This window comes from Ovis aries, chromosome 9 (assembly GCF_016772045.2).
Source record: "Ovis aries strain OAR_USU_Benz2616 breed Rambouillet chromosome 9, ARS-UI_Ramb_v3.0, whole genome shotgun sequence".
In the NCBI taxonomy this organism is placed as follows: Eukaryota; Metazoa; Chordata; class Mammalia; order Artiodactyla; family Bovidae; genus Ovis; species Ovis aries.
Window position 1 is genome coordinate 55,292,351 of NC_056062.1, and position 144,179 is coordinate 55,436,529.

The 144,179-nt window shown below is 37.3% G+C and overlaps 1 protein-coding gene across 7 annotated transcripts; it reads right to left on the minus strand.

The window, feature by feature from the left end:
* Positions 1-275: 275 nt before the first annotated feature.
* PKIA (cAMP-dependent protein kinase inhibitor alpha) lies at positions 276-99,714 on the minus strand. 7 transcript variants are annotated; one of them, XM_042254352.2, is made up of 6 exons: positions 99,583-99,714; positions 41,379-41,507; positions 39,226-39,353; positions 25,709-25,780; positions 8,273-8,450; positions 276-3,762 (listed from the first exon to the last, which is right to left on the minus strand). In XM_042254352.2, exons 5-6 carry the CDS (start codon positions 8,421-8,423, stop codon positions 3,683-3,685), a joined length of 231 nt encoding a protein of 76 aa, XP_042110286.1. In that variant the 5' UTR covers positions 8,424-8,450; positions 25,709-25,780; positions 39,226-39,353; positions 41,379-41,507; positions 99,583-99,714; the 3' UTR covers positions 276-3,682. The 7 variants fall into 7 exon arrangements, with proteins under 7 accessions (XP_042110286.1, XP_042110285.1, XP_060249435.1 ...); XM_042254351.2 differs by lacking the exon at positions 39,226-39,353; XM_060393452.1 differs by lacking the exons at positions 25,709-25,780; positions 39,226-39,353 and adding an exon at positions 34,651-34,758.
* Between the last annotated feature and the right edge of the window lie 44,465 nt (positions 99,715-144,179).

Below are 144,179 nucleotides of genomic sequence, written 5' to 3' on the forward strand. Positions count from 1 at the left end.
AAATCACTGTCCTGCAGGTGAGCAAGTAAGAAGACAGCAGTGATACTGGAGTTTAATATTTGGAGAGGTGGGATGTCTCTGATAGGTGATAAAGTTCAGGAAGTGGGCTACCAGCATGGGATGGAGGTGAAAATTATTGGCGTAGAGGCCAGGAAAAGTGAGGCTGGAATGCTGGGTGACTGAGCTTTGGCCTTCTCCTCTGTCACCCGCAGCACTTTCCGGAGCATCATGTACATAATGTGTGTTCAATAAATACTCTTAATAGACTGCATACATTTCATTAAAATGTATTATTTTTAATATCAAGTATGTGAGCATGCAACATCGCTAAATACAAAAGTCATACAAGCTCACAAATGACTTCAGAGACTGCCACTCATAATTAAAGAACAATTTAGGGCCTATTAAGACATCATAAACATAGTTCCTTTCCTGTTTTCACTTGATGATTAGACATTTCCACCTTATTACTAGTGACTTCAGTCAGAAACCACTGCCTGTAGTTACATTTCTTTACCTCTTATTGCTTCTCCAAAGAGAACAATATCCTTATGTTCTAAACCAGTGCATTTCCACTGTGTCTGAGTAAGACACAGGTGTTGAGCATTTACTGTGCACAGCTCTAGGGGTGCTATCTAAAAATTAGAGGCTTCCTGCCTCTTATCTGCTGAAAAACATTTCTATGAATTTATGATATCAATATGTCAGCACAGGATGCTTAAAACTGACAAAGGGTAAATTTGAAAAGTTTACACCTGTTGCACATCAGTTGAAAACCTGAAATTTTCACATTTCTAGTTAAACAAAATGAGTAGCATGGAACATAAAAAATCTAAACCATGCTACATTAGCAGACTTCATTTCAGAAAAATGTCTTTGGGGAAGTATAACTCAAAAAAAGTTTTAGTTAAATCTATTATTATTTTTTAAAAATACAATTGCTACTCACATCTGTTATTGCTCATCTAGATAACCTTGAGAAAAACAAATGCCCTTTTTAGGACTGTTTCCTTCTCTAAAATATGAAGACTGATCTAGTCCATCCCTAAAAGTTCCCTTCCAGATAAACATGCTCTGTAACTGGCTTTAAATTTATGGCATGTGTAGCAGAAAACTCCCAGGAGTTAGATAAACACAGGTTCAATTTTTATTTCATCATTTATTAGCTTTTTAAGCTTGTAAAACTTATACCTTATTCAATCTTAATTTCCTGATTTGTGAAATGGAATAATAGTACCTCTTTAAGAGAATTGTTTGAGGATTAAATGGGAGAATATGTGCTGTGAAGTGAATAGCATAAAGTCAGTTGGTCAACAGGCATTCAATGTGTATTATCAGATCAATGTCTTAGTTTTCTACTCTTTCCTTCTCTCCTTAAAAAATCAATTCCATGTATATTATTGACTTTCAAGTAAGAGATATTATGGTAAAACTTGGAAGATACTATGAACTTTTACTGAGCAACATTTTAGGATGTGAATCTTTTGGTAATTTTTTGCCCTGGGAATATCTCTGGGTTTGAATATAGCATACAAAGTAGCAGTAAGAGGTCAAAAATAATTCAAAGGCTCCATATGACTTCACAATTTAGCAACTATAGATATTCAAAGACGAGCATGATACCACATGCATTAATAATATATCACACAGGAATAGAAATCCTCCACATATACTCAGCACTAATCCTAAACTTTACAAAATCACATGAAATCAATTTGGAATTCCACAATTTTAAGGATGAAGAGAACTTTACCTACATTCACAAAAAAGCTACGAGTATAATAGAGTATAATAAATAAGGATACTGTAAAAGTGATTGTATGGGTTGAATGTGTTAAATGGACTACCAGAAATTGTCTACAATAGCCTCAGGAGTTTCTTTTCCCACTTGTGAGTCTAATAACAGGTCGATTTGTTTGAATATTAACTGGATATTTTGGATCCCACTGGGTTAAGCAGAAGGAAGTTCTCTAAAATTTAATCTTTCCTATTTTCTCAAAGACTTACACTGTTAAATTTTTTTTTTTTTTTTTACTATATGCTTGAGGACCAAGTGATATCCATGCCCCTATCCCACTCATTCAGAAAGTACTGTAGAGAGAGAGATGAGGGCAAACTTACCTTTCATCCTTCATGTAAATACAAAGGAGGGCGGAGTTCCTGGTGTATCCAGGTAGATTACCCGTTGAAACGCTGCTTAAACTATTTCATATGGAATGGTATCTAAGACCTTGAGGACAGTTAACTGGGGTCTTTATTGTAAAGGGTCTTCCTTTTGCCTTCTATGTGTCCAGTAATTCATGAGCCATTGGCATATCACTGGTGCCTTATTTATTACCACTGAGAAATGATTTCATAATACTGACCAGAGTGATTACACAGCTCATAGAAACTTTCCATTTAAGAACCACAATGTCAAAACACAGCAGAGGCCATCAACAGTATTAATAAGGATTTTGTCAGCTTCTAATGATGATTATTATTGTATCAGATTGCAATTCACACTAATTATTAGTAAAAGTTTACAAACATTAAAAAGTGCATAATAACATTTGGATCTGATAGGGCTGAAAAAAGACATGAAAAATACAACACAAGGGCTTTACTTTTGTGATTGGTGTCCACATGATTGCAAGGTCATTTTCTCCATCTTTTTCAGCTCCATGGAGATAAGCTGTCCTCCAAATGTTAGTAGTATCATACAGCACTGTAAGAAATTTGATTCCAGAGAAGAAAATATTTCCAGTGCTTAGGATTATTTTCTATTCTCTTTCCCATATCCCCAGTTCTCAAAAATTCTCACAATTGGAAATGAAAATGTTAGTCGGAAAAAGTTCTCCATTTGGGAATAAGACAAAATTTGCAGACTGAACTCTGGTCTGTGCAGACACCAAACAGACTGAATTCAGGTAATATTCACATTAATGGATATTTTCAAATGTCTGTATAATAAGCAAAGGAGTCCTGATGAATCTGTTAGATTTAATTCATCAGCAGTGAATTAAGGGGACAGATTGTTTTAAAAAAATGTGTGTCCTATCTTGTGTACACCACCACGCTATGGAGCAGAATTTTTAGGCAGCCCTTTAAAAAATGAGTGGTATAAAAATTCACAGTAATGTGCATCATTTTTGTTTTTCATAAGCAATCGAAGAAGGGGGGCAGTGCTGAGCATCTATATTGTACAATACAAAACAGTGTAAATAACAAAGCAGGAACACACAGATACATGATGCTAAAAACAGTACTTTCTGGATGGTTCTTTTACTGGGTGAATACTCGGGCCAGAGATATTTAAACTCTGGGGTTCAACCAACCCTTTGCTATTAGACACAATTAAATCCTCTGACATTGTGAGGGGCCAGATGCTACAGGAAGAATCATCATCTAGATCACTGCTACTCTCTACAAGCATTTCATCATATGGTCAAGTGAAAGGATCCGTACAAAAATGACATCCAAACACAAGCCACATGATTTCAACCATTGCTAATGCCAGAGGTAGAGAAAAGTCTGTCTGCAGCCACAGCCTCTGCCCCCACTTTTAACATAACAAGCAGGTTCCTGCAAAGCAGTACAGCCATTTTCTTCTTCCCCTTTTCACTCTTGGAAATAAATGCATTCCAGCCAGGTCTGGAGATTGGAGACATCGTCAGGTGTTGAAGAAGGTCAAAGTGGAGTGTTAACTTTCAGATTTTGCTGCTTCTCCCTGGGCTTCCCCACTTTGTTCTGTTGAATTTCGCTGTGCATCTTCTTCCCCTTCTGTTAGAGACAAAAACAAGGATAAAGGCAAAATAAAAATGACTGCTTTTATTTACTGACTCTCAACATATCTTTTTGGAAATGTTAGAAATCCTCTATTCAGAAATCCTCATACAGACAAGTACATTTTCTTGGTAATCAACGCCCCATCAAGAAAACAGCTTATGACTTCCCTTAGGATTTTTAGCCACTGGTGGCTCAGTGGCTAAGACTCCATGCTCCCAGTGCAGGGGGCTTGGGTTCAATTCCTGGTCCAATCCCTGGGCATGTGGCAACTAAAGATCTCACATGCCTCAATTAAGACCTGGCACAGCCAAAATATACAAATAAATAAATAAATATTAAAAAGAAAGAAAACAGCTTAAATGTTTCTGTGCCAGTGCTAAGCTGCTTCAATCGTGTCCGACTGCAATCCCATGGACTGTAGCCCACCATGCTCCTCTGTCCATGGGATTCTCCAGGCAAGAATACTGGAGTGGGTTGCCATACCCTCCTCCAGGGGATCTTCCCAACCCAGGGATTGAACCCATGTCTCTTATGTCTCCTGGATGAGCAGGCAAGTTCTTTACCACTAACGCCACTTCGGAACCCCTAAATGTTTCAAAGGAAGATTAATTCTGGTTCTGGGAGAGCATGGCTCAAAAAGGCAAAAAATAACTGAGTTTTTTAAGTGATTAGTGATGCTCTATGCTTTTGATAAATAGCTGGGAAATCTCATGACCAGGTCATGGCATGCCACTTGTAATTTCACCAGTTACAGAAATCAAATGTGTCTTTAGGCAGAAATCAGAAGTGGGGAACAAGCTTACCTTTTGATGTTTGACTATCTTATTTTAAGAAATATTTTAAAATTATGGTTTACATTATTTTGAACACATGATGATAACCTAGCTGACTTCTCAGAGGTTTAATTAATTTAAATTAAAAACAACAGTGGAAGGATATCATATCAGGTGGTTACCCCCTAGTTGGATAGTTATGATGGCCTCTAGCCTGCCCTGATGGAACTTATGTACAAATCCAATAAAACCACCTTCATAATTGCACCCTTAGCAGCAATCTAAACACCAAAATGAAAAAATGCGTTCTCTCCATATTGGGTTACTTTAATGGGTGCAAGCTGCAGGCAATTCTTGATTCAAAGATTTAAATATTTACACGTGTTTACTAAGCAACCATGGCTTAGTAGACAAAATATTTGGAGGTCTTGCAAATTTTTACTAAGAATTTATTACCATTACTCAAATTCATAGAGGTAAGTAGGCTGTTCATTATTTAGCTGGAAACGTTGAGGGCAATTTCTCCTTTACGCTTAACAAGTACATATAAGACACCTCACCATACACCATACTTTGTGCTGTGCTTAGTCACTCAGTCGTGTATGACTCTTTGCAACCTCATGAACTGTAGCCCACCAGGCTCCTCTATTCATGGCATTCTCCAGACAAGAATACTGGAGTGGGTAGCCATTCCCTTCTCCAGGAGATCTTCCCAACCCAGGGATGGAACTCAGTCTTCTGAATTGCAGGCGGCTTCTCTCTACTGTCTGAGGCACCAGGGTAGCCCACATCATACTTTAGGGAAATTTAAAGCAGTTTTTCCACATAAAAATCATATTCTGTTCTAAAGGAGTTTCAAAAATATGACACATTACATAGAATGTTCATGTACTATTTTCATTGGACGCCCCCAAGGTGTGCAGATAGCCGAATCTGAGATGTGTAGATTAGCATATGAAATAAGAACTTGATAAACAGGAGAAGCTCTTGGCAGCCAAAATAAAGAAGTCACATTAGGGCGGATGCAAGACAGTAGAATATTAAAGATGAAAGTGACTGCATAAATACAAGATGAGGATCTTGACTCCATGGGGCTTGGGACTTTCTGGGTATCCAGGGACACTTCTCAGGGCTCAGCATAATGCTGCAGACACAGAGCTGTGGCTAAATAGATGCTTGTTAACAAATCAAGATAAACATGAGACAATAATATTGTTGAATGAAAACTTAAAAAGAAGCTGAAATATTCAGGAACTACAAAGGAAGTCCCATACTATTCTCAGCTAGTGTTATTTAATTTGCCACTGTATAGTTGTCATTTTTTGAATATTTTAGACTTTTGGTCATAGTTATTATTTTTAGGTCTTTGTATTTAGAATAATAAAGTCAGTGCTATTTATACTTTGCCTTAGTCTGGACTTTGTGATTTTTAAGAGAAACAAAATTCTTTCAGAGTCCACTGAATTTTTGCAATTAACATGTAGAAATATTTTAACATCTGGAAACATAAAGTTTTCTGAGTTATTTTAAATTATTAATATTCAATTACAGTATATTAACATCAAATACAAATGTATTTATGTATTAATATAAAATTTCAGTTTATTTAAATTTTAACATAATTTATATAGATTATATTGAGACTATAATTGCTGTTATAAGAAAGGTCTTGTGGCTAATGGGTCTTAATTTCAGTGAAAACAACAACAACAAAAATAAATTAAACTACACTATGAATAAAAATATCCTCATGTTCAGTTCAGTTAAATTCAGTCACTTAGTCGTGTCCGACTCCTTGCGACCCTATGAATTGCAGCACACCAGGCCTCCTTGTCCATCACCAACTCCCAGAGTTCACCCAAACCCATGTCCATCAAGTTGGTGATGCCATCCAGCCATCTCATCCTCTGTCATCCCCTTTTCCTCCTGCCCCCAATCCCTCCCAGCATCAGAGTCTTTTCCAATGAGTCAACTCTTCTCATGAGATGGCCAAAGTTCTGGAGTTTCAGCTTTAGCATCATTCATTCCAAAGAACACCCAGGACTGATCTTCTTTAGAATGGACTGGTTGGATCTCCTTGCAGTCCAAGGGACTCTCAAGAGTCTTCTCCAACACCACAGTTCAAGAGCATCAATTCTTCGGTGCTTAGCTTTCTTCACAGTCCAACTCTCACATCCATACATGACCACTGGAAAACCCATAGCCTTGACTGGACGGACCTTTGTTGGCAAAGTAATGTCTCTGCTTTTGAATATGCTATCTAGGTTGGTCATAACTTTGCTTCCAAGGAGTAAGCGTCTTTTAATTTCATGGCTGCAATCACCATCTGCTGTGATTTTGGAGCCCCCAAAAATAAAGTCTGACACTGTTTCCACTGTTTCCCCTTCTATTTCCCATGAAGTGATGGGACCAGATGCCATGATCTTAGTTTCCCGAATGTTGAGCTTTAAGCCTGAGTGGCTAAATTAATGTAGATTATTTAAAATAGAATATTTATATAGAATACAAATTTAATGAAAAATTTTAACAAATTCTCAAAGATTGATGGAAAAAAATACATCTACTTCTTTATGCCACCAAATTGGAATGATTCCCTATAGGCTTTCTCAGAGTTAGCAGTTAATTTTAAATATTAACTCCCAGTAGTAAAGATAGAGAAACAATGAAAACTAAAATATACTTCAGTCTATGTGCTCCATAGAAGTGATTGTTACGGTTTTATTTTCAACCTGAATTTGAAAAGACCAAGGTATAACTTGCTGACCTGTAATCACTGAATAAAGTTCTGTCCCTAAGCATTTTAAGATAGTGTTGCTGAACTATTTCATTCATATATGTATGTTCTGACTCAGTTTTCCAATACTATAACTCGAAGGCTTTGCATAAAAATTCTAACAGCATAGAAGTTACAACAATATCAAGTTGTTATCACAAGTCAGAAATTGATCAGTGTTTTTCATATGTATAACACTATGGTTCCTTAATCATGAACTGCTTTTTACTTTAAAAGATTTTTTGCACAAATTTTTTTTTTTCAGAGAAATGCATTCAGCTTTGATACTTGCAAAAACTATGGATGGAAGAACTATCAGGGGATTAAGAAGTATTTTGACATGTCAAACTTGTTTTACTTTTTCATTGGTAAAGCTAGATTTGGTGGGTAGGACTTTGGGGCCCAAAAATAAGACAGCTTTTCAAACTCAGTCTATGATTGAAGGAAAACTAAAAGAACTTCTTACCTAAAATTTGTTTATGTAACCAACTATTTTACTTCCATTCTCAACAAAAATGGTCCTAGAGACCCTTTTATTTTGAAATGGTTCTTGAAATTGAGGTCTGTCAGACTCACCTGTGAATCTTGTTAAACATCTAATGTTGTTAAATGTTAGAGGTGGCCAGTATTGTCCTAGCTCCAGCTTTGTTAAATGTTCTTCATATTTAAGAGCTTTTATAGAGATGAGGATTAAAAAAAAAAAAGTCATGTGTTTCATTGACTGCATTAGTAAAATCAGATTAAGGTCTCTGCATCTGAGTAGGAAACTCTGTAAAGCAGAGTGAGCATGATTAAGAGATTTAGTACCTGCCTTTTACCTTACCTTCTATATAAAACTGTTTATGACTCTCTCTATTAGGTTACTTCCAAAGGTGTTTTTTTTTTTTCATGCCTTAACCCTACTTAGTGAAATGCTGCAAATCACTCCATTTTCACAGAGAGATGTCAAACAACTCACCTGTCTTGTTGATATCAAGACCTGCTAATTTCAAGGCTAATTCATTGCTGTTGCCACTTGCAGAGGAAACCAGGATATCATGTATTGCATTTCTTCTACCCGTTCTTCCTGAAGCAATAAAATCTGCATATGTAGTTTCCACATCAGTCATTGCTAACAAATATCCACATAGCAGGGGCTACAAAAAAGAGAAAAAATGATAGGTAAATATAATGGTGGACAATGGTAAACACTTAATAAAAATACTTGTTAAATTACTGGCCTATAATATGAATGTGAAATAACTGTCTTGCTTACATGTCTACAAAGCAAGTAATACTTTGATTACTGACAGTCAGGGAATGTTTTCTGTGAAGAGCTTGATAGCAACTATTCTAGGTGTGGAGAGTATATAGTCTTTATCCAACTACTCAACTTTGTGATTGTAATGCAAAAGCAGTCAGAAAGAATACATTAAATAAAAGTAATAAACAAACTCTATTTATAAAAATAGGCATACGGCCATATTTGGCCTGCATGCCATAGTTTGTGGCCACTGGAGTAGCAAATGGCAACCCATTCCAATATTCTTGCCTGGAAAATCCCATGGAAAGTGGAGCCTGGTGTGCTACAGTCCATGGGGTCACAAACAGCTGGACACACTGAGCAACTGAGCACAGTTTGTGGACAACTGGTTTAGATCCTAAAATTCTCCATCTCTAATATCATTTCAGTCAGTCTTCACCCCAGAGAGGAGAACTTGAGATCAGTAGCATACCAAGGCAGTGGGAGTGGAGTGGAAGGGTTCCCTCCTGGAGGTAAGTAGTAAGCAAGGGTGTTGTTTGCAGAGAATCTAAGAACTGTAATGAGACTGGCCAAAATCCAGTTTGTTTTTTATTATCACCATGCACCAGCAATTCTAAGCTATACCAATGATCAAATACTTCTCCCACCCAGTGCAGGAGGATAGCTCCCTCGTTGCCCCTTTGGTAAGTTGTTCCTTGAGGAGAATAATAATCTTTCTTGATTGAATCTTTGAAACAAAACCTTCAAATTTAAAAAGGAGTCAATGAAAGTGAGTTTTCCCAAACAGATATGGTAACACACATACTTAAATATTTAATGAAGAAATATTTTCAAAGTAGAATATGAGATACATGTAATTACAAAAGATCACCAAATGTAAGTCTTTAAGTTCATTTTCTATGTTAAAAACCCATGTCTTTTCCTGAAGGTCAATGGCAGATGAATATTAATTTTGTTTAAACAGAAATTTAAAATAACACAATTTCTCTCCTACTCCTAGAGATTCAAAGTACATTTGATGACAGTTTAAAATTAAAAACACATAACCAATAATCAAGAGGAAGGAAACTTTTCAAAATATATGAAATGTAGAAGAAGCTAAAATTGTGGAACCCATCATGGACATGCACACTGTCAGTCTGAAATAAATTGATGCCATTTACAGTGTAATTCAGGATGGTAGTCAGGCACCTTCCTTAAGACTTAGTTCTTCTTCTAGTGTGTAACTAGAGAGCTATTAATTTAATCTGGGGAAATCTTTTATACTCTCCTGTAAGAGCAAGCTGAAAGAGGAAAAAGGGAAGAGCATAATACAAGCTTTGAAATAGGCAATATATGAATACTGCACGCTTTACTGTGACTATATTAAGGATAACACTGGTTTCCAATCACTTGACTATATTTACCATTCTTCTTTATGGCAATGTGATTTAATGGAGATTTAGTAAAATCTCCAAATGCCTCTCAGAAGATCCTAGGTTTAGTCCTGACTTTGCCACTGGGTCATGGAGTCATAGTCAAAAAAATCACTTGAACTTCTGGCCTTCCATTTTCTAATCAGTAAAGCAGGACAGCTGGATGACATAATCATTAGTGACACTTTAAGTGAAAGTTTTTAAAAAATGATCATTTAAAACTCTATCATTTCTAGAATCTTGAATTTGGAACTCCCTTCTGTGACCATTACCACGTTTTTGGTTTTTTTTTCCCCCTTACTCTCAATGAATCTATTCTTCACACTGGTCATATCTTTAATTTCTTTAACCTTCTTTCCTTTTAGTTCCCTCTTAGCCCAGGATGGATCAATTGCCCACCACTTCATGTAGTGTCTTATTAGCATCAAGAAGTGCCTTTGCTCTACTGTCACCCTGACTTTCTTAAACATCACCCGGAAAACAGCATGGTGCACTTTCTTTGATCTCATTACTTGGTAGCTGAGTGTTACCAGAAAAGGCCACAAAATTGTGCCAATTGGCTCAACTAAACATTTTTTACTCAATTATTTGCATATATTATGAGTTGGGCAGAAATTCTTTTGTTTCACTGTGGTTGACTCTTCACTATGCTGTTCTCTGTGGGAAGCATTTCAAACCCTCTCTACTCCACACAACCAGATACTACCTGCCTTAAGAGCTGACTCTGAATCTTTCTTCTTGGAAAAGATTAGGATATCTGTTACAAGTTCTCTTAATTTTTTTCCTATCTCAAATATATTTCTCTGCAAGTGACTTTTTTTTTCTAGATAAACTAGCTGCTTTCTTTTTTAAGGCATGCTACTGATTCTATGAAATTAAAGATGTTTGCTCCTTGGAAGGAAAGCTATAACAAACCTAGACAGCATATTAAAAAGGAGAGATATCACTTTGCTGACAAAGATCTGTATAGTCAAAACTATGGTTTTTCTGGTAGTCATGTACAGATGTGAGTTGGAACATACACAAGGTTGAGCACTAAAGAATGGATGCTTTTGAATGGTGATGGTTGAGAAGACTCTCGAGAGTCCCTTGAACTTCAAGGAGACAAAACAAGTCAATCCTAAAGGAAATCAAAGCTGAATAGTCATTGGAAGGACTGATTCTGAAGCTAAAGCTATAATACTTTGGCCACATGATGTGAAAAACTGACTCACTGGAAAAGACCCTGATGCTGGGAAAGATTAAAGGCAGGAGAAGAGGGCAACGGAGCATGACATGGTTGGATGGCATCACTGACTTGAGGGTCATGAGTCTGAGTAAACTCCAGGAGACAGTGGAGGACAGAGGAACCTGGAGTGCTACAGTCCATGGAGTCACAGAGGCAGACACGACTTAGCGACTGAACAACAACGACAAATTGATTCTGTTTCTTTTTACCTCCAATAGGACCTTGCTGAATCCTTTTTTTTCCCCCCTCAGTAATTTGTGTCTTGTTTCTCCTCTGGATTTCTTCTTTAAGTTTATAAGCATGTTCAAGTGTTACTTTACTCAAAAAACTGAAGCAATGATTCAACTCAATACCCTTTCCTCAGCCTTCATACATCTTTGCACTAACTTCTCTTTCCTTCACCAAACTTATCAGAAGGGTTCAGCTACTTTTATTTTCTCATTTTTCTTGACCCAACCTTTAGAATTTTTCTATTCCATTGGCCTTTGTGTGGGATTTTTTTTTTTTTTAATAGAGACTGCTTTCTTATAGATCACTCAATGATCTGTATTAACATGAAATAACTGCTTCAAGGTTATTGTGAGGGTCCATCCTGTTTGAGCTCTCTGTGACATGATACTGCTAGTTGCATTCTCCTCGAAACTCTCCCCTAGCACAAATTAAAATGTATAGGGGCAAACCAGGAATCATGGAATCTAGGGTTTCCATTTACTTGTTATGTCATGTCTAATCCCTCTGTACTCAGTTCTTTATTTATAGATATGATAATATACTTAGTTCCGAAGATGATCATGAAAATTTACTTGGATTATGTATCTCAAGAGCCTAACACAGTGTTTGGCACATGGTGGAAAAGTGCTGATTAGAAAAGAAAAAACAACAGCTGTCACTTAGCTTTCATACCTTACTGTCCTGGTTCCATCCCATTTGACCTTTGTATTCTTTACAGATTTCCCTTTCTAGGGTCATCTTTAGAAATAAGGGCACATTTTGTGGAGATTTAGAATCAGTCATCGACCTTGTTTACTTACTGACTTGAATAACTCATCTAATTTCAATGCTTCTAATTTCTCACTATGAATAATACAAAAGTATGCATCTCCTATATAGAATGTTCTCCCAAGCTCCTCACACACAAGAGAAACTGGCTGCTGAATAGGGACTTCCACTTGGTTTTGCAAACATTTCACATTCAATAAAGAAAAGTTAGACAACAATAAAACACACAAATAGAGAAAATCTGCTTCATTAATATACCATGTGCTATGCTTTGCTTAGTTGCTCAGTCATGTCTGACTTTTTGCTACCCCAATTTTTTAGTTATTTCTTTACTTAATATCCATGTCTAATCATTTGCCAAGTCATGTTGGTTTTTATTTGATGTCACTCATAATTATTCTCTATAAAACATAAGAAAAACTCTCACCAGGATTAGTGCTGAGTTTTCCCATAACCTGGGAAGAACCCACTTCTGGTGCATTAACTTTAACCCCTCACTCTCACACTTTGTATGTTACAGAATAATACATTTATATTCCCAGATCTTCTCTGATGATACATTTGTTCAAGGCTGTTAGTCTGCTTGTTTTTTGGGGTGGGGGAGAGGGCAGCATGCATGGTCTTAATCATCCTGACCAGGAATTGAACCCATGCCCCCTGCACTGGGGGGATAATCTTAACTACTGGATCACCCAGGGAAATCCCCAAACTTGCCTACTGAAATGGATTTAGCCATCAAAATTCAGCCAAATCCCATCTTCTCTTTGTCGTCTTTCCCCTATCTCATCAGTTAGTATTCCCATCGGCCCTGATTTGTGCCTGTTTAAGAGCACTGAAATTCTAACTAGCATTATGGTTGACTCACCTTCTAGACATATCACAAGTTCTGACAAGACAGGAACTGCATTTTGTTAGTATTTTAACTGCCAAGTATTCCTAGTAGAGCCATTAGCACATTATAAGCGCTGAATAAAAGAATGTTGAAAAGAACTGAACAATGAGGAAGAAATATATTGATAACCTTTCATCAGTAGCCACAGAGCACATCCCTACTCCTAATGGAAACTAGGTCTTCTGCACTGCAGGCAGATTATTTACTGTCTGAGCTACCAGGGAAGCCCTACACTAAATTACCAAATTCTAAAACTCTGGTAAGTTTTATAGATTAAGAATTTGAGGACCAGAGAGTTCAGGTAATCTGCCAATTTTCACATAATTAATTGTTTGGAATGAAGGTCTGCAAATTCCCAGTCCACTCTTTCTGTTCTACCAGGTTGCTTGTCTATGGGTAAGCTACGAATTTGGATAGTTTTTGACCTTTAAGTAATTCAGTACCATTAAATATAACAATATTTTCATTACTTACTTCACTACCATTAACAAACATAGTACTTAGTTTCTACTTTACTTTAAAGATTTATAATTGGATATCTTTACAGATATCTTTCTATGGTCATGTTTTGAAATAAGGACACATGCTGTGGAAATTAAGTCATTCATTGATCTTCTTATATCCAGCAAATATATCTGATAAAAAGAGTTACAGGAATAAGTTAATCTCACATCCACTGTTATTGTCTTTCATTCTTAGTCTCTTTATGACTTTTTAAAACATAGGCTTTAAAAATAGCACAACTGCTATTATTTCTCATCTAATAACAATGCTATGAAGCAGGCAAAAAAATCCTTTTTTAATTGATGAAAGTAAGTTTCAGGGACGTTAAGTTACTGCTAAATGGAGCACAGACTATGGCTTAAACCTAGGTCTGTGAGTTTTGCATAGAGTATTGTATTCTGCAAAAAAGTTCCTTGTTTCTTGTCATTATCATTTTTTCAAATACAGACTGTGATAATAATACTCATGTATGTAGGAGTTTACTTCTAATTCACATTGCTGATAACAGATTTAACAAGATTTGAAATATCAGAGTGAGACACAAAAAAGTGGTGACATTTTCCATGCGAAGATATGAATTTAAAGGAGTACTCTGCTATGACTTATAAATCTGGGGATGTTAATTCCTAGGGATGGTGGTAACTCTACTTGTAAGAGGGGAGCCAATGACTAAATTTGAATTTTCATTAGGGTACTCCTAAAAAAATGAGCTCATGGAAAAAGAAACAGGTTTATGAGTGATTTATTGATACACGTATATTGTGTTCACCTTTGAAATGTGTATGCCTAGTTTTCAATTGGATTAAGTAAAGACAATAATGAGAATTGTAAGAGAGTACTTCTGTAAACTTCTCTTCTCCTTAAGCACTTATGAAATATATTTGCTAGACTGATGTGCATCCAATTATAAACCTCAGAAACTAAGTACTGGGCATTCAGTTATGGCACCCATTATAATCATTGATACAATAGTTATTTTTGTAAAGTAGTATACCACTCTTCTTACATTTTCTTACAACAGCTGACAAATAATGCATATGTAAATACATGAAGGAAGAATATAATTACATTTTGAAATAAGATATACAGATGCTAGAAACTGGATCTTTTTTTTCCTCTCTCCATGATTACACTTCCTTAGTGAGTTCCCATTAGGTGCTCAAAACAGTATTTTTTACATGCACAGCAGCTATCTTTCCATGTCCAACTAAACATTTAGACACAGGTCTTAAATTTATTGAAATGACTACCAGAGACTGGAAATAACTTTTACAGCATTATAGTCACTGTATAATGAGTTCTTGTTTGCTTAGACATTCTTGGGAAACTGTTGCCAAATGTTTTGTCTGACAGATATTCACCCAAAAATGACAACAAAAAATATCTAATAAGTGTCGGCAGCTGGTAGAAGTTTAACAGAGTAGCAATGAGCACATATTCTGGCCTTATATAAAATAAACTTGGAAGAAAATCTGGAAAATTTACCAGAGGTGGGCCTTGATTCTTCATTAGACTTTCTTGTTTATGTTGCTATAATTACAATTTTCTAGACATGACAAAATTGTAGTATTTTGTCATGTCTAGAAAAGATAATATTCTTTTATTTAATATCTAGAAAAATATATGCTTTTTTCTAGTTATACATAAGAGCTATTTATACTAACATCCAAAGTCTGATTAGAGAAAGGAAAAGACATTTTATTATTTAACTATTGTACTGTTTAAAACTAGATTAAATTTTAAAGCATGTCTCTAAATACTGATATCTAAAAATCCAATCAAAACTCATGACTAAAAAATAATCTTGTTTTCTTTTCACCCCTCTTAAAAAAGTTTCACTCTCCCTTTTTAACAAAGCAAACAGTATATTGGTCTTCTGAATTTTATTTTGTTTGTCTAATGGATTTCTAGAGTGAGATTATTCATGTTGGACTTTCCCTTATTTATGCCCTTAATCCTTTTAAATATCATTTACACAAATTGAGAGAATAAACCAGGAGATTTCACCCTAGTAGAATTCATAGATTTAAATAGATTGTACTTACGTCTCCTATATTAAACAAATTATAGCGTCCACACAGATGTATCCTAAGAGAAGTTGGGTCTATGAAGCTGCTTAAATGATTTTTATAGTGACATTGAGTCATGAGCCAAATGGTGACTGGATAACATGCTAATTTTACTCCTGTAAATGGGGACATATGAAATGAGACTCACAGACTTGGAAGAAAGAATGGAGAGAATGTCATCACAGGCACTGAAGTCTTCTAATATAAATGGTATGATTGCTTTTAAAACAGAAGGAAAATACTTCCTATTTATCATTTATAAATGCAATTCCATGACTTCCCAATTGTTACTTTATAAAATAATGTTAAATTTGTTAAAAGTCCTTGAGTAGTTTACTGTGTGCTTAGGGCTTGCTCTATACATTAGTGTTTCTGAAACATTTTGGTTTCAGATATCCATTATATTCTCAAAAATTACTGAGACTGCCAATGAGATTTTGTATATATGGTTATATCTGTCAATATTTACTATATGATAAATTAAGACTGAAAATTTTAAATATTTATTAATTGACTTAGATAAATAACAAGCCCATTACATGTTTCCACAAATAATATGTTATTTGTGGAATAAAATACATTTTCCAAAGCCAGAAAAAAGTGAAAAGAATGCCATTATTTTACATTTTTAAATTCTCTGGCTTAGTTTCGCAAATGTCTGGCTTAATAAAAGACATCTGGTTTCTCATATCTGGTTTTGCATTCAATCTGTCTCAATATGTTGTTTTAGTTGAAGTATATTAAGAAAATCTGGCATCACACAGATTTCTTAGTTGGAAAAGTGAGGAGAACTTTAATAGCTTTTTCAGATAACTGTCGATATTTAAATTTTGAAATGGGGAATCTAAAAACCGTATCAATATGCTTCTCATACTGCTTTATTAAAATCTATTGTCTACTTTGCATTTTAAATGGATCTTTTGACCACATATGTTTTATTTTAATTTTTAATTTTAAAATCTTTAATTCTTACATGTGTTCCCAAACATGAACCCCCCTCCCACCTCCCTCCCCATAACATCTCTGTGGGTCATCCCCATGCACCAGCCCCAAACATGCTGTATCCTGTGTCAGACATAGACTGGCAATTCAATTCTTACATGATAGTATACATGTTAGAGTGCCATTCTCCCAAATCATCCCACATATGTTTTAAAAAATATCATTTGGAAAAATATTGGTTCACTGGGTTACACAAAATTTCCAAATGGTACCATAGATCATTATACAATATTTCATTTGTTAGTAATGCCATCTATCTCATCAGATAAGTTTTTAAGAATTGGGAAACTGACAAGTTCACAGGAGCAGCTAACACATTTTCTAAAATTGTAATTTTTGTTTGAAAGCTCAGCCTTTATCATTGGCAACAGATACAGTTGGATTTTTCCTCTTTTGAAGTGACAAGTTCACTCTGTTCATTTTCAAGAAAGTCTCTGCCAAATACCCAAGTTTGAAAATCCACAGGTTGCTTGTCAGGTCTTTCAAGTAAAAATGGTGATTCATGAGAAAAGTTGCAAATTCAGCTCTTGACCCAAGCAGCCATACAAATATGTAAAACAACCATGCGGTTGGTACCCTCTTTAGTGATGTACCAGCTCATCACATAGACTACTCAAGGGTGGGGATTGTATATATTTTTAATATATTAAATATCTTTACTGTTTGATCATGTACATTCTTAGGTAAATCTTGCATTTTAAAAATACTAACTCTTGAGTGTGTGGTGGTGAAGAATACCAGGCTTACTAGCAGAGTTTGCCGCTGCTGACTTGATTCATGCTAAGGTATCAGCAGTTTTCCCTACTATGGTTCTGCACCATTACTGCGAACGAACATCAGTTAGTTAAGTGAAAGAGGCAAATATCATCAGTATTAGTATGAAAATTATTTTGAACTTGTGAATCCAGTGGAAGTATCTCAGGGAATGACTGAAAGGGTTTGTGGGACATGCAGGAGTTGGGGGACCAAATTTTGAGTACTGCTGATCTACACAGTAACAGAAAGCTGTCCAACCAACACTGCAGAAGAAGGGAATCCTTTAGTAAAGAACTTCATTAAGCAAGTTTTTTGATTCCTAAAATATTTGGGAAATATCAGCTATTTCCATGCTAAGCACTATCTTTTTTTCTTTTCCTGTATAAGGTATTACTTATTTATCTAATTCAGGCTTACAAAGAATCTAGTAACTTTTTCTAAAAACAACCCCCCAGTCTCACATATCAGAGGGTTTCAAACTAAGTCTCAGGAGCTCAGAACAGGGTGCCAGAACTTAAGCCTACTTTAACTCCCCCTTTTTCTTGAACTGGTTTATTTCCCAGTGACACTTTGGAGTGAGTGACAGTAAAGAAATCAAGAACAGCACTCTATTAATAGCAACAATTTGAAAATTTCCACAAAAGTCTTCCTCTGCTAAAGCACAATTATAATTCCTGCACTAGATTATGATACTGCATGCTCTGGAAAACCATTTACTATAATGGGACCCTTATTGTTATAAGAGTTTGGATAGTGTCCTATCAAAAGTACACTTTAAAAAAGCAATCTCGTATACTGAGTTGTAACACACAATGATGTCGACACATATTAATGCTGTCAAATCAAACCCTCTTTTGTTCTAAATCCAAGGCACTGACTTTTTTTTTAATGACATAGTATTGGCAGAATGAATTTTGCCTAACATGAGGAAAAAACAGCTAGTCTTTGACGGTTTTTCACAGTAACTTTTTTCATAACACTACTAGAAATAACCCATCTACATTTGTCAGGGGGAGTTCTTTATATCTTCCCTGATCTTCAGTGTATAATAAAAATTCTCAAGTTCAAGAATTTCCAACATTTGATACTAACGATAATTCTGTTTTTCTCTATTCATCATCTCTGATCTCCCAGTCATGTGATAATTGTGATCCTTATGCCTTCATTTAAGATTATATATATACTTCCTTAAATGACGTGGGCATATCTTCATATTGTTTTTGTAAATTCATGACCTAGTTCATTGTATTATTACTTAACTTCTCTCTTCCTTTAGCCAGATTCAAATCCTTTTTGTTTTCTTTCCACAGTACCTAACAAAACTTTGTAATGGGAAATCTGAGCCTAAAAATGTTACAAAGCCAGAAACACAGGCTGCCTTACTTGAGGAAACATTTACAGTATCTAATTAGGCAACAAGTGACCTCAAAGCTACTCATGAATTTCTTTGCTCCTTTCTAGCTGACCTGTTTACCATCCCTAAAAACAACAATTTATTGTTTTGCATTTCTTAAGTCTTATTTTGTCTTCCTACCCTCCATAGAAAATCCTGCCTATTGACTTTATGGAGAATGCCAAGGTCATCCTCCATAAATTCCTTCAGTTTCTCTTTCTATATCGTCACATCACAACTACCATCTCTTTATCTGAGTCCTTTTGCCAGCACGAATACTCGACTGCTGCTCCTGCTGCTAAGTCACTTCAGTCATGTCCAACTCTGTGCGACCCCAGAGACGGCAGCCCACGAGGCTCCCCCGTCCCTGGGATTCTCCAGGCAAGAACACTGGAGTGGGTTGCCATTTCCTTCTCTAATGCATGCAAGTGAAAAGTGAAAGCGAAGTCGCTCAGTCCGACTCCTAGCGACCCCATGGACTGCAGCCCACCAGGCTCCTCCGTCCATGGGATTTTCCAGACAGGAGTACTGGAGCGGGGTGCCATTGCCTTCTCCATTTGCCAACATGAATACTCGACTAGTGCCCCTATTATTGTTCCTTCAATCCTCCTGTGCCCTCCTGCCTTTTCTCTCCTTCTCCAATGCCTATAAAATTGCTTACATTTTACCTGTTATACAATATATTTCATCTTTTAACTCTTCATGTTCTTACAACACTCATCTTTTACTTTCATTTATTCGTAAACTTACAGGAGGTATATACTAATTTTCCCGCATCCTTTACATTCAGTTCAGTTCAGTTCAGACGCTCAGTCGTGTCTGACTCTTTGCGACCCCATGAATCGCAGCACGCCAGGCCTCCCTGTCCATCACCATCTCCCGGAGTTCACTCAGACTCACGTCCATCGAGTCAGTGATGCCATCCAGCCATCTCATCCTCTGTCATCCCTTTCTCCTCCTGCCCCCAATCCCTCCCAGCATCAGAGTTTTCCAATGAGTCAACCACCTTTTTGTTTTTGTGGAAGACAATTATTCCACAGACCAGTGTGGGGGTTAGGGGGAGAGATGGTTTCAGATGATTCAAGCGCATAACAATTATTATGCACTTTATTTCTATTATTATTACATTGTAATACAGAATGCAGGAATTATAAAACTCATCATAATGCAGAATCAGTGGTAGCCCTGAGCTTGTTTTTCTACAGGTAGACTGTCCCATCTGGGGGTGATAGGAGACAGTGATACCTAAAGCATATTGCTTCTGTGCAGTCTACTCCATAATCTCGTTTTGGTTACCGTCACTTTGGTAACAGGAGCCTTGGGGAGGGGCTGTGTAGCCTGGTTCCAGCCAGGTCACAGACTGTTACTAGTCTGTGGCCCAGGGGTTGAGAATCTCTTCTTTACAATGCTTTGTTTTAATTCCTCTCAAGTTTAACTTACATATCTATCAATTTACCAGAACTAATCACAAAATTACAGATTAACCACAAAATTCAATGGGCTTTTCATAATAATCATCTATATTAAATTACATATAACATTTTACGTTGTTATTCCTCTCTCCTTGAAACCTCTTTCTCCCTTGGCTTTGTGATTGTACTCTTGATTCCCTCATAGTCTCCTTATATTTCTTCTTGCTCTTTCCCTCCCTTATCTATTAAGTGAAAGTGAAGTCACCCAGTTGTGTCCGACTCTTTGCGACCCCATGGACTGTAGCCTACCAGGCTCCTCAGTCCATGGGCTTTTCCAGGCAAGAGTACTGGAGTGGGTTGCCATTTCCTTCTCCAGGGGATCTTCCCAACCCAGGGATTGAACCTGGGTCTCCCACATTGTAGGCAGACGCTTTACTGTCTGAGCCACCAGGGAAGTTATTTTCTTTTGTGTTCTTTATACTGTGTTTGGTAATTCCATTTGTCCCAATTGTCTTAATTTTCAACTGTGTATAGATAGCTATGAAATCTATAATTTGGGGGCAAGACTTTTTTTTGAAGCGTAGCTTGGGAATTTTTACTGCCTATTGGATATTTCCCTATGGATGTCCTTAAAAACCCAAATTCATTAAGTTCAAATGGACTTGCTTTGCTACATCTCTACCTCTACTCCCAAAGCTATTTATTATCTTTATCATTTTGGCTCAGACAGTAAAGAATCTGCTTGCAATGCAGAAAACCCAGGTTCAGTCCCTGGGTTGGGAAGATTCCCTGAAGAAGAGAATGTCAACCCACTCCGGTATTCTAGCTTAGAAAATTCCACAGAGAGAGGAGCCTGGTGGGTTACAGTCCATGGGGTTGCAAAGAGTTGGACACGACTGAGCGACTGAATTGAACTGAACTTCCATCTCACTAGTTCTTCCCACTCAATCAATTCTCAAACCTCCTTAATTCTATCCATTCAATGTTTCTTAAATATTCTTCATTTCCATTCTTTCTCTGGTCACTCCCTTTATCTTCTCTCTCAACTACTACAATTACAGGCTACCTACTTAGTTATCTAAACTTATTCTTCTCCAACTTACCCTTTACACTATCACCAGAATTAACTTTCTAAAACATAAAATACTCAAAAATCTTCAGTGGTTCCTAGGAACCCACAAAATATAATTTTAGGTTTTTCGCATGGCCTTCTAAATTTGAAGCCAGCCTAATTTACTTGCTTTTTTCTCCTATACCACCTTTCCCAAGCATACAAAGTTAGATCACAGTAAACATTTGCAATATCTCTGGTGTTCTCTTATTGGTCTTCTCAAGCTGGAGTGACCTTCTCTCCCAATGACAAAATCCTCCTCATCTTTCAAGCCTAGTTTATAAGCCATACCACCTCCCCATCTCCAGGTATTATATAATGAATAATTTTATTATAATATCTATTTGGCACTATGGACTGAAGTAACAACACACACAAGGAAGCATTAATTATCTTCATGGTGCTCTTCTTCTTATATATTCTGTGAACTCTGAGTCCTTTGAGTCCCTCAGAATGCTTGGCACAAGATTCAGTATATTGTTCTTATATCTGCCAAAAGTATATTGTAGATTTATTTTTAATTATCTTACTCTAGATCTTAATTGTTAAAGTAAATTTGTCAAGGTTATACCATTGTCAATGGTAAAGGCAGCTCAGAAAGCACATTTCTTTATTCATATTTATTTCATTTTCTTTTCTCACAATACTTTCTTCAGTGTAAAGAGATGAACTGTTATTTCCTCTAATTCATGTTTTCTTCTGTGTATCCTTAATTATGACAAGATTCTTAAAAATAAGAGCAGCAAAAAAGCACTCCAGAATTCCAACTAATCTATTCTATTTTCAATTTATGGAAGGCTACTTCTTTTTACATTATTTTATATAAAATACATGTGACTAAGTAAATTAATGCATGGAATGATTTGTTCTGTCCTTTTGTTAAGGTTTTTGACATCATTTAATATTTCAATAGGTTTATAAATCATTTATTAGCTGATCTTTGAGACATCCCTGATGAGACAGTCAATTAGCTGAAGAAGTACTGCTGGTTGGCAAGTGATAAGTAATATTACTTGTACATTACAGATGAAGAAACTAAAGCAGAGAGAGGTTAATCAGCTTGCCTGTATCTTACACAGTGAGTGGTAGTACTGATGTCAGAATGGGGCCCTGGAGTTATTAACATCAAAACCAAAAAAGCATCAACAGCCTGGTGCTGGTGCTGTTTTTTATTATATAATACTCTCTAAAGCCTTTGTTTAGTCTCCTCTTCTGGTTCTTTATGAATCCAAAGAGGAAATATACTTTTAAAATCTGTACCTTCTCATTAAACTATTTTTCTATATTAAATAAATATTTAGCTTTTGAAAGGATGTTTGAACATCAATACATTTCTTCTCAAAATAACTCATTATTAACTTTTCCATCTGATCAAATCAATCTCAATAATATTGTCTGTTCTGTTCCAAGTTGTAACTATGACCATAACAAAACAGATATTGTTTCCTAGTTATTTATCAATAATAATAACAAAAACATTAAGTATTTGCCAGAAAGATCACTAAGACATTTATGTGAATTACATACATTTATCAACAAGTATATCAAATAGGAATGCTCCTTATCTCAGTTTTAAAGATAGAATAATAAAGGTTTAGAAACACTGTTAGGAAACTGATAGGTGATGTAACCAGTTACAAAACCAATCAACATTTTCCAACATTCATTTTGGAACATAATTTTTTATTGACAGCTTGCCATCAGCATTTATTTTAACTATGTAAGCAGTTCACATACTGTGTTGAGACTTACTATGTAGGGCGATATTTTATTGACATCCCTAGAGAACCCGACTTTTTAATATTGTCATCAGATACTCATATTCATTGACACTGCGATTCATTTTTTGATTTCTACACTTTTTCTGCAAACATTTTGCATTCCCACTTCCACATATCTGGTCTACCTATCCATGTAATGGTCTTTATCTTCAGACATCTTGCCATTGTAGCTATTCAGCGTTGTGACAGTAAAAGCACATTCACTAGGGAATAAGAGTTTGAGAAGGACTTAGAAAATTGCTTGACACCTGAAAAATGGCTCTGAAATATGAATAAAGATCTACAAAACTGTGATAAAAACTTTTTAAATTGATATTTCCAACTAATATTACTACAACTCATCAATGGTAATGTTACTTTCATATAGTTATCTATAATCATATTGAATGTGGGATTTGGTCAACTTTAATAAAAATAGCATATTGAAAAGCAGAGACATTACTTTGCCAACAAAGGTCCGTCTAGTCAAGGCTATGGTTTTTCCAGTAGTCATGTATGGATGTGAGAGTTGGACTGTGAAGAAAGCTGAGCACCGAAGAATTGATGCTTTTGAACTGTGGTGTTGAAGAAGACTCCTGAGAGTCCCTTGGACTGCAAGGAGATCCAGCCAGTCGGTTCTAAAGGAGATCAGCCCTGGGTGTTCTTTGGAATGAATGATGCTAAAGCTGAAACTCCAGTACTTTGGCCGTCTCATGTGAAGAGTTGACTCATTGGAAAAGACTCTGATGCTGGGAGGGATTGGGGGCAGGAGGAGAAGGGGATGACGGAGAATGAGATGGCTGGATGGCATCACTGACTCGATGGATGTGAGTCTGAGTGAACTCCAGGAGTTGGTGATGGACAGGGAGGCCTGGTGTGCTGCAATTCATGGGGTCGCAAAGAGTCGGACGCGACTGAGCGACTGAACTGAACTGAACTGAACTGAAGTGAATAAATAAGGATGATTTTTAGTTTGTATTGGAGTAGAGCAGATTAACAGTGTCGTGATAGTTTTGGGTGAACAGTGAAAGAACTCAGCCATACATACACATATATCCATTCTACTGCAAACTCTCCTCCCACCCAGGTCGCTTCATAACCCTGAGCAGAGTTCCATGGGCTATACAGTATGTACTCACTGGTTATCCATTTAAAATACAGCAGTGTGTACATGTCCATCGGAGACTCCCTAACTATCCTTCCCCATATAGTACCCCACCCCCAGCAACCATAATTTCATTCTCTTAAGTCTGTGAGTCCCTTAATGTTTTTAAAGTTCATTTGTATCATTTCTTTTTAGATTCCACTTTTAAGGAGTATCATATTGCTCCTTCTCTGTCTTACTTCACTCAGTATGAAAGTCTCTAGATCTATCCATGTTGCTGCTAATGGCATTATTTCATTCTTTTTAATGGCTAATATTCCACTGTGTATATATATATGTGTGTGTGTGTGTATCATATCTTATCCATTCCTCTGTCGATGGGCATTTAGGTTGATTCCATGCCTTGGCTATTGTAAACAGTGTGACAATCAATACTGGGGTGCATCTGTCCTTTGGGACCATGTTTTTATCCAGCATATTTTAATTCATTTGATAACATTTAGGGTGAAGCTTCTAACAGTGCGATTACCTTGGACTGAGAAAGGTTTAAAAATGGCCCTACACACACTGAAATAGAAGTGACTTCACTAGGATGCTGAGGCAGAGATGCTGGCCCTGGAAAGTGACAGAGCAGGTGTGCATTGGAGAGAGCTTTCCCATATAGGAAAGTGAGGGATTCTTACTGAGTGGGGATCATGAAGGCAGGGGACTCTATAATGAGAATCCTAGGATTGCTTCCAAATTTCTAATTTGATAAATGACAGTATAGTATTCTTTGGTGAATACTTAAGTCTGCCTGTCAATGCAGGAGGCTCAAGGGACAGGGGTTCAATCCCTGGGTGGAGAAGATCCCCTGGAGTAGGAAATGGCAACCTGCTCCAGTATTCTTGCTTGGAAAATTCCACAGACTGAGGACCTGGTAAGTTACAGTCCATAGGATTGCAAAGAATCAGACAAGACTGAGTGGTTGAACACACACAAAGGAACAGCAGTAAAAGTCTAAGAATGGAACTTCAGCTTATCACAATGCCATATTTAAAATAAATGTATCATTCTTTTCTTTTCTGAATGAATGAAAATGCATTAATTAAAAGCACACATACTCACACAAATGCTAATATCTGCTCTTTAACAATTATGTACTTTCTGCATAGTGTCTGTCTATTCCAGTTGAAGTAGTGCTTAAATACTTCAATATGCCTCTTTTCTGCCAAAAAGAAAACTGTTTTTATGACTGTGTTTCAACATATTTTAAATATATGCATAATCACTGCCAATTTATCTGCTTTGCAGATACTAGTTTCCTATACAATATTCAATAGCTCCCTTTATTGAAAATGTCACTGTTCAGTATTATGATTAATGTTTTTCCTTTTTATTATATGTCTGAATGTTAGGGTTATTGATTAATCTCTTTATTAATGGAATGATCTTCAGCACAATGTTTAATACTCTTCTTATCTATCATCATTACATGTTATCTTGAAAATTTTCCATACACTTACTTTAAATGGGATTTTCAGATTTTTCAGGCATTTTGAAATCAGTAGGATAGGCTTCAGTGAGAAAATGAAATGCTGGAGGACAATATAAATTAAACAAATTTAAGCAGTTAAAAAAGCCATTTTCTATCTAGCCATTGAAAAATACATATTGATAGTTATATAATATATCTAAATAAAGTTTCCAGAGAGATAACTGAACAAAATACCTTAAAATATGAATTAAAGAATGTTGTAAAACTTGTATATGAATAAAGACAGTTTTTATAAGCTTAGATGATAAATACGTGCACTTTTGCATAGGAGAGAAGTCATTACCTGGGAAACCTCATGACATTTTGTAGATTATCAAAATCACTTACCAATCAATTTTGAGTATTTCTCCTATCAACTATATTATTAGCATTGGAAGTTACTATTATCTCTGTATTTCATTAATAGGAACATTGAAGAAACTATTTAAAGTGCTAAAGATTGGTTTTAACAAAGAAAACCGATGAAGATATTACAATGAACTGAAGAATTTAAAAAATCTCAAAGTAGAGATCTTTAATTGACTACAGTATAAATAACTTGAGGGTAGAGAGCTTCTGTTTTTATTGTTTGTCCTCCAAATTTCCGAAATTTTATATGCACAGTGCAGGGTACTAGGCACATATTTAACAAATGAAAAGTACTGAATTCATTACCTTGTGGTACAAATTAGGATTTCTTTTGTACTGACATAAGTAGAAGATTTTAATTTCAGCATTATGATTTATTAATGTCTTTTTCTTGGCTTCCCTGGTGGCTCAGGGGTAAAGATTCTGCTTTCAATGTGGGAGCCGCAGGAGATATGGGTTCGATTCCTGGATTGGAAAGATCCCCTGAAGGAGGGTATGGCAATCCATTCCAGTATTCTTGCCTGGGAAATCCCATGCACAGAGGAGCCTGGCAGGCTACAGTGCATAGGATCACAAAGAGTTGGACATGCCTGAAGTGACTTAGCATGCATGTAATGTCTTTATCTAATTTCCAATTTTGTGTCAACCAAACTTATTTGCATGACAATTAGAGGACTTCATGTTTATCTTATCTTCCAGTATTTCACTTTTACATATCAGTTCATTAATTCACAATTCTGATATTTTTATAGCACAACAAAGACTATAGAAACAGAACAAGCCAAAGAACTCTAAATAAAGCAGATTTCAGAAATGAAATTAGAGCTATGCTTAGTTATACTTGCATTTAAATGCTTCATCCAAAGAGAGACCTCCAGTCCTGTCACATGTATTAATCACCCAGGGTGACTTTTAAACTTACCAGTGGCTGGCCCTTCTATCATATCTGATTTTAGTCTAGATGATAGTAATTATTTGATCAAGAACTTAATTTTACTGGCTGTAAAGGTATGCATGCACACACACACACACACACACACACACACACACACACTCTCACACAATCACCAGTACATTTAAAAACTGTGGGACAGAATTAATCATATCTATTGAATTTAAATGTCATTTACCAACTTATTAAAGTGCAAGGAAGCAGGTAAAATAAGTTAAAGATAAGACTTCTGTTTTTTTAATTAATTTTTACAGTCTTATAGAAATCTTTATGAAATTAATGTAAAATTATGGTACACAAAAATCTCTTTGCTTTATTTTCTTGTGGTGGCAATGCAAACAATGGAAGTTAACCTGGGATTTAAATTAAGGAAAATATATTGTATTAAGTTTAGATACTGTCTAACTTGCCATTATATTTTTTTCAAACAAATAAATTTTTCTTCTCTTCCCCCTCTTTCCATCTCCCTTTAAAATAAGACAGCTCTAACCTCCCCCTGCCTCCCATCCTCTCCACACACACTTTATTGCCTGATACTTATCTCCTCTACTATATGTGCTTTTGTACTTACTGCTAAACAATAATTTAACAATAAAAGATGGTAAATGCAGAGAGAGGTATTTGAAGAATGAAGGAAACTGTCCTCACACATTTTTAACACAGAAATACAATTTTTCAAAAATGAATTACAAAATAACAAAATTAAAAGAAAATTGTAACTAAAGCTTGCTGATAATATTATCATCCCTCTTAAAGAAGCAAGAGGGATAAGGCACAGAAGGAATGTGGTGTTGAGGGCAATGAAAATAAGCAGTTATTGCAAACCATATATGCTGCATTCGATGGATTCAGAAGATAGAGGCTTGAGTGCTGTCATTATTTCTTGTCTGCTGTTTGATGCCGGACGAAATATTTAATTTCATTGGACTTCAGTTTCTATGCCTCTAAAATGTGAGTTCCCAGGCTAAGAAAATATTTCAAATCTTTTTTATGACTAAAAGTCACTGACTTTAGTGTCTGTATCCTTCACAAAGGTAGCATTCTTGTAAAACGCCTTTGTGGAAAAGCAAAGCTATATTTAGAGAGTCCACTCTGTGTCCAGGGTGTTCTCAAGTCATACTGCTATTTATAACCAGGTGTAGGCCAATAGGACAACACATCTGCTTTAACTAATAACCACCCAGGTTTCTTAGAGTGAAAGATAAGTTTTTCATTATTCTAAGTGTTGACCTTAGAAAGTATTGAAAGCAAGAATTGTTTTAATTTACTTCCTGAATTGTCCAGTTACATGGACTGATATGAAATGCGATTTAAAAGGTTTCATGTAAGTTTGAACGTATAGCTACTGTTTCATCATAGACCTCTTAATGGATAAACATATGCAACCATTTTGAGTTTCTGCACAGGAGTGCTTTGTATAGTTTCTTTCCCTTATAAATGTCATGCCAATTTACTCCACTGCTAAAGGCAAGTAGACATTCATAAATTCCTCTAAGAACTTATTCTCATTTCTATGAATCTTTATTTTATTTTGATACTGAAAACTTTACCAAATTCATAGACACTGGTAGAGTGAAAAACAAAATGCATAATTAGGGGGAAAAACTTAAAAATCTTGAATAGAAAATAAGACATTATGCTGTTAATAACATAAATCAACACAAATAGACTGCAAAGTTGACCACAATTTTTTACAATGGTATAAATGAGTTTTTAACTTTGCGATTCTCCAAGAAAAAGAAGATTACCTAACTTAGGGATCTTTTCCTCTTATTTTGTATTTTTATAACAATCTCAAAAATTATAGAAGTTAAAATGACAATAAAAACAATTTATTTCCCAAACCATTTGAGAATATCTGCCAACACAATCTCCCCCAATCCTCTAGTATTTCCTACAAACATATATTCAATATATTCAAATATAATCATAAAAATTAGGAAATTAACACTGACTCATTACTACATGGCTAGCTAATATTGAGTCCCCTTTCCATTTTGTCAGTTGTCCCAGTCAAGCCATTCATAATAAAATGATCAGGCCAGAATCATATATTGCATTTAGTTGACCTGTCTCTTTAGTATTAATCTAGAAAATTTTCTCAGGCTTCCACTAAATTCATTAACTAGAAAATTTTAATAACTATAAATCAGTTATTTTGTAGGATTTAGTTTGTATTTGTCTCATTAGATTCAGGATATGTGTAATTAGCAGGAATAACACAGTGGTGAAGCTCTTGTTCTTCTTACTGCATCCTATCAAACAATTTTGACCAATTTTAACTTGTAACCTTACTGGAATATTAGTTTACTCATTTGAGTAAGGGGTATCAGTCAGTCTTCTCCATTATAAAGTTATTTTTTCTCCTTTAATAGTAATAATTTTGTGGTAAACTACTTTGTAATTATCTAAATATCCTGTTCCTCATCAAACATAATTTGATCCTCTTTCTCCACTTGATGCTCAGTTGCATCTCACTGGTGAGGTGCATGATACTTAGTACTGAATCTTATATCTGATCTCCTTATATCTCAGCAAATACACCAGCCTGCTGTACAGTCACTAAGTCGTGTCCGACTCTTTGCAACCCCATGAACTGAAGCCTGCCGGACTTCTCTGTCTTTGGGATTTCCCAGGCAAGAATATTGGAGTGGGTTGCCATTTCCTCCTCAAGGGGATATTCACACCTGCGTCTCCAGCATTGGCAGGTTATTCTTTACTGCTGTGCCCCCAGCTTGGTTTCCCTTAAAGGACTGAATACCATCTGCAACAGAATCAACTGAGGTACTTGCTAAAATTCACATCCATGGACCCTGTCATGATATCTGTTCAGAAGTTCTGTAGGGGGTAATGGGTATTTGGAAAAGACTTTAGTTAATTCTCATGAATTAAATATTGTTACTGAAACTATGTCTAGTCACTCAAAGTTCATGGTTTGAAACACATAGGTCTCATCAATTACAGTTCTTTTTTGTTTTAGCTTTATCAATTCACATTTGCTACTTAACCAACCTGTAAACTGCTACATGTGTGAACAGTCTCCAAAGTAAAATGTATCTATCTTTTCCAAAAGTATCTTCTACCAAACAACTCTACAAAATGAAATGTAAACACCACCTAAGATCTCTGTTAGGAGGATTCTTACTAATTTTCAAAATCTTCCAGGTTTTAGGGAATAGCAAGTGCAAAAGCCCTGATACTGGAAAGCCTATTGCAGAAAGAAATTCTGGGTGTGGTTATGTGAGACAAGAGAGGGCAGGAGAAATACTGAATAAAGCATGTAAACAGGTAAAAATAGTTAAGTTTCTATTCCAAGAGTCATGGTAACAGGTTTTGAGAAATAATGTGATATGATTTATGCTTTTTAAAGATTATTCTGGCTATTGTACTGGTTAAAGACTATAAGGATTGGCGAAAGGGGGAAGTAGGAAGATTGTTGAAGAGGCTGCCTACTGGATTAGATGAGGCTAGTAGCGATGGCTTGGAGTAAGGTGAAGATGGCAATAGTAAGATGAGAGGTAGATAGATTCAGAATGTATTTTCAAGTCAGAGCTGATGAGGATTCTTAATAGACTGGATGTAGGAATTGTGGGAAAATGAGAGTTTAAGGATGGATCTAACATTTTTGGCCTGAACAACTGGATGAGTTATGGGGGGAAACTAGAGTGCAATGGGTGGATCAAAGCAAAATATTTTGCTTTATTTGCTAAATTTGAAAGGTCTATTGTGCATAGATTGTAGATACTTAGTGGGAAATTGGAATTAGGAGTCTGGAGGCTGGGTGAATGGTTAGGCCTAGAACTATGAATTTGGGACTCATTAATGTAATGGAACTAGAGTAAAACTTATAAATAGTGACAGTGATAAGGGCTGGGAATGATCATTAGGGCATTCTAAGAGACACTGAGGGGTAGGATGTTCAGTCAGTAAGTCATGTCCAACTCTTTATGACCCCGTGAACTGCAGCTTGCCAGGCTTCCCAGTCCTTCACTATCTCCTGGAATATGCTCAAACTCACATCTGTTGAGTTGGTGATTATCTAACCATCTCATCCTCTGTCACCCCTTTCTCCTTTTGCCCTCAATCTTTCCCAGCATAGGGTTTTTTCCAATGAGTCAGCTCTTTGCATCAGGTGGTCAAAGTATTGGAGCTTCAACTTTAGCATTAGTCCTTCCAGTGAATATTCAGGGTCGATTTTCTTTACGATTGACTGGTTTGATTTCTTTTAGGACTGGCTGGTTTGATCTCCTTGCTGTCCAAGGGACCTTCAAGAGTCTTTCCAGCACCACAGTGCAAAAGCATCAATTATTTGGGCTCAGCCTTATTTATGGACCAACTCTCACATCCACACGACTACTGGAAAAACCTTAGCTTTGACTATATCAACCTTTGTTGGCAAAGTGATGTATGACTCTGCTTCTTAACATGTTGTCTAGGGCTTCCCTGGTGGCTCAGAGGTTAAAGTGTCTGCCTGCAACGCGGGAGACCCGGGTTTGATCCCTGAGTCAGGAAGATCCCCTGGAGAAGGAAATGGCAACCCACTCCAGTATTCTTGTCTGGAGAATCCCATGGACAGAGGAGCCTGGTGGGCTACAATCCATGGGTCGCAAAGAGTCGGATATGACTGAGCGACTTCACTTTCACTTCACTTTCACTAGGTTTGTCATAGCTTTTCTTCCAAGGAGCAAATGTTTTTGAATTTTGTGAGGGGTAGGAGGCATCACAAAGGAGACTGCAAATGGCAAGTGAGGAGGGGAGAAATCTAGGAAAGTATGGTGTCCTGATAGCCAATGAAACAAAACATTAATGCTGGGAATTCTGAGGCTCATTTTCCAATGTTTCTTGAATTGATGATAGTTTGAAACATGATATTTTTAAAAAAGAATTACCAAACAAAAAAAAGGAATAATTTTCTATCACAAGTGATCGATTGCAGTAGCATGGAGAATAGAAAAAGTTGTGAAAGGGGAATCAAGAATTTCGGTTATAACAATTTTAAACAAAAGTATTCATTTAAATTTAGACATTATATTTTGTTTTTGTGTTAACTGCAGCTACAGCATGCTGTAAGTGAAAGATGAAGGAGTACAGGTTAATGTCAAATAAGGGAAAAAGGTAAAATACTTGAGTTCTTTATAGATTCTTTAAATAGATTTCAAACCTTTATTGGCTTTGAATCTTATCGTATTTCAAACATAATTTTCTAAATAATCATAACAATTTTAGAATCAGAATAAATCTTATATAAACCTTACTTGAATACATACAGAGTTCATTTTTATGGGTGAAATTATGACTTGACCTTTTTGATTACCAAGGATTATTTCTTATTGCAACACATTATTTAAATATATAGATGATTGAAAATAAAAGAGCTTACCAGTGATCTCTTAATTTTTTTTTTTAAACAAACTATTTATAGTAAGTATTCAGTTTGGGGAAAATTAGGACAGTAGCCTGTCAGGCTCCTCTGTCCATGGAATTCTCCAGGCCAGAATACCGGAGTGGGTAGCTCTTCCTTTCTCCAGGGGATCTTCCCAACCCAGGGATCCAACCCAGGCTTCCCACATTGCAGGTGGATTCTTTACCATCTGAGCCACAGGGAAGCCTAAGAATATTGGAATCGGTAGCCTATCCCTTCTCCAGAGGATCTTCCCAACCCAGGAATCGAACGGGGTTTTCCTGCATTGCAGGCAGATTCTTTACCAGCTGAGCTACCAAAGAAGCCCAAATAATCATAACAATTTTAGAATGAGAATAAATCCTACATACCTTAAATAAACCTTACTTGAATGCATATAAAGTTCATTTTTATGGGTAAAACTACAACTTGTGTCTTCTTATTACTAAGTATTATTTCTTATTGCAACACACTGTTTAAATGTATGGATGATTGACAAAAAGAGCTTAACAATGATCTCTTAAATTTTTTTACAAGCTAATGATATTAAGTATTTAACATTAGGAGATATAAGCTCATGAGGATTAAAATACAGGAAGAGCTTACAAGAGGGCAAAAAGGTAGGAAATGCATTTCCACATGGTTATACAAATATGAGATTTCAGGGGGAAATGATCAAAATTGCATTTATAGGGTCATGAATCAAGTGAACACTTGATTCAAGAAGTAGTTTAGAAACATAAATATGGTTCAAGAAATTCATGAGTGGTGAAAGCTGTATGTTGGATTATTTCAAAAAGTTAGAGATAACTGTTAAGTAACTTCTTTTTAAAATAACAGAATAATAGGCTCATGAAAAGATCTCATTATGCCACTGACAAAGATAAAATCCCAGGACTGCATGGCTCCACACTCTAATAGTCTGGAGCCAAATGTCCAACATTGCATCCCTTATTAACAAGTGGCTATTAAATACCTGAAATGTGGGCAAGTGTGATTCAAGAACTGATTTTTAAATTTTATTGAATTTTACTTAATTTACATTAAAATTTTTTTTAAAACATATGTGACTAATGGTTATAGATTTGATAGCACTAAGAACTTGCAATGCAGGAGACATTGGTTCAATCCCTGGGTTGGGAAGATCTTCTGGAGCAGGGCCTGGCAACCCACTCCAGTATTCTTGTCTAGAGGAGCCCATGGACAGAGGAGGGTGGGCTACAGTCCATGAGATCGAAGAGTCAGACATGACTCAGTGACTAAGCACAAGCACAATATAAGAACATTTCCATTATCACAGATAGTTCTATTATTGACCAGAGCTGACCTATAACATTTTTATTTAATTTTACATTTATTCCTTTTTGCTAAGAAACTTCTCTCTCTTACTAAGAAGCAATATTAGCAAGATGGATAGATGTAAGCTCAAGATACAAAAACCTATTGGATTCTCTAATCCAGCAAAAAGAAAGAGCTTAAAAATTATTTAAAATATAAAAAAGGGATTTCTGTGTGTTGATTTTATATCCTGCAACTTTACTATATTCATTGATTAGCTCTAGAAATTTTCTGGTGGAGTCTTTTGGGTTTTCTATGTAGAGGATCATATCATCTGCAAACAGTGACAGTTTTACTTCTTCTTTTCCAATTTGGATTCCTTTTATTTCCTTTTATGCTCTGATTGCTATGGCCAAAAATTCCAAAACTATGTTGAATAGTAGTGGTGAAAGTGGGCACCCTTGTCTTGTTCCTGACTTTAGGGGAAATGCTTTCAATTTTTCACCATTGAGGATAATGTTTGCTGTGGATTTGTCATATATAGCTTTTATTATGTTGAGGTATATTCCTTCTATTCCTGCTTTCTGGAGGGTTTTGATCATAAATGGATGTTGAATTTTGTCACAGGCTTTCTCTGCATCAATTTAAATAATCATATGCCTTTTATTTTTCAATTTATTAATGTGGTGTATTACATTGATTGATTTGCAGATATTGAAGAATCCTTGCATCCCTGGGATAAAGCCCACTTGGTCATGGTGTATGATCTTTTTAATGTGTTGTTGGATTCTGATTGCTAAAATTTTGTTAAGGATTTTTGCATCTATGTTCATCAGTGATATTGGCCTGTAGTTTTCTTTTTTTGTGGTATCTTTGTCAGGTTTTGGTATTAGGGTGATGGTGGCCTCATAGAATGAGTTTGGAAGTTTACCTTCCTCTGCAATTTTCTGGAAGAGTTCGAGTAGGATAGGTATTAGCTCTTCTCTAAATTTTTGGTAGAATTCAGCTGTGAAGCTGTCTGGACCTGGGCTTTTCTTTCCTATACATAATAATGAGAAAATAGAAAGAGAAATTAAGGAAACAATTCCATTCACCATTGCAACGAAAAGAATAAAATACTTAGTAATATATCTACCTAAAGAAACTAAAGACATAAATATAGAAAATTATAAAACACTGGTGAAAGAAATCAAAGAAGACACTAATAGATGGAGAAATATACCATGTACATGAATCAGAAGAATCAATATAGTGAAAATGAATATACTACACAAAGCAATCTATAGATTCAATGCAATCCCTATCAAGCTACCAACGGTATTTTTCACAGAGCTGGAACAAATAATTTCACAATTTGTATGAAAATACAAAAATCTTGAGAAAGAAGAATGGAACTGGAGGAATCAACCTGCCTGACTTCAGGCTCTACTGCAAAGCCACAGTCATCAAGACAGTATGGTACTGGCACAAAGACAGAAATATAGATCAATGGAACAAAATAGAAAGCCCAGAGACGAATCCACGCACCTATGGACACCTTATCTTTTACAAAGGAGGCAAAAATATACAATGAATTAAAGACAATCTCTTTAACAAGTGGTGCTGGGAAAACTGGTCAACCACTTGTAAAAGAATGAAACTAGATCACTTTCTAGCATCATACACAAAAATAAACTCAAAATAGATTAAAGATCTAAACGTAAGACCAGAAACTAAAACTCCTAGAGGAGAACGTAGGCAAAACACTCTCCAACATAAATCACAGCAGGATCCTCTATGATCCGCCTCCCAGAATATTGGAAATAAAAGCAAAAATAAACAAATGGGACCTAATTAAAATTAAAAGCTTCTGCACAACAAAGGAAACTATAAGCAAGGTGAAAAGACAGCCTTCAGAATGGGAGAAAATAATAGCAAATGAAGCAATGGACAAACAACTAATCTCAAAAATATACAAGCAACTCCTGCAGCTCAATTCCAGAAAAACACACAACCCAATCAAAAAATGGACCAAAGAACTAAATAGACATTTCTCCAAAGAAGACATACAGATGGCTAACAAACACATGAAAAGATGCTCAACATCAGTCATCATAAGAGAAATGCAAATCAAAACCACAATGAGGTACCATTTCACGCCAGTCAGAATGGCTGAGATCCAAAAGTCTACAAGCAATAAATGCTGGAGAGGGTGTGGAGAAAAGGGAACCCTCTTACACTCTTGATGGGAATGCAAACTAGTACAGCCATTATGGAGAACAGTGTGGAGATTCCTTAAAAAACTGGAAATAGAACTGCCTTATGACCCAGCAATCCCACTGATGGGCATACACACCGAGGAAACCAGAATTGAAAGAGATACATGTACCCCAATGTTCATTGCAGCACTGTTTATAATAGCCAGGACATGGAAACAACCTAGATGTCCATCAGCAGATGAATGGATAAGAAAGCTGTGGTACATATACACAATGGAGTATTACTCAGTCATTAAAAAGAATATATTTGAATCAGCTCTAATGAGGTGGATGAAACTGGAGCCTATTATACAGAGTGAAGTAAGCCAGAAAGAAAAACACCAATACAGTATACTAACGCATATGTATGGAATTTAGAAAGATGGTAACGATAACCCTGTATGCAAGACAGCAAAGAGACACAGATGTACAGAACAGTCTTTTGGACTCTGTGGGAGAAGGAGAGGGTGGGATGATCTGGGAGAATGGCATTGAAACATGTATAATATCATATAAGAAATGAATCACCAGTCCAGGTTTGATGCAGGATACAGGATGCTTGGGGCTGGTATACTGGGATGGGGATGGGGAGGGAGGTGGGAAGGGGGGTCAGGATAGGGAACACATGTACACCCATGGCGGATTCATGTTGATGTATGGCCAAACCAATACAATATTGTAAAGTAATTAGCCTCCAATTAAAATAAATAAATTTAAATTTAAAAAATAAAATAAAATAGAAAAAAAGTTGCCTAGGAATAAATACAAATAAAGATGTGCAAGACATTTACGGATAAAATGACAAACCCTTATTGAAACATAAATAAGTGGAGAAATACATTTTATTTATGAATAAGAGACCATCATAATGATGTAAAATTTCCCCAACTTCATTTATACATTCAATATATTTACAATAAAAATATTTAACAGAGGTTTTGCGTACCAGCTAATTCTGATATTCATATGAATGGGCAAATGTCCAAGAATAGCTCAGACACACTTAAAAAAAATCATTCCAAAGTGATCCTGGAAAACTTAATTATCTATAATTAAAGAAAGAAATTGGGAAGTATATATACAAGTCAATTCTAGATACATTAATGGCTTGAATATAGAACACAGATACACTAGAACTTTCAGAAGAAAATCTACTATAAAAGTAAGACAAGAAAGGCACTAGGCTAAAAGATAAATTTGATTTCATTAAAATTGAGAGCTGCTTTTATCACCAGATAACATTAAAAAAGAAGGCAAGACATAACTTTTTTGTGTCAGATATAGCTGACAAAGGATTATTTGCTTGTATTTAAAGAACAATACCAGAGCTTCCCTGGTGGCTCATCCGGTAAGGAATCTGCCTGCAGTGCGGGAGACCCAGGTTCAATCCTTGGTTTGGGAAGATCCCCTGGAGGAGGGCATGGCAACCCACTCCAGGATTCTTGCCTGGAGAATCCCCATGGACAGAGAAGCCTGGCAGGCTACAGTTTATAGGGTCTCGGAGTCGGACACAACTGAATGACTAACCACAAAGAACAATAAGAAATAAGTAAGAAAAAGATAAACAATAGAATGATGGAGAAAAGATATTTTCTGGAATTTCACAGAATAGGAAACACAGGCAACTATTTAAACAAATGAAGGATTCTCAATCTAATTATGACCAGTGTCATAAGAAGAGGAAGAGACACAAAGATGTACACACACAGGGCAGAGGACATGTGAAGACACAGCCAGGAGGCAGTGGCCATCTGCAACTCAAGGAAAGAGACTCAGAAAGACCCCAAACTGCCAACACCTTGATCCTGGCATTCCAGCCTCCAGAACTGATGGAAGATAAATCTCGATTTTTTTTAAGCCATTGTCTGTGGTATATTTTTTTAGGGGAAACCGAGCAAACTAATACAAAAACCGGAAGAGAATTTATACTGACTTGATTGCCCATTCTTACTGGTGAGGCTATAGAACAGAAGGACTAAAAACAGACTCTATAGCTTTGGAAAACACTTGGCATAATATTTTAAAGTTGAATATTTGAATTTTCAGCAATTCTTTTCTTAGTGGTGTGCTCTTTTACTTATGTTAAATAAAATCTTGCACATGTGTACTAGGAAACATTAAAATAAACATTCATGGAAGTACTGTTAATAATAGGCCCCAATATCATTAATAGACTAATAAATATATTTTCTTATATTTATACAATATGGAATTTTCTCCTCTGCCCATGTGATTCTCTAGGCAAGAATACTAGAGTGGGTTGCCATTCCCTTCTCCAGTAAAATGAATGAACATGAGTTAAAACAAAATGTACGAACCTTAGAAACATGACGTTGAGTAAAAAGGCAAGCACAGCAGACTAAAGTATGATATCAGTTTTATAAATCTCAGTAACAAGCAAAATCACATAAAGATTAAATGAATGCTGAATAGAAAGCCAAGATGAGAGTGGTTTCTTTGGTGAAAGGAAGGTGAAAACAGAGTAGAGAACAGAGTGAAGGTTCAACAATTTGATTCTAGTTCTTAATTTTGGTGGTGTGTTTGAAGGAGTTTATTTTATAGTTTCTCATAATTTACATCCAATTTAATATATTCTTTGGTATATTACCAATAATACTTTAAAATCAAAATCCATTAGGTACCAAAGATAAGTCCCAGACATTAATTATAGAAAAGAGAGTCCACTTTGAAACAACATACATGTTTACTCACAAATCTTCTGCAACTGAAGCCTTTTAGCTATGAAATTCTTCCCCTTTACTATGAGGACTTTATGTTCCATAACGAAGCCACCTACTTTGTGATATTCTGCCTTCTTTACTTAAGTGATATTAGTCTTCTGGCTATCTAGAAATTTTAAAAACAACTGATAACTACATATCCTGCCCATAAGATATTACAGGGAAAGGATGGAGCAGAGAGGCAATCTCATACATTATCGATAACACAGACAAAGACAATATTGGTGCAAAGGTATTTTTCCATATAGCAAGTCTGAATGTTATTAATATATATCTATATAAATATCAAACATGAATAAAATAAAATTAGTACGTCAGCTATTTTGCAATGAGTTCCAGGGTCCTATTTTAGATTATTACTTCATATCTGAGAGAGTTTGTGTATGTGTGTATGTATATCTGTATTATCTGTGTGTTTGGTTTTGTGGAAATGGCATTATGCTAAATTCTACATTTCTTTCTTGAATTACATGGCTTTTTGTTATCCCTTGAGAATAAAGAATCTAGCAACTGCAGTTTACTACCTACCTGTGGAGAGGTTCAAACAGCAATTTTAGCTGCTAGTGATTCTGAAATTGCCCTTAACTTCGTAAAAATGCTCCAAGAATCATGTTTTGCATCCATATTCAAGTCATTTATGTAGACAAAGATGTCGCCTGTCATATCAGTAACAAAGGATGTTACAGTCATCAAGCCACCAGCCACTACAGTCACCCTCAAAGCTGCACCCTGGGGGGACTCAAGATGGAAAAAACAAAATACTGGCCCTAGGTATTTAAAGTGCATATCAATGGAATGATTCCAATGAGCTCAGATTCTTGCATCTTACCAGATATTGAGAGGTGCTAAATTCATTAACTTGAGATGTCTAGCTTCTTTAATTAACAGTGATCTTTTGGTGTTCCGACTACCTGTTTTTCTTGCAAAATGTCCTAAATATCCTGGCTCCTCCCTTACCTCTTTGTAACAGTCCCTCAGAGCTATCTGAGAAGCTGTCTCCTGACTTAAGTCTTCAGTATGTCTGCTGAATAAAACAGAATTCTCAACTTTTAGGTTGCGCATTTTTTTCCAGTCAATATTTAATTGTATGGCTCATGTAGGTAAATGCCTAAATGTAATAGGATGAATTGTAAATTATTAAAACTTGATAAATTCTGTTAACTCTATCAGTAGCTGAGATCCAGGCTTTCATCTCTGGATACTTCTGTAATAGACCATAACAAATATGAGGTCTGTATTGGTCTTAAAATTATTCTTAGAATTGTGGGGTTTCATTCTTTCAACAAATTGTTCTATGTGTCAGTAATAGTGCTAGGTCCTGAAATACAGAAGTCAACACACAAGAAAATACAAGTATAAAACACAGTTTCTACTATATATATATTTTTTCATTCATTAATTCATCCTTAAGTCATTCAACATGGTTTTCTTATTGAATATTGATAAGGAGTCAAATAAACTCAGCTGAACACTGAGTCTGTAACAGCAGATGAGACGGATAGGCCCTGATTTTGATGTCACTACTATCTTTTGTCCTGCCATATAATGGGACATCTTCGTTATTCCTTTTATTGTAAGGTTTTATCACAAACTCTGAAAAATGGAAAATGTCTTGCATATCAGTAAACAAAGGATGTGACAGTCATCAGTGATTGCAGGCATCACTGATGGTAAACTGGTGAGCCCTGAGGGAACTCAGGAAAGAAAGACTATCTACCATCTAGCAGAGATCAGACTGCAGCCATTCTCTATGGTCAGCCCTGAGGCAGCTCAAGATATGAAAACACAGGATACTGGTTCCATATAGCTGAGGTGCATATCAAAGGAATGATTTCAATAAGCCCAGATTCTTACATCCTCCCACACATAGAAAAGTGCTAAACTACTTAACTTGAAATATCTGATTTTTCTTTAAGTAACAATGATCTTCTGATGTTCAGTCTACCTGCCCTTTGTTGCAAAACTTCTATAAAACCTAGCTCCCCGTCTCACTGCCTCGGAGCAGTTCTCTCAGGGTTATTTGAGATGCTGCCTCCTGATCTTGAAGTCCTAAAAATTCCCACCAAATAAAACATAACTCTCAACCTTTAGGTTGTGAATATTTTTAAAGTTGACATTGCTAATGAAAATACAATTGTCAGAGGAGTTCTGATGTGCACAGGGAACAATGAACTCCTCTTTCCCAGGTCCCTTTCTCCTCCTTGTAACTCCTTATGTGAACTCACTTTGTGCCAAGACCAAGAAGATGTGCCCCAATAAGAACCAAGCTGATTTCCTTAGAATGACTGGAACTATACCTCATTTAGGAGACTTGATGCTTAATTGTGATAAGCAACTAGAAGATCATGAAAAAAACCTATAAAAACTATTTGTCTTGGGAGAAAATACTAAAAAGGGTTAACTGCTGTTCCATATACCTAAGCTCATGGGACTAAATCACAGGCACCAAGATCACCAAGGGTATGTGGCAACAATGAGCTAAAAATGGAAAAAAGCATCATGCTGTTATTGTACTCATTTTTCCCCAAGGTACTCTCTGATAAACACTACAACCTCCAAGGGAACTGGGGATAGTTTCTTTGTAGGGTAGGTTATAAATCCATCTTTTCCAAGCAGCTGTATCATATCCAGCTAACAGCATGCTTTATTTAAGGTGATTGTATGAGATTAAGTGTTCCTACCTGATTGGAAACCTTCTTGTCCTCAATTCATTGGCTATCCTGGATTACTTTTTTCTTGAATCAGACCTCCAGACTTCTACCAGAAACTGTTCCTTTGGAGATACCAGGCCTTCCCAGAAACTCAGAAAACTGAAATGGATACAGAAAGAGAAATTATTTGTACATATAGACCTCAATTTTTAGTTTTAAGTAAACATCCAAGCATATATCTTCTACACAGTATAATAGCTTTCAGAAAATTCATGCTTTCTAAGTTTGCATGGGCTTCTAAAGTGGCACTAGTGGTAAAGAACCTGCCAGTGCAGGAGATGAAAAAGTTTATATACTCATAAACTTAACATATTATGATAATAGTACAGGTTGTTTCATGTGTCTTCAACCCAAGCAAAGACTTCAAAAAAAAAAGTCCCTGTTATCCTTTGTTCATTAAAGCACAAAGTGAGGGCAAAAAAGCAGGTTTCTAAGTTGTTTTCTTTAGAATTTTCTTTCTTCAGTTTTCATCAAGATCTTTAGCAAATTATTAATTTTGCTAAACTTAATTATTCATGAAACCTGCAGAAGGGTATTTCACGGAGACCTGTAATTTATAGTATCCATTGCATACATGCACTATGAGCTTGTCTTTTTTAGCACTGGCATACACAAAAGTGTGTGTGTGTGTGTGTGTGTGCACATGTGTGTCTCTTTGTGATGAAGTCGTGGGAAGAGAATGAATCTGTTGGCTGCTATTCAGTGATTTAGAAAGATACCAGAGTTAAGAAAAAGGCTACACGTGAAGCAATCAAGTTGTGAGATTGTGTTTCCACAATAATAATAGCAGTTTCCTTAGTAACCAAGGGGGCAGTCTCTTCAAATTATAGTCACACCTGTTAAACCATCTGCGTGTAAATTTCATACTATCATCAATGGAAAACAAATGGCACTGTCTCTCCTTTCGTTTATCCATTGGCCACTCTCACATAAGCTATTTTTCTCTTCAAGGTCATGCTCTTTCCAATCTGTTTAAAAGTATTAGGATACAGGCCGAGTGACACAAAATGAGCCATGCCTTCATACTTGTAGCAGTGATGGCTCTGTAAGGAGCACTGGATTGGTAGGATGCTATAATTTGAATTCCCCTAGAAGCAGAACCTGAGGCAAGAATTTGAATGCAAGCTGTTCATCTGGGAGGTTCTTCCAGAAAACTCAGGAGTGGAGTGGGATTTGAGAGCAGAGATATGGAAAGAAATCAATAGAGGTACATTACTAAACAGATTTCTCCTGCAGGAAACTGCTGCCAGTCCTCCAGGGGAGTTCTCTAAAATTCTATGGAACATGTCTCAGAGTTATTCCAAGACTGAGCGAGAAACTTGAAGTACTTATCTTCCAGTCTCCCTCTGTCCTTGGTTGAGAGCTACACCCAGATATATTAACTCCTGTATACTTCTGACCTGTCCTAGAGTGGCTAATTGCTGATATTAGATGATTATGTCAGTATATACTGGAATGATGAGGCTGGGGAGATATGAGTCGAGCACTGATACTGTCTGATATAGTGGGGGCAGGAGGTATTAGTTACTGGCTTGCAAGTCTAAATGGATAACCTTAAATTCCTGGGTTAATGGTTTTACCTGGAGGTATTTAAACATGATGTGACAGCAAAAACTTCCTCTATCAAATGAAGTTTAGGATCCTAAGTCCTTATGTTTTTGAAAAACTATGTGTTTGAACAGATTATTAAAAGATAAAATGCTTAAGATTTCAAGCTGACAATTTATGCATTCATTCATTCACTCATTCAACAAACATTTATTGAACAGCTAGAGTATATCATGGGTTAAGTTAACACTAGTGTTACTGTTACTAAAATTATTATCTTGCCATCTAGAAATAAATGTAATGTGACATCCAAATAAAACTCATAATTACAGTAAAAATTATTACAGAATGCTATAGGAAGATGCAGTAAGATCTTAATTTTTGCTATGGACAGTATATGGGAGATATCAGCAGGGCTTCCTGTAGAAGTCAATGGAAATGGATATGTAACAGGAAGGAGGGGTGTATTTTTAAGGAAAAGAGAAGATAAATTCACGGTTGCAAGAAAATGAATGGTTAAGAATCAGAGCAGAAAGGAGATCCATTTATAATCAATATAAGAAATGCTCATTGGAGTATAAGAAACGAAGACAATGGAGAGGGTGTCAGAAGCAATATCATGAATGGTCCATGTATGTATAGTAAGTGCTATGGCTGAATTTCTATGTGCCCCTCCAAATTAATTTCCCATTGTAGGTGGGATCTTTGAGAAAGATTAGATCATGAGGGCACAGCCCTCAGGAATGTTATTAGTGGTCCTACAAACAAAAAGACCCCATAGAGCTCCCTAGCCTCTTCTGCCATGCGAAAGTACAAGAAGTCTGACTCAGAAGGCCCTCATCTGACATGCAATGCATGAATGTGGAGTCATTTCAGTCGTGTCCAACTCTTTGTGACCCTATGGACTGCAGCCCACTAGGCTCCTCTGTCCATGGGATTCTCCAGGCAAGAATACTAGAGTGGGCTGCCGTACCCTCCTCCAGGGGATCTTCCCAACCCAGAGATCTAAGCCATGTCTCCTACTGTTCCTGCATTGCAGGCAATTTTTTTACCACTGAGCCACCAGGGAAGCCTCATCTGACCATACACCCTGTTCTTGCACTTCCAGTCTCCAGAACTGCTAGAAATAAATGTCTGTTGTTCATGAGCCACCCAACCTGTAGTGTATTCTTGCAGCATCCCAATGGACAAAAAGAGTTAGGATGTGAGATTTTTACTCCAAGGATATTGGAATTCATTGAAAGATTGTAATTGAAAATTTAGAAGAGAAGAGAGAAAAGGTCCACAACACAATCAGGTATTTTCATAAGATAAATTTGCTTATTTTAGTTTTAGAAAGATCATTCTGGAACTACTGTGGCTGGATTGCTAGAGAAGGGTGATAATAATCCTGGCTATAGAAAGATGAGTACACTTATACTGTTGGTAGAAATGTAAATTGATACAACCACTATGGAGAACAGTATGGAGGTTCCTTAAAAAATTAAAAATAAAACTACCATATGATCCAGAAAACTGGGAATAAACCTTGAGAAAACCAAAATTCTAAAAGACACATATACCACAGTGTTCATTGCAGCACTATTTACAATAGCCAGGACATGGAAGCAAGCTAAATATCCATCAAAAGAGGAATGGATAAAGAAGATGTGTGTATGAACATACACGCATACACACAATGGAATAGTGTGTGTGCATGCTAAGTTGCACACACTATTTTCCAGTAATGTAAGGATGTGAAAGTTTGACTATAAAGAAAGCTGAGTGTCAAAGAATTGATGCTTTTGAACTGTGGTGGTGAAGACTCTTGAGATTCCCTTGGACTGCAAGGAGATCAAACCAGTCAATCTTAAAGGAAATCAGTCTTGAATATCCATTGGAAGGACTGATGCTGAAGCTGAAACTCCAATACTCTGGCCACCTGATGCAAAGAACTGACTCACTGGAAAAGACTTGGATGCTGGGAAAGATTGAGGGTGGGTGGAGAAGGGGATGACAGAGGATGAGATGGTTGGATGGCATCACCGAATTGATGACATGAATTTCAGCAATCTCGAGGAGTTGGTGATGGACAGGGAAGCCTGGTGTACTTCATGGGGTCACAAAGAGTCAGACACAACTGAGCAACTGAACTGAACTGAACTGATGCTAAGTAGCTTCTATCATGTCCAACTTCTTGCGACCTTATGGATGGTAGCTCTCTAGGCTCCTCTCTCCATGGGATTCTCTAGGCAAGAATACTGGAGTGGGTTGCCATGCTTTCCTCCAGGTGATCTTCCTGACCCAGGGATCAAAATCCATGTCTCTTATGTCTCCTGCATTGGCAGAGAAGTTCTTTGCCAGTAGCGCCACCTGGGAACCCCTCATGGACTATTACTCAGCAATACAAAAGAATAAAATTGGGTATTTGCCGAGATGTGGATGGACCTAGAGACTGTCTACAGAGTAAAGTAAGTCAGAAAAAGAAAAACAAATATCATATGTTAATGCCTATATATGGAATCTAGGAAAATGGTATAGATGATCCATTTGCAAAGGAGAAATACAGACACAGACATAGAGAAAAACTTATGGATACCAAGCAGAAGAGGGAGGGTGATTGGGGTTGATATATACACTATGGATGTGTGTGTGCATGCTTTGTCACTCAGCTATGTCTGACTAGCTCCTCTGTCCATGGGATTTTCCCAGCAAGAATACTAGAGTAGGTTGCAAACCTGGTGGGGAATCAGAGTGCTGCCTTTTCTGGAGGGCAGCAGTTGGGTGGCATGGAAGATCATAGCCTCACTTGGCCCAACCAAAATCACAGAACGTAGGGAATGGGTGCAATATTTCCATTGGCATTTGGCTTGAATAGTATGAAAAGTGAAAGTGTTAGTCGCTCAGTCACATCTGCTTTGTGACCCCATGGACTAGAGCCCGCCAGGCTCCTCTGTCCATGGGATTTCTCAGGCAAGAAATGGCTGGAGTGGGTTGCCATTTCCTTCTCCTGGGGATCTTCCCCACTCAGGGATCAAACCCAGGTGTCCCACATTACAAGTAGATTCTTTATCTGAACCACCAGGTACCCTCCACTGAATGGTGTGTTTATTGCTCAGTTTTCTGTTTTTAGCAACCCCTTTCTTCATACTTAGGCTTAGGAGAACAGGGTTGGTTGTTTTTGGGTTTTTTTTTTGGAAGCTTTTTGTGTGATCTGTTGGTGGTTTTGGATTGGAGGCTCCTGTAGTACCCTCCACAGGAATGTATAGGAAGCGATAGGAAACACCATGTCATTCCCCAAGTCCCAAAGTCCCTACTAACTCTGCGTTCTCATTTCCACCTTTCAGTGTCTTTCTTTGCTTGTTTGTTGTTATGTTCAGGGTTTTAGTTTCAAGTGAGAGAACCTGGGAGAAATGAGCTGCTTCATTTCTTGGAAGCAGAAGTCTAGAGACCTATTGATGTTAAAAAAGCACTGCTGACTGTAAATTAAAATTTGATGACGCACACCTTGCCCTTTAAGAATTATTCTGCTAGATAATGTGGCTTTCCAAATTTGCTACAATTTGATTTTCTCACTTCTAAAAGTCAAGTGTTTTGCTGGAGTTGCAATTTAAAGATAAGCAAGAAATGGAGCTAAAATGATCTATGTGATTAACAGATTAGAGTTGGAAACCTCAATATACATTCATATTTAGTTTAACATTCATATTAGCTTAATACACAGTTATGTAGAGAGATATTTATAGATATGTGTATATATATGGTTAATATACATACATATTATCTCTTTGCTCTGTCAGCTGAGAAGACCTGGAGGCAATGACATTTGAGTCACAATTAGCATACTCCAAACCCAGATCCTCATGTCTAATACCATTCTCCAATAAGAAGATGTAGTTATCCTTGAAGAAATAGCTGATTTTAGGACTGGGGCAGTAAATTTACAAGATGAGCTTAGACCATCATATAGGGTATGGAAGTGTAAAAACAAACAAACCCTCCAAATAGGGATACATCAAAGTGGCACAAAAGCCAACTGAAAGAATTCATAAGGTTCAGGACTAAAGCAATTTGAGCAACAAATAAAGTAAAATTAGAGGATTACCCTAAATATAAAATAAAAATCCATGAGTTCTTCATATGTAAATAATTGGATACATAAATAAATAAATGAGAATAGACAAAATCCCAGTGAAAAAGAATTCCAAATAGTTTATGTAGATACTCCATCTTAAGCATAACTTCCTATTCCTCAGTTGTGGGCCGAGGATACTAACTTCCTTCCAAAAAGTACAAGAGAAAAGAGTAACTCTACAGTGAAGAAACCTGGAAAGCACTACCTGAGCCAGGTGATCAAGATCAACCTCAGCATTCATAATGCACATTGATACTATGCACATTGATGTGATCTGAGAAAATAACCCTTCTACGCTGTGGTCTTCCTCCCCCAAACACAGAATTCTAATCTTATCAGGAAAAATGAATCAAACAAACCCCAAGAATGGGCATTCTACAAAATTCTGACTAACTCAAAATTGTCCACGTCATCCAAACCAAGGAGTCTGAGAAACCATCAATCCCAAGAGGAGCCTAAGGAAAAATGACAACTAAATGTAGTGTGATGTCTTGAATGAAATCCTGAAACAGAAGAAGGGAATTAGGTAAAAACTAAGGAATTTGACTAATGTATGGACTTTAGTAAATGATAGTGTTTCAAAGGGCAGAAATTATTACAATTCATAGGTAGGCAATTGATTGTAGGCAATGTCTAAAGTACAGTGAAATATTAACATACGATGCTCTACCAACTTTAATGTAATTTATGTTTTCAAAATGATGAAACGGTATTTCAGTCAATAAATGATTGACTTTTATACATCTTTTCCCAAAACATTCACAAGGAAATGATATTATCATTTGACAGCAGTTTCACCTAAACTGGGGTTTTGATACTTGTGGTTGCCAATGGTACTGGAACGTGTGTTACTTCTACAAACCCTCTCCATGGCAAAACCTTATCTTCACAGGGTAAATCAAAATAGGTACCTAAAGCCAAATGACATATAGCTATGCAGCAAGATTATGAAGCATTTTACTTAAAGGCACAGTAGCATGTAGAAAAAGCCATTTCTCTATCTTTTCTGCTCAAAGGTCACTCACCATCTTTTTATCAGCCATCTCAAAAGTTCTCCATAAATTTAGACTGTATAATATCACTCAGGGGCTTCCCAAGTGGCTCAGTGATAAAAGGACCCATAAAAGAATCCAGCTGCCAAGGTAGGAGACACAGGAAACGCAGGTTCAATTCCAGGGAAAATGCTTAGAGGAGGAAATGGCAACCCACTCCAGTATTCTTGCCAGGAATATCCCATGAACAGAGGAGTGTGGGCCGCAGAGTCACACAACTTATTGAATGAGTGCTGGCACAATGCCACTTAACGGAACTGTAGCTCAATGTTCTATTTTAGTATGGTTGATATGACATTATTTTTTATTAGTGCTAAATAAGTTATTTGACACATTTTTTCCTAAAAAAAAAAAAAGCAATTTTTCCTAGTTTGGCCCTGGGCACATATGTGAGTTTGCCATTTTCTTCCATAGACTATTTTATTTGTTCCACTGTTATATTTTTTCTACCTTCTCAAAAATAAGCATTTAATCATTCATCTACACATTCATGCATTCATACATTTATTAACTTAATCTGTTGAACACCTACATACGGCACAGAAAAAAGGCAGAACGCTAATCTGAGTTACATAGAAAATAATGAACTTAGTTAAAATTTTTGCTGATAACAGGTGTTACCTGATTTACTGGAAATTGCATTTCATTATAGGAACTCACTGACTCAGTTAAAATTAAACACAGAAATAATAATAAAGTAATAAAAGCACTAGTCATTTACTGAGTGCCTGCTTTGTACCTGACTCTGAAAAAGAAACTCTGAAATCACTACGGATGTTTTGAGGACTGTCTGATGTAATTGTAATCTCCATTTTAGAGATGAAAATAACAAGATTCAGAGACACTAGGTTACTTGCCTAAAGAGAAGGGGCCCAGATACTGTAGAACTGGAAATAGAATCTTAAACTTTATAATGCCAAAGTCTGTGTTTTTAATCAAAATATGTGTGTGTGTGTGTGTGTGTGTGTGTGTGTGTGTGAGAGAGAGAGAGAGAGAGAATGTTTAATATAGAACTTTGGAAAATGGCAAGAGAACTGACAGGTATTCATCAAAGCATGATTTAGGAGCTTCTTACTGTACAAACAATTGTGAATCATATGGCTGAATTAAGGATCTCTTACTTTTGAACTAAGAAATCAAAAGCTTCTAGAAGTTGGATCCAAGTTTTGCACTTATATAAGATACTTCCTGCAGAATGCTGAAGCATAAAAACTAAAGAGCTCTGAAAATAATGGAAGCATTCTTACTAGTATGATTTTGTAATGTGGATAATAAGGGATTTAAGAAATTGGCAGATGTACCTGCAGACTCATTTGTTATCATTTCTGTGAAGGGCGAGATAAATGAATAAAAGGAGAAGAATGAAAAAAAAGTGCCTAGCAGTTTTAGGTAGTTTGCTTAATCTCTAGACTAGGGAAGATTAAGCACAAAAAATGTCTTGAAATTATATTTTTAAAGAACTTACAAGTGTATGTGGTCTTTTTATACCAAATAACTTGGAATTATGAAATGTCAAATTAAGTCTAATCTTCTCTGATGATAAAATCACTGATTTTATTTGAAACTATGAAATGAAAAAATGAAGTAATAATCAGAAACTCTTAAGAAAGGGAGTAGAAAAAACCTATTATGCCTCTAAAAAAAAATTATAAAGAAGAGCCATGTTAAAAACATTTTGAAACAAACATAAAATCCTTATTACTGTTACAGAGCTTTCAAAACCTTATCTTGTTTTAATTTTTAATAAATATTATGTTTATATAATTACTGTCACAAGGTAGACAAAATTTTAAGTCAGCTTTCTTCATTCTTCCCTCATTAAGCATTATTCTATTTTGCTTCATAGTCTTGTAATTATAGCAACTGTGTAATTTTCTAAGAAGTGGGTATAATTTACTAAATTATTTTCCTATTAACAATTAAAAGTGTTTCCAATTTTTGTTATTACAAATGATGTGATAATGAGCACTTTTATTTATATAGTTTTCTGGATGTAAATTATTTATTGGCATAAGGGTCCAGAATTAGAATTAATGTGTAATACACTATTAACATTTTTATCTTCCTAGACATTGACAAATTACTTGTTAAAAGATCAAACTAAATTATACTGCAAAATTTTTTGCCAACCGAAGATATTTTGTATAATGTTTGAGTTTGCTAAATTAACAATGTGGAAATTTATGTTCCATTTCTTTGAATTTTTTGATAATGGAGTGCTGCCTTGTTGGGGTACGTGTGACTGGGAGGGCAGCTGTCTGTGAAGGCTCCCCAGAATGGGTGTGAGGTAAGCAGAAAAAGTTTTTAAAAACACTAACTGAATTTTCTGTCACTTGTTATCTCTTATTCTTTTCTACTTCTTTATAACATAGCCAGGCAGGTGAAAAAAATCTTTTGGCAGGGCAGATTGGTATTCCAATAAATTAACGACCAAACCACCTTCAAATGGTTTTTCAAGACTGGAAATACTGCTCAGACTTACCAGTAAGTTCTTCCTAATTCTTCTTAAGGACCATTTTCTTAGAAGCTTTACCCACTCTCTTCAAATTTTCCTCCATCCTCTCTGCTTCCCTCTGACTCAGCTGGTGAGTTGATTCATATCTCATTAAGAAAATAGAGGTCAGTAAATGCCAAACCCATTAATTCATTAGCATTGAACTTTGTTCTGCCTTTGAAAGTGAAAGAAAAGTGAACATGAAAGTCGCTGTTATACTCTTTGTGACCCTATGGACTAAACAGTCCATGGAATTCTCTAGGCCAGAATACTGGAGTGGGTAGCCTTTGCCTTCTCCAGGGGATCTTACCAAACCAGGGATCTAGCCCATGTCTCCCACATCACAGGCGGATTCTTTACCAGCGAAGCCACAAGGGAAGCCCAAGAACACTGGAGTGGGTAGCCTATCCCTTCTGCAGATCTTCCTGACCCAGGAATCAAACCAGGGTCTCCTGCATTTTAGGCAGATTCTTTACCAACTGAGATACCAGGGAAGCCCTGATAATTAACTGTGTTGTTCAGTAGGTCAGGTGTATTAAATGCATTTTCAACTTAACAATTGGTCTATCAGGACATAACCCCATCCTAACTCAAGGAAAATCTCTCTCTTTGTGTGCTTGTGTGTGTGTGTGTGTGTGTGTGTGTGTGTGTGTGTGGAGAGAGAGAAAGAGAAAGAGCAGACAACCAGATATACATATACTTGGGCAAACTGATCACAAAGAGTTGGACACGACTTAAATTGATTTTAAAGAGGATGCCAATAAGCCTCCTGGATATGGTAATTTAGAGGCTAAGACCTAACCCACAAACCCTTCAAAATGAAGGTGTTCAGGCTATTGAGAAACCAAGCTGCTCTCTTAGCTACCCAGGCACTGCACTGAACAGAGAAGGAATGTAAAAGGAAAATCTAGTTCAGGGCCAGACTTGGGTCTCCTGCATTGCAGGCACATGCTTTACCATCTGAGCTGCCAGGAAAATCATTAATTAATAACTTGTAAAGTACCAAAAAAAAATGGAGTGGAACATTTTGTATTGAATAGGAACTACTAAGTCATGTATCAGTACTAAGAACGATTCTTATTGAATGAAATTTTTTCATTATTTTTTCAAAAGAAAAATATTCTTGTGTTAGTGTTTCACAGTTTCTACTCACTCACATTTGTACTCATTTATTCAACAAACATTTCCTAAATACCTTCCATGTGCCAGTGTCTGTTGTAACCCTTGGAAGACTCAGAGGTGAACAAAGCAGTTTGCAGGCAGTAAATTTTAAAAGGCACACATGAGTTCGTAAGCAGTTTATGAACTATAATCATTTATCTTAACTAGACTGCATTAATATACACCTGGTGACCTTGAGGTCCTGGGACATAAAGTGGGTTGCCATTTCCTACTCCAGGGAATCTTCCCAACTCAGGAATCGAACCTGCATCTCTTGTGGGCATTGGAAGTTGGATTCTTTACCACTAGCACCACCTGAGAAGTCCATTATAAGATTAGGGAAGCCCAACCATTTTCAAATAGTGTGATTTGAAAAATTCTCTAATTTGTTGGGGTTCAGGAATATTATTTTATTACTGGGGCTGGATGGGAAATTTAGAGTGAGAAAAGAGATTATGATGACTGGTTTGCATCTATTCTCCTTTCTGAGGACAAAGTGATGAGTAGGGGTGTCTACTCTGCTGTTGGCCCAGTGCTTAAATATCAGAACTAGTTTTATCTAGTAAATATGTGTTGAACAACTATTAAATATTAGGCACTGAGTTGAAATATAAAGTGAATAACTGACAATAAGAGCAGGTATGACTAACAAGAACCAGGCACTGTGCTAATGCTTAACATGCACTATCTCACATTCCATTAATTTTCACATTAGCCATATGGGGTAGATACATTTATTACACCATCTTCTGCATGAGGACTCTGATCTCTTATGACTTCTCCAAGTTTACACAGCTAATTAGGGGCATAGGCAGTATTTGGACTCTGGTCTGGTTGTTGTTATTGTTGTTCAGTCGTGTGCGACTTTTTTGTAAATCAGTGCCAATTCCCTTAACCATTACGCTCTATTGACTTTAAGTTGTGGACAAGTTCAGAATTATACATAAAAGGGGACAACCAACCCTAAGACCATTTGGCAAAAACTGGCTGATTGAGGTTTATGTAAGATGCACTCAGAGTGGAGCAGACTGAGGGAGAGGCCCGAAAACACATTCTCTGTATTAAGGGGCAAAGGAAGAAGAGTAAGAATTAGCCTTCAGCATCATGATGTTGAGGATCAAGAAAAAGTGTTTCTCTCCTTTGTGAATAGTTCTCAGATTATTTCAACTTCAAAATATCAGGAAGAAATCATAGAGAAATGAACAGTTTGTGGAGGCACCTTATTTAAGTTTGAATCCTGGCAGATGTAGAGTTCATAATACCTACCTTGACAGGAATTATGAGGTGTAGTTAAGTAACCTTTCATTTTTCTTTAGCCTTCAAGCAAAACATTTTCTGATAGTTATAATTTAGAAAAGCCTCAAGAGAAAATATTTAAAGTCCACTATCTCAGAGGAAAGCAATTTTGCAAAAAGATCTATCAGTGAAAGCAAGACCAAGCACACACCAACGGTTCAGTGAAATTACTGTTTTATCATTGCTCATGTTGTTTCTCCATGCATATCTCTGGAAGAAAGCTCTTAATGTTCATCAGTTTTCAAAGAGATAAAGACCCACACTGACGTGTCAGAAAGAGCTTTGCCCTGGAATTAGATCAGTTTAGGTTTTGCTACTTACTAGGATTACTTATCATTCTCAATCTTTCTGAACCTGTTTCCCATCTGCAAACAGGATAACACTATCAATTACAGAGGGATGTAGTTAAATTAAATAACATATATAAAGGGAATATATACCTACAGACTGAGAACATGCTTCATAAATGTTAAGTGATCTACAAGTATTTTGCTTCCCTGAAATGGAAGAAACCTGCTCTCATGTTTTAACCAATGGTCTAACTGTCAATGCAATATTTAGTTGAAAATTAAATTTGTTCTTTCACTGTTTATCTGCATTTTAATATATTCTAACATATTCTCCTTAGTGAGTTGTATCAATAATAGTAATATTTGTCATTTAAGCTGTTACTGTTCATTTGTTTAAAGGTATTTCAATGGAGATACAGGAGATGAAATGAGAGTTCAATTCCTGGGTCAGGAAGATTCCGTGGAGGAGGAAATGGCAATTCACTCTAGTAGTCTTTCCTGGAGAATGCCATGGACAGAGGAGCCTGGTGGGCTACAGTCCATGGGTTCACAAAGAGCTGGACATGACTAAGCGCACATGTACAGTGTGATATGTCATTACTCAAAGGGATGCCAAGGTTTTGTCAAAGATTTCAATGAGATATAAATACATCTTAATCAGAACTAACTTTCAAAGAAGAGGAGAGCAATGATTTAATATGTGTAAAGGAAAAAACTTTTCTACAAATTCTATTTGCTCTGTTGGGGGAAAAAAGATAGCTTATAATTAGTCTAATTTACATTAGCTTAAAAGAAAGTGCCATATAAATTTAGAATGCAAAATAAATCAGTTTTCTTTAATCAGTAATTCAGATTTACAAATAATTATTTCTGAAAAGTGCCAAAAGAAAGCACTGTTTTGCAGTCAAATTTCCAGCCACTGTTGTATTGTGAAGGTTAATAACTCAAAAATAAAAATAGAATCATGTGGCAATCAGGAAATGATTTGTGTACCAGCTATTTTAACAAAAGGCTTGAAAATATAATAAATAAATGCTGAAAGTCAAAAGAATGCCACATGTGTATGAAAGCAGAGCATACAGAATTATAAACTATCTTTTGAGATTAATTACAATATTCTTTCAGAAAGATTTGTGCGAGTTACTGTTATTTAAATGGAGAACACAGAATTAGCTGATCTAGGTTATCATGTTGATACTATGATATGACCAAAAATCTTTATGTGATAATATATGTGGTAGAAATGAGTAGAATTCTATAGGAAGAACTAATTAAATTAACTAAATGCCACCCCACACCTGTTAGAATGGCTAGTATCAAAAACACAAGTGATAACGTGTTGGTGAGCATGTTGAGAAAAGAGAAAGACATGCATTGTTGGTGAAAATGTAAATTGGTGCAGCCACTATAGAAAATAGTGTGGAGGTTCTTCAAAAAAAATTTAAATACAACTAACATATGATCCAGCAAGTTTCCTTCTAGCTACATATCCGGAGGAAATGAAATAACTATCCCCAAAAGATCTGTACCTCCGTATTCAATGTAGGATTTATAACAGTCAAGATATGGAAACAATCTTACCGTTTTTAGATGGAAAATGGATAAATAACATGGGGTGTAAAACAACCTACTATTATTCAGCCATTAGAAAGAAGGAAATATGGCTATTTGTAGCCACGTGGGTGGACTCAGGGCATTATGCTAAATGAAATAAATCAGACAAAGATAAATACTTTATTATCTCATTTATATGTAAAATCTAAAAAACTGAACTTATGATAGAAAGAATGGATTGATGGTTGCTAGAGCAGGAAGCTGGAGATAGGGAAAATGAGTAGAGATGACCACAAGATAACAACTTCCACTTATAAGATAAATGAGCAATGGGGATGTAATGTGCAGCTTGGTCACAATAACCATATTAACAACACCATATTGTATGCTTGAAAGCTGCTAAGGATCTTAAAAGTTCTTGTTACAAAAACAGAATTTATAATTATGTTAACTGGGGTTAACTAAATTTATTGTGGTAATCATTTCACAATATATACATATACCAAATTATCACATTCTATTTCTTGGACAAATACAATATTATAAATCAATTAAATCCCAAGAAAACTGGGAAAAAAGATTTCGTTTATACTTTGGCATGAGTTCAGTTCAGTTCAGTCGCTCAGTCGTGTCCGACTCTTTGCGACCCCATGAATCGTAGCACGCCAGGCCTCCCTGTCCATCACCAACTCCCGGAGTTCACTCAGACTCACGTCCATCGAGCCCATGATGCCATCCAGCCATCTCATCCTCTGTCGTCCCCATCCCTCCCAGCACCAGAGTCTTTTCCAATGAGTCAACTCTTCGCATGAGGTGGCCAAAGTACTGGAGCTTCAGCTTTAGCATCATTCCTTCCAAAGAAATCCCAGGGCTGATCTCCTTCAGAATGGACTGGTTGGATCTCCTTGCAGTCCAAGGGACTCTCAAGAGTCTTCTCCAACACCACAGTTCAAAAGCATCAATTCTTCGGTGCTCAGCCTTCTTCACAGTCCAACTCTCACATCCATACATGACCACAGGAAAAACCATAGCCTTGACTAGACGGACCTTAGTTGGCAAAGTAATGTCTCTGCTTTTGAATATGCTCTCTAGGTTGGTCATAACTTTTCTTCCAAGGAGTAAGCGTCTTTTTAATTCATGGCTGCAGTCACCATCTGCAGTGATTTTGGAGCCCCAAAAAATAAAGTCTGACACTGTTTCCACTGTTTCCCCATCTATTTTCCATGAAGTGATGGGACCAGATGCCATGATCTTTGTTTTCTGAATGTTGAGCTTTAAGCCAACTTTTTCACTCTCCTCTTTCACTTTCATCAAGAGGCTTTTTAGCTCCTCTTCACTTTCTGCCATACTTTGGCATAGATATATCAAATTGGGTTTCTTCACAACATTATTAATAATTATAGATAAAAGGAAATACTACAAGTTTGTTGTTGCTGTTGTTTGCTTTGCAAGTCCATAGATACTCACCTCCCACACTAAGAAAGAGGGAGTTAAGTTTGGACTTGCAAATGCTGCCCCATGGGCCCTGATGCTGTGATATAAACATTTATTCCAGACCTGAAAGAGACCTAAGTCATTTCAACACATCTATGAAACAGTCATGTTCAAACATGAACAAATGAATAGACACTGGTTATTAATTTTTTTCACACTACAAAAAACATGCCTTCAGTTTTCACCAGAACCTCAGTTTTCAAGTTATCAGGTCACAGTTCTTAAACAAGCAGTACAAGGCTTCCACCAAGTGCTTTATCCCTACAATGAATAACTTTCCAGTCTTCCCACTAATGCTCATCCCTTCTCTCCTTAATGTCTTGGCCAAAATTTAACTATCAGGCCAGAAAACTCTTTCTCAGTTTCATTGCCTGTACATGATCATGCTATCTTAATCACCTGGGCACATTTACACTATCTATAGGGCTCAAACCTAGATCTCCCGCATTGCAGGCAGATTCTTTACCATCTGAGTCACCAAGAAAGCCCAAGAAAATTGGAGTGAGTAGCCTGTCCCTTGGAGAAGGCAATGACACCCCACTCCAGTACTCTTGCCTGGAAAATCCCATGGATGGAGGAGCCTGGTGGGCTACAGTCCATGGGGTTGCTAAGAGTTGGACACAACTGAGCGACTTCACTTTCACTTTTCACTCTCATGCATTGGAGAAGGAAATGGTAACCCACCCCAGTGTTCTTGCCTTGAGAATCCCAGGGACGGGGGAGCCTGGTGGGCTGCCATCTATGGGGTCACAGAGAGCTGGACACGACTGAAGCAACTTAGCAGCAGCAGCAGTAGCAGCCTGTCCCTTCTCTAGGGGATCTTCCTGACCCAGGAATCTAACCAGGGTCTCCTGCATTTGCAGGTGGGTTCTTTACCAACTGAGCTACCAGGGAAGCCCTTTAGATTAAAGAATGCTTGTAAAGTACTTAATGCTCAGCTCAGCTCAATTCAGTTCAGTTCATTCGCTCAGTCCTGTTCAACTCTTTGTGAACCCATGAATTGCAGCACTCCAGGCCCCCCTGTCCATCACCAACTCCCAGAGTTCACTCAAACTCATGTCCATCGAGTCAGTGATGCCATCCAGCCATCTCATTCTCTGTTGTCCCCTTCTCCTCCTGCCCCTAATCCCTCCCAGCATCAGAGTCTTTTCCAATGAAGCAACTATTTGCATGAGGTGGCCAAAGTATTGGAATTTCAGCTTTAGCATCAGTCCTTCCAAAGAACACCCAGGACTCATTTCCTTTAGAATGGACTGGTTAGATCTCCTAGCAGTCCATGGGATTCTCAAGAGTCTTCTCCAATACCACAGTTCAAAAGCATCAATTCTTCGGTGCTCAGCTTTCTTCACAGTCCAACTCTCACATCCATACATAAGTGAAGTCACTCAGTCGTGTCCGACTCTTCACAACCCCATGGACTGTAGCCTCCTCCCTCCATGGGATTCTCCAGGCAAGAGTACTGGAGTAGGGTGCCATTTCCTTCTCCAGGGGATCTTCCCGACCCAGGAATCAAACCCGAGTCTCCGGCATTCCAGGCAGACGCTTTAACCTCTGAGCCACCAGGGAAGCCCATGACATGAGCTTCATGGTCACCTCCATACATGACCACTAGAAAAACCGTAGCCTTGAGTAGATGGACCTTTGTTGACAAAGTCATGTCTCTGATTTTGAATATGCTATCTAGGTTGGTCATAACTTTTCTTCCAAGGAGTAAGCGTCTTTTACTTTCATGGCTGCAGTCACCATCTGCAGTGATTTTGGAGCCCCCAAAAATAAAGTCTGACACTGTTTCCACTGTTTCCCCATCTATTTCTCATGAAGTGATGGGACCGGATGCCATGATCTTCGTTTTCTGAATGTTGAGCTTTAAGCCTACTTTTTCACTCTCCTCTTTCACTTTCATCAAGAGGCTTTTTAGTTCCTCTTCACTTTCTGCCATGAGGGTGGTGTCATCTGCGTATCTGAGATGACTGATATTTCTCCCAGCAATCTTGATTCCAGCTTGTGTTTTTTCCAGTCCAGCGTTTCTCATGATGTACTCTGTATAGAAGTTAAATAAGCAGGGTGACAATTTACAGCCTTGACATACTCCTTTTCCTATTTGGAACCAGTCTGTTGTTCCATGTCCAGTTCTAACTGTTGCTTCCTGACCTGCATACAGATTTCTCAAGAGGCAGGTCAGGTGGTCTGTATTCCCATCTCTTTCAGAATTTTCCACAGTTAATTGTGATCCACACAGTCAAAGGCTTTGGCATAGTCAATAAAGCAGAAATAGATGTTTTTCTGGAACTCTCTTCCTTTTTCCATGCTCAGCTCAGCACAATATATTCAGTAACTGCTGACTAGCATTATTGTTATATCATTTACATTAAAACTAATCTGTGCTGGTTTAGGAACTGCTTTACAATTAATTCTACATTATTTTTACACACCTGTGTTCTTTGTCCCCAACTGTGGTAAAGGAAATAAATTAACATTTACTGATTATCTACGGTGAGAGTATAGAATGCAGCGTAGGGTATAAAATTTATCATGTTCAAGAGCGAAAATGACCTGGATTTGAATTCCAGCCCTCTTACTTGCTTAGACTTCTCTACTTCTGAGTTCCCTTAATGACAATTAGAGATAATAGCTATTTCAGGCACTATGGTAAGGATTAAAAATAATTATAATACTTGAATCCAGAAGGAAAATTAATTACCTCATTTAATGTAAACTATTAGATAGTTCAAGTTCTGAGAATCTGATAACAGCTCTGCATCCTTTCTCTAAAAATAATTAGATAGGTAGATAACTACTCATATTCATGTAATTCCAGGGCTTTGCTAATATGAAAATCAATCAAAGTCTTTAGTTGGCACAAACAACTCAGAGAAATTGTTACAGGGGCAAGAATGATCATTCCTCTTGAAACATAGGCTATCATCCTGTAGAAGAACAAACAACATTTTAATGTGGTCAGATGTGAGTCTAAGCTATGTGATTCCATAATGGTGTCTCTACTAGGTCTTGATTTGACTGGGATTGAAATTTCTGGCTTTACTGTCCCCATCACAGACTTGAGAAGCTGGCAGACAATCAAGTGCAATCTACGGTTAAAGGTCACTAGTCTAAAAAATGGGTATGTTAATAGCATTCTGACAAGAGTATTATGAAGACTAAGAGAAAGCAAAATGAACTCTCCTAGCACCTGATAGCCAAGTAATACATCTTTGAGCTCTTTATTTTTCCTTCTTATGCATTTCCTTCCCTGCCTTTAGGTCTTACTGTGTTCCTGTCTCACAATGCTGAAGTCATTGTAAAGCTTTTACTCAGATAATCTCGTGTAACCTCCAGTAGAATCAACAAAGAATGACTAAGAAATTATTGAGGTAAACAGTGCCATCATTACATCTTTTAGATAACCTGATTTGTCTAGGAATGTAACTACGTGATTCTTTTTTACCACTAGTTGCTCACCATCCATAGGCACACATTGGATAGATATCAAATACATTAAATTCCTGGAAAATGATCTGTGGTGTCATTTTGTGTTCTATTTGTATACTGCAGTTTTCCTAAAATTAAACTATTATCATTTCTACCCCTCTTTTGTTTAAAACCCTCAAAACATAACTTCTAATTAATAGTTATACTAGTTGGCATTGTATTAATTCTTCTTTGTTTTTTCTCTTATTATAAGTATCATCTGACTCAAGTCAATGAACTGGGTTCTCTACATGTGAGGAAGTTTGAAGAGGAAAATAGGATGAGTAGGGTAAGAAGATACTCACTTACAGAAATAGTAGAAGCCTTAGCAGTAACAAAACTAGTGAAATTAGAGCTAATTAGTAGTCAGGAAAAATTTTGTCAGTTTGTTGCCATTAATTGGTCAACGAGAGTAATCAGGCTCACAAAAAATAGAAAGAGTAGAAAATCTATCATCCTTGCCAGCCTCTCCTGCTTGTTATCAGAACAATTTTCTCCTAGTTTATGAAACAATAATAGTTTAGTATTAGAATTTAACCTAGAGCCTGTTATATAGAGCGAAGTAAGTCAGAAAGGCAAAATCAAATATCATATATTAATGCATATATGTGGAATCTAGATAAATGGTACGATGAACCATTTACAGGCCAGGAATAGAGACACAGATGTAGATGATGGTCTTGTGGACACAGAAGGGGAAGGAGAGGGTGAGAAGAACTGAAAAAGTAGCATTGACATATATACACTACCATGTGTAAAACAGCCAGTGGGAAGCTGTTACATAACACAGGGAGCCCAGTCTGGTGCTGGTGCTATGTGACAACCTAAAGGGGTAGAAAGGGGGTGGGTGGGAGGGAGGCTCAAGAGGGAGGTGACATATGCCTGATTAGCGTTGCTGTACAGCAGAAACCAACACAACATTGTAAAGCAATTATCCTGCATTAAAAGTAAATTTAATTTAAAAATGCCATCAACATAAGATATGGAGATATGTGAGTTCTACTACATTTTCTTTATAAATTCAGTATTATAAATTCACCTAGATCACACATCATAAATTCCAGAGTAGAACGATTTAGTTGAAAGATAAAATTCATGCAGAGTACACTAACTGTTTAAACTTCAAAAATATCTACAAGGATTGCTATATCTTGTCACACTTTTCTTTGTAAAATATGTCAGAGCCAGACTTCTCTTTGGTTAAGAGCTACTGTTCTATAGAGAACACGCCTATTCATATTCACAGTCATCAGGCAAATCAAGAAACTGACTTCTTTAGATCAGTGCTGTTTTCCTCACTTCTAACAAAGAAAAGAACATCTGAGAAGAAAAACAAAATCCCCCTTTTCTACTGAAGTATAGACAATTTACAAAAGATTCAAGAGTACAACTTAGTGATTTGATATTTTTATAGATTATACTGTTTCAGTTCAGTTCAATCACTCAGTCGTGTACAACTCTTTGCGACCCCATGAATTGCAGCATGCCAGGCCTCCCTGTCCATCACCAACTCCCAGAGTTCATTCAAACTCACGTCCATCGAGTCCGTGATGCCATCCAGCCACCTCATCCTCTGTCGTCCCCTTCTCCCCTTGCCCCCAGTCCCTCCCAGCATCAGGGTCTTTTCCAATGAGTCAGCTCTACACATGAGGTGGCCAAAGTATTGGAGTTTCAGCTTTAACATCAGTTCTTCCAAAGAACACCCAGGACTGATATCCTTTAGAATGGACTGGTTGGGTCTCCTTGCAGTTCAAGGAACTCTCAAGAGTCTTCTCCAAAACCACAGTTCGAAAGCATCAATTCTTGGGCACTCAGCTTTCTTCACAGTCCGACTCTCACACCCATACATGACTACTGGAAAAACCATAGCCTCGACGAGACGGACCTTTGTTGGCAAAGTAATGTCTCTGCTTTTCAACATGCTATCTAGGGTGGTCGTAACTTTCCTTCCAAGGAGTAAGCGTTTTTTAATTTCATGGCTGCAATCACCATCTGCAGTGATTTTGGAGCCCCCCAAAATAAAGTCTGACACTGTTTCCACTGTTTCCCCATCTCTTTCCCATGAAGTGATAGGACAAGATGCCATGATCTTAGTCTTCTGAAAGTTAAGCCTTAAGCGTACTTTTTCACTTTCCTCTTTCACTTTCATCAAGAGGCTTTTTAGTTCCTCTTCACTTTCTGCCATACTATGTTTAATTATTATAAAATACTGGCTATAGTTCCTTGCACTGAGCAATAAAATCCCTCTTTCTTTAAAAAGTAGAAAATAATGAAATGTTAGAAAATTAGTTGGCTTTCCCTCATTAATGATCAATAACTATGGGATTCACCCACATAAGTTAAACGGAGGCTTCTTTTCCCCTATGTTTCTGAATACAAAATGCATCCATATTCAGGAATCATTTTCAAAGTAAATTTTTTGGGGGGTAACAATAACCATAATGGGTAATATGATCAGTTTGTTTCAATTTACATAACTACTAAATATAAAGTAATAAAATGTAAGGTTTTTCTACCTTTTAACTTTGTATACAAGACAAAGAAAATTAACTGTGCTTTTTATGATACTGTAGTTTTTGCTCAATTACTACTGCCAAAATTGTTGAAAGATAGTATTACCTGTTTGTATTCTTTCAGAGCAACCCTCTTTCACAGCAGTGCCATAAAAAAATCAATAGCCTTAAGAGACCTTTCAAGGAAATCATTGTTATTGATTCATACTTCAAACATGACCCAATTTAGCAATAAAATGATGTTGAAGCTAATTGTTTCTCCTCAATGAATTAATAACTTTGAAAGCTTTAAATGGCTTTTCCTAGATGACAGAGGTGGCTTCCATATATACACAATGGACGCATACACACAAATAACATCCCGATATCTGCTTTAGCATCTGTAATTCCACACTGAATTTTCTATGCCATTAACCAACATGAATGCCACATTGTTCAATTCCTTTGCCCTGCTGGCTGGTTTCAGGGCTCAGGAAACAGGGCAATTTTAAATGTTTTCTTCAGTAGACCTGTAGCCTATTTATGAACTAAGAAGAAACATTTTATTTCTCTTTTCTGGTATCTTGAGCCTTTCCTATGATTGCATCTCTCCAACTATATAGCTTGCAGAATTAGTATTATGATTGGAGAAGCAGAAAAGTTCTGATGCCTAAAAATGTCTTCCCATCTACTAACTGACGGTTGGCAGTCAACTCTCATACCTTTATCTCTGAATCTCATCCCTTTACCCTCAATCTTTCTTTCCCATTGAAATTAAAATACTGGTGGTGCTTTAAGGTCTTAGTCACTTTTACCTCAACCTGAATGATTCAAAAGCAAATTTTGATGCTGTGGAGGAGGAATGAGGACCTGAGGGCATAAGAGTTCCACAGAGGGTATTAGGAAACAAAGAGGACAGAGTAACAAATAGACTCACAGGGGAAACTCAGAAAGTGGAGCATGATGAAGCAAGCAAACATCACAGTTTTGCCTAAGGTCTATTCTAATCAGGTGGAAAAGAAAGTTCTGAAGGTGACTGTTATTCCTGTGTATAAATTTGCTTGAAAAGCGTAAAAATGAGTAATTTGCACCCCTGCCTATTATAAATGTATGATATAAAATTAAAACAGTGCAAGGAATGCACAGATTAGCACATGGCCTCCGCCACTCTCCATTTAGTAGCCTGCTCACTTTGAGCATCTGAAAATGGACTGTAGAAATCTGGTTCATCTTATTTTAAACTTCTCCTTCCCCAAATTTGAAACAATGTTTATTTAAAACAAGTCTCTTTAAAAAGACTGCTAAAAGACCATACAGTATTCATTGAAAAGAACCTAACATTTACTACTGTAATATATTATGTATAATTTATTGACTATTTCTCCTGAATATACATTTAATATTTAAAAATCTAATATTAAGTATAACTATAATATTATTCTGGTGTCAACCATGTCAAAGCTGTGAAATCCCTTGCTACAAATATGTCTCTGGCTTATACTATGGCTTCAGTGTTAGTTTCCACATTTGTCAGCAAGTTACTTTTCATTCTAGTAAACTTCTAATGAATCATGGATAAAATACAAATGGCAGAGAATTCTCCATTTCTGTTCATAATTTAAAAACATCAACTAAAAGTGCAAAACTTTTATCATTTTCTGTAGCTTTTCCTCTTCCTAAACCTACTTGCTTCTTTCATCAATATTAAGTTTCTGGATTTAACTATCTGCGACGCTCCTTTAATGTGTTCTCTGTTAAAGGCTTTTTCTCCCCTTTGGAATTGTTAGTAGGAGAAGTGGTATTTTTGTGGGAAGAAACAGCATCTTCTCTAATACTCGTCTGTCAGGGCTATAGGGCTACATCCTTCATTGCATAATCAAAAACCTGGCCTGGCATCAACTAGTGGGATTAAAAAGCCACCTTTTCACTTCCTTACAATTAAAATATTTACATTAACTTTTCTTTGTTTTAACAATAGCATACAGCACCCAGTGTGGGTTGTGGCTCATGATTCTGCTTCTCTGACTCATGGTCTTAGACTTTTTGCTTTCAACTTCCTGATGAATGAGCCCTTTACCAATTGCTAGGGGCCAGGTCTGTTTGCTGCTACTGGTTCCCAGTGGTTCAATGACATGAGGCATCTCTTGAAAGTATTTCTTTGCTATGCCTACAAAGTATTTTTCTCCCCTGCTCTCCCTCCACTCTAGCATTCTATTGCTTATTTATAGTTAGGATCTGTAAATAGTACTTTGGGTTTGTTTCCTTGATGGGCTGGCTGTTTTCCAAGATTTTGTTGTTGATTTTATCTGACATTTTAAGGATGACCTTTTGGTGCTGTTACAAAACTTCTCAAGAAAAGGAAAACAGATCTGCTCATCTAACCCTCTTCTGAAAGCTATGCAAAAAAGCCAGTTGTTTTAAAAACAGAATGACTGGTGAAACAAAGGGCTGCCCATATGATATATGCACCTGCCTGTTTTTAGCTTCCAGAAACTAAAAAGCAGTTCAGCAACATGTAATCAGGCACAAAGAGAAAAACAACAAAAGCAAGCCAGTATTGAAAATCTTCTGATACTTGAATGTATTGGTGAACAAGCCTGCTACTTCTAATACTTACATAAAGACAGTACTCCAATAACTGATTCAGTAAAACAACCAATTTCGCCATGAGTAAAATGAATGATGCTACTTAGAGTTGATGGCCATGAGCTTTAGGAGTTTTAATGTGGAAATAATCTGGAGGTCTCCTTTTATACACGAGGAATATGAGGTCTATGGTAGTTAAGTGAATTGTCCAAGCCAGAGATGAGACTAGGGTCAGAAAAGAGGTTTTCTGCCAAAATGTTGAGCTTATTCTTTGACTGAGCTTCTTAGGTGTTTACATATTACATCAAGAGAACCTGTATGTGTTGTATGTGTTGTATTTGTTTCCATTTACTAGCAGAAGCAAGTCAGTGCTTTTTCAGGTACTGTAGTATAAAATCAGCTGATTCAGTCAAACTAGTCAAAAATTAGTCAGTCTTGGAATCCCAAAGAGATAATGCTTTGTAGGATTTTTCTTTCATTCATTCTTTTTTTTTTTTTCACTAGAAATGGGAACTAGATAGACGATGTATGTTTGTGTGTATGCATGTATACATATATACACACATATATATTTATATGTTATTCAAATTTAAAAGAATATAGCTTTGCTTTTTATAGTTGAACTATGTATGATGACATAAGATAAAATATACCATTAATCAAATATATTTGAAGTATATATTTTGTAAGTATCTTTGTTTCTTTATATCTCTACAGCTTTAAAGAAAATGGGGCAGCATAGAAATATTTTGCATTTTTAAGCTAACACTGATAAATACCATTGTTCTAACTACGCTATGGAAAGTGGTTGATGTTTAGCTATGGAATAATGTTGTACCAATCTCAGGAAACAATTCTTAGGTTAAAAAACTCATTCTCTCCATGATATCTTTTCATGAGGATTTAATTCAAAAAATTTGCCTTTATGAGATCTCGATCACTTTTCTCCATTGTTTCCATCCACGGTCCTATTAAGCGTGCCTGATTCTGTTGCTAAGCAACGCTGCAGTCTTGTCGGGGCATGATGATGAACTAATTATTTTAAATATGCCTTTTGGATATGGTCTCTTTAAGAATACCCTCATATGTTTGTCTCAGAAGCTGTGTAAAAGGGTTTTTCATTTCAGCTGACAGTTCTATAGGAATATGTGATAGAATGATGTTTTCCAGAAGAGTTGGAAGAATACCAAGAATGCACTGGAAAAGCACCAAGTCTTACTTCCTCACAGTAAGCTTTTTTTCTGGAAAAGGGTAAAAATCAGTCAGATGACAAGTCAAGAAATTTACCAAAGCATTTCAAAGAAATATGAGGATCATCAGTATTTCTTTTGTTGAGTAGATTAAATTATTTTTTCCTTTTCATCCTAAATTCTTATGAAAAATAGACAAGCCATATTATGTTGAAAAATAAGTTCCATATAAGCCAGACATGGGTATTTGAATTTATCAGACTTCCAGATAAGACTAAATGGTTGATTAAATTGTCTCCATCTGGCTTGCTCTTGTCCCAGACATCCCTTCCCAGTTCAGGAATATCCTCTTTTAAACAGTTTATTTAACCAGATGGGACCAATATCAGAAGTCTTAACATTTCCTGTCTGATACATAGGGATATATAATATAAGAGGACTGTCAGCATAACCCTAGCATATAGTGAGAGTTAATAAACAGCATTCCCTGGGTGTATCTGAAAAAAAAAAAAAAAAAAAGGATGTTCCTCTAAACAATCATTTTGGTGATAAAGCAAAGAAACAAAGATATTTCAGAGAACGTCCTAAGTATAAGAGAAGAGCCCTTCTGATGTTATCTCAGTATCCATCCAACTGTGATGTGCAGAGCTGATGGTGCTACAAAAGACAGAGTCTCCTTGTGTTGACACCACCTTCAAAAGTTTTAGAAGGTTCTCCAGGTACTCCTCCAAGGCTTTTGTTTCAGCAGAGTTGAGTTCAATCTCTCTCCAATTGCAATAGTTTTGAATAAATGTCCCTTTTGCCTGGTTACTTCTGTCCTTTGATAAGATTCATCCAGGTTTTGTACAAGGAGAAAGAAACAATGTTTGCCCAGTAACCTACTCACTACTGCCTAGCACTTGGGTCAACTTTTGTAACTGCTGATTAAAATAAGTTCCTCAAATCAATGTCTAGAGGGAAATGTTTCTAATGGCTCTAAACTCTTTCACCAGTAATAAAAGAAACTTCAGAGTTCACCAGCTTCTAACTGTAACTAGAATTATGTTTCAAAAAATATATTTCTTTACACTTCTGCACAGAATGTGCCTTTGCCTCAAAGAGACTGTGAGAGTAGGCTCAAGTATTGACTCTTGCTAATAGTTTCATACTCATTCTTTTGGTATTTCAATGATTTCAAGGGTTCAGAATCATGAATAAAATTGGGAGCAACTCCTAATGATGTTAACCATCTATAAATTACTCAACAAGAGCTCTCCTTACTATACTCTCCACGAAGCTTTCTAGAGGATCAACTCAGGCACTGGCCTCATGGGCAGTCTAGATTGAGAGAGGATTTCAAATAATTGCCTATTTTTGTATTTAGTTGCTAAGTTGTGTCTGATTCTTTTGTGACCCCATGGACTATAACCTACCAGACTCCTCCGTCCATGGGATTTTCCCAGGCAAGAATACTGAAGTGGGTTGTCATTTCCTTCTCCAGGGGATCTTCCTGACCCAGGGTCAAACCACATCTCCTGAATTGACAGGCAGATTCTTTACCACTGAGCCACCAGGGAGGCCACAAATAATCGGATTTAGCCAAAATATAGAATTTCAAAAATGAATGGAAATCTGGAAGTTTCGAAATCACTTATAGCAAATTACAAATTTCTTCAAGAAAGATTACATAACAAGGTTCCCTGGTGGTTCAGATGGTAAAGAATCTGCCTGCAATGCAGGAGACCCCGGTTCAACTGCTGTGTTGGGAAGATCTCCTGGAGAAGGAAATGGCTACCCACTCCATTATTCTTGTCTGGAGAACACTTCATGGATAAGGGAGCGTGGCAGGCTACAGTCCATAGGATTGCAAATAGTTGGATACAACTGAGCGACTAACACACACATTGTAGAAATTAATCTTAAATTCAAATTTAATTCTAAGGTAAATAAAAAATGTATTCCATCTTCATACCTCTTTTTCATTATAAAGTTTAAAAGACCAGAATCTTCCTTCTAATGTGCACAGTTGCTGTACTCGCTTTTTCTCTTTCCAAAAACAGTTTTACTAACTTAAGGACATATACAACATATGGCACCTCAGAATTAAGGAAATATGGGAGAATGATTTTGATTACCTCCTCATGGTACACGAAAATTCATCACTTTAAACTTTCTTGGACAGTTTTTAAAAAGATGTCAGTCATTTAACTAATGCAAACACTCATATACATATGTGGATCTTTCCTGTTGGGGAACAGACTTCTATTAGTGTAAATAAGTGGTAATTAAAGTGAATGTGTTCATTTTATGTAGCTATACTTTATGATATACTAGAAATATGGTTTGAACATAATGATATATGCCTTTTAAAAATAAACTACACAGACACATATAACCACCTCACACTTCATATATTTGTCCATTATGAGGTTTAGAATATATTTAACTACTAAAATGAGTAAATAATTATAGTAGATAATAATCACACCTTTGCTTTTATCATATATTGTGGATGTAGAGTCTTTGGTCAGAAATATATCCTCTGTGTTATAATAATATCATTATAGGAAAGTGCAGCATCATTTTAATATAAAATTTAACATGAAACTGGGACAGATTTTCAGCAAAAGAAGGTAGTTGCATATATCTGACCTTTATTGGCAGCCCTGTTTCTGCCCAGTAATTACCCAGTCTTGACATACACATTACAGTTTGGTGTTTTTAAGAAAATCTACATTTCTTTGCTCTTTTCTCCTCATAAAATACTTAGCAAACACATAGCTATTAGCTCAATGTGAAGTGACTCTACACATGAAATATTTTTCAAAAGCTCACTTAACTAAGGTACCAAGTAATTTGCCCAGAATCCAAAACAAATTAGTTTAAGAGCTTCCAGGCTCCTCTGTCCATGGAATTCTCCAGGCAAGAATACTGGAGTGGGCAGCCATTCCCTTCTCCAAGGGACTTTTCCCAACCCAGGGATCAAACCCGGGTCTCCTGCATTGCAAGCAGATTCTTTACCATCTGAGCCACCTGGAAGCTCTTAGTTTAAGAGCTAAGTGTGCAAAAAAGGGATTCCCAAGTGGTGCTACTAACCTACCTGCCAACGCAAGAGACATAAGAGACACAGGTTTGTTCCTTGGTAGGGAAGATCGCCTGGAGGAGGGCATGGAAACCAACTCCAGTATTTTTGCCAGGAGAATCCCATGGACAGAGGAGCCTGGTGCGCTACAGTCCATAGGGCACAAAGAGTTGGCCACAACTGAAGTGACTTAGCACTGTGAAAGAAATTCCTATAACACAATAGATTCCAATGAGACACGGTTCTATTAACACTGTGCAAACTCAGCAAACCCAGATGGGGTCTTTGTGTCTTAATATTGAGTTTCTTTAATTGGCAAATGCTTAAGAGCACACTTTAAATGATATACAATGAGATCATAACAAATCCAACAGGAATATAGAGAAAAAAATCATTCACATATGCCCTGATCATTTTCTGCTGAGAAACTTCAAATTCCATTATGAAGGTATTAATATATTACAGGTTCCTGATATTAAGTTCATATCATTTGAGAAAGATTAGTAAATATTGTATCTGTGCAACTTAATTCTTCTCGAGATATACATTTAGAAAAAATACTTTATCAGTTTGAGAAAATGCAGCTATTACACATTTATCTAAATATTTACTTAGTTATTTATCATAATATTTTCATGATTATGAAGACATTTTATCAATATTTTATGAAGTCACTGTAAAACAATTTAGTCTTAGAATTTTAGAAAACAAATAGACCAATGAAGGTACTTCTGGTTCATTCTGTACAAATGAAAATTCTGAAGCTAAGTAAATTAGACAAAGTATGTTGCTATTTCATAAGTTAAAGAAATTTATTTAACGATTATATTTTATTGGTTTATGACACATATTTCATGTGTACAATATTAAATTTTGACATTCATATACACTAAACTGTGCTCACTATTAAAGTCTACTTTTTGTCTGTCATATTTTTACCCCTGTTGCCCATCTGGCCCTCATTCCACTCTCTTCCCTCTGATAATCTCTACTGTTATCTGTATCTATTTGTTTGTCTCAATTTGGCTTGTTCATTTGTTTTGTTTGTTTCATTTTTTTATATGCTACATATAAGTGAAATAATAAGATATTGGTATTTTTTCATCTGAGATTCATTCTAGTTAACATATATGGTCCATCCATGCTGTCTACAAGTGGATAGCTGAATCATGATAGTTTTAATTTTTTGAGGAATCTCCATTATCATTTACGATAGTAGCTACACTAATTTACATTCTCATCAAAAGGACACAAGAGTTCCCTTTTCTTCTTTTCTCTCCAACACCTGCTATTTTTGTCTTTTTGATAACAGCCATTCTAATGAGTTTGAAGTGATACCTCTCTGTGGTCCTGATCTACATTTTCCTGATAATTAGTGATGTTGAACATTTTTCACATGCTTATTGGCCATATATATGCCTTCTTTGGAAAAACATCTATTCAGCTTCTCTAATCATTTTTTAATCTATTTGCTTTTTTGTTTTTGAGCTGTATGAATTTCTTTATATATTTTGGATATTTAGAAAAAATGATTTGTAAATATCTCTTCCCATTTGATAAGTTTTCATTTTGTTGATGTCTCCTTTGTTGTGTAGAAGCTTTATAGTTTGATAATAGTCCCATGTTTAGTTTTGCTTTCATTCCCTGGCTTGAGGAGCAATATCCAAAAAGATATTGCTGAAACCAAAGTCAAAGTAAGTACTGCCTATATTTTCTTCTAAGAGTTTTACAGTTTCAGGTCTACCCTGGAGTCTTTAATCCATTTTGAGTTGATATCTATGTATGGTATGGTATGGTATACGATAGTGGTCTAATATCATTCTTTTGTATGTGGCTGTACAGAGAAACTAAATTTAGGTGATCTCCATCCGTTCATCATGTTTGAAACCAATCTGGATTAACTTGGAAAACTTCATCATGAGGTTTGAAAGTAGAGGACTTTTTACTGTCTAGCTGAGTTTTACAAGTGATTAGGGCAGAGTTATATATCAAATTAGTGCAAACAACTTCCTAGGTAGTCCATGTCAGTCAGTTTCCTAAATTTCAAGTTATTAATTGCTCAAATTAGCATATGACTTTAAAAAGGGAAAGTCTCAAATTAGCAACAAATTTTTGTATGCCTCAAAGCAGTAGGGGTTCACAGAAAAAAATCTGTTAAACTTTCCCCTCATTTGAAATATAAATGATTAAGATATATATTAATTTATTCAGAAAAGTCATATTTTTTCCAATGGAAAAAGTCTTCTTTTCTTCTATGCTCTCTAGAACTATTTATGTGCAAAACTTAACAAATATTGGTTCAACTCTTTTTTTCTGATTCAAAACTTCAGTATGAGTGAAGATCAGCTGTATGACTAACCAGACAGTAATCTCCTCAAATATTTTTTAACCCACTCATTCAGTCTTTTATAAGAAGTATCAGCTCAGTAAATGTTGAATGAATGAGTGGACAGATCCCATTCACATAGAAGATAAAATTCTTTAAGAATCTGAGGTTTAATTTGCAGTCAAATGCTTAGAAATGGAAATAGAAATCAAAGTTCCATTTGATTTATAACATGATCTCTGTCCTTAGCAGATGGTTAAAAAAGGTTAGTTTTACCATTAGCTTCAGAAAAACATACTAAGTGGGTTACCTGTAAGGGTGATCAGGTACCAATTTCCATGATGAATCCTGAACTGTAGGGGTTTCACATTTGGCCCTGCTCCTGGTTCATATGGCTTAACTCATTACACTGATGCTGCTGCACAGCTCCTTATTTTGAGGTAATAGGTCATTTGACTGTGCTTTGTTGGTTTTGTTTTTAATGTTACATGGATAGTTAGAGCCAAAAATTTGTATGTGTTATGAGAAATACTATATTTTGGACATATTGCTCTTTATAATAAACCCGTATTTATCAAAATCTACCTTGAACTGGAAAAAAAATTACTAACTGGAAGTTTCCTCTTAAATGTAATTATTGACAGTGTCTTCCTCCTTAACCATGGGCCCTATATCAGGACTGCTTATTTGTGCAAGATAACAAAGTTGATACCACAGGATTATGTTATCAGAAACAGATTTTCTGAATGCAGTCAAGAAACCACTCAAAGTTTTAGCATGATCAATAAAACATTAGTTACTATATTGTACAAAGCCACATATTTTATTTGCTTCAGGAAACTTTTCATTGTATAAAGAGAGCAATTGCACGGCCAGTGGGCTGGACCAGCTTTTGAAAACTATAGGAAACATGGGATTTATAAAATAATCTAAGAGACACTTCTGATCTAAACTCAGAGAGAATAGGGTTAACACATAAATTCTTGCAGGAATTTTGAACACTGAAAAGATTTGTCACTTAGGATGGCAACTCAGCTTAACAAATGAGGCAATGAGACTAATGGAATATGCCCTTTCCAAGGAAGATGTTACAAGATTTCCCCATTGATGCTACCACAACTTCTACAGGCATCTGTTTCCAGGAGGTTATACATATTATCCCAGAAAAACGCTTAGAACAGAAAACTGAGTCTTTATAAAGAATCAGAAGGGCTTTCCTGGAGGCTTAGCAGTAAAGAATCTGCCTGCCAACACAGGAGACAGAGGTTCGATTCCTGGGTTGGGGAAATCTCCTGGAGAAGGGAATGGCAACCAGCTCCAGTATTCTTGCCTGGAGAATCCCATGGACAGAGGAGCCTGGCGGGCTACAATCCATGGGGTCACAGAAAGTTGGACACAGGTCAGTGACTAAACAACAACAAAGAATCAGAAAAATACATTAAATGTCTCTGGATAAGGACAATTGAACTCTTTAACTTACCAAAACCATTATTATCATTACAGAATTATTATATTATTAAAAGTTTATTATTAGATAAATACTGTTATGTGCAGGGAAGGCAGATTGGCATCACATTAAGTGTTAAATCACTGAACATTAATCAATAAATAAAATGTGCTAAGCCTACACTAAAGGGAGTCTCACTTCTGACCTCAAGGTTAGGCCACTATCTACCAATCTCAACAAAACTTTTTATCAAACTTATTGTATCTTATCCCTCACTACATCAGAACTGTTTCAAAAGAGATCTTGTTAGTCACACTCCTTAAAAAAAAGAAATCCAAGCCATGCGTTTCCTATGAAATCTTTGGAGGTTGCTATGACAATGTTATTTCTAGCTCAGCCCACAATTCATATTCTTCAGCTCTTACCCAAAGTAACCTGGTTCTGCTTGCTAGGTGCCGTCTTCTAAGACTGAAAAAGATATTGCCAAAGTTTTCTCCAGAGATTGGGATTGGAAAATGATGGCATTATTAAATGCTGACATTAAAAAAAAAATCATTTCTATTTTGAGCACCCTAACATAGCTGTCTTCATTTTGCATAATCCTTTTTTTTAAAAACAAGAATGCACATTTTTGCATGGCTGCAATTACAGCAAACATAGGGTTTGGCATTATTCCTTCACCACTTCTAACAACAAATGCAGTTTACATATATTACAATTTGGGGGATTATTTCATATTAAAGAATATATGACATTTAGTGGATATGATCTATATGTAATTTAGTCAGTTCCCTATTTTAGTTATTAGATTTGTGTTCTTTTTTTCCTTATTACAGTTAGATTCACAAATAACATTACTACAAATTATTTTTAAATTTTTTTCCCTACAGAGTTATTTCTCTAGAATGAGTCAGAGGTTATGATTTTTTTTTGGCTTGTAGATCTGAATGTGTTTAAGTGAGGCAAGTACAGTAACCTATATTCTCCATTGCCTTCCCCCAGGCCAACAATGCACATTTAGATTACCTGTCTGACCCTAAAATCATTTGAGTTTTTGACTCCTGGATTACTGGATCAAAAGCATAAATATCTTTATGAATTTCAATGACAATTATCATTTAACTCCTCTAAACCAGTTACATGTATATTTCAATGTCACCAACTTTCATTCATTCAAGTGCTTTCCATATGCTAGGTGCTGTACAGGCACTGGTGACACAAAGATGAACTAAGACAATAAGCAAGGAGTTACAATGCATTGTGAATAAACAGAGCTTAGAACAGGGAGCTGGGGAACCCATAAGAAGGGCAGAAAAAAGTTTTCTCTAAATAGGGTTATTACATGGGGAAGTTGTGGCAAGTAGAAGTATCGAGAAAAGAGAATTCTAGGCAAAGAGAGTACCACATGCAATGGTCTGGAAAATAAAAAGTAAAGCACATTTTAGGTCATGAGAACACAGAAGGTGAGGTTAGTGTTGAAAGACATTAATATATATGAAAAAACACACACACACATATATATATATATATACTTAGATGTTGGTTTTATAACATCATAGCCACTATTAGGTGTCATTTAATACTACTCTTGGTCTAACTTATTAATTATAAAATCATGTTACACATGTAAAGTAGATTTAATAGGCATCACATCTGAAGAAATCAAAATCCTTGCATAATTTTGGCATAATCAACAGAACAAAAACTGCCTCAGAGATTAGAAAAAAAACTCCCCAGCACTGGAGCAGAGAGGTTTGTGGTGCAGGTTGAAGACAGCATAGGCTTATATGTAGGAGAAGGGGAGATGATGAAGCTCTAGAGATAGGTTTAATAGCTGAAGTGTCTAGAGAGCCAGGCAAAGGAGTTTACTTTGGATTTATTCAGTGGTCAATGGAATTAAAATAGGAATTTTAGAGGAAACACAATAGGAATTGAAGGAAACACTAACTCCTCTCAGGACAGCAAAATTCAGAACATCCTAGTTTTAGCACGGGAAAACAACCCCCAGATAATTGAAGTCGGAAAACCACGCCCAATTAGGGGTTCTCTCATTTTTGATTGTCACTTCTGCCACCATGGCAGCCTCTTGGCCTCCATTCTGACAATTCTGTGCAAGTATGGAGAAAACAAAAACATCCTGCTTTGTTTCACTTCAGTACAAATGGTACAGAAGAGACATCAAAAGAATTTATGAAATGGTAAGAGAGAATAACTGAAACAGAGAGAGTTGAGAAATACATAAACAGTCTAGTTTACAAGGAACTAGTTTATCTGTTATAGAACAGTTAGCCTGTAGTCCATGAAACTCTATACTGGACACCAGGTATCTGTTAACCCTAAGAAATAATATGCAAGACATTACATGCATTTATATAGTCTTTGTATAAAGGATGCAATGGAAGATGGAAAAATTCTTGTAACTGTTTGTTATGCAAGCCAAAAGATGGGGCAACTTGGCAGAAATAATACTGTAAAGGATATAAGTCATTTTGTCTGAGTGCACAGCTCTCTGGAATGCATTATTGCAAATTTTGCATTATTATAAATTTTTGAATGTCTGGAAATGGAGTTCTTACCCAGTGTTCAAGACATACGGGGTCTCTGAGAATCTCTTTGAAATCACACTGGGCATCTTGTGCAGGGGTATGTGTGTACGCATATTTTCTGAGAAGTCATTAAAAGGCCCATAAGCTCTTCTGTGGCACTTCCTCATTTCACTTCCGTGCTGGGCCTCCCCGTTACTGAAAGAAGTTCCATCCTCTGAGACACTGGGCTCAAGTCAGCAGGTGGTGATAGCATTCCCCCTCTAAGACTCTGCACCTTTTAAATGTTTCTAAGAAAGCAAGCAGCCATCAGTAGTGAACATCAGTCAGACGATGTTCTGTGTATATGAACTGTGTTTGAGGAAATTAACAAATGGAGAAGAGATGGGAAGTGGAGACTTCCCATAACAGGAGACTATTATAAGGGCTGAAGTGAAAAGTGACAGAATCTAAACTATGATAGGGGACTTTCCTGGTGGTCCAGTGGCTAAGATTCCATGCTCCCAGTGCAGCAGGTCCAGGATCCATCCCTGGTCAGGGAACTAGATCCCACATGCCACAACGAAGATATATCCAGTGTGCTCCAGCTAAAGACCTGACACAGCCAAACAAATAAATTAAATAAATATTTAAACTATGATGGGATAAATGGAAACAGAAAAGTGAGGATGGAAAGAATGCACATCTTAGTATTTGGTGTATACCACAGCATGCTTTTAAACCAACTTATCATTTTGTGTTTGGAAAACAAAATTTTTGAAACTTGTCACCAATTGGGACAAAAATGAAATCAAGAGTCAGTCAGTGCTTGGCGTATAATAAGAATGTATTAAATGTTCGAAAGAAGCACACTACCATTGTGAAACTACAAATTTTAGTATTAACTATCTATTAATTTGTAGAACAGACAGTAATTGGACTTTTATATTGCTAATGGTTACAATAATTTAACTTTTGGTTATCTTTTACAAGTTCATTTGACCACCACAGATCATTGTTGCAATGGAGTTCTGAAAGTTTAGTTTTGAAATGTGAATGAGAAATAAAGTCATAGTATAGGTGAAGATAGGTGAAAACTATTAAAACTAGAGAGCTTGGTGAACTATAGTTGACGTGGTTTAGAAATGTATGCTTAGGCACTGGTTCTGGAAGCTACAGGACTGACTTGACTATGGAAAGGGCCAACATTAGTTTCTAACATTAAATTAAAAACTGGGGGAATACAGAGATTATAAAATAATAATCAGAAAGTGACATAAATGTATGACGCAGACAGGCTCTTCTTACACTAGAGAAAGAGAAAGCTAAATTTCTGGTGGAGATGGAAGAAGAATCATTTGAAACAATCCAAATTTTGAATGGTCAAAAGATATTAATAATAAAAAATCTTAGTTTGTTCATTAGGAACATGGGAGTTAAAGTCAGTAAAAACTAGTCTCGAAATGATAATTCTCTAATTTGATAATTCTGGACTAATTGGAAAAAAATATAAACTATAGTGAACATTTAAGTCAATGTTAAGGAAAATTATATTTGAGTACAGTTAACTGTTATTTCACAAAGCTTTTACCAAAGTACACATTTAAATATATATATATATATACACACTTCTATATACAGTATAGTATATAGATAGGGCTTCCCTGATGGCTCAGACGGTAAAGAATCTGCCTGCAATGCAGGAGATCCAGGTTCAGTCCCTGGGTCAGCAAGATTCCCCTGGAGAAAGGAATGGCAACCCACTCCAGTATTCTTGCCTGGAGAATTTCACAGACAGAGGAGCCTGACTGGCTACAGTCCACGGAGTCACAGAAAGTTAGACACAACCAAGTGACTAATAGTGATTATACATTTTAATGCAGTGAAAGACAGTAAGTACTATGACAAGAATATGCTTATCAGTTCCGAACAGATTTGAGGAATGAAAGTAAGTTGTGTAAAATGAAAATCAAAATTGAGTCGGTATTGCTAGGAGAGTTCTTTCAAATGGAGCCTCTGAGGAGGCCACTGAGCAAGTGTGACTTAGCACATCTCAGCTGACATGGACTCTGAACTTTGATCACTTATTGTTGTGACGTAAGCATCCAGAGCAGGTTCTAGAAACTCAAGATACTTATCAAACCCTTACCCTAAGAACTTGTGACAGAGAATCCCTTAAGGACAAATATTTCCTTTCCTGCGTCAATCATAATTCCTGCCAGATAGCTTTAACAACCTTGTATCTTTTATCTTTATAAGCAATGACTTTCTTTTCTACAGAGCACTCTTCAGATTTTACCTGAATTTGTGTCTCCAGAAGTACAATTCTTGCTGTTGTTCAATCGCTAAGTTATGTCTGACTCTTTGTGACCCCAGGGACTCTAGCCCACCAGGCTCCTCTGTCCATGGCGATTTCCCAGGCAAGAATACTGGAATGGGTTGCCACTTCCTTATCCAGAGGATCTTCCCAGCCCAGGGATTGAACACACGTCTCCTGCACTGCTCTTTACCACAGAGCCACCAGGGAAGACTAGCTCCCAAATAAAAGCTTGTTCTCTGCAGCCTCCATACTGATTATTGTTTGACAGTTGTGCACCATAGTTTATGAATATGCGATGCAAGTTCTTATCTCTGGATCATGCCTGAATATCCTTTTTGCTTAATTTAAATGCTATTTCCTAACAATGATTCCCTCCATGCATTGAGATAGAGTTCTAATTTTCACCTTAGATCTAGTCATGTGACAAAGCAATTATTACACTCATTTTCTCAGTCTTTTATGTGCTGTTTATTCATACTTTGATACAGCAAAAATGTTACTATTGAGGAAACTGTTTGTTTTACCTATTAATTTGATCTCACCAACTTTTTCTTGTACATTTTCTATGTTACATTTAATCAACTTGAAGTTCTCACAGTTGATTTCCAGACCTACCAGTACACCACTTCTGCCTTTCAATACTCACTCACTGCATTTCTATGCACTTCCTTATTATTTTTGCTTCCAATTGCTCATAATTTAAAGTCCTCTTGTAATATCATGCATAATTCACTCACAGATGTAGGAAGAACAGATGTAATATCTTTCTGCCAAGGCATACACTCATTCACAATGCCCAGTGTTTTTTTTTCTGTTGTGTGTAAGATCTTTCTGCTGGGATGGGTCTTTACCATCTTTAAACATGCAAATCTCAGTCGCATACACTACCTTAACATCTCCAAATTCTACCAGTCTCCACGGCTATAAAGTTTAGAATAAGCTTTGATTCCTAAAGATCTGCTGTGTTCTGAATGTTTCATATGTTGAATCCCTATGTTGAAATTCCTCTGTTGAAACTGTAATGCCTGTGGGGGGTTAGTCGCTAAGTTGTTTCCGATTCTTGCGACCCCATAGACTGTAGCCTGCCATGCTCCACTGTCCATGGAATTCTCCAGGCAAGATTACTGGAGTGGGTTGCCATTTCCTTCTCCAGGGGATCTTCCCAACCCAGGAATCGAACCTGGGTCTCTTGTACTGCAGGCAAAGTCTTTACCAACTGAGCTATAAGGGAAGCCTGTGAGTGTGTAATGCCTGTGAATGTATGTGTTAATCGCTCAGTCATGTCTGACTCTTTGTGATTCCATGGACTGTAGCCCACCAGACTCCTCTGTCCATGGGATTCTCTAGGCAAGAACACTGGAGTGGGTTGCCATTCCCTCCTCCAGGGGAACTTCCCCACCCAGGGATAGTCAGGAGAACTATTCCAGGTTTTACTAGGCTAATCTTCAAGTTAGTTATCATAAGTGCCCATTCTCTTGATTTTTATTATTTTTATTTAATATTTTTTTATTATTTTATTGCCTTTTATTTCATATTGTTAAATATTTTTATTACCATTACTCTCATATCCCTCAGGGAAATTTTAGAAGTTTAGAGAAATGAAGAGTAGCTTCTTATGATAAGAAAAAGATTAAGGTGGATTACTGTCTATTTACTGAACATTTACGAGGAGTTGTCATATGCTAGGCATTCAAACATTGTGCTTTTGACGTCAGAAACCATTTCTGCTTTCAAGTGGTTTGTGGTAAACTGGAAAGTTTCAGCTGAACCAAATAGTATAACATAACCACTAGATAAGTGCCAGGAGAGGGAACCAGGGTGGGAAGGAGGACACAGAGAAAAAATGAGTTTATCATGAAATACTTTTGAAGAATAGGCCACCTGATATGTGTTTTGGAGGAAATGCATAAATGTGAAGACAAAAAAGGGTTTAGAAATGAGTATTATAGGCAGAGGCTACAGCATGATCTAAAGAGCATAAATAGCAATAGTGCTAAAGAACTGCCAATAGTTAAGTATGACCGAAGTATAAGATCCTTTGAGTAAGTAATGCAAACAATGCCAAAATGTTCATGGATAATCTATGGGAAGGATATACCACCTTTCTTTTTCATCCTAGAAATATTTACTGAGTGACTCTTATGTATCAATGATTATTGTAGGTTCTGCAATGAAAAAATTCAAGACTCCACCCTCCTGAAATCTGCATTCCACCTAGGGAAGAGACAAAAAATAAACCAACACCAAAATACACTGTGTGGCAGATAGGACCAAACATACGGAGAAAAACAAATCAGGGATGGAATGGAGCATGTGTCGGTTAACATGTGCACCTGCATGGAGACGCACAAGTTATTATTTTTATAGGATGATCAAGGCCTCACTGATGTGGTGACATCTGAGCAGAGACGTCAAGGTAGTCATAACCTATCTATTATCATACCCTCTAGTATCATAATCTATGTATGTGTATATGGATTACTTTTCTTAAACATTTCCAGAAGATGAAATTATAAATGCCTTGGGATGAGAGGATGTTGAGAGTGTTGAAAGCACAAAGAGGCTGGTGTTCCTGGTATGGAAAGAGTGAGAAGAGCAGTGGATTAAGTGGAGAGCTGGTGGTGATGAAAGTGTTGTGGATTCAACAGGGTTTTTAGAGTCTCTTTCAGTACTTGTTCCCGTGTGGCTCCCCAAGTCTTAGACAGAGTCAAGGAATAGCTAGCCCCATGCAGTGGAGAATGGGTATTTGGTAACTTTTGCTAAAGAGTTAAACTTAAAAGCCTAAAACTTTATAGAGTGAGAGAAATTTTGCTAAATTTCTTCCTTCCTACATCAGAGTGGGTGATAGATGGATTAATCCAAAGAAATTTTTCACATAGGGAAAGCACCATGGAGATTTTTGTTTTATCTTGTTTTTTAATCACAGGGAAAAGAAATTACCATTACCACTTTGAATCTGAGAAAGAATGGAGCAAAGAGAGGTTAAACGGTCCATTAACTGGTAACCTGGGTTTAAGAGGGGGAAGGAAGGTCAGGAGTGTTCTATCCTGCTGCCCTCAGCCTCCACTCAGAGGAAGGCCATTTACCTTCAATGATCTCCCTGCAGCAGTCATGGTGATCTTCCCCAGAGTTAGGACAGCTTGGTGGCCCAGATCACAGGCTGCAGGCAGCTTTTCACAGCTCTCAGTCTTTCTGCTTCCTAAATTCCCATTCCTTTTACTTGAGCAACGGTTCATCAAATACGTAACAGCAGCAGAAGTTTCTCCTAGAAACTTGTTAGAAATGCAAATTCCCAGCTGAGCCTTTGGAAATCATTGTTTTGACAAGCCTTCTGACTCTCACTAAAGCTTGAGACCCACATTGCTCTTCGTCTGGGTCGAAGAGAGGAAGAGAGGGAGAGACAGAGAATGCCCAGGAAAGTACACTGGAAAGTAAATTCTGATAGCTTTTTATATGGCATTTTTCTGTGATAATTTACAAATGATTGAAGAAAAACCACAAATTGAAACATTAGTTACTTTAAGGTCTCTTTAGCAGAAATCAATCTTATTTCATGGCAGGTCTCCTATACTCGGATCTATTACTTAATAGGTCACTTCCTCATAGGGATGACTAATAGCAATTCAATAAAAACTGCTGTTTATATTTAAATAGCACTTTCTGTTCCAATATGTCAGAATGCTTGACAAGTAGTCAAAATGCAGCTCACCAATATTCTGAAGCCCATGGCCATAAATAACACACATCTACCATCACGGCTATTTACGGGTAGATTTCTTGTCTGGGAACTTGAAGTGCCTCCGCTATCTCTGTAGAAAGTCAATGACTAAAGGAGAAAACATCATTCAACTTAGTTCCCACAGGGAACCAAACTGATAAATTACTCACTGGCTTCTATCATTGTAACTCAAGGATAGATAATGATGTTCATCAAGGAAAAATTCCAAAGAACATCATTCTTGCACTACCTCTGATTCAACCCGATTTTGATAATCACCAGGCTCAATCTACATTAAATTATGATATGAATGCTCTGTAATTCCCTCTTACTTCTGATTGCACAGGATCAATGCCTCCTGAAGAATAAAGAGCAAAGGGTCACTACACTGACAGCCTTGGTGTTTAGTTGCTAAGTCATGTCCAACTCTTTGAGACCCCATGGACTGTAGCCCATTAACTATTTACAAGATTAATGACACTACTATTTATTATTAATCTTATAAAACTCCTTGTGTTAGATGTCTTTTACCCCCAAAATGCCAACCATGCATATTAAACTGACTTCTTTTTGTTGGTTTTGTGTATGATTTGTGTACATCTTTCTTGTTTCAATTTTAATGTTAAGTACCATTTCTGAGACTGCTGATTGCCACATAAGAAATGTTTAATAAAATTTCTAAATTATCTTGTTTAAAATCTACAGTCATCCTAGCTTGAAGCACATAAACACAGATATAGGTTCCAGTTGCATGAGCAGTGCAAAAGAGTCGTGTCTGACTCTTTGCAACCCCACGAATGGTAGCCCACGAGGCTCCCTTGTCCATGGGATTTTCTGCGCAAGAATACTGGAATGGGTTGCCATGCCCTCCTCCAGGGAATCTTACCCATCCAGGTATCGAACCTGAGTCTCCTGCATCTCCTGAAATGTAGGTGGATTCTTTACCCACTGAGCCACAACTGCATGGGAGTATGTACAAATTATCTGTTGATTAAGATACAGAACATGTCAGAGATTTGGATTTCCTGATAACCTTGAGTCAGAGCTGAGGTAAAAGCTTACGCAGGGCATGTTACCATTTTCTGAGTATATACTGAAAGAAGAAGTTGATGAGAGAGCATGCAAGATTTTCCAGGCTCCAAATGGAGCTTGACTCATCTGCATGCAAATGGCCAGTGAAACATAAGAGGAGCTCACTGTTCTGCTAGATTAAGCCCACCCTAGTGCATGAAGCAAAACAGAAACAAGAGGCTGAAGCCTCGGTTCTGAGGATCTTCACTCCACTTACCTGCTTTAATAGAACCAGGCAACAGACAAGAAAAAAATGTGGGAACTGCTGTTGTGTGCCTTTAAATAAACACAGTGACCCTATATAATAGAACATGGTCCAGTGGATGCTCAAATACATCTGACCGATCAGAATAATTCCTCCTTTCTTGGTGGAATAGCTCTGATAGAAATGGACAGAGCTGGACTTGGGAGTGCGAAATGGGTGCTTTCCCTCTTTCACAGGCTCTAAACTTCTTCAATTTTCCTATGATTTAAGCCTATTAGAATTTATGTACTTTTGAAAAAGGGTAGGTATTAAAATTAAGTAAGCTGAGAGTGTTAAGTGTGGAAAAAAAGATAATAAACTTAAGGTAGAATTATTACCATGAGAATTACCAGAACTGTTTTTGTTCCAAAACTGCACCTGCCATAGCATTTTAATTAGAATTAGAATTAGATAGAAATTGACTTGCTGTCTCCATTTTGATAATATTACCAGAAACTTCCCTTGAAGAAATTTAAAATTATTTATTCTATGTAAATCTCTTCAAGTCCTTAATTTGAACCTTATTATAAGAGATAACGCACAGTATCTACAAGCTGGCAAAATTCTGACAATTCTGCCAGCCTTTATTCTTTCTCTTTTTCTTCTTTCTCTCCCCCTTCCCTCCCCGCCCCCCACCTCTTTCCACAAAGCTAGTTAATGGGCATATGACAAATAGTAGGTATCAAACTCTTATATTCATTATAAAGGTTGGGAATGTGGAGTTTCACAAAAACAGAGACTTGATTTTAAACACTTATCTGCACCATACTAGCTGCATGACTATGACTAATTTAATCTTTCTGTGCCTCACTTTGTCCATATGTAAAATACATAATAATAGTGCCTGCCACTTAGGATTATTTTGAGAGGAAATTACATTTTTTTTTTTTAACACGGACCAGTCTTTTTTTAATTTGGTGTAATACTGCTTCTGTTTTATGTTTGGGTTTTTTGGCTGTGAGGCAGATGGGATCCTAGCTCATCTACCAGCAACTGAACCTATGTTGGAAGGCGAAGTCTTACTGGACTGCCAGGGAAGTCCTTCTAATTGGTTGTAAAACAGTTGTTTAGTATAGAGAAATCATAATAAGTATTATTTTTCACTTCTTTGTATATATAACACTTAGTACTGGGATTCATAGTCTCAGAATCTAAAAAATATGTTTAGCTAAATGGGGAAAAGACAATTGTTACAGTAATTATTTCCTTACTTCCTCATTTTGTTTTTTTAACTGAATACAAGAATCATAATTTCTTGACATTATCTGTTGTCAATGAACAGTATAAGACCATAATATTATTTTTGAAAAGGCACTGAATATTTGAAATGAAGAAAACTGAGAAACAGTAGTAAATAAACTTTATATTTTACCAATCCCAAGTGAAAGATGAAGTTAATGATGATATATGGAAAACTCTGCAGAAGTCATACAGAAAGAACTCCAACTACTTACAGCACACTTGAAATTCAAATGACAGTAAATGACTAATTCTTAAATCAAGAACCTTTCACTGAAATTAAAAACATAAATGCTTTCTTTTTCTTGCTTTCTGTAGGAGGTGAAAGTATTCAGTAGGTGTCAAGACTATTTTAAAAAGCAGGTTATAGTGATGATACTTCAGGAGCATAAAAATGCTAAGGCAGATCTCATAAAGATCTGTTTAAACTATGCTTAATAGAAACTTAGTGACTGAATGACTAACACACACACAGAAACTTAGTGAATTACATTTCAATTGACCAAAGTAGTTATAGGAGAGAATTTCCTGTGAATTTTACATTTTGTTGTTGTTGTTTAGTTGCTCACTCGTGTCCAACTCTTTTTGGGACTTCATGGGCTATAGCCTACCAGGCTCCTCCATCTATGGGTGTCCCAGGAAAGAATACTAGAGCAGGTTTCCATTTCCTTCTCTAGGAAATCTTCCAAACTCAGGGATTGAACCTGGGTCTCCTGAGTTGCAGGCAGATTATTTACTACCCGAGCCATTAGGAAAGATACCAATGTCAACATTATGTCCATGGAAACTAGACTGGCATGTTACTTAACTCAGCATCAGCACTGTCAATGTTTGTTCATTAAGCAATGCAGTCCTTTAGGTAAGAGGCATGGTTCTCTGTAGAAACTTACACAAATGGGATTAGGGTGAAAAACAACATAGATTAAAAAAAAAAAAATTAAACCTAGGAACTTATCTAATATGGCCATTTCTTTGGACTGAACAAAGAAATTCATGTAAGTTTTCCTGGTTCAGGCTCCAGTGAGGTCTCTGGGCAAATTGGTAACTAGAACAAGATTCAGGTCTATTTCCACTTTCTCTTAAATGAGTCCAGTTCCTATTGCACAGAGGAAAGCACTAGATTGGCCATGGCATGAAACAGGTTTGAAATCTGGCCGATACTTAATAACTGTGCCCTTCTTAAATGGACAATTTGCTAAATTTTATGAACTTTAATTCCCTCCCACACCCTGTGCTAAATGAGTAAACTCCTTTTTCTACCAACTCTAGAGAATTAGGGTGAGAATGTGTATGTAAAAAATGCTTTGAACATTATTTAATGCTTTAAAAGTATTATTTATCATTATTATTTCAGGATGAGGGAAATCTCCCCCTCTTCTAATACATTCAGTGTTTTTATGACCAACCTAGGTCTTCCAGAGAGCTATGTAAAACTTGAACATTTTAACAATACCCGACAATGTTTAAATATTTTAAAAAAATTATCCAAGCTGGCACATTTCTTCTTAAACAGTTCCAAAAGTAATACATATATATTGCAATGAATTTGGAAATTCAGAAAGAGATTAAAAGGCAGTAAGAGTCACCCTGACTCTGTTTCTTGAGTTAACCATTGATAAATGATTTTTAAATTTTCTTTAGGTCTTTTTTCTCTATGTATATGACACTGAAAACCAAGCTGTAAATATGCGTATATTATTTAATATTATCTTCTCACTTAACATACTACAAAAAACAATTTTAATTTATTAGTTTCTGTATTGCTTCTTATTCTAAGCATTTAAAAATACTTAATAGTGAAGGTTACCTGTGAGCTATTATATAAAGTTCAGCATATACTATAAATATTTTAGAATTCATATGCTTTATCCCTATGTTTATAAGTTCCATAGACAATTCCAATATTTATAGTTAAAGACCATGAAAAAATATTAGTATTTTTAAATAAAAATAGTTAAATGGAGGGGATCTTCCTGACCCAGGGATCGAACGCGTGTCTGCTACACTGCAGGCAGATTCTTTACCATCTGAGCCACCAGGGAAGCCCCAAATAAAGACTGCTTTATTTAAAAGCTGACATGAAACCTCTAGAAAACTTCTTTCTACTTAAGTGAGGTGGTAGATATATTACCAAAACACCACCGAAATATAGATTAAAATTGAGTTTAAATAAAAATATGAATATGTACCACAGAACTATTGTCTACCCATTATACTATTAACAATTGGTAACAGGAATATTATAGAGAATGATTGAACATTAATAATCATATGTCAATTACTAAGATCATATTTATGTGATACAATGATTTTGCAAAGGTAGAGTAGCAAACATCTGTGCGTTTTTATTGTCAAAGGCTGCCTGCCAACTGGCAATTCATTTCATAGGCTACGGTCTAAAATATATCATTTACTGATAGCCAAGAGACATCTCAGTATGTCATTAATAGTGTGGAAGCTCTAAATCAGGGATATTTTTGTCTCTATAATTTATATGCAACAGCAGCTATTAGAAACCAGAATAATAACACTAATAACCTTCAAGTTAATTTTGACTCTACGTCATAGCAATTTCAACGGAAGTTAATATATTCACATATGGAATCAAAATTCCTAAACTATATAGTATTACAATTGATGCAGTGTGTTTTTATGAAGTATTTATATGTATAATATTCATTAAAATGATAAAATGAAACAATATAGAAATGTCATATTTGTATCCTAGAAAGGATGTAGAAGGCATTTCTGATAGTATAGGTTAATACATGATTAATCATACTACTTTTATTTATAAAGCATCCAAACATTAAACATCTATAAGATATTTCTTTACCATAAAGAGAATATATTCCAGAATTAATTTTAAAGTTTGCTTTTACTGTGCTTATGTTTTCTAATTGAGAAGTCTGCCCTTTAAGCATCTTTAAATCACAGAACTAATCAGATAGAAATCAACAGGAAACCAATAATCCATCTCACAGATTTGTTAAAACTTTGAATAAAACTGTTATGAATCTAAGAATGGAAAAAGCAGAATTATTAATCAACAAGTGGCTATTTGAAAAAATCTAGTTAATAGTAAACTACCTGGGATAGGGTAGTGAGGAAGATCAAAATTAATGTCAGACCAAGTTTGCTCCTTTAATTGAAAAAACTGCAGTATATTGGGTTGTCCTAAGGGAGTTGGTGATGGACAGGGAGGCCTGGCATGCTGCAATTCATGGGGTCGCAAAGAGTCAGACACGACTGAGCGACTGAACTGAACTGAACTGAATCTGGGACTATGTAACTGCCAATCTCATGTTTCTAGCTTACTATGAGAGTGAATTTTTTTAGGTACAAGTGTAGAAAGAAACTAGAAAGTTCCAAAGTGCAGTTTCCTTCCTTCCTTTCCCCAACAAAAAAAAAAAATGAGAAATACCTAACCAACAGATCTGATGGTTCCAAAAGGGGCAAGTCTCTATTTTGAAACACAATTCAATGAGAACATTCCAAATTAAGATTCTGTGAGACACTGAAAATTATGGTGTGAAATATAGAAGAATAAATTTCTAATGCACCATAAAATGTATTCCTCAAAACAAAAGAGATAAAGGAAGCCCAGAGCATTTAATGGATAAAATATAATCAAATGAAACAGAAACATGTTCCAAGCTGAAAAGCAGCAATACTACTATTCTCACATAATTATACAGTAGTTATAACCCAGTAAAACAGGTTTAAAAACACTTAAATATGTATAAATCTACATATACATATATATGTAGAAATAACATATGTAGTACCTGAAATACATTGTATTCAAATAGTAAAGAACCACTTTAAAATTTCAAAAATATTCTTTTAAGTTTTGAAAAATACACAGTGAAAACATAAGTTTTCTTTGCAAAACTTGACTCTGGAAACAAAGACTATTCAAATGCTTCCCCAATAATTTGTTTATCTTAAATATTCGAAACAGAAGACAGATGTTCATGGAAACAGACATGTATAATCCAAACATATGTATATATATTAATAGACATGTAAGTGATAAATATAATTAATATTTAATACACATAAAATACTTAACTTACTATATAGCATTACATCCTGATAAACCCACTGCTAACTGAAAATATTATAAATTGCAAACACTTATACTACACCCAGGGCTTCCCTGGTTGCTCAGATGGTAACGAATCTGCCTGCATTGCGGGAGACTGAGGTTCAACTCCTTGGTCCGGAAGATCTCCTGGAGATGAGAATGGCTACCCACTCCAGTATTCTTGCCTGGAGAATTCCATGGACAGAAGAGCCTGGTGGGCTACAGTCCATGGGTTCACAAAGAGTCAGACATGACTGAGCCACTGACACCAATGCTAGGATACCCACAATCTACCAACCATCATAGTTTAGCATAGCATACCTTCAGCATACTCAGAACAGTCACATTAGCCTACAGTTGGGCCACATCAACTAATACAAGCCTATTTTATAACCTATTGAACACCTCATTTGTTTTATTGAACACTACTGAATGTGAAAAACAGAATGGTTGTAAATTGTGTCAGTTGTGATGCATGGCTGACTGGGAGCAGAAGCTAGCTGCTGCTGCTGAGCAGCGCCAGAGAGCATCAAGCTGCATATTGCAAGCCTGGGAAAAGATCAAAATTCAAAAAATATTTTTTCCACTAAGTGAGTATCACTTTTGCACCACTGTAAATCTGAAGAATCATTAAATTGAACCATTATAAATTGGGGAATGTCTATATGTATAATTTTTGTATAATATTTGTATATATATGTCTGCACATATATATTTAAAACAGGAATTTTCACTGTGTGCAACATATCATCTGAAGATCAGATTATACACAAAATCTATGCATCAAGCCTTTGGTGACTAGCTAATGAATTCAGCATTCAAACGGGGATTAAAAATATTGGTTTAGGAAGTAAGGACAAACTTTTAAAAATGTCTTATACTTTTTACTTACAAGAATAAGGTTAGGTACACATGATTTGTGGCTTCCCAAGTGGCACAGTGGTAAAGAATCCACCTGCCAAATCAGGAGACATGGGTTCAATCCCTGGGTCAGGAAGAACTCCTGGAGTAAGAAATGGCAACCCACCCACTCCAGTATTCTTGCCTGGAGAATTTCCATGGACGGAGGAGCCTGGTAGGCTGCAGTCCATGGGGTTGCAAAGAGCTGGACACACTGAGCATGCACGCATGCACATGCTCACATGCACACACACAGGATTAGACTCTACCAATAGAAATAAATTACTGCCAATTTGGCAAGAGCTATTTATCACCACAAAATCCTCACTTGTTGAACAACTACAGCTCATATATTAAATGGAAGGTTTTAGGCACTTTTTGTACTTGTTTGCTTAAACCAAAGTGGTTCATATAAAAGTCATATAAAAATATAAAATTATGTGCTTTTTAAGCTGAACAAAATTGTTATCACACTAAACATGTCTGTGTACTCAAAGTACAGTTGTTATAGGCAGGTGTTTCTGGTACTAGTTTTCATATTAATTGAGGCTTTATTTTTTTATTTCTGTTTAAAGGTGTTGCTAGTGATTGAATCTACTCAGGAGCACATAGTAATGAACAGTACTCCATTAAAATTCTTACATGTACACTCTAAATTCTTTGAGATTCAGTAAAATAGAAAGATACCATATACCAAGATTTCTTTGTATATGATGTACAGTAGAGTTACAGATTAATTTTCCTTTTTGGACAACTTAATGATATTGATTAACATTTTAAAAAAACTTGAATAGTTACACATTTTTTAAAAAAAGGTTGGGGTACAAGGCAGATAGTGGGATTATCTTCAAAGGCTTTTGTTAGAGGAAATGAATGTTAAAAAGATGTTAGTTGCCCTCTCTCCAGAGTTTCAACACTGTATTACAAAAAAATTAAATTGTAAACTATTGCTTTTAAAACAGAGAATAATTCCCACTTTCTATAACATTAGCTTCTGAAATCAGCACCCATATTCAACAACCTTGATATCATGTCTGATCATGAGTCAGTGAAAAGAGTGACTAGACATATGGTACAATTCAGAAAGCGAGTAAGATGCCAACTGAGTTTTCCCAACTCATCCAATCAACTACTTGCAGAATTAAAAATAGAAGCTAAGTCTAATTCCCACAGCTTCTACCAGATCAGAGCCTGACAACTTTGCATTGCAGTAGCTCCAACCTCTCCTGCCACTCGCATTACCTTTACTGAGACACCTTCCCATGAAGTTCAGTCATTTCAAGGCTTGGTTTAAAACAGAGAGAAGTAGGAAGAGGTTCACAAAGTTGGGGAACAATTGTGGTAATGAGATCTCATTGTAAATTGCTCAGAAAAATTAAAAAGATAAAAGGTAGAAACATTTATTAATCCTTACTATGTACCTTCTTTAATCTTCATGACAACCTTATGATTTTCCTGTTTAAATGTCAAGAAATAACTCACAGTGGTTAAGTAACTTACCCTAAGTCATAAAGAGAGAAAACAGTAGGGATATGATTCAAACTAGGTGGGGTTCAAGGTCCAAATTCACTTCCTGAAAGACATGATTGGGATATAAACGGTAGCCCAAACTCCCCAAAATAAATAAAAAATTAAAGAGAGAAAGGGAAGAGGAGGGCGTAGTAGCAAACCTTGAAGATAATGTTTAGAACTTTTTGATTGACCTTAAAAGTGACCAAAAGCTAGCTGCCTGAGAATTTCAAGAATAAAATTGTTATTAAATTAGCCAAACAAAAAAACTCTTTTATTTACACTCACACACTTTGAAATCAACCAGATTGCTTTCCTTCCATTAATGCTACACTGCCATTTTATTTCATTTTCCATTTCATTTATTAAGAGGTAATTCAAACACAAGTATTTTACCTGAATAGTTTATTGATTTTTTTTTTTTTTACTATGACCAAGATGCCAATCTTCCTCCCCTTATTAAATGGACTTTTTAAATATTAGCTTATTTTAGTGTTAGATTTTAATTTCTGTAGTGAAATAGTGACTTCACAAATACGGAAATCTTTATAATCTTTAAAATTTGACTGGCTTTAAATCTGAATTTGGATTTGGTGAGTCTGATGGATTATTCTCAGTGACTACTGGACACAACCAATTCAAATTCAACATTATTTCTGCAAGTCCCAGAAGCATTAAATTTTGTGAATGGAGTGAGAGCATTAGCACCCTGGTTGTTTTTCACTACACTTTGATTATCACAGAACCCAAGTGTGAAATCTCATGGAGAGAACTGTAAAAACTGGCCTAAAGACATCACTGACTTCTATTTATTCACATTCGCAGTATACAACAAAAGGAACAAAGCAGGCTGTGCTGCTGTTACTATTGCAATGACCAAGAATCCTCAGTCTCACACTCATCGCAGTCCATTAAAATATGGGCTTGTTAAAAAAAAAAAAAGATATGGGCTTGTTGATTACCTAGGCCACCGTTAGAATGCTTGTTTTATGTCTGTTTTTTAATGAGTGCTTGATTAGACAGCACTAAGGACAAAAGTACATAGGGGAAATGTTTGTTAATAGGTTCCTCCATCCCAATCAAGCAAAGAAACAGTATACTTTAAATATTGCTGTGAAATGTCTAGGGTGTGTCTGCCTGTATTCTTGCAACCCTTCACCTTTACGTAGCTTTTCAAAAATATGTTATAACATGTTGTTTCATCCTTGTCCTTTTAGCATGTTAATGTCTAATTAAGTAAAGCATGATGCAATCCCCAGCAAGCTCTCAGTTTCTCCTTTCTGGGACAATGGAAATCAAGACAGCCTTCTTCTAAGGAAGGTAGTTAAAACTTTTGCCAATTGTGTTCACGCTTCAGATATTCCAACATTATGTAGTTTAGCTTAAATAAGACACCTGCATCTTTGGGATTTTATTATTTTGTTTCAAAATAAAATTTAAAAGATACTCTAAAGAGAAACGAAGAAAAAACAACAAAATATACACCATAATGCAAGTACTTAAATATGAAATAAGGTAGTTTTAGATTAAAAATTCATCTTTTTATTTTTAAAATTAATCTAATTAAAATCTTAGATTTCACTTAAAATTGGCTAAAATGGTAAACTTTATGTTATGGGACATTTTACCAAAATAAAAATAAACTATAAAATAAAGTAAAAATTTACCTCATATTAGGTATATTATGAAGTTTCCATAAACTTGATTTTAGGAACTTATACAGCTATTATCATATTTGGGGACATATAAAGACAGCAAAGTTTCAATAATTTGGCCATCTGATGCAAAGAGCTGACTTATTTGAAAAGACACTGATGCTGGGAGAGATTGAACGCAGGAGAAGAAGGGGATGACAAAGGACAAGATGGTTGGATGACATCACCAACTCAATAGACGTGAGTTTGAGCAAGCTCTGGGAGATGGTGGAGGACAGGGAAGCCTGGCGTGCTGTAGTCCATGGGTCGTTTAGAGTCAGTTGGACACGACTAAGTGACTGAACAACAACAAAGAAAGCAACAGTTTAAGTAGTCTTCTTTTGAGTTTTTTCTCTCCATCTTTCCGTCTCTGTTTTTTCTAGGTTAATGGTCTTCTCACACCTGTCTTTGAATATTAGCATCAGTAGGAAGCAGTTAGCTCATACTGGTTTCCTTAAGTATCAGCTAAAAATCTTAATGTACTTTTATACTGGTAATTGTTTTAGAACCTGAGGGGGATGTAATTTCTTGGCAAAAGCAAATATATCACTGTAGATAGCATTATTAGAAAGAAATACTAACTTTCAGGAAGATATCCATCCATCCTAAAGAAACTGGATATATTTCAGAGTAGACTGCACCACTCAATTGCTGGCAATGCTCTTCCACATATTTGGCAGTATAGTACTCCAAGTCTGAGAGCTGTTTCTTTTTCATAAAAATGATTTTGATTGGAAAATCCTAAATAAATCATTTGGAATGTATAATATTTAGAGCTCCTTCTGGGATTCCTTTTCTATGAATCAAAGTTCTTTGACTCACTATCCTCCTTGGCACTTGCTTCCTAGTCTTCTCAGCTGCCTTTGTGCCAATGCTAGTGAAGAGTTCCGATTTTAAGTCCTAAAGCTGGGATAACAATAAAAGGAGAACCTTATCTCAAGTACCAGATATATCATGTTGTGAAAGTAAGCCCAGAGTGTGGTGACATCACCAAGGTCATTCCTGGCTCTACTCACCCTCACAGGAGGAACAACCAATAATTATTTGGAAACAGGACACTATTTGAGAGAATCCTAGAACACAGAGGTAAGGCTGAAGCACCTTTGCACCACAGAGTGAAAGACAGACTGTATTAGACTATACTGTTCCTCCCCCAGGCCAGTGGAGAACCACTGAAGGTCTGGTTCTTCCAGGAGGAGAAGAGAACTGGGGGACTGCCAGCACTGCCCCTAGCAGTAGGGTAGCTTTGTGGGAGCCACTACTTTGATCTGCTCCACTGGGTTTGCAGGGGAATCTGCAGGGCTTGACCACTGAAAGTTGGACTGTGATGAAGGTGTAAGGGGCAGGCAACAGCCAGCACATGGATTGTGACAGACAGAATTCATACCTGCAGTGCCCAAGTAATGATCACAACTAGTGTCTTTGTTCATCTATAGAGCCAGGTTAGGGTGCACTATAACCAGGGAAATCAGAGATTGCCTAGCCCCAGGGAAAGAGCACAGTCACAGCCTACCAATGTGGAGAGTGTCTTCCGGCCATGTGAACAAAAGGGCTGGCAATAAATCCTTGCAGCTGTGTGGCCCAATGGCACTCTAACCAAGAGGCAGGCAGACACCCCCAAAGCAAAGAGTACCAGGTGTGGAGGGTTCCTATACTAAGCTTAGGCAGGAAGATTAATTCTTAGCCAAGGCTGAGAGTAGCTCCCAGCTCCTCTCAACTGGGGAGCCTGTTTGAGAAATTAAGGGTAGCTGGAGTGGCCCTTCCCCAGTTCACCCATCCCCCCATCCCCACTCTATGAAGACAGTCTTCCTGCCCCAAATGACTAGAAGGGTTGGTGACAACTCCTAGAAATTGTGTGGCTCAGCAGTGAGCAAGCCTAGAGAAGGCACAGCTGATAGTCTGCAAAGAAAAGCCAGTGGCCTTGTTCAGTCAGAGAACCTGGAGCGTGGGTCAGGTTGAATTAAGACAACAAAAGAACTTTACTGGCTTTAAAGTTGCTTCTCCTGCTGCTGTGCCTGGGTAGGGAATTTAATTCATAGCGCTACTCATCACTGGGAAAAAAACTTCAGTCTGACCAACTAGGAGTCTAACCAGAACACACGGGAAGTTGTTTAGCCCATTCAACAGCCCAAGATACAATGGCACTTGACCCACATCTGCAGAGCAAAACCAGTGTCTTCACCTGACCAGGGAATTCAGTGCACAGTCTGGCCTGACTTCAGTCCCCAAACAGTGAGCTATATATATAGGTTGTGTGTGCTGTCCTGGTGTTCTGCCAAGAAACTAATTCATAGCCCAATATACTACTGAATATAATTACCAGTGAAGTCTAGAGGAGGAACCAAATTAATCAAGTATCCAGATACGAATGTAAGGAATAAAGGATCACAAAAAACTAGGCAAATATGACACCACCAAAGGAAACTAATAAAGCTCCAATAAATGACCTTAAAAAAGTAAAGATCTAGGAACTGTCAAAGAATTCAGAATAATCCTCTTAAGGAAGTTTCAGTTCAGTTTAGATCAGTCACTCAGTCGTGTCCGACTCTTTGCGACCCCATGAACTGCATCACGCCAGGCCTCCCTGTCCATCACCAACTCCCGGAGTTCACTCAAACTCACATCCATCGAGTCGGTGATGCCATCCAGCCATCTCATCCTCTGTTGTCCCCTTTTCCTCCTGCCCCTAATCCCTCCCCGGATCAGCGTATTTTCCAATGAGTCAACTCTTCGCATGAGGTAGCCAAAGTACTGGAGTTTCAGCTTTAGCATCATTTCTTCCAAAGAACACCCAAGGCTGATCTCCTTTAGAATGGAGTGGTTGGCTGATCTCCAATAGAATGGATCTCCTTGCAGTCCAAGGGACTCTCAAGAGTTACTGAACTACCAAAAAACACAGACAGCTAACCGAAATTAGGAAAAATAACAGTGAACAAGACAAGATGTTTGACAAGGAAATAGAAATATATATATAAAAAAAACAGGAATACTAGAATTAAAAAGTACAATAACAATAACTGAACTGAAGAATTCAATAGAGTATCAAAGGTAGATTCAACCATACAGAAGAAAGGATCAGCAGACTAGAGGATAAGACACTAGAAATTAGCCAATGAAAGGACAAAAGAAAAAGAATGAACGATATATATGTTATGGGAATTCCAGGAGAAAAGAGAGGAAGGGACAGAAAGTATATTTAAAGCAATAATGGTTGACAACTTCCCAAACCTGGGATGACGAATGGATACCAGATCCATGAGGCCCAAATGACCCCAAATAGGTTGGACTCAAATATGTTTACATTGAGACACATTGTAATTAAATTGTCAAAAGTCAAAGACAAAAAAAGAATTTTAAGAGCAGCAAGAGAAAAGAGAAAAGGTACATATAAGGGAACTCTGGGATAACTGGATATTCACATGTAAAAGAAAGAAACTGGACCAATAAATCTTATAACACTCACAAAATTAACTTGAATTGGATTAAAGACTCGGGTGTAAGATCAGAAATCATGAAACTGCTAGAAGAAAACATAAGCATAAGGCTTATTATACATTACAGGGGTCTTGGTAATGACTTTTTGGATAACTGGAAGTTTTGTTTTATGATGCTTACTATGTTTTTTAATATGGATGAGCCAATATCCGTTTAAGGGCGTATAAGTTCACAATAACTTTTGCTGAATATGACTATTTGAATGTACTTTCACTATTTATTTATTATATAAGGATTTTAAACAAATAAAGTGGTACTTGCAGACATTATTTAGAGCCTAACTTGGCTTTTGACTTCCAAGGTAGCACAGTAGCGAAGAATCTGCTTGCCAGTGCAGGAGATGCCAGAGATGCAGGTTTGATCCCTGGGTTGGGAAGATCCCCTGGAGAAGGAAATGGTAACCTACTCCAGTATTCTTGCCTGAAAAAAATTTCATGGACAGAGGAGCCTGGTGGGCTATAGTCCACAGTGTTGCAAAGAGTCAGCACAGCTGAATGACTAAACAAACACATACACCCAACTTGGCTATTAGAGTAGGTGGATATATACCCCTGGAAAATAATAATTAATTTCTTCACTAAAATCAAATTGCTTAACACCTAGTTTGCATATACATAGCTAAGCACTGTATTATGAGTTGCAGATAATAAAAAGTTGTTAGTCACAGACTCTGCTCTCTAGGGCTGTTTTACAAGAGCAGATCATGTTCAAACTAAAGGGCAGACCAAAATGGAAAATGCCATAGGAATTCAGACAAGGGAGAAACACATCTCAGACACGATGGGAGGTGGGTAGGCTTTTGGAGAAGGCTTCATGGAAGAAGCAGTATAAGATGTGAGTAAGTTTTCAACATGTGAGTGAATGGAACAAAGAAGACATCAGGGTGTGATGTCCTGGGGCACAAACTGGAATAAAGACTACTTGGTCTAGGCTGGTCAAGGGGTAATTTAAGGGGATTTGTAAGAAACTAAAAAAAATTCCATGGTCAGAGGAGCCTGGCGGGCTCCAGTCCAAGGTGTCACATAGAGTCAGACAGGACAGCATGCATGCATAATGACAACAAAGTTACTGATAACACTGACCACCCACCAGACCAAATACATTTTTACGGTACTGGAAAGCAACAGACTGATTTCAAATCTATCTTGTCAAAACTACAAAACATTCCTACAGTTCATTTAACATCTAACAGTGCACACCGTTCTATTTGGTGTTCCTCCTCCTTAATATCAGGTGATTCATTTTTCCTTTCTCTGGGAAACATTTTTTAAAAAAAAGAAATAAAGTCATAAATCAGTCTCAGTCAGGATATCACACAACTGTTTCTTCCCAAGGCTTTGAATTTAGAAACTTTCCTCAGAAATTGTTTAAATGCAACAAGGTCTAAGTTCAGAAATCCCTTAAATTTATTTATCTTACTTAGTTGTACTACAATCGGAAATTATATTTTCTATCTGGTTTTCTTTCTTCCCTAAAGGCTTCTCCAACTGTAATCTATAACTTAGTGCCTTCATCTCACCTGTAAATTCACTGGCAGGTAAGATGATTTTAAGCAGCACCAGTCCCCTAGTCATGACCCACTTCTTGCCTAACAATTTAGATTCTTCAGAAACCAAGTAACAGACGCTTTCAATTTCTAACCATCATTAGCATATTTTCATGTGCTATCTTCAACATAAATATGCCTTTTAAAATTACAGATTTTTATTGTACTTAAGATCAGTTGTACTAACCTGTGTTTCATAGACCATGGGCTATTATTTTAAAAATGAAATATCATTTACTATGCTTTTCACTTATTACTCAGAATAATTATTTCTACGGTTAAATATTTTACGATTAAGCAAGAAAGTCGTAAAAGAAAGGGTTTTGCTGTTTTTGTTCTTTGTTTCCTTGTCTAGTTGATGTGCCTGTGTCAAAATTTCAGAATCTTGAAAATTTAATATCTCAAACCCAAATCACATTCAACGCATAATAATAATAACAACAACAAGCCAAAAAATTTTTTGGTCCAAGGGTTTTCATGATTCAGAGGAAGAGTTCCTGGAGTGGACCACTTGGAGTGAAATTCCACCCCCCACCCCTACTCCTTCTGCCTCATATATTGAAGGTAGAAACAAAGAAACCAACTCAAATCTTTCCACAGTGTATTTATAAATAGAGAATCTGTAATCAGAAAAACAATAATGATAGATAATAGAGGTAACATGATTTTGCAGAACCAGTATCTATGTCTAAAAGCCATATTAATAATTTTAAAAAAAAGGTAAGCAGAGGTCAATTTTTTAGCTATAAAACCCTGGTCCTCTTTTTCATTTATCTCCTCTCTCAATGTGTTAAAATTGCAGGGCTTTGTAGTCAAACTGTCTCTATAATTTCAAATGTAAAGAGAATAAATGTCTTTCTAAATAGAATATTATTAACAGAGACACCACAGTTCGGCTTATTGCAACTGTTCTCCGTTGGGGAAGTGGCATATTTGCAATTCCCATCACAGCCATCTTAACCATTTCACAGAATATCATTCAAATGCACGTCCTTAGGTGGGCCACAGGAATGGGCACTTGAGCTCAGTAGCAAGGCGCCTGTGGGGAAATTCGAGGTCGGAACCCCTAAAAACTTGAGGACGCCCCAATAACCCGAGGCTTAGGCTGGCCAGCTCCCCTGGCTTTCTCACTGCCTGTGGGGAAAGCCTCCGGAAACTCTTTTGAGGTATTGGGGGAATCCTAGGACAAACGCATTGCTTGCTTTGGCCGGAGGACTTGCTTCAGACCCTACCCAGCTAGGTGTCTCACAACCTTCTAAAAAAGGCTTCAAGAAAAACGGGATAGGCTGGCATTCACGTCCCTAGTTCCACCTTTTCTTAGGCACAGGAGCAAATTACGTTAGGTATAGCTCTCTTTCTCACAGCCCGACGGATTCTGCTGTCCTCGAAACCCGTCTGGGGTAGCTGCAGTGACTCCAATGAAGCCAGTTATCGGAAACCATATTAGTACTGGACTGAAAGGATTGTTTTCATGCCCTGTATTTGGGGGAAGGACACAAGCAACAATCCAAACGTGGTAGAGGGCAATGCCCTTTCTGAGTCCTTGACAAAATCAGTCATGGAAAAGAGGTGGTGGATAGGGGCTGACAAGAGCTGGCTGGTGGATAGCCACAGCATCCACGGGGGGGCGGGAGGGGGGGGGGGAAATTCAACTAAATGATTGACCAGAGAAATGAAGGGAAAAGTGGAGACAAGTGCTGCACAACCCAAGCTGAACTCCAGAAGGCAAGTTTCACCTCTAATCTGAGACTCTTTGTAAGGGTTGGGTGTTGAAGCGGGCGTTTGACGTCGAAATGTGCATGGAACCCATTCTGAGCACTGGAAAGGGAGAAGACGGAGGAAGGCAAAAGAAGAGGGAAGATTTTCGATGACTTCTCCAGGCTCCTGCCAAGGACCTGCTGCTCACAAACCAGAAAACACCCAAGCGAAGGTTGAAGGCAGCAACGTTAAAAGTGCAACTCAAAATTATTTTACATTTTGAATACTCTTTCAATATCTAAGTGAGTCTGGCATCGCAACGGTCGATTATCTTTAACAAGAATATAGAGGCTGACCGCCTTCTTTGTCTGCCCAAAAACACCGCTCTTCCGATCTCAAGCACTTGATTAACATTTCCAGTTGTTGCTCCTTCACCCCAATACAGAATGCAGCAGGGACAGTCGCCTTCTTCCCAGGGTATCACAAACCCCATTATGAACCGAGCGCAAAGCACCGCGCAGCGTGGCCGAGGCTAATGATAGCCCTGCAGCTTACCTTCTCGGGCGCGATCGAGGCAGCGCACGTCCCAGGCGTCCGCTGCCCCGGGCTGCAGTGCCGCCGCGCCGGGCGCTGCGTGGTCAGTTCGGCTGGCCCCCACCTCACCTGCCAGCTGCTGCAGCCGCTCCCGCCGCCGAGCTCCGGCCGCATGAAGTCATCCCCCGCCCCGGGCCGGATCGCCACACTCCGCGCCAGCCGCGGGGGGAGAGGGACCTTTCCTGGCTGCGGGCAACCGCGCCCGGAAACTGCACCCGATAATTGCCCGGGTTCCCTGCTTTGGGATCATTTTCTATGAATGCTTTTTACCGAAGAAGCGTCGCCGGAAGGCGGACCGAGAGAGAAGCGGCCGAGAGACTCTCTCTGCAGAGCGCCTCTCCCCCGAGCGCTCCCCTGTCACTGCCGCCTCATGGACAGCTCCATTCCGGCGTGTGGGTTTCCCACCCTCCTCATCTTCCTTATCAGTATTGTTCATTTTGCTGAATTTGAGAGTGGGATTCGCTTTGGAGCTAGCATTCAAGCACTCGGAAAATATTTTAAATCGGCAACTAGATTTCTAAGCCCCTTGTAGCAGGCTCCACTTTCCTCCAACACACACACACCCACACACCTACTCGCGCACGTACACACACAGTCAAACCACTCACAATTATGAAAGCCAGGACTTCTCGCTCTCTTACCTACGTAATGGAACAGGAAACTCCCAAAGGAGTGGAGAAGTAGGACCGGCTAGAGAAAGCACTCAAGCAAAGACAGGGGTGGCCCAGGATTTTGTTGCTGTTCAGTAGAGTACTTAGTGAACAGATGTTTCCCCTCTTAATACCACCCATACCAGCCCTGCCTCACGTGGGATGGCTGCTCTGGTGAGAGCTATAACATTTGGAAACAAAGAAGCCGAATCCCCATTAACAGATTGCTGTATCTCTTTCTTTCCTAAAGGATATTTATCGGGATTGCTTTGGGAATAATATAAGCATATATGCATATAAGCCCTTCTCTCTTTAAATTGGCAGGTTTCTCTGTCTGTCCCTTTCTTAGTCTTCCGGTCTCTCTCCCTCTCCTAAGCTGTTTAGATCAACAATTTGGGGATTTAGAAGGAAAAAAAAAAGTGCCAAAGAGATGCCTTCTTTACAGCTAAACCAGGGTTTCTTTTCCCAGTGTTGAGCTAGAGAGAGGCTCTTGGACACTGGGGTTCTGTGAGTGAAGTTCTTATACTCAATTTCCTTTTGGAATTGCCCATCACTGCAAGGAGATCAAGTAAATCAACCCTAAAGGAAACCAACCCTGAATATTCATTGGAAGGACTGATGCTGAAGCTCCAATACTTTGACCTCTTGATGCAAAGAGCTCGCGGACTCATTAGAAAAGACCCTATTGTTGGGAAAGATTGAAAGCAAAAGAGGTCAGCAGAGAATGAGATGGTTAAATAGCACCAAGATCAATGGACATGAATTTGAGCAAACTCCGGGAGATAATGGGGAATAGAGGAGTCTGGCATGCTACAGTTGGTCCATAAAGAGTCAGACTCAACTCAGTGAATGAACAACAGCAATAACAGGTCTAGGCCAGTTTTATGCTTGGATTTGTCCAGAAACCTAAAGAATGTAATTGCACAAGGCCAAGGCAGTACGCTTGACCTAGGGAGAGTCCCCAAACCTCTGTTTAGGGGCTCCAAAATTAGGAGGTAGTGTAGCAAACAGAATCCAGCGAGACTCAGAATTCTTGACCCTAGAATGCAGGCTAAAACAATCAAATTCATTTATCTGAGCTTCACTTTCATAAAATTACATCATGACTACCACCAAAGAGCAGGGGATATGTATCAAAAGATGTCTGGATGGGAATATTACATCTTTGATTTCATGAATCTATAGCTGAAACAGTGTTTAGCATTTCCTTTAAGTATAAATGCAGACATCAAACCACAATAGTATTGGGATGCCTGTGACTTTGTCACTAGTATATGTCACAGATAATTTCCTATTGCAGTTTTTATAACTATCTCAAAGTAACACTGAAGGAGAAAACAGAACAGGCTCTATCTTGAAAACAGGACTCCATCTTGGGCCGAACTGTGGACTTTGAGCTCTATGCTCAGTACCTATGAAAATGACATACTAACTGGAAAACCAGGGCCCTGGAAGAAAGAGCCCCGGGGCTGTCAATTGCCTAAAATAATACCCTAATTATCTTTATTTTGGGGGGCTCCAAAATCACTGCAGATGGTGATTCTAGCCATGAATTTAAAAGATGCTTACTCTTTGAAATGAAAGTTATGACCAACCTAGATAGCATATTAAAAAGCAGAGATATTACTTTGTCAACAAAGGTCTGTCTAGTCAAGGCTATGGTTTTTTCAGTGGTCATGTATGGATGTAAGAGTTGGACTGTGAAGAAAGCTGAGTGCCGAAGAATCGATGCTTTTGAACTGTGGTGTTGGAGGACTCTTGAGAGTCCCTTGAACTGCAAGAAGATCCAACCAGTCCATCGTAAAGGAGACCAGTACTGGGTGTTCACTGGAAGAACTGATGTTGAGGCTGAAACTTCAATACTTTGGCCACCTCATGTGAAGAGTTGACTCATTGGAAAAGACTCTGATTCTGGGAGGGATTGGGGCAGGAGGAAAAGGGGACGACAGAGAATGAGATGGCTGGATGGCATCACCGACTCGATGCACATGAGTCTGAGGGAACTCCGGGAGTTGGTGATGGACAGGGAGTCCTGGCGTGCTGCGATTCATGGGGTCGCAAAAAGTCAGACACGATTGAGCGACTGAACTGAATTATCTGTGTAACTGAATAGAATCATACATTCTATTATGCTTATTGGAGTATGACCACAGGCCTATTAATAATTGTCCACTGTTAACTACCTAGGCTTAAGCCATATGAATCACAGGTTAACTTTGATTTGTATCTTTCTTTTTCCTTTGTTCAGGCTAGTTTCAGGGAATTTGGGGAGGCAGGTTTGTGCACGTATGCTTAGGGTATATAAGGCTTTCACAAAAACTGGTCCGGGCCCTTGGCTAAGAGGAGACTCTGCCTTGGGCCCACCAGTGTAATAAACTGCCTCCATTATCTGCATTGTCCTTCTGAATGAGTTTGTTTCCAGGAATGCATGGCTACAACATCACTCCTGATGTTATAGTCAAATCATCATTGTTTTTTAATTTACTAAATAGACTGTATATTTTTAGAATGGTTTTAGATATACAGAAAAAATTAAGATAGTGCTACTGAGTCCAAGCTCAGTCTGTTCACTACACAGCGGATCAGTAAGTTGGGAGACGAAATGTTGAGGAAAGGAGTAACAACTTTATTCAGAAAGCTGGCAGACCAAGAAGATGGCAGGCTAACATCTCAAAATACCTATCTTATCAGGGTCTGGATTCCAGGTTCTTTTATAGAACACAGAGGGGAAGAAAGCGAGGAAGTAAAGTAAAAAGGCCATTTATCTCAGGAATGTCTTCTGGAATGACCAGCCTCGGGGTAGGGATGTGTTAATTCCTTATTTCTTGCAGCTGTTCTCATTTGGGCTTCCCTTGTAGCTCTTTTGGTAAAAGAATCTTCCTGCAATGCAGGAGTCCTGGGTTCGATTCTCGGGTCTGGGAGATTACCTGAAGCGAAAATGGCAACCCATCCCAGTATTCTTGCCTGGAGAATCCCATGGACAGAGCAGTCTGGTGGGCTACAGTCCATCGGGTCCCAAGAGTTGGACATGACTTAGCAACCAAGCCACCATTCTCCTGTGGACACAAAGTGTTTCCCTGAACAAAGACACTTTGGTTTAGCACTCAGGCAGAAGGGCAGGGTTCCCTGAGGCTATTATGTATAAATAGTACCCTTTTAGTAAATAAAAGTGATGGGAAACAGAGGGTAAAGTAAAAGAAACAGATTCTTCCCTATAACAATAGTTTGGAATTCTCCTGTAGTCCATTCCCAATTTCCTCTATTATTAACACTTTCCGCTATAACAGTAGTTTTGTTACAAGTAACTAGCCAATGTTAATACAATAATATTAACCTGAGTTTGTACTTTATTTGGATTTCTTCAGCTTTTGCCTGACACCCTTCATTCTGTTTCAGGAGTCCATCCAGGACACCACAGTAAGTTTAGTTATCAAGTCCCTTAGACGTCTCCAGGCTGTGATAGTTTCTCGGGCTTTTCTTGTCTTTGATAACCTTGACAGGTTTCAGAAGTAGTGATCAAGTATTTTGTAGCATACCTCACTAATGTAATCTGTCTAATGCTTTTCCATGATAAGACTGGGATTATGGTTTATTTCGAGAACACTCAGATAAAGTGCCATTTTTATAACGTCAGATCAAGGGTACATACTATCAATGTGATTTGACTGCTGATGTTGACCTTGATAACCTGGCTGAGGTAGTGACTCAGATTTCTCCTCTGTAAAGTTACTACTTCACCCCTCCATACTACACTTGTTGGAAGGAAGTCACTATTTGAAGCCCACACCCAAGGAGTAGAGAGTTTTGCTTCACCTCCTTGAGGACAGAATATATACATAAGCTATTTGGAATTCTTCTGCGTAGGAGATTTGTCTGTGTGCTAAGGCACTTCAGTTGCGAATGACCCTTTGCAATGTACTACTTATGCACTGTAGCCCATCAGTCTCCTCTATCCATGAGATTCTCTAGGCAAGAATACTGGAGTGGGTTGTCATTTTCTCCTCAAGCGTATCTTTCCAACCCAGAGTTCGAACCCACATTTCTTATGTCTCCTGCATTAACAGGTGGGTTCTTTACCACTTGGAGTACCTAGGAAGTTCTATTTTCCCCTAAATATTAATTAATTCAATTGTTTATTTATATCAGTATCAGTTCAGTTCAGTCACTCAGTCGTGTCCGACTCTTTGTGACCCCATGTATTACAGCATGCCAGGACTCCCTGTCCATCACCATCTCCCGGAGTTCACTCAGACTCACGTCCATCGAGTCAGTGATGCCATCCAGCCATCTCATCCTCGGTCGTCCCTTTCTCCTCCTGCCCCCAATCCCTCCCAGCATCAGAGTCTTTTCCAATGAGTCAACTCTTCGCATGAGGTGGCCAAAGTACTGGAGCTTCAGCTTTAGCATCATTACTTCCAAAGAAATCCCAGGGCTGATCTCCTTCAGAATGGACTGGTTGGATCTCCTTGCAGTCCCAGGGACTCTCAAGAGTCTTCTCCAACACCACAGTTCAAAAGCATCAATTCTTCGACACTCAGCCTTCTTCACAGTCCAACTCTCACATCCATAAATGACCAAAGGAAAAACCATAGCCTTGAGTAGATGGACCTTAGTCAGCAAAGTAATGTCTCTGCCTTTGAATATGCTATCTAGGTTGGTCATAACTTTTCTTCCAAGGAGTAAGCGTCTTTTAATTTCATGGCTGCAATCATCATCTGCAGTGATTTTCAAGCCCCCCAAAATAAAGTCTGACACTGTTTCTACTGTTTCCTCATCTATTTCCCATGAAGTGATGGGACCAGATGCCATGATCTTCATTTTCTGAATGTTGAGCTTTAAGCCAACTTTTTCGCTCTCCTCTTTCACTTTCATCAGGAGGCTTTTAGCTCCTCTTCACTTTCTGCCATAAGGGTGGTGTCATCTGCATATCTGAGGTGATTGATATTTCTCCCAGCAATCTTGATTCCAGCTTGTGTTTATTCCAGCCCAGCATTTCTCAGGATGTACTCTGCATAGAAGTTAAATAAGCATAGTGACAATATACAGCCTCGACATACTCCTTTTCCTATTTGGAACCAGTCTGTTGTTCCATGTCCAGTTCTAACTGTTGCTTCCTGACCTGCAGACAGATTTCTCAAGAGGCAGGTTAGGTGGTCTGGTATTCCCATCTCTTTCAGAATTTTCCATACATGAATATTTATTTTCTAATTTGGGTTATAATCCAATAGTATTTTATTTTGTTGTTTAAATTGTTCCATTTCTCACCATTGGGAGCTTTCTCTGTTGGTGCCTATCTTTTTTTAACATACACCTTTTGGATGTGTGTGTGTGTGTCTGTGTATGTGTGTACTTGTGTTTAGCGTGTGTGTGTATGGGTGTGTTTAACACTTCCTGACTTTCTGGTACCACAAGATGCTCCAGGCTCATTTGTGTATTTCCTGCCCCAGTTCTCTAAGGATCACTGATTCCTTTTATTGGGGAGTGGTAATAGAAACCAAAATCTGGGTTCTAGATGTGCTGATTGTTAATGGCATATTATTTCTCTAGGTTCTCTTAACTGAGAGAGCAAAGAAATATATGTCTATACTAACCCATGGATATACACATATCAATAAATGTTTCTGTATAAAGCTATTAATATAACTGCTTCCCTGGTGGCTCAGTGATAAAGAATCTGACTTCTAATGCAGGTGATGCAGGCTCAGTCTCTGGGCTGGGAAGAGCCCCTGGAGAAGGAAATGGCAATCCACTCCAGCAACCTTGCCTGGAAAATCTCATGCACAGTGGAGCCTAGTGGGTATAGTCCGTGGGGTCACAAAGAGTCAGACACGACTTAGTGACTAAATAATAAATTGATATACCTATATTGAGCTGAGTGTATACTGATATCTGCACTATAATCCATTAACAGATTATTTTAGCTTTCTCTTTTTATTTATCCATAAATTCTTATTTCAATATTGAGAAATGTGGCTTCCACCATCCACCATCTATTTATTTAATTATTCAATTCCCATGCACGTGTATCAGAATTGTTAACCTATGCCCACAACAACAACTATTTTTAAGTATAGTGGTTAATAGAATCTCTGTTATATCTTGTTATTTAATGAGTTTAAATGCCCATACATTTCCAAATCACAAATCTGGTTTGTAAGTTATTCTAATAACTGCATTTAAAATTAGTAATTAGGGACTTCCCTGGTAGCCCAGTGGTTAAGAATCTGCCTGTCAATGAAGAGGACAAGAGTTTGATCCCTGATCTGGGAAGATTCCACAGGCAGCTGAGCAGTTGAGCCGAAGGACCACAACAGCTGAAGCCCACATGCCCTAGAGCCCTTCTCTGCAATGAGAGAAGTCACCACAAGGAGAAGCCTGTGCACTTCACCTAGAGTAGCCCCCAGCTCACTGCAGCTAGAGCCAGCAACAGAGACCTGGCGCAGCCAAAAGTAAATAAAAAAATTTTTAATATCTAAAACAGTAGCAATTCGTTTCATTTGAAATTTGTATATTACATTTTATAAATTAAAAAGTGTTATTTTAAGAAGATTTAGATGGGCTTCTCTAGATTGTCAAAGGGATTCACAGTAAAAAGAAGGTTAGAATCTCAACTGCAGGAAGATTATTGTGAGGTTATAATGAGATGATGTGAAGTTATCTGGTACAGACGTTAAGAAATAACAAATAATAAATGCTTTGAAAGAGAGAACATGCTAAGCCTTAATAATTTACAATTTAGTTGAAGGACTTGCTAGGTATCAGGTATTGGAGGTAAAAGTTCATGTAATGTTAAGAGGAGGATGAGAAGATGAGGGAAGCCAGAAGACCAGGATGACTGTAAAGGTAAGGGGTTTTGTAGTTGAAGAGACTAGGCCTTGGATCCCGCCATTCATAGCCTGATTTTTTTCTCTTTTTGAAATAAGGAGAACAGTGGCTATTCCATAGGCCTGTCCTTAAGAGCCAAAGTAGATGTTTAATTATGTCTTTTAATTTGTGTGTGGCAGGGGGATTGAGTGTGGTAATTTGGGACAATCCCATATCATACCATATTGTCCTTCCTACTATAGTTTTAATTCTATGACATTGGACTTACTGGAGTTTCTTATAATAGTTTAGTTTCCTTCATCCGTCAAAGTACTCTTACCAGGTGCTTTTTTGTTTGTTTGTTTTTTAATTGGAGGACAATTGCTTTGTATCATTGTGTTGGTTTCTGCCATACATCCACATGAATCAGCCGCAAGTATGTCCCCTCCCTCTAGAACCCCCCTCCCATCTCCCACCCCCCTCTCACCCCTCAGTGTTGCCACAGAGCACTGAGTTGAGCTCTTTGTGTTACACAGCAAATTCCCACTTGCTCTCCATTTGGCAAATGGTCACATATATGTTTCCATACTATTCTTTCAATTCTTCCCCCACCCCACCATGCCCACAAATCTGTTCTCTATGTCTGTGTCTCCACTGCTGCCCTGAAAATGGGTTCATCAGTACCATCTTTCTAGATTCTATACGCATATGTTAATATACAATATTTGTCTTTCTGTTTCCAACTTACTTTACTCTGTATGATAGGCTCTAGTTTCATCCACCTCATTAGGACTGACTTGAATGCATAATTTTTTATAGCTGAGTAATATCCCATTGTATATATGTACCACAATTTCTGTATCCATTCATCTGTTGATGTACATCTAGGTTGCTTCTATGTCCTAGCTGTTGTAGAAAGTGCTATAATGAACACTGGGGTACACTTTTTGTCATACGTCACAGCAAGATCCTCTTTGACCCACTTTCTACCATAACAGAAATAAAAACAAAGGTAAGCAAATGGGGCTTAATTAAACTTAAAAGCTTTGCACAGCAAATGAAACAATAGACAAGATTAAAAGACAACCCTTAGGATGGAAGAAAATAATTGCAAATGAAACAAATGACAAATGGTTAATTTCCAAAATATACAATCAACTCATAAAGCTCAATACCAGGAAAACAAACAACCCAAAATCAAAACGTGGGTGGAAGACATAAATTGACATTTCTCCAAAGAAGATATACAGATGGCCAACAAACACGTGGAAAGATGCTCAGTATCGCTCATTATTAGAGAAATGCAAATTGAAAGTACAGTAAGGTGTCACCTTACACCAGTCAGAATGGCTGTCATTAGAAAACCTACAAACAATAAATGCTGGAGACGATGTGAAGAAAGGGGAACTCTCTTGCACTTTTGGTGAGAATGTAAATTGATACAGTCACTCTGGAGAACAGTATGGAGATTCCTTAAAAAACTGGAAATAGAACTATCATATCACCAACCTAGATAGCATATTGAAAAGCAGAGACATTACTTTGCCAACAAAGGCCTGTCTAGTCAAGGCTCTGGTTTTTCCTGCGGTCATGTATGGATGTGAGAGTTGGACCATAAAGAAGGCTGAGCGCCGAAGAATTGATGCTTTTGAACTGTGGTGTTGGAGAAGACTCTTGAGAATCCCTTGGACTGCAAGGAGATCCAACCAGTCCATCCTAAAGGAGATCAGCCCTGGGATTTCTTTTGGAAGGAATGATACTAAAGCTGAAACTCCAGTACTTTGGCCACCTCATGCGAAGAGTTGACTCATTGGAAAAGACTCTGATGCTGGGAGGGATTGGGGGCAGGAGGAGAAGGGGATGACAGAGGATGAGATGGCTGGATGGCATCACTGACTTGATGGACGTGAGTTTGAGTGAACTCCAGGAGTTGGTGATGGACAGGGAGGCCTGGCATGCTGCAATTCATGGGGTTGCAAAGAGTCGGACATGACTGAGTGACTGAATTGAACTGAACTGATGACCCAACAACCCCGCTATGGGCATATACCCTGAGAAAACCATAATTGAAAGAGACATATGTATGCCAGGTTCTTTTTATTCATAGAAGTCAGTAAGTGTTGAGGGTGCTAGAGGAAAAGCAAAAATTAAAGCTATCAAATGGCAGGAACTAACTGCTTAAGATACTGTACCATGGCAAGAGACATAGGGGTAAACAAAATTACAGAGTGAACTGAGAAATGTCTTACATCAACCTGTAGGGTTTGCATCTGTGTGCTTGGAACTTGACATGCAGCAATATGCCAGATAAGTTAATGAGTAATGGCTAAGGTGAGGTGAAATAGATCAATTTTTTAATCTACGACTTTTTGTTGCACAATCCTTTTTGCTTTTGTTTTTGAAAAAAAAAGAAAAAACAGGTTTCAGATTGTGACTTTGAGGACTGCAATGCTTCCTTTTTGATATCCTGGAATTAGAGGTGGAATAGCGAATGATACTGTGAGTTTCCACAATGGACAGACAATTTGAAACCTGAGCCAGAGGCCCTCCATGCCTGAAGCTGTCAGCATTAGAACCACTGCTTTGGGTTAAGGAGTCCTTCCAGAGAAGACTCATTAACATGCAAACGCACTATCTGAAGGAGTAACCCTGTATCCAGTATCTCATTAGCAGGCATTAACAATTTAGTAGAGATTAGCTTCTCAGATTTATTACGGAGAGGAGTTGCCAGGGTGATTTGGCCCCCGCATCTGTCACCCACTGACTGCCAGCTCTCCTGACCTCATCACTGCATAGGGGTCTGCCCTAACTAAGCTAGAAACCTAGTTAACTAGGAAAGAATTGAGCGCTCAGTCCAAGACAATCAATTTTGTTTTATATGATTGATTTATGAGAAAGGATAGGAGGAGGATTTCTATAATAACAGTAATTTTATGTGTGTTGAAGGGAATAGCTGACCAGCTTAAGGTGATTAAATATGTTCTACAGAATTCTAAAATTTTAATGATAAACATCTGCCTTTTCAATGAGGTCAGAAAGTATATCATGTAAATTATACACAAATGTAGTTCAGGGATAGCAAATCTATAGTAACAGAAATAGAACTGTTTTCGGGTAATTATAGGTAGGCTTAATTTTCTGCATTAATATGAAAGCACTGATATAGGAGTATTAGAAAATGATCGTTGTCTGAAGATTGGTATTTGATATTGAATATCTATAGCAGAAATAGGGAAATGAGAGAAGGGAAATGGTTATAAACAGAACAGAAACTGTTTCTTAAGACATTGCTAAAAATTCACCTTGTTTTTACTGGTAAGGAGTTGCCAGATAATACCATATCTATATAATACATGTAGTATTCTGTAACTGGAACTCAAGATTTAATCATAAAATGTATATATTTACTTAAGTGAGATGCTTGGTAAATGGCATATGATATATTCAAATGGGATTTGATATATTCAAATGGCATATTATATATTAGTTACACTTGGTGTAACTAATTCTCAAATAAACTCTTTTTTTTAAATTATCTTGTGAAGTCATGAAATAATCAGGCCAATGATATTTAAATTTCTTAACCTCAAGTTTTTAAAGAATCTGACAAAACTAAAACCAAAATCTCTCCTGGAGAAAAGTACTCTTTGAAAAAAAATTTTCTATTGTAATAAATGGATTCTGTGTGTGTGCTCAGTCCCTTCAGTTGTGTCCAACTCTTTGTGACCCTATAGACTGAAACCCATTAGGCTCTTCTGTCCATGGGATTCTCCAGGCAAGAATCCTGGAGTGGGTTGCCATGCTCTCCTCCAGGGGATCTTCCGTCCCTACGGATTTAACCCACATCTCTTGCAGATCTTTTGCACTGCAGGCAGATTCTTTACTACTGAGCCACTGGGAAGCCTCAATAAATAGATTATTGAATAGTTTTTATAAATAATTGTCTCTATTTTTCAAATCAAATTTAAGCTAATAAAAAGTGGAAATTTAATTAAAAAGCAAATTTCAGTGAAATGCACTTGGTCATCAGGCAAGTTGATATCCATTTATTCAGCAGATATTGAAGGAGTGTCTAATTTGTGCCACTGTTTTAGACACAAGAGATACAGGAGTGAACAAATAGGTCTCTTTTTCATGAAGCTTACTTTTCAGTAGAAGGAAATGACCATAAATGCATAAATATAGCCTGCTATTTGGTAGAAAGGACCATGAAGGAGCAGCATAGTGATGCAAGGGTTGGATCAACTATACAGGGTGTTTAGGGAACATTTGAGTAGAGATTTGAAAGAAGTGTGAGAACAAGCCATATGAATACATTGGAAAAAGAGGCTTGGCATATGTAGGTGGTTGGGCTTATACTACCTGTGTTTCAGAGACTGGGAGGATAGTTTGTCTGAGTGAAATGAGCTGGTTTTGGCATCACTGACTCAACAGACATAAATTTAAGCAAGCTCTGGGAGATGGCAGAGGACAGGGAAGCCTGGTGTGCTGCAGCCCATGGGGTAGCAAAGAGTTGGGCATGACTGAGGGACTGAACAACAACAAAATCAAAAGGGAAATTGCTAAGAAGATGGGATTAGAAAGTTAAGTGAATAAAAAAATAATTTAGGGCTTTTAAGGCAGTGGTCACAAGAGAACTTTAGAGGATTAAGGGTCTACTTTTGAGCAAACTAAATTTGTGATACCTTTCAGATCTTAGTGAATATGTGAAGTAGACAACTGGATATACTCATCTGAAATTTAGTAGCAAGAGACAACATGGCTACAGATGAAAATTTGTAAATCATCATGGTATGTAAATAGAGAAGGAAATGGCAACCCACTCCAGTATTCCTGCCTGGAGAATCCCATGAACAGAGGAGCCTGGTGGGCTACTGTTCATGGGGTCACAAACAGTTGGACATGACTGAGTGATTAAGCACATGGTATATAAAGTCTTTAGAGTTAAAGATAAAATCACTTTATAAGTAGATGTAGGCAGAGAATAGATGATGTTGAAGGACTGAACCACGAGACATTCCAATATCTAGAGGATTCACCAGAGGACATAAGAAGAGAGAAGAGAAGTAAGAATTAACAGGAGCCAAGTGGTAGGTGTTAGAAGGAAGAGAAAGTGAAAGAAAGTGAAAGTGAAGTCGCTCAGTCATGTCTGACTCTTTGAGACCTTGTGGACTGTAGCCCTCAAGGCTCCTCTGTGCATGGGATTCTCCAGGCAAGAATACTGGAGTGGGTTGCCATTTCCTTCTCCAGGGGATCTTCCCAACCCAGGGATTGAACCTGGATCTCCTTCATTTCAGGCAGATGCTTTATCCTCTGAGCCACCAGGGAAGCCCCAGAAGGGAGAGAAGTGACTATTACCCCTACTAGTGGATTGAGATGAGAACTAATAATTTAATACAGGGCTTGGAAACATAGATATCACTAATAACCTTGAGAAGAAAATAGTTTCTATATAGTGGAGAGGACAAAAACAGTTAAGTGGGAGAAACAGGTAAGTGGGAAAAAGAGCTACCTTTTTTTGAATAGTTTGCTATAAAGAGAAGCAGAGCGATGGGGCAATGATTAGAACTGATATGGGAACAAAGAAAGAATTCTTTTCCCTTTCAGACAGAAGCTATTAGATCTTTGTATGCTAATAAGAACATCTGGTAGAGAACAACTAATGGAAGATTCAGGGAAGAGGAGATACAATAGAAGAAAAATCCCTGATTAAGCAAGCGATGAGAGATCCAGTGCAAAAGAGATGGTTTTGCCTTAGAACAGAAGACATACATGTCTTATGCTAAAGTAGGAGGGAAGGCAAAACATGAAGTTTCAGGTAGACCCAGGTAGGGAGGCAGACTGGATGTTTTGCGTTCATAGATGTTCTATTCTGATCCCTCCTGTGGTCTCAGTGAAACAAGAAGCAGCTGAGAATTTAGAGAAAGGAAGACATGTTATAGACCTAAAGACAGAGGAGTTACAAAATTGTTGTCTAGCACAGAAGAAAAGAGAATTGAGTAAGCAGTCAGTTTTCTAATAAGTACTAAGAGTTCACATGGGATAAATGAATGTGAATTTAAATGAGACCAATTAGCAAGGTGGTTGTTGTTGTTGTTGTTTTCCCCTCTAGTCATGTTTACGTGTTTGGCACAGATGCTGGATTGGCATCAAGTTGCATTTCACTGGGGCTGGCGTTTTGCACAGCCAATACCAACTGAGAGTGAGGGCCAAGGGACTTCAGAGAGTCTACATGGAAGTGTGATTCTAATGGCAGACCATGTGTTCTAACCATGGAGAGCAGAGAACTTAGGAATTAGGTCTTGAGCGCTACACTTGTTTTATTTGTTTATTTTTCTGTACTTGATTTTAACTGTATGTTGGATTGCAAGACCGGAAAATGTGGACTGATAGTGGGATTGTAAGAACAAACATAGTTAGAACCTCCACAGTTCGCTCTGTTACACAGGAATTCTCCGTGTTTCTTTCTGCTAAATTCCTGACTGCAATTTCTTGACCTTTATGTCAATGACATTATCTGAGGTGAGGTATGCATTTTTGATAAAGTCTGTTAGAAATGCATTTTGCAAGACTACTTTTAATCTTAAAAGGTGTTAGAATAGAAATAAGTATAATAGAGCTTTCAATGTTTTCAAGTACTCTGCTTATCTCTAAAGAGACATTTGTCCACTGTTACACCTGGCTCTAATCTCCAGGTGTTCTTCCTCTGGCACTGAAAATAAGAGTAAAATGTAAAAGCTTAACAAATATATTATCTTCAAAGAGATATATGACATGTTTTCTTTCTAATATGGGTCAAATCTCTCTATTGATACCATTTTCATTTTTTCTCAATATAGCAAGTTTATTATTCTCTCCGGTCTCCAGCATTGCAGGCAGATTCTTTACTTTCTTAGCCACCAAAGAAGCCAGTTTATTATTCGTTTTCTCTTCATTGTGTGTATATGAGGCATGTTTGCCCCCTGGTGGATGATTCTGGAACTGTCATTGTGAATTTTTTCTTGTTTTTATTCGAGAATAAAGACTGAAAGAGTAAATATTGTGGTCAATGGGAATTATTTTTGAAGAAATGTTGAGGTTGACCAAAAGAGGTTGAAATCACTAGATGTTTAACCTTATTTCATTAGTTTGAAAACTTGGGGTTATGTTAAGAACCGCACTGTAACTGAATCTGGAAGATGATAGTAAAAAATGTTTAAAATTTGAGAACTCAGCAGTGGCAACCCACTCCAGTACTCTTGCCTGGAAAACCCCATGGGCAGAGGAGCCTGGTAGGCTGCAGTCCATGGGGTCGCGAAGAGTCGAACACGACTGGGCGACTTCACTTTCGCTTTTCACTTTCCTGCATTGGAGAAGGAAATGGTAACCCACTCCAGTATTCTTGCCTGGAGAATCCCAGGGACGGGGGAGCCTGGTGGGCTGCCGGCTATGGGGTCGCACAGAGTTGGACACGACTGAAGCAACTTAGCAGCAGCAGCAGCAGAATTGTGAAGAAAGCTAGTGCCATTCTTAAATATTGAAGAAGCTTAATGTTTTTAACTTAACTCAGTAAAATGAGATGCCTTTTCTTAAATTAGTTTAAGATTATATACATGTAAATAAAGGAAAATCTGCCATTGATTAATCTTCACTTTCTACGTACAGAATTATACAAATTATTAAAAAAAAGTCCATTCTTAGGACTGTGTGAACATGGAGTCTGATTTTCCCTAAAGTGTTTTCTTTAACATACTAGGAAAAAATAACTTCAATGTGCTGAACTTGACGTTTATGACTTACATGATTGGCACTGTTTTAGTTTCAAGGAATAAGACCAGTTTCTTTCCTCAAAAGAGCTGCAAGCTGGTTGAGAGACAAAGGCTGAAATTAAATCCCATTGCAGAAGTTAGCACTTGATGTAAGCTGATGTAAGTGGAAGCAACATATTTTAAGTTCATTCTAGAGGAGTACTTCAGAATAACTTCATAGAAGGGAAGACCTGAGCTATCCTGGGAGATCTTTAAATAGATTAGGAATGGAGCCAGAGGGCAGGCAAAGGCCGTGAAGCTTTAGAAAGCAAGTGTACCCAAGCCATGATCTTGCGCCTTACTCACTATTCTTACAGGCCTAATAAGAACACCTGCTGGTAGCTTCATCAACATCATCATCATTAGCACATCATGTTAATAATGAATGGATATTTTTCCAGGTAGTCAAATAAACTTTTTGTATGTAGCACCTAGATGTTTTCTATCGTCTGCCTTATGAGTTTAATGTTTTTACATGTACAAAAATGAAGACTTAGAAGGATTAAGTAATTTGTTCAAATCTAGGTGTGTGCACTTTCAACTCCATAGTCTGTCCCTCTGTGCTTAACAGGTTAGATGATTTGCTCGTGTTAAGGGCTCAAATATTGGTTGATAAGCATAATAATCTCATATAGGGTAAAGTGAAATAATCTACTTTGAGTTTATGACGCAGTTTGGTGAATGTACTTAAGTGCCAATAGATGAATAATAAGACTGAGAAACACAAAAATAGAAAGTGAAAATTTGTATATATATATATATATATATATATATATATATGTCTTTTGAGAACAAAGAATTCTTTTGAATGTCTAATTTCTTAGCAAATATCAGGATATCTCACACACATCATTAGGCGGCATCAATGAAGCTTCGCCTGCACCCTGCAACAGGGCACTATTATAGATGCCCAGAAAGAAAACTCACATTTTCTGTACAGTATAGATAAGTGCGTACTCTAATCACTGTTTAAGAATGAGTAATTTGGGGACTTCTCTATGGGTCCAGTGGTTAGGACTCCATACTTCCACTGCAAAGGGCATGGGTTTGATCCCTGACTGGGGAACTTGGATCCCGCATGCTGCATGGCATAGCCAAAAGAAAGAAAAAAAGAATGAGATAATTCTAGTTTTTAATTTCCCTTATCAATTAGTACATATGAATCATGTTAGGTGAAGAATTTTTGGTTGATTGGACCCTTTACATTTGAATTCTCTAGAGAGAATAGTAAACAACTCATTTTAGGCTTGAAATACCACATTCAGCAAATGAATAATATTATGCTAAATAAAGTTATCAATTCAGTAAGCTGTCTGGAATCTAAAATATATAAGAAGTAACTGAAGGAACTGGGAATAGAAGAGACGAAGAAGTGAACATGACCATGGCTGTAGACCCTTATAAGAGTTGTCCTGCGAAAAAGAAGTTAGACTGTCCTACACTGAAGACTTTAGACCAATTAGACAGACTTAAGCTGATAAAAGCATGAACAGTTTGATAACTAGAACCCTTCAACAATAAAGTAAATTATATTTGAAGAACATGAACTCCCTGTCACTGAAGTGTTGTAACAGAACTTGACGTTAAGAAGTTGGAAATGTCAGAAAGAAACTTTACAGTGAGAAAATTCTATGATTCTATGAATTTTCAAAGCCTCATAAATGTGTGTAGCTCATGCATTTCATTCATTGTGACACTTAAGTATGTGATGCCTTGAAATGGCCATTCAAAGATATCTGCTGTGCCATACTCCATGGATTTTTTTTTTTCTATGAATGTTAAGACTTGTTGTTGTTGTTTTTTGTTGCTAAATTCTGTCTGACCCTTTTGCAACCCCCTGGACTGTAGCCCTCCAGACTTCTTTCCATGGAATTTCCCAGGCAAAAATATTAGAGGGTTGCCATTCCCTTCTCCAGGGGATCTTCCAACCCAGGGATCGAACCCATGTCTCCTGCATTGGCAGGTGGATTCTTCACCACTGAGCCACCCGAGAAGCCCTACTGTTAGGATTGGTCTGGTATGAATCTTATCCCCATTGAATTAATATTATTCCAAACAAGAAGCTTTATTCCACAAGGAAACAGAAAAAAGGTTCAGAAACGTTCAAACTAAGTTTTTATGTGTTTGCAAATAGTTTACCAAAAAACTTCAGACATTACAGTATAAGTTCCCATGTAACCTTTATTCAACTTCCCCAAATGTTAACACTTTTATATTACTATAGTATGATTGTTCAAACCAGAAACTTTACATTGTCACAACGTTACTAACAAATTTATGGTATCACATTCAGAGATTGCCTATTGCCTTATAGTCCTGATTAAAATCCAGGATCCCATATTGCATTTGCTTGTCATATCTCCTCTTTCTTCTCTAAATCTAGGTTTGTCATAGATTTTCTTCCAAGGAGCAAGTGTCTTTTAGTTTCATGGCTGCGGTCATCATTTGCAGTGATTTTGGAGCCCAAGAAAATAAAGTCTGTTACTGTTTCCATTGTTTCCCCATCTATTTGTCAAAAAGTGATGGGACCAGATACCATGATCTTTGTTTCTTGAATGTTGAGCTTTTTCATTCTTCTCTTTCACCTTCATCAAGAGGCTTCTCATTTCCTTTTCACTTTCTGCCATAAGGGTGGTATTATTTGCATATCTGACATTATTGATATTTCTCCCTGCAATCTTGATTCCAGCTTGTGCTTCATCCAGCCCAGCATTTTGCATGATGCAATCTGCATATAAGTTAAATAAGCAGGGTGACATTATACAGCCTTGAAAATGATCAACCTGTACACCTCTGAAAAATAAATTTGCAAAAAATTCCAATATTGCTGTACAATTCTTTTTGCCTTTTGTTTTCCAGTATGCATTAAATGTATGTCTAATTACAGTATATTAAAATATTATTTTCCAAAGTTAATTAGGTTAGTTCTTTCCCACCCCCTTTAGTGTGATTTGGTTGTTTGTAGTAAAATTAATTTCATTTGATACTGTTTGTGTTCCTTTTTAGGCTATTTCAAAATTTTGGATGATTTTCATTATTTACTTGGATAGTTAAAAAAATGTTCATTGTTTTAATCATAATTATATAAAAACGTGGGACTTCCAAGGTGGTGCTAGCAGTAGAGAACCCACCTGCCAATGCAGGAGACATAAGAGACTTGGGTTTGATCCCTGGGTCCAGGACATTCCCTGGAGAAGGGAATGGCTAACCTCTTCAGTTTTCTTGCCTAGAGAAATCCATGGACAGAGAAGCCTGGCGGGCTACAGTCCATGGAGTCTCAAATAGTCCAACATGACTGAAGCTACTTAGCATGGGCACGGGCATACAAAAAGGTATACATCTCCTCCTCATCCTTTCTATTAAATATCCCATTCACAGTCTTCCTTTCATGTTGTCCAGTTTCCATCTACTTCCTGAACCCAATCAGATAGTTACACTAGCTTCTGTTTTATACTTTCGGCAATTCCTTTTGAACAAATGAGCAGATACATGGCAATTTTTTATAGTCCCTTCTTTCTTACATTACAAATAGCATACTATAGATACTCTTTTGAACTTTGTCTTTAATATGTGTAGGAAGTCACTCTGTATCAGTTGATGGGGGTAGTGTGAAAATTCCAGTACTTTATGCTCAACTCAGACTACTGAACCAGAATTTCTGGCAGAAAAGCTGATAATTCATATAGTCAATAAGCTCACCAAGTGATTCTTTTCAGTGGAGAAATCTGAGAAACCCTGCTCGACATCTCTACAATTAAGACGTCTAAAATTAAAATTTCAGTTATTTCTTCCTCCAAACTGTCCCACCCTACAAATGTTTTCTTCTTCAATGAATGGTGCCATGATTCACATAATGGCTAACTCAATGTAAAAGCCTAGGATTTTTGAAACTGATCCTCAGTTTCTTACTTTTCTTCATTTTCTGCATAGATTGTATCATTAGGTCCTCTGGAATCTCACCTCATCTTATCCCATCTCTTCCCATCTCATTTCTCTCTCGCTCAATACAGGTATAATGTTACTCTTCATCTTCATTGCCACCATCTTAGCCATCGCCATTTCTCCTCTGTTCTACTTGTACAGACTAGTATCTACAAATTTTGATTATTTCAAATTTCTTTTCACTTAATTTCTTTCTCTTTCATCTATGATAAAGTCAAAATCCTTAGCCTTACAGATTTTGGCCTTGCTTTGACGTGTAAGCTGCACTTTAACTTATAAGCACACACACACTCACACACATGGGCACACATATACATGTATAGCTGGTATTTTTAGTTAAGGCTTTGTTTTCCCTCTCATCCTAGCATGAGAAAATTAAGAATCAAAGTCAAGCTAAAGAAAAAAAAACAACTTTAAAAATAAATTCAAACAATTTCTTTTTTCCTTCCAGAACATTTATCTAAAGTGCTCATGTGCTCAGTCATGTCCTACTCTCTGCAACAAGGCAAGAATAATGGAGTGGGTTGTCATTTTCTCCTCTTCCTGACCCAGGGATCGAATCCAAATCTCTTTTGCCTCCTGTATTGGCAAGTGAATTATTTACCAGTAGTGCCACCTGGGAAGCCCAAGTAGTATTCTCATTAGTGGCAGTATAGATCCTATTTCTTTTTCCCTCTTAGACATCAAGGCATGGTGAAGAAGTCTCATTAGACACTGAAATCTAAACTTTCAAAGCTAAATCTCTCTCTCCTCTTCTGCAGTATGCCGTAATGATTAAAGTATAGGACTCTGAATCACAGGTCTGGGTTGAGTCTAATCTTGCTTCATATAAGCTTTGTAACTTAGACAGGTCATTTATCTCTCTGTCTTAATTTGTTCAGCTATAAATGGAGATATTAAGAATATTGATACTCAAGGTTAGTGAAAGAAGAATGCATGTAAGCACAGTATCAAACACTTTAAAAACTGACTAGTTCAAGTTCTCTGTTGTTCAGTCACTAAGTCATGTCCAACTCTTTGCAACACCATGAACTGCAGCATACCAGTCTTCCACTATCTTCCTGAGTTTGCTCAAACTCATGTTCATTGAGTTAGCCATGCCATCCAAGCATCTCATCCTCTGTCGCCCCAAGTGGTGCTAGTGGTAAAAAATCCACCTGCCAATGCAGGAAAAAAACAAAAGAGACTCTGGTTCAATTCCTGGGTTGGGAAGATGCCCTGGAGAAGGAAATGGCCACCCACTCCAGTATTCTTGCCTGAGAAATCCCATGGACAGAGGAGCCTGGCAGGCTATAGCCCATGGAGCTGCCAAGAGCCAGATTCTCTGCCCATTTTAAAATCAGAATGTTTGGACATTTTTGATATTAAATTATATGATTTCTTTACAATATTTGTATATTAATCCCTTATCAGATATATCATTTGTAAAAATCTCCTATTCAGTAAGCTATGTTTTCATTTTGTGATGGTATTCTCCATTCTACCAAAGATTTTCTATTTGATATAGTCACATTCATTTCATTTTATTTTTGTTGGTCTTGCCTAGGTAGATACATCCAAAAAGATATTGCTAAGACTGATGTCAATGTTTATTTCTAGGGTTTTTTTTTTTTTTGGTTTCAGGTCTTAAATTTAAGCTATTAATCTATTTTGAATTACTTTTATGTATGGTATAAGAAACTAATTCAGTTTCATTCTTTGCAAGTAGTTGTCCAGTTTTCCCAACACCATGTATTGAAGAGACTGTCATTTTTTTTCCGTGGTACATTCTTGTCTCCCTTGTTGTAGACTATTGGTCATAGAACCATGGGTTTATTTCTGGGTTCTCTGTTCTGTGTCTGTTGTTTTAGTATACTGTACTCTTTTGAATATACTGTAGCTTTATAGTATAGTGTGAAATCCATGCGGTGATACTGCCAGCTTTGTTTTTCTTCCTCAATATTGTTTTGGCTATCTGAGGATTGTTTTATTTTGGTCATTCTATAAATTTTTTAGGATTATTTGTTCTAATTATATGAAAAATACCATTGGTATTTTGATAGGGGTTGCATTGTTTTAGGAATACAAACAATAGCCAAAAGAGACATGAAAAGATGCTCAGTATCACTAATTACCTGGGAAATGCAAATAAAAATCACAGTGAGATATCACCTCATACCTATCAGAAGGGCTATCATCAAAAGGAAATAAATAACAAGTGTTGACAAGGATGTGGAGAAAAAAGAACCCTTACTGTTACTGTTAGTAGGAATGTAAGCTGATGCAACCACAATGGAAAACAGTATGGAGGTTCCCCAAAAGTTAAAAATAGAATTAACATATGATTCAACAATTTAACTTCTGAGTGTCTTTCCAAAGAAAAGAAAAACTCTAATTAGAAAAGATATATGCATCCCTCTGTTCATTACAGCATTATTTATAATAGCCAAGATATGGAAGAAGCTAGTGTCCCTAAATAGATGAATCGATAAAGAGGATATGGTACGTGCATACATGTAAATATATACATACATATATATACATATATAATGAACTACTACTCTGTTATAAAAAAGAATGAAACCTTTTCACTTGCAGCAATATGGACTTACTTAGAAGATACTATGCTAAGTGAAATAAGCCTGAAAGAGAACAAATACTGTATGATTTCACTTTAGTGACATCTAAAACAAAACAAAGCAGAAACAAACTTGCAGATCCAGAGAACAAAATGATGATTACTTGAGGTGAGGGAGATAGAGGATTGGGAAAAATAAATGAAGGGAATTAAGAGGTAAAAATTTCCAATTATAAAATAAATGCCATGGAGATGCAATATACACCTTAAGGAATATGATCAATAATACTGTGATAATTTTGTATGGTGATATATGGTTACTAGAATGATGGTGATTAATTAAAATGTATTTAAATGTTGAATTATTATGTTAAACACTTGAAACTATCATAATATTTTATGTCAGCTATACTTCAGTAAAATAGTGACTCAGTTAACATTAATTGGTATTATAATTAATTTTACATTTTTATCTCTATAACGGCCCATTTTGCTGACTTTTTCATTATAAAATATAAAAGTAAATTTTACCTTAAAGATGAATTCTAAGATTAATTGATAATATTAACAAGGCAATTTAAAATATGCCCAGATATGATTTAACTGCCTAGCACAAATATATGCCTGATATTTACCATTATGGATGAAAACCTATCAGTAAAGATGTCAAATGAGTTACCAAAAACATTATTGTTTATTGCCTTTCATTGAATCCTAAGTCATAAGTAGTTTTTTTGATGGAGTGAAAGATTGAAATTTTATACTCTTTATGGATTAATGCGATGGCAGTTTTATTTTAAATAAAGCTAACTATTTTCATTCACTCTGTAGTGTGCAATTTTTGAATGGCCTGGAATAAGACAGATAATCCTTTGGACTGAGAAAATGATAAAGAGGCTCAATGCTGATGAAGGGAGGAAGTCAGAGAAGAATAAGGAAAGCAAGATTTGTTCCTCTTTCCAAAGAGGGACAAGATACTAGACCTTTCTATAAGGAAACTGAAGTGCACCTTTCTTTCTGGGATTTGAAAGAAAGAGATGCACCACATTTAAATATCTAGAGTATATCTTCCACTTAAAAATGAACCTCTCTAATCGTCTGGTGAGGAATAAGAGAATAAAATAGCCTGTGAATAAGTCCTTTTTTGTGGTGTTAAATAAAGCTAATTATAATGAATATTACATATCGAATGAGTTCAAGAATTCCCCTTGGAAAAATTGGTTTGTTCTCTGCAGAAAAGAACAGAGAATCCAAGTGAGTTATTTCTACTTGGTAGGGAAATTCTAGTGTCTAAATCATACTCACTTAAGATTTAGTTCAAAGTCTACTATAATTTTTATTTTATATATATATTTATTTAAATATAATATACAGTTTCATATGTATGTAACCAATCAATCCTAAAGGAAATCAACCCTAAATATTCATTGGAAGGACTGATGATGAAGCTGAGGCTCCAATATTTTGGCCTATACTGACTCATTGGAACAGACCCTGATGCTGGGAAAGATTGAAGGCAAGAGAAGGGGACAACAGAGGATGAGATGGTTGGATGGCATCACTGACTCAGTAGACATGATTCTGAGCAAGTTCTGTGAAATGTGGACAGGGAAGCCTGGCATGCTACAGTCAGTCCATGGGGTTGCAAAGAGTCAGACAGGACTGAACGACTGAACAACAATATGTTCAGTTCAGTTCAGTTGCTCAGTCGTGTCTGACTCCTTGCGACCCCATGAATCGCAGCACGCCAGGCCTCCCTGTCCATCACCAACTCCCAAAGTTCACTCAAACTCACGTCCATCGAGTCAGTGATGCCATCCAGCCATCTCATCCTCTGTCTTCCCCTTCTCCTCCTGCCCCCAATCCCTCCCAACATTAGTGTCTTTTCCAATGAGTCAGCTCTTCGCATGGGGTGGCCAAAGTACTGGAGTTTCAGCTTTAGCATCATTCCTTCCAAAGAACACCCAGGACTGATCTCCTTCAGAATGGACTGGTTGGAACTCCTTGCAGTCCAAGGACTCTCAAGAGTCTTCTCCAACACCACAGTTTAAAAGCATCAGTTCTTCGGCACAGTGATCAGTGCAAAGAAACAGAGGAAAACAATGGAATGGGAAAGACTAGAGATCTCTCCAAGAAAATTAGAGATACCAAGGGAGCACTTCATGCAAAGATGGGCAAATTAAGGACAGAAATGGTATGGACCTAACAGAAGCATAAGATATTAAGAAGAGGTGGCAAGAATACACAGAAGAACTATACAAAAAAGATCTTAATAAACCAGATAACCATGATGGTGTGATCACTCACCTAGAGCCAGACATCCTGGAGTGAGAAGTCAAGCGGGCCTTAGGAAGCATCACTATGAACAAAACTAGTGGAGGTGATGGAATTCCAGAGCTATTTCAAATCCTAAAAGATGATGCTGTGAAAGTGCTGCACTCAAAATGTCAGCAAATTTGGAAAACTCGGCAGTGGCCACAGGACTGGAAAAGGTTAGTTTTCACTCCAATCCCAAAGAAATGCAATGCCAAAGAATGCTCAAACCACTGCACAATGGCACTTATTTCACATGCTAGCAAAGTAATGATCAAAATTCTCCAAGGTAGGCTTCAGCAGTATGTGAACCAAGAAATTCCAGATCTTCAAGCTGGATTTGGAAAAGGCAGTGACCAGAGATCAAATTGCCAACATCCGTTGGATCATAGAAAAGACAAGAGAATTCCAGAGAAACATCTACTTCTGCTTCAATGACTAGACTAAAGCCTTTGACTGTGTGGATCACCACAAACTGTGGAAAATTCTTCAAGAGATACGAATACCAGACCACTTTACCTGTCCCCTACAAAACCTGTATGCAGGTCAAGAAGCAACAGTTAGAACTGGATACGGAACAACAGACTGGTTCCAAGTTGGAAAAGGAGTACGTCAACGCTGTATATTGTCACCCTGCTTATTTAACTTCTATGCAGAGTACATCATGAGAAACGCTGCGCTGGATGATGCACAAGCTGGACACACAAGCACAAAATTGCTGAGAGAAACATCAATAACCTCAGATATATAGATGACACCACTGTTATGGCAGAAAGTGAAGAAGAACTAAAGAGCCTCTTGATGAAAGTGAAAGAGGAGAGGGAAAAAGCTGGCTTAAAACTCAACATTCAAGAAACAAAGATCATGGAATCTGGTCTCGTCACTTCATGGCAAATAGATGGGGAGACAATAGAAACAGGGACAGATTTTATTTTCTTGGGCTCCAGAGTCACTGCAGATGGTGATTGCAGCCATGAAATTGAAAGATGCTTGCTCCTTGGAAGAAAATCTACGACAAACCTAGACAGCATTTTAAACAGCAGAGATATTACTTTGCCAACAAAGATTGTATAGTCAAGCCTATGGTTTTCCCAGTAGTCATGTATGGATGTGAGAGTTTCACCATAAAGAAGGCTGAGCACCAAAGAATTGTTGCTTTTGAACTGTGGTGTTGGAGAAGACTCTTGAGAGTCCCTTGGACTGCAAAGAGATCAAACCTGTCAGTCCTAAAGGAAATCCATCCTGAATATTCATTGGAGGGACTGATGCTGAAGCTGAAGTTCTAATACTTTTGGCCTACTGATGCGAAAAGCCGACTCATTATAAAAGACCCTGATGCTGAGAAAGACTGAAGGCAGGAGGAGAAAGGGACAACAGAGGATGAGTTGGTTGGTTGGCATCACTGACTCAATGGACATGAGTTTCAGCAACCTCCAGGAAATGGTGAAGGACAAGGAAGCCTGGGTTATTAGAGTCCATGGGTTCACAAAGAGTTGGACATGACTAAGTGAGTGAACAAAAACAATAGCGACGACAAAAGCAATAACCTGCAAACAGAGATGGGATGGAATGTTGCTTTAATGATGGAGGTATTATTTCCTTATGGCCTGTAAGCTAAAGTGATTGAGACTATGGTGAATTAGGACCATGTAGAGTAGAAAACTCCAGATGTTTCTCTGCTTAAAATAGAAATGGTTATAAAATATGACTGCAAAGCAGCAACCTTTGCAGGATATATAACTGTGGCTGCAAATCTTTTCCCAACATCTTCTTTTAAAATGTAAAGAAAGGCAGCGGAAGCCATTCCAGCATCAAAGACTAGGTTAAGGGCAATACATTCCCAAGTGCATAGTCATCCCCTATACTTTGCTTCACCTTCTCTCAACTTCACCTCTAACTCAAGCCAAATCTATTAGTTTAAAATGCTGTACAACTTTAACTTTCTTCGCCCACGAGTACCCCACCTCAAAGCATGTTCTGGATATTTTTCTTTTCCTGCCCCTGGACATTTCTAACTCTTGGGCATGAAACCTCAGTCTCAGCCCCCCTCAGACTTGTAACTTGGAGAAATTTGGGTGACCTTAAAACTAACAGGGGTGTTTCTAAGGTGGCTCAGTGGGCAAAGAACCTGCCTGCAATGCAGGAGATGTGAGTTTCATCCCTCAGTTGGGAAGATCCCGTGGAGGGTGACATGAAAACCCACTCCAGTGTTCTTGCCTGGAGAATCCCATGGACAGAGGAGCCTTGTGGGCTAGTACATGGGGTTGCAAAGAGTCGGACATGACTGAAGTGCCTGAGCACACATACAAACTAACAGGAGATGTGAGAGAGTTAGTGAATGCCTTCCCAGTTCTCCTTAGACTGAAAAGTTTTGAGAATCATCTCTTAAGGTTCTTTAGAAAGTCACACATAAAACCAGTCATCAGTCTTGTCTCTATTGAAGCCACTTTCTTTTGTCCCCTATTCAGTGTCCAATCCTCATGTCTGCTCCCTGACAACAGACTCCCAAATAAACTACCTGCGTACAAGAAGAACCTTGTGCTCTGTGTTAAGTATGAGAGAGACCTCAGCTAACGTGTATGCATGCTAAGTTGCTTCAGTCATGTCTGACTCTGTGTGACCATATGGACTGCAGCTCATCAGCCTCCTTCATCCAAGGGATTCTTTGGGCAAGAATATTGGAGTGGGTTGCTATGGCTTCCTCCAGGGGAACTTCCTGACCCAGGGATCGAACCTGTGTCTCATATCTCCTGGATTGGTAGGCAGGTTCTTTACCACTAGTGCCACCTGGGAAGCCCCAGACCTCAGCTAAAACACCACCCAAATGCATACCCTGAGAGAGCTTCCTGAGAGCTGAGATAGGATGGAATGAACATAACACAGAGATCAGTAAGTGCAAAACCACAGATGTGAAAACTTTGGCTGTGATAACTCACACATGGAGTTAGCAGGAAGCAAACCTCAACTCTACTAAGTTTTTGACTGGCTTGTTTCACAAAAAACCCCAAGCCTGACTTGAAATCATGTCTGGTCCATAAATTTGCATCAGTGGGGAATGGCCTATAAAAGTTTCTAGGATACCCTTCTCTTTCAAGTTCCTGTCATACAGATGAACCTATTTGCAAAGCAAAAATAGAGACATAGATGTAGAGAACAAACCTATGGACACCAAGGTGGGGAAGAGGACAGGGATGAATTGGGACATATATATATATATATAATCCCCCCTCCCCCCCCCCACACACATATACATACATACTACTATGGCCTTTCCTGGTGGCTCAGACAGTAAAGAATTTGCCTGCAATGTAAGAGACCTGGGTTTGATCTGTGGGTCAGGAAGATCCCCTGGAGAAGGGAATGGCTATCCACTCTAGTCTTGCCTGGAGAATTCCATGGACAGAGGAGCCTGGTGGGCTACAGTCCATGGGCCCGCAAAGAGCTGGACACAACTGAGTGACTGACACTTTCACTTTCGTGTATAAAATAGACAAATAATGAGAACCAAATGTATAACACAGGGAGCTCTACTCAGTACTTTGTAGTGACCTAAAGGGGAAAGAAATCCAAAAAAGAGGGAATGTATGTATAGCTGATTCCCTTTGCTGTACAGCAGAAATTAACTCAACATTATAAAGCAGCTATATTCTAGTAAAATTTATGAAAGAGAAAAAATAAAGTTCTTGCCAAATAAGACTATGGAAGATAATGAACAAAAATTCTTTGCAAAAAAAAAAAAAAAAAGTTCTTTGCCGAGAAGAGAATCAATGAAGAATTGATTCTACTTAGAGAGAACATGTTTGTTATCAGTGCCCAGTAGGATGTTAAAATTGCCATGGAACTTTTCCAAATGTGAGCTCTTACTGTGTATTATTTGTTTTGGCTTCAGACAGCTTTAGTTTATAGATTACTGGCCCACGCGGAGTTACATTGCACATGGTACAGAGGACTGAATCACTAAAGGAGCCTAGATTTCTTGGTGACTGCTCTGCTGTAATAGGGCTTGGTGCTTGTATCTCTCAGAAGAAAAGTGCAAATGTTCTTTTCAGTAGAAAGAAAGATGCTTATTGATATTTGAAAGGCTAAAGACTGGTTGAAACCTAATAGTTTTCGTATAATATCTATTCTTTTTTTATACCGTAATAGAATTCCCAATTTTACACCGACACAAAAATACAATAAGGAAATCTTCCATTGCCACTCTTCTTAAAGTGACTGTGCGCCTATGTTCTAACCATCTGTGCATAAGCAGAGATGATTTGTACAGCTGCTGGGATGTGTCCTTAGAGTGGGGGCTTCCCTGGTGGCTCGGTGTTAAAGAATCCGCTTGTAATACAGGAGCCATGCTGCAGGTTCCATCTCTGGGTGGAGAAGGTCCCCTGAAAAAGGGCATGGCAACTGGCTCCAGTATTCCTGCCTGGAGAATGCCCGTGGACAGAGGAGCCTGGTGGGCTACAGTCCATAGGGTGGCAGAGATTTGGACACAACTGAAGTGACTTAGTATACAGGCATGCACATCCTTAAAATGAGCTGATGCTTGCTCCACTTTCACAGTCCTCTGACTATATGGTTATGAAAGCTGGAGTGTTGTCTCAGATTATGAGGATTAGAGCCACATTCCAGGTATAGGGAAGTAGAAAGCTGGACTAGACTTTGTTTTGTACAGCACCAGAGCCACTGTACTACTTCTGAACTGTCCACATCTGAATGCTTAAGTGAAAGAGAGAAAAAAAGTCTGTTTTTAGAGATAGTATTATTTTGGGTCTATGAAGGGCTATCTGGTATGAGTTTTCTGGGGGAAAAGGTCTTCACTCCTATGAGAGCTACAGGAAGAGATAAATTATTATTATTATTATTATTATTATTATTGTGAGCATTGTCATATCTGGAGTGATGCTGGGGATTGCTCTTGTCATCTTGCCCCAGCCTACCAGCCTAAAGACAAGTCATCACTGAAGCTGGTTCTATTAATTAGAGTCCAGTCAGGAAAACAGAAGTGCCTCAAGGTGTTCAAATAGGAGAGGATTTAATGCAGGAAATTCATTAGCAAGTCTTTGGAAGGGCTGGAAGAGCAAAGAAAGACAGAGCAAGGATGGAGGGGCAAAGGGAAGAAAGTGTGAACACATACCACAGCGCCGCTCTCATCCTTCGGCCGAAGCCCTTGACCTTACACTTGCCGCCCACCAGCTGGAGGCAGGGCTCTTGCCACAAGAGCACTGTGCCATTGACCTTGCTGCTGAAAACCCCGTGATTGCCAGTAGAGCCTCCAATTCTCTGCATCGGTCGGTTGTTTTCAAATCACACTCACAGATGTTGCAACAGCAGAAAGCATCATCAGAAGACACATAAGTTTCTTTCTCTTGCAATTTTACAGTTTCCCACCAGGGTCTTCATTGACATAGGAGTCTTAGAAATGTGGTTTGTGGCCTCCAGCCTCCTGCAAAGAGAGTAGAGTACAGAGGTAGTACAGAAGCCTACTGGCAGTCAACAAGTAACAACTGACTGAATGGCAGAGTGGAAGAATGGAAAGGACTACATTCTTTGATCACATTGTTACTTCACTTGTTCGGTCACTAAGTCATGTCTGACTTTTTGCAACCCCATGGAGTGCAGCATGACAGGCTTCCCTGTCCTTCACTATCTCCCAGAGTTTGGTTAGACTCATGTCCATTGAGTTGATGATGCCATCCAACCATCTCATCCTCCGTTGTCCCCTTCTCCTCCTGCCCTCAATATTTCCCAGCATCAGGGTCTTTTTCAATGAGTGGGCTCTTCACATCAGGTAGTCAAAGTTAATCCACTATGTCAATCAAATTAGAAACCTGTCATATTGCTAGACTTACTCTTAGGTAAAATAATTTATTTTCTTATAATTTAAGATAGCTGAAGTTGAGGTTTCTAGAGTTTCTGGCTGAATCTATATTAAATTTTATACAGAGATGTATTAAAATACATGAGATTATGTTTCCTCTGTAGTTTCCATAATATTTTCAGCTGATATTATGTATTTTCCACAAAAAAATTATTTGTACCATTTTATTATATTTTAAAGAGGTTTGATATATTTTGAAGACAAATATTTTTTAAAAACACATTATATGAATCTCATTTATTAACATGCATATTTTACCTGAAAAATTTTATTACCTGTTTCCTCTTTTTGATTCTAGAGGGGTACCACAAAGTGGTTTTAGGACATGCTAGGATATGTCAGCAAATTTTATATTGAGTACATTTCTACACTGCAGTGTTCCACAGGGTCTTTCACAGGACTTGATACATAATAGACACTCTATAAACATCTATGAATGAATGAATGAGTATATGGATGGATGATAAAAAGAATAACTATGACTAAAAGAAAGAATGGGTCTCAATTTTAAAATATTTGGATCATGTTTATTCTCATTAGTGAAATGAAACTAAATGCCCACTAGTTGACTACTATCAATCAGGTGCTTACTATCATTATTTATTTTAGCCAACAGTCTTTTAAGATTGGAGTGATTAATGCCCCTGTATGGATGATGAAGATAAATAAAGTTAAGAGTTTGTTGTTCTGCCCAAGGAATGCTTAACAATATGCCCTGATGGATTCAGATTCATGTATATTCAATTTCCAATCATTAAAATAAAATGGTATATAACATACTCTTTATGATTGATTTGTACAATGTTAAATTTTTATGAGGTTTATATTATGCTTTATTTTGAGTCTTATTTATATTTGCATCATTTATATTATCATACTCATGTCTATATTGCTTTCTTGTGTTTACTTGCTTTCTTAACAAGCACTAAAAATCTTTCCTAATCAATATGAAATGATTAATGGAGATAAAACTCATAGTATAACATAGTAGACAATTTTTACCAACTTTTGTCTATCTTTCTCTTATTGTGCTGTTTCAAACAATGCTATCTATATAAAATGTATATGATGTACTTGTGAATATCTGCATAAGACATATTTTATTCCTACCTATTCTTATGGGCAAACAGTATATTATTTCTATGAATAGTTGCACTGGTCTTAAGAGCATTGAAAATAAGTTTAAATTTTAATCTGAAATAGCTTGTTTTTCTTTGTCAATTCAAAATATAAATTTTAGAGAACAGTTCTTATATTTAGAAGCTTGTCAATAGAGCAGAAAAGCGTACAGGCATTTGTCAATGAACCCTTCACAGGAAATTTGCTTTACATTCTGAAGCCATAAAGGAACTCATTACTGTCGATAAATAGATGAATAAAAATCTCTTATTTATTGTTTATTTTCCAAATTCACTATCCAGCAAAGTAAAAAAAAACTACAACAAACAATTACACAAATCAAGATTGATTCAAAGAAAAACAGTTTAAAATTTTTATCAAATATCTTATCATGCTCTTTGATTGTCTAATAGTTTTACTGTAATTTAATTACTTCTTCGTGACTGTGTGAAATAGGTTTGCAAAATTTTTTGGCCTCTGATATAAATACAAGTCCTCTGAAGACACATGGAGGAATGTAATACATCTACAAAGAGTAAGTCATTCACTAATAATATTATTTTGCTGCTTTGATTTTCCTCAAATATGTTAAAGTTTATAGATATGTAGTATCCACTGTTTAGCTACAAGTTCTTTCAAAAGGAATATTTTTAAAATATATATTTCACAAATATATTAAAAGGTATTCCTAGGATTGAAAAGAGAAAAAACAGTGGAAAGAATTAAGATGTAATATCAGAGATTCTTTTTAAAAATTACATGCAAAGTTTTTAGTATGCAGATAACTTATTATAGCATATAACAAAGGTGTATAACAGAGGAATAAATAACTATAAATGCAAGTTTCTTATAAGTGCCATTTTGTGGGAAAAAATTGGCCAAGAATAATTTTGGAAGCATTTACATGATTAATCTCATTATAGTTTTTCACTGTATTATTTCAAATGAATACTTAGATATTGATACATTTTTTAAAAAGCAGCAACAATATTGAAACCAGGAATATTGCATTGTGTCTTGACAACTCTGAGACTTTATCATTGTCAATGTTCTCAGAAACCTAGATACTTTCCAGCATGTTTTATTCAGCTATCAATTTCTATTGGATAAGTAGCTCTGTCATGCTTTTTATAATTTTTCAAGTATATACATGTGATAGTTATTTTGATTGGTCTGCAGAATGCCCTAGTAGCTCATATAATATGATTTCTGAGTATGTCTGTGAGGGTATTTCCAGAAGGGACTGTAATTTAAACTAGCAGATGGAGTAAACAAGATCTCCCTCGTAAATGTAGGTGCCAAAGTCCAATTCACTGAGGGCTTGAATAGAATGAAAAGGCAGAGAAATTGAAAATTTGCTGTCTGCTTGAACTAGGGTATCCATCTTCTGCGCTCACACATTCGAGCCTGGTTTGGGGGGTGCTTCCCTTGTGGTTCAGATGGTAAAGAATCTGCCTGCAATGCAGGAGACCTGGGCTCAGTCCCTGGATCATGAAGATACCCTGGAGAAGGGAATGGCAATGCCTCTACCATTCTTGCCTGGAGGATCCGTTGGACAGAGGAGTCTGGCAGGCTACACAGTCCATGGGGTCGCAGAGTCAGACACGGCTGAAGTGAGTAACACTTTCACTTTCACTTGGGCATTCATACTTGGAACGGGACTTACCCATCAGCTCCCCTGTTTCTTGGGCTTTCACACTGGGCTAGAGCTACACTGTTGGCTTTCCTGGCCTCCAGCTTGCAGGTTACAGTTTGTGGGATGACTCAGCCTAAATAATTACATAAGCTAATCCCTTATATTCTGACAAAGCATGGTCCACAGGAGAAGGGAATGGCAAACCACTTCAGTATTTTTGCCATGAAAATCCCATGAATAGCATGCAAAGGCAAAAACAATAAGACCCTGAAAGATGAACTTCTCAGATTGGCAGGTGCCCAATATGCTACTGGAGAAGAGTGGAGACATATCTCCAGGAAGAGTGAAGAAACGGAGCCCAAGTGAAAACAATGTCCAGTTGTGGTTGTGACTGGTGATGGAAATAAAGTCCAATTCTGAAAAGAACAACATTGCATAGGAATCTGGAATGTTAGGTTCATGAATCAAAGTAAATTGAAAGTGGGCAAACAGGTGATGGCAAGAATTAACACCAACATTTTAGAAATCAGTGACTATAATGGACTGGAATGGGTGAATTTAATTCAGATGACCACTATATCTACTACTGCAGGCAAGAATCCCTTAGAAGAAATGGAGTAGCCCTCATTGTCAACCAAAGAGTCTGAATTACAGTACATGGGTGCAATCTCAAAAATGACAGAATGATCTCTGTTTGTTTCCAAGGAAAACCATTCAATATCACAGTAATCCAAGTCTATGCCGCAAACACTAAAGCCAAAGAAGCTGAAGTTGAACAGTTCTGTGATGACCTACGAGACCTTCTAGAACTAATACCAAAAAAGATATCCTTTCATCACAGGGGGCTGGAATGCAAAAGTAGGAAGTCAGGAGATACCTGGAGTAGCAGGCAAGTTTGGCCTTGGAGTACAAAAATGAAGCAGGGCAAAGGCTAGCAGAGTTTTGTCAAGAGAATGCACTGGTCATAGCAAACACCCTCTTCCAACAACACAAGAGAAGACTCTACACATTGACATCACCAGATGGTCAACACTGAAATCAGACTGATTATATTCTTTGCAGCCAAAGATGGACAAACTCTATACAGTCAGCAGAAACAAGACTGGGAGCTGACTGTGGTTCAGATCATGAACTCCATATTGCAAAATTCAGACTTAAATTGCAAAAGTAGGGAAAACCACTAGACAATTCAGGTACGACCTACATCAAATTCCTTACAATTATACAGTGAAAGTGACAAATAGATTCAAGGAATTAGATTTAATAGACAGAGTGCCTGAAGAACTATGAATGGAGGCTCGTGACATTGTACAGGAGACAGTGATCAAACCATCCCCAAGAAAAAGAAATGCAAAAAGGCAAAATGGTTGTCAGAGGAGACCTTACAAATAGCTGAGAAAAGAAGAGAAGCTAAAGGCAAAGGAGAAAAGGAAAGATATACCAATCTGAACGCAGAGTTCCAAAAGGAAGTCTTCCTAAGTGATAACTGCAAAGAAATAGAGGAAAGCAATAGAATGGGAAAGAGTAGAGATCTGTTCAACAAAATTAGAGATACCAAGGGAACATTTCATGCAAAGATGGGCACAGTAAAGGACAGAAATGGTATGGACCTAACAGAAACAGAAGATATTAAGAAGAGGTGGCAAGAATACACAGAAGAACCATACAAAAAAGATCTTCATGACCCAGATAACCACGATGGTGTGATTACTCACCTAGAGGCAGACATTCTGGAATGTGAAGTCAAGTGGGCCTTAGAAAGCATCACTACGAACAAAGCTAGTGGAGGTGATGGAATTCCAGCTGAACTATTTCAAATCCTAAAAGATGATGCTGTGAAAGTGCTTCATTCAATATGTCAGCAAATTTGGAAAACTCAGCAGTGGCCATAGGACTGGAAAATATCTGTTTTCATTCCAATCCCAAAGAAAGGCAATGTCAAGGATTGTTCAAACTACCACACAATTGCACTCATCTCCCACGCTAGCAAAGTAATGATCAAAATTCTCCAAGCCAGGCTTCAATAGTACATGAACTGAGAACTTCCAGGTGTTCGATCTGGAGAAAATGCAGAGGGACCAGAGATCAAATTGCCAACATCTGTAGGATCATAGAAAAAGCAAGAGAGTTCCAGAAAAACATCTACTTCTGCTTTACTGACCATGCCAAAGCCTTTGATTGTATAGCTCACAACAAATTGTGGAAATTCTTAAAGAGTTGGGAATGCCAGACCATCTTACTTGCTTCCTGAACAATCTGCATGCAGGTCAAGAAGCCACAGTTCGAACTGGTTCCAAATTGGGAAAGGAGTACATCAACACTCTGTACTGTCACCCTGCGTATTTAACTTATATCCAAAGTGAAAGTGAAAGTTGCTCAGTCTTGTCTGATGCTTTGCAACCCCATGGGCTATATAGTCCATGGAATTCTCCAGGCCAGAATACTGGAGTGGGTAGCCTTTCTCTTCTCCAGGGGATTTTCCCAATCCAGGGATCGAACCCAGGTCTCCCGCATTGCAGGCAGATTGTTTACCAGCTGAGCCACAAGGGAAGCCCAAGAATAGTGAAATGGGTAGCCAATCCCTTCTCCAGGGGATCTTCCCAACCCAGGAATTGAACCAGGGTCTCCTGTAGTGCAGGTGGATTCTTTACAAACTGAGCTATGAGGGAAGCCTGCGTACATCATGAGAAATGCCAGACTGGATGAAGCCCAAGCTAGAATCAAGATTGCAGGGAGAAATATCAATAATCTCAGATATGCAGATGACACCACTCTAATGGCAGAAAGCTCAGAGGACTGTGGAACTGAAGATCTTCTTGATGAAAGTGAAAGAAAAGAATGAAAAAGCTGGCTTAAAACTCAACATTCAAAAAACTAATATCATGGCAGCTGGTACCATCACTTCATGACAAATAGATGGGGAAATAATGGAAACAGTGACAGACTTTCTCTTCTTGGGCTCCAAAATCACTGCAGATGGTGGCTGCAGCCATGAAATTAAAAGACGCCTGCTGCTTGGGGAAAAAGTTATGACCAACCTAGGCGGCATATTAAAAAGCAGAGAGACATTACTTTACCAACAAAGGTCCGTCTAGTCAAAACTATGGTTTTTCCAGTAGTCATGTATGGACGTGAGAGTTGGACTGTGAAGAAAGCTGAGCACCGAAGAATTGACGCATTTGAACTGCGGTGTTGGAGAAGACACTTGAGAGTCCCTTGGACTGCATGGAGATTCAACCAGTCCATCCTAAAGGAGATCAGTCCTGAATATTCATCAGAAGGACTGACACTGAAGCCGAAACTCCAATACTTTGGCCACCTGATGTGAAGAACCGACTCATTGGAAAAGACCCTGATGCTGGGAAAGATTGAAGGTGGGAGGAGAAGGGGACGTCAGAGGGTGAGATGGTTGGATGACATCATTGACTCGATGGATATGAGTCTGAGTAGGCTCTGAGCACTGGTGATGGACAGGGAAGCCTGGCATGCTGTAACTCATGGTGTCACAAATAGTCAGACATGACTGAGTGACTGAACTGAAATGAATTGTATCCGTTATAATAAATCTCTCTCTCAGTATACATTTGTTCTACTCTTTTGGAGAACCCTGACTAATACAGATTTTGGTACCAAGAGTGGTTTTAGAGGACATAGTTTTAATGATGAGTTTTCTGAACTGGTATTGGAGTTTCTGGGACTGATTCACTTATCTGATTAGGTGCGATTGACTGTCTCCAGAAGCAGAGAGCCCTGAGCTTACTGGTGTGAACTATTTAGGGATAGCAAAATATCTACTTTGATTACTCCTAATCACCACTGATAAGAAGCAAGGAACAAAGCAACTCCACATATGATACTTTTGAGCATTTTGGAAAGCTAAGTGATATGGTGACATTAGTTGGTTTCTTCGAATGCCATTGGACAAATAGTGAAATCAAAGAACGAGTTCAGGTATTTCATTTCCCAGCTCAAGCCACAGAAATGACCTAAGAGCATCCATAAGCACTCTGAGGGAGACCCTTATCTCTCACAACCACAGGGCTGAAATTGCTGAAAATCAAGTTGAGCTCTCAGCCTCTTAGGCCACCTACTGATGATGTGAAGGCATTGATTGATTGGGAATAAACGGGATTCTTCAAGTTGTGCAGGGGGTCTGTATCAAGATGGGGACATTGAGCCCTAAATTATGATCAGTCTTCTGTGCCAGTGAAAGAGGTCTCCCCATCCTCAGTGTCAGGGGAGGGGCATCTCCACCCCCATGGTTTGCATTTTTCTCTGTCTGAGAGGATCAATTCTGCAATTCAAAAACAATGCTGATTCTAATCAGAACTACCCCACCACCACCTCTGTTTTGCTTTTAGACCTATAACTAGACTTGAGTCCCAACAGACCCCTAATGGTGAGGTACAGAGTGAGACCCATGAGGAGGTAGCTACCCTCCAAAAGGACCACTTGTGTTTTCTAATTTATACAAGCAGAAATCTGAGGAACATATGTGAATGGGTGTAAGGGTAAGGGCCACATCTGTCTTGTTTATGGTTTAATTACAGATGTCTAGTACTATCTCTAGCACATAAACGTTACTTAGTAAATATTCTGGAATAATTGAATGGTTGCTAAAAATAAAATCTATTTATTTCTCCTTTGACAATTTTCATTTATATAATACATAAATATTTATAAACAATATAAAAACCTTTATAGAGTCATATTTATGTATATATTTTTCACTGGTTCATATACACACAGACACCAAAGAAAGGAGGAAATATTGGCACTTTCATTTCTGCCTGTTCAGATGCAGGGCATAAAGAGAAGAGTGGTCAGTCTTGAAACTTGTCAGTGGTCAAATATCAAAAATAGAGTCAAAATCTTTATTACACATATTTATTTTTATGATAATTACTTTAGTATCTGTCTCCATCACTTGACCTACATTACTATAAGGATAAATACAATTTCTCTGTTTCTGTATAAACACCAAGCACCAATTGTAGTGTGTAGCATAGACTAGTATCTCAGTAACATCAAGTAGATAAATAAACTATTTAATAGTCAGAGATTTACACCTTCTAATAGCAAAAATGGCTTTTAAACAATTTTAGAGGAGTTTTTTGAAGGACAATTAATAAGATAATTCCATGGCAAGGGAAGATTTTTATCATTGGTGAGGAAATTGTGAATATGTGAAAACATATATATATATATATATATGTATGCACACACACATGTATACAAGTCAAGAAAAAACAAGCAAATGTAACTAAAAATAAAAAATTATTTGTTTCTTATGAAAGAGTATTATTTCCCAGAGGAAGTCCGTAAAAGTAAAACATGCTTGCCTGGAAATGGAAGGACTTTCAATTTGATTCCATTTCTATCACTTATTATTTGGTAGAACTGAACAAGTGGCTTAATATCTTAGTTACTGTTTACTTACCTATGAAATAAAAGGACTGGAATTAATGATTTCTAAGATATGTTGACATTCTCAATTCCTATGAATCTATCTGACTCTTGGGTAAAACCCTTCACTTCTAGTGGAAGAAGTAGAGGGACCTTGAGCTGTCTAGGGTCAGTAAAATTGTTTTTATTACATCCAGGAATAAGAGGTTCTTATGACTGACCCATGCTGAGGCTGTCCCATGGGGCAGAGGGGCTGTGATGGTTTATGAATTTATTCTGTCTGGGAAGATTTACTACTGTGTATTTTATTGATTTTTCAATTCAGTAAACTTGATAAACCAGGTTATTGCCCACTCAGAATTGCATAAAGTAAGAACACCTCACATGTTGAAAACAGAGACTAAAAGGAATACAGAGTTAGAATGAATAAGCCTCTTCATGGAGAAGAGACAGGCTTGATGAAAAGCAAAACCTCACTTCAAAGTTCTTGTCACATTAAAAAAAAAGTTTTTGAAATTGAATATACATTGAATTGAATAAAGTGCTAGAGTTTGGTTAGGTAGTGGGAAGGATTCTGTGTTCTAGCTATTGCCTTAGTTCTCAGCTTTCCAAACGAGCACTTTTTAACAGTGTGGGCTAAAAACTGGTGGTGCAGGGATTTCTATCACTCATATTTATTGTTGTTCAGTTGTTAAGTTGTGTCTAACTCTTTGGGACCCCATGGACTGCAGCATCTCTGGCTCCCCTGTCCTTCACAATCTCCTGGAGTTTGCTCAAGTTCTTGCCCGTTGAATTGGTTATGCTATCTAGCTATCTCATCCTCTGAAACCCTATTCTTCTTTTGCCTTCAATCTTTCTCAGCATCAAAGTCTTTCACAATGAGCTGGCTCTTCCCATCAGGTGGCCAAAGTATTGGAGCTTCAGTATCATTTACCTGTTATCAATCATGGGCCTGTTTCCAACCCCATTGAAGTTCTCCACTCCCCTGCCAGTAACATCAGTTTGAATAAATATCTGCTCAAGGAAATAACTTCACAAGAGCCAAGGACTCCAAGCAAGGGATTACAGCACCCGGGTAAATCACAGAGAGTAAAGCAAGTGCCAGACATTACTCTGGACCCAGAACTGGTTGCCCAGGACCAGGCTGACTCCTGCCATATAACCTACCAGTTCTCCTTCTAGATATATAGCTGAAAGTAATGAGAAGACTGTCTCGAAGCTACATCTGCAGCCTCATGTTCACTCCAACATTTTTCACAATAGATAAGACATGGAAACTACTTACATGTCTATCAGTGGGATGAAATATGAGAAAATATGGTATCTATATCTACGCATGCATAGAAGTTGCTTCAGTCATGTCTGACTCTTTGCAACACTATGGACTGTGTAGCCCACCAGGCTCCTCTGTTCATGGACTTCTCCAGGAAAGAATCCTGGAGTGGGTAACTCCAGTATATCCTTTTCCAGGGGATCTTCCCAGCTCATGGATTGAACCCAGGTCTCCTGCATTTCAGCCAGATTCTTTACTCTCTGAGCCACCAGGGAAGCCCTAAGATACATGTTAATAATATCTCAATAAAACTGGGGAAAAACTTGGACATTTTAAATGTTGCTATTATATTAAACCTATAAAAGATTCTTGAAACAGTGGTGATATGTAAATATCGGAGACAATGTGGCTATAATTACCATATTGGGAAACAAAGCCATTTCCTTCTCCAGGGGATCTTTCTAACCCAGGGATCAAACCCAGGTCTCCCACATTAGAGGCAGATGCTTTAACCTCTGAGCCACAAGGGAAGCATAATTACCATAATGGGAAACAAAGCCAGAATAGTACTTCAGCCGAAGTACTTTGGCCGAAGACTTCTTTGGTGTTTACTAATAAAATATCATGTTCCTAGATATGAGATAGATGGGAAGTAGAATACAATATTTCCTGATTTATATGACAAAGAAAATCAAGAGTTGGCAAGCAAAAGGTTGAAGCTATCTAAATAAAATATGAAAATCATTCACCTAGCTTCCAGATCTGAGTCATTTCTCACATCCAGTGTTCACTAACTGAAAGGAGTCTAGAGTCTCTTGAGAAAGGATTCTATAAAGCTGTTTGGCAAAAGGAAAATTAAAATACAGCATTCCTCTATGCAAAACCTTTGATCATTCTTTACCCACCTTAGAATAAAATTTAAACAATTCACCATGGTCCTAATGTCCAGCTTCTACTATTTTCTGCTTCTCTGAATCTATTCCTTGCTATTCCCTACTACTCCCTCCTGGTTTAGACTTCTTTAGCCACATTCTTACTTCTTTCAAAACTGAACTAAACTTGTTCCAATCTTAGGGATACTGTGCTTACTGTTCTCCTTGCCTGGGAAACTTTGCTCCAGATTTTGCATGATTTGTCTCAAAAAGAAAGTTTGAAAAATCATCAAATTAAAAAAAAAAAAGAGGTAATTTGTTTTTATTATGTTTTAACTGGATCATGTTTATTTTTGTCCAAATTTATGTGTTGTAGCCTGATGTATTCATATATTCATACACTCTTCATATATTCCATCACTTTTTATCCTCTTACTGTACTGTTGAAGTGATATTATATATTTACTAATTAAAAAAAAAAAAAACAACTCTCTTCTGGGCTTCCCAGGTGGCGCTAGTAGTGAAGAACCTCTCTGCCAATGCAGGAGACATAAGAAACGCGGGTTCAGTTCCTGGGTGGGGGAAGATCCCCTGGAGGAGGGCATGGCAACCCACTCCAGTATTCTTGCCTGGAGAATCCCCATGGACAGAGGAGCCTGTCAGGCTACAGTATGTATGCAATCCACCTTCTAGAATATGAGTTCCATGAAAATATGGAGGCATTTTTGATTTTGTGGTTCATCACAAAATCCTAGGTCCAAAGGTAAGGCCTAGAACAAAGTAGGTGCTCAGTAAATATTTGTTGTGACAGAATTTTCACAAGTGATAGAGTTAAGGTTATTCTGTAACAAAATTAAAACAGTAGACTTAAAAACTTACAAAGGCTCATGCTCACCATAAATTTGGACAAAAATAAACATGATACAATTAAAACAAAATAAAAACAGAATTACCTTTTCTTTTTACTTTGATGATTTTCAAACTTTTTCTTCGAAAAAGTTTTGACATATATAAACTCTCCACTATTCAATCTTATTATCTTCTCCCACTGATTCAACTTCTCATTTCCTCCTAGTTTTTGACAACATACGTATTAACCAAGACATGTAATAATTTCTTGAGTAAACTTTTTTTTTCCCATGGTAGGGAAAATATTTCCCTGCTAAGACTCTGCTAACCCTCAAACTCTGCTGTAACCCAAGCATTGCCTGGAAACTCTGAAGGGCACTAGGATGGTTTAAGAAAATAACAAGCATCTTTTGGTAAGGTATTCAAGGTCTTTACTTATTGGCTAGGAAAAACGAGGCTACTCTGCTCTAGCAAGTGAAAAAAATATTCCAGAAGGTTAAAGAGAATCCTGGGTTCAAGATTCTCATACATATTAATCTAATTTCATATGCCAGATCTCTGGGTTCTACTATTTTCCTACCAGTATTCTAATATTTTTTTTATAGGGCACCTGCTGAGGTAACGTTCTCTTTAAGCCATGCTATAAGAATATGCATAAGCCAACAAGTACTTTGCCATGTTGACACACATGGAAAGAAATTGGAGTGGATAACTATTTATACAGAGAGTTATATTAAAAAAGTAAGTAAGCATGTAAACAATTTTTAAGTTCAAATAGAACACAAAACCTTGATTTTTTAAAAGGAGAAGGAAATGTCTATAAAGAAATAATTTTGTTCCTAAATATAGAAAATTATTCATTCCATCTTGTTTTATTGTTTTGTAGCCCTAACCAATTTCAAGGGATATATTTCATCATCTGTGTGGTTTTTTTTAGCATTATTTGTTTTTAATTCACTTAAAAAATAATTTAGTTGAGTTGTATCCTGGTTGCCTAGGGAAATTCTAGAACTGTATTTTACAGTTGTCTATAGTGTCAAGTGCTCAAGCTGAAATTGTGTCAAATGCTATTATGGCTATTAATAGTAAAACCACAAATAAGTGTTGGATAGTAGGGGGATGGTATATTTTCCTCTCATAGAGATGATTGGAAAATAGATTCCTCCCTTCTTATAGATGATGATCCTGTGAAACTATGTGATAATAAGTGACCAGGGAAACTATTATGTATAAAACTCAGAGACCATCATTACTTCAGGCTTAATATATTGGGAACTTTGATCCTGTCCTGTCCCTCAAAATTGATTAGTCAGTGTAGAGTATTTTCTGTCTCTCTGTGTCTATGTCTAGCTGTTCCTATCCAATTCCTCCTTTCTGTCTGGTTTTATGTCTCTTGATAGCACTATTTAAGGTAGCACCTTCTGAGATTTTACTATTTCATCTAAGATTCCTCTCCTTCCAAGTTTGCAAGAGCTAGATTTTGATAGACAAAAAAGCTTATCATGTAAATAAATCAGTTACTGAGAGTGGCTATCATTGATTTTGACTTGAATATACACTCATATACAATTGACTGGGTTAAATTTTTTCATTAGTAACTATTAATGAACTATCACAATTTGGAAACAAAGTTGTTGCACTCAATTATCAAGTGACTCACTTCATCATGTATTCAACAATCATATGAAAGTATGTTTGTGAATTTTGTCAACAAATGGTTTCTTTTGTAAACCCATTGCCTTCTGTCATCCTCTGACAATGTGTATATTGTCAAAATGCTGTGTTTGTGCTACTTCAATGTGCACATTGTAACCACTCAGAATTTTTGCTCATTGTTATCATTTATAATATCTCCTTGCATACTAATTCATATTGAATTAAAACATTGATTTATTTATTTTAATTGGAGGCTAATTACTTCACAATATTATAGTGGTTTTTGCCATACACTGACATGAATCAACCATGGGTGTACATGTGTCCCCACCCAGAATCCCGCTCCTGCCTCCTTCCCCATCCCATCCCTCAGGGTCATCCCAGTGCACCGGCCCTGGCTGCCCTGTATCAGGCATCAAACCTGGACTGGTGATCTATTTCACATATGGTAATATACATGTTTCAGTGGTATTCTTTCAAATCATCCCACTCTTGCCTTCTCCCACAGAGTCCAAAATCTGTTATTTCTGTGTCTCTTTTGCTGTCTCATATATAGGGTCATTGTTACCATCTTTCTAAATTTCATATATATGCATTAAAATACTCTGTTGGTATTTTTCTTTCTGACTTACTTCACTCTGTATAATAGGCTCCAGTTTCACCCGCCTCATTAGAACTGATTCAAATGCATTCTTTTTAATGGCTGAGTAATATTCCATTGTGTATATGTACCACAGCTTTCTTATCCATTCATCTGCTGATGGACATCTAGGTTGCTTCCATGTCCTGGCTATTGTAAACAGTGCTATGATGAACATTGGGGTACATGTGTCTCTTTCAATTCTGATTTCCCTGGTGTGTGTATGCCCAGCAGTGGGATTACTGGGTCATATGGCAGTTCTATTTTCAGTTTTTAAGAAATCTCCACACTGTTCTCCACAGTGGCTGTACTAGTTTGCATTCCCACCAACAGTGTAGGAGGGTTCCTTGTACTCCAAACCCTCTCCAGAATTTATTGTTTGTAGACTTTTGATAGCAGCCATTCTGAATAGTATAAGATGGTACCTCATTTTGGTTTTGATTTCAATTTCTCTGATACTGAGTGATGTTGAGCATCTTTTCATGTGTTTGTTAGCCATCTGTATGTCTTCTTTGGAGAAATGCCTGTTTAGTCCTTTGGCCCATTTTTTTGATTGGGTCATTTATTTTTCTGGTATTGAGCTGCATGAGCTGCTTGTATATTTTTGAGATTAGTTGTTTGTCTGTTGCTTCATTTGCTATTATTTTCTGCCATTCTGAAGGCTGTCTTTTCACCTTGCTTATAGTTTCCTTCGTTGTGCAAAAGATTTTTAGTTTAATTAGGTCCCATTTGTTCATTTTTGCTTTTATTTCCATTATTCTGGGAGGTGGGTCATAGAGGAATCCGCTCTGATTTATATCAGAGAGTGTTTTGCCTATGTTTTCCTCTAGGAGTTTTATAGTTTCTGGTCTTACATTTAGATCTTTAAACCATTTTGAGTTTATTTTTGTGTATGGTGTTAGAAAGTGTTCTGGTTTCATTCTTTTGCAAGTTGTTGACCAGTTTTCCCAGCACCACTTGTTAAAGAGATTATCTTTTCTCCATTGTATTTTCTTGCCTCCTTTGTCAAAGATAAGGTGTCCATAGGTGCGTGGATTCATCTCTGGGCTTTCTATTTTGTTCCATTGATCTATATTTCTGTCTTCGTGCCAGAACCACACTGTCATGATGACTGTAGCTTTGTAGTATTGTCTGAAGTCAGGCAGGTTGATTCCTCCAGTTCCATTCTTCTTTCTCAAGATT

What these genes read in the sequence shown, in the direction of transcription:
- PKIA (XM_042254349.2), bottom strand. Translation starts at nt 8,423, where the DNA reads ATGACTGATGTGGAAACTACATATGCAGATTTTATTGCTTCAGGAAGA. An exon ending in TCTTGATATCAACAAGACAG is followed by an intron (nt 3,763 to 8,272) that starts GTGAGTTGTTTG and finishes TGTCTCTAACAG; the next exon opens with AAGGGGAAGAAGATGCACAG.